At 31.7% G+C, this 112066-nt stretch overlaps 4 protein-coding genes and 2 long non-coding RNA genes across 6 annotated transcripts; 3 read left to right on the top strand and 3 right to left on the bottom strand.

Moving 5' to 3' along the window:
- The first annotated feature begins 9149 nt into the window (after positions 1-9149).
- LOC143071999 (uncharacterized) lies at positions 9150-12915 on the top strand. Its single transcript, XR_012977012.1, has 2 exons — positions 9150-9349; positions 12579-12915. It is a non-coding gene; the product is annotated as an uncharacterized LOC143071999 (long non-coding RNA).
- A 2628-nt stretch (positions 12916-15543) lies between these two features.
- Positions 15544-19587, bottom strand: LOC143071998 (uncharacterized). Its single transcript, XM_076246745.1, has 3 exons — positions 19372-19587; positions 17509-17717; positions 15544-15835 (listed from the first exon to the last, which is right to left on the bottom strand). The coding sequence occupies exons 1-3, from the start codon at positions 19479-19481 to the stop codon at positions 15720-15722; spliced, it is 435 nt and encodes a 144-aa protein (XP_076102860.1). The 5' UTR covers positions 19482-19587; the 3' UTR covers positions 15544-15719.
- Positions 19588-21820: 2233 nt separating this feature from the next.
- LOC143071994 (uncharacterized) lies at positions 21821-38805 on the top strand. Its single transcript, XM_076246742.1, has 14 exons — positions 21821-21947; positions 24412-24631; positions 26280-26359; positions 26909-27004; positions 27768-27983; positions 28437-28552; positions 29140-29260; positions 29993-30218; positions 31920-31984; positions 33404-33538; positions 33731-33976; positions 34524-34630; positions 35754-35892; positions 36717-38805. Exons 1-14 carry the CDS (start codon positions 21881-21883, stop codon positions 36863-36865), a joined length of 1983 nt encoding a protein of 660 aa, XP_076102857.1. The 5' UTR covers positions 21821-21880; the 3' UTR covers positions 36866-38805.
- On the bottom strand, positions 37670-43847 carry LOC143071997 (uncharacterized). The gene is made up of 3 exons (XM_076246744.1): positions 43628-43847; positions 41310-41518; positions 37670-39322 (listed from the first exon to the last, which is right to left on the bottom strand). Exons 1-3 carry the CDS (start codon positions 43720-43722, stop codon positions 39165-39167), a joined length of 462 nt encoding a protein of 153 aa, XP_076102859.1. The 5' UTR covers positions 43723-43847; the 3' UTR covers positions 37670-39164.
- Positions 43848-47980: 4133 nt separating this feature from the next.
- On the bottom strand, positions 47981-54274 carry LOC143070570 (uncharacterized). Its single transcript, XR_012976584.1, has 3 exons — positions 54146-54274; positions 48928-49142; positions 47981-48230 (listed from the first exon to the last, which is right to left on the bottom strand). It is a non-coding gene; the product is annotated as an uncharacterized LOC143070570 (long non-coding RNA).
- A 2886-nt stretch (positions 54275-57160) lies between these two features.
- On the top strand, positions 57161-80179 carry LOC143071987 (mitochondrial proton/calcium exchanger protein-like). Its single transcript, XM_076246724.1, has 13 exons — positions 57161-57311; positions 61112-61169; positions 61738-62251; positions 62729-62872; positions 64878-65021; positions 65921-66124; positions 66674-66925; positions 67163-67318; positions 68828-68927; positions 71542-71693; positions 74249-74505; positions 78075-78216; positions 79833-80179. Exons 1-13 carry the CDS (start codon positions 57263-57265, stop codon positions 80034-80036), a joined length of 2376 nt encoding a protein of 791 aa, XP_076102839.1. The 5' UTR covers positions 57161-57262; the 3' UTR covers positions 80037-80179.
- Positions 80180-112066: the final 31887 nt, after the last annotated feature.

The following is a 112066-nucleotide window of genomic DNA, read 5'->3' as shown; positions in this document are numbered from 1 at the left end:
CTGTTTGAACCGTCAAAAATGCATGCACATGTAGTGGTATTTAAACTTATTACGGAAAATAGCTTCTGTAAAAGATGTTATAGACACAGAGGACATCGCTCCTATTTGCATATTTAATTTCATTGTCAGTTTTTCGCCTTCATCAGATGAATTTATGAAGATCGTGATGGGCCTTTTTGTTGAAAAAGCAGCAATGAAATAAAAGAGGGCAATACCTAAATTTGAGTAATTTTAAACAATATTTTGAGTTATGGCAATCAAAAACATACATCTTTTTGAGTGGGAAAAGTATGTTTATATAATTGATTGAATGTTAAAGTTAGAAAGAAATGCAGCGTTTGTACTAACAAACGATTTACGACAAACTGTAGACGCATTTGCAGCGATTGTATAGTTTGTCAAAGTTTATGCAAACTTTGCAAACGTATGTAAGAAACAAATAATACAAACGTGTGCACGCTGAACCGTTTGAATCGTTTGTGTTAGACATAAATGCACTCTTTGCTATGATCATGACGTCTACATACAATTTTTATATATTTCATCAATATAGAAAATGTGTGGTCAACTCAGTATCCAGTCTTCACTCGGTGTCCTTTTATAAAGTCCTATCTTATGTATGCTTCTTCACAAGACGTCATACTTCTGTGTCGTTTTACTTTTCGAACATGTGTCCCTTTTCTTCTTAAATATGTGTCCTTTTTAACCAAGTAATCAGTAACATATACTTAGTTTAATGATGACTTTGTGTTCAAATCAGTGTAACTTAAATCTGCTTATACAATCCGGAACATTTATGTCAATCATTAAAAGTTTCCCCAAGTCACAATTCATCATACAATAAAACCATTTCCAACTGTAAAATATAAATTTGCAAGGATTTTGACATAACATTACACATTATAATATGACGTGCTTCTTTCGCTTGTGAACAAACCCGTGATCTAAATCCAATAAAATGTGTTTGCACATGCGCATATTGACTTCTTCATCATCTTTATCAAATTATCATGCACTTGATATTGCTCGGGCAAAAATAATCACGAATATAATGCCTACCCATGTTAAAACTACAATAAAGTAAAGCTTGAATCAATTATTTTTTAAATAAAGCCACGATGAATCGATTGTCTGAAAGCAGCACTAGTGCGACGACATAGAGATTCATTCTACTATCAATGAACCTTTCCACTTATTTATAGATATAAAACAATGATTCATACTATCCATGAGCCTGGTAGATAATGAAATATGAACCAAAATGTTAAAGGGGCATTAGCTGCCAATTTCGTGTTCACTGATTTGGCACAAAATCTCATATTTTATTTATAACATACTAAAAACGCCTATCCAAATTACAAAAGGTCTTTAAAGAAACAACTAACAATGCATGGACTCATTATAATGTCGCAACATTTCTTGTTTATTCTAGTATAGCCGGCATCTAAATAACCATCAGCATTAATTCCTTAGATCATATATATATATAACATGATGCTAACAGAAATATAAACGCACAGGCTAGCACGTTCAATGGTATATAATAACGATTTTTCTAGGTCTGTTTGAGGTAGTAAAAATCATCGCTTAACCTGTTTTTGTGGGTAGAAACAATCAACGGCAGGAACTTGCTGGTGGCTGCCTTTTTTTCACTTTTCACTGTTGAAAATCTTTTCTGTTTAATGATTATCATTTCTTCCAAGTTAAGGCTAAACTTGAAGTTCGCATGACAATAGACGGAGTCATACGAGTTCGGAATTATTGACTTGCAAGATAAAATTACACCATCGTTGTTTTTCATATTATTTTGACACAACTGAACCGAAATTGACTGTTAATAGCTAGCATATTGTATATTACAATTCTGATTTTATAAATGTTTGTAACAAATAAAATGAATTTTGATTTTTGTTTGGTCAACATACGGTAGCTAATGTTGTTCTCTTCAGGTGCAAGTATGCAAAAGATAAGGACGGTAGATTACCTTTCAACTATTTATTGTCAACTGTGATATTTTTATATATATGAAAATTTAAGAATGGCATGCTATGTATAATTGAACGAAGTCTTGTCTCGTTCACTATAAGATATAAAATCATAGTAAAATGACATTAAAATGACCTTAGTTTCTCCCACATGCAGTTACGTGCGTCCAACATAATTTTATATGCGGTAAATAAAACAATATATCAGCGAGATCGGTACCGTGGCACATATACAACTAACATATAAAAACAATATTGACACAAATCACTGAAATAAAAGTCGTAGATATTGAAAGCTAGTTCAAAGCCAATTACAACTAATAAATAAATCATGTTCTGAGCTTTCTGAGCTTGCTTGTGAAACTTTTACACTTCAACATGACAGCAAAATTTAGCAGAAGTAGTATAAGTACAGTTTATCTAGAACACCAGAAAAATAAAGTACTGTCGGCTTTTCCTATTTATAAATATGGATTTAACTGATTCCTTGTTTAAAATTAAAAACAACACTTTAAATGATTGTATATTTAAATTTTTATTGCAACATATAACTATTACAAACACTATGAAGTCAGAACAAATTATCAGAAGTTCCTACAAAATTGAAAATAGCTACTGGGAGTTACATTCTACAGGCATTTAGGGACAAGTATATAAATAATTCAGAACTGTCTTTATGTAAATTGTGTATCAATGATTACGTTCATGGTAGCACAGTTAACGAATATTTGTTCCGAGACGCCTTACAAAATTTCCGTGGAACTTTCATATATCAAATGCCATAATAATATATGTTCCTATTGGAACAAATAGTATATACCTTTCATTCCGTATCGTTCTATTGGAAATAATATTACAGACACTGAACAACCGAAATTATATCAAAGAAAGCACTCTTCATTCACTGTACCAATGTAGGAATAGGACAGTTGTTATCCATTCGTTTGATGTGTGTGAGCTTTTGATTTTGCCATTTGATCAGGGACTTTCCGTTTGAATCATCCTCGGAGTTCAGTATTTTTGTGATTTTACTTTTTACTTGTATTAAACTTGATTAATAGTTTAATAGTTTGATCTAACTCAACATGCTCATATTATGACAATGTCATATGAACAGTTGTGTCCATTAAATGTACATGCTAACTTGACCGTCTAACTTGATATCGAAGAAATGAAATTTATTATCCACGTTTCGATATGAATTATTTTTAATAATAAGGATGTTCTTATCCTGGGCAGAAAACCCTAGCCGTATTGGTCACAAATCAACTTTTTGGAACTTTTGATCCTCAGTGCTCTTTAACTTTGTACTTGTTTTGGTTTTCGAGCTTTTTTCCTCTGAGCGTCACTGGTTAGTCTTGTGTGGGCGAAACGAACGTCTGGGCTATTAAATTTTAAACCTGGTACCTTTTGTTACCTATTATTCGTGTGTTTCTCTGTCCTATATGTTCTCCAATTTATTTATATTGTAGTCCTGTTATATGGCACGCCGTTCTCGTCAAAACTATGTTTAAACTATTTTTCGAAAAATTTACACACTGAGATTTAAAACTTCAAAACGCACACTGAGAATTGAAAATTACACACTGAGAATTGAAAATTACACACTGAGAATTAAAAATTACACACTGAGATTTCATAAAGACGCACTGAGATTACAAAAATGAAAAACGCACACTGAGAATTGAAAATTACACACTGAGAATTGAAAATTACACACTGAGATTTCAAAAAGACACACTGAGAATAAATAAACTGAAAACACACACTGAGAATTTGAAATTACACATTGAGAATTTAAAATTACACACTGAGAATTTAAAATTACACACTGAGATTTGTGCGCACTTTTTATGCGCACATATCTAATTAGCATACTTAATCTGAATCTATTACAAGCTTAAGGTCAAGTAACAGTAAATGAACGCCGTCTAGCGGATTCCGCGAAATATTGCGACGTTTTGTACGAATTACGTCCCTTTGACCAGATTTTGCTATGTTAAAATTGCACCCGGCGACTTTTCGATGAGACAACGTTAACGTCAACGGTAAATTTCAGTCACGGAAAGTATGTTACTTCTAGGAGAATGAACTTGTTTTTCTAAAATTAGAAATTGAAAATTAATATGAAAACAGTCATGAAGACGATCTTCAAAATGAAAATCAGGTGTTTGTCTGGCGTCAGGGACGTAGGGTGGTAGAGTTTGTATATCTGCCGACCAGTTAAAACAAGTGTGAAAACTGTTGCTCACTACTATTTCTACATAATTGTGATGAGAAAAAACAGTATGGTCTCGAAAGTATTCTGTATGTAGTATACCAAAACTGTCCTTACAAAAACCCTATATTTACTGGGAAAAGACATCGTCTAGCAGAAAATAAGCAGAAGGGGGTGCAAGTTTGAGACATTAATACTAAAGCTAAAACATAGTATTGTACGGTAAGACTATATATCCATTATTTTAAAAATTATCACACCAGTCGGAACAAATAAAAATATTTTCAAATTAGAGAAAAGGAAATGAACCAATACTGGTCATCAATTCACCGCTGCTGTCGGTCAGTCATAGATGGCACTAAACTATTATACACTTAAATTAATTAACCTAGTTCACGGTTGGAACAACAGTTTAATATTTAAACACAGTTTTTAGACTATGACAAATTACCTAAAAACAAACAAAAATAATGTTTCACGATCATTAATCCATCGCTACATTTTGTATTCTAACGTTTTTTTTTTTTTTTGTAATGGTGTTTTCTTTCTCGTCCGCAATTTCGATGTTAAAAATAGAACACAAATCTTTAAATAGATACATGTATAAACAGTATATGGTTTGAAGATTTATACATGGCTTAGTATCCTAAAAGAATTGATTCGTATGGTTGTCTCCTCAACGGAAATTGTTATATAAAATTGAGAATGGAAATGGGGAATGTGCCAAAGAGACAACAACCCATTAGCTGAAAGTAGCATCTCAAATATAAAATAGAACTGTTCTCTCTATTTCACTCATAAAACTTGAAGGTTGGGAATGCCGAGTATATCGATCATCTCTATATCAAACTACTACTATATATTCCTACTGATGCACAGTGTCACAGACTTTTAGTACATAAAGTAAAATGTAAATCCCGTAAGTAGTTAGTACTTCAATAAGACAGCAACCAGACAACAACACAAGACCAAAAGAAAATTAAAAAGGAAAAGACATCTTATGATATGCATTTGTAGGGGGGTGGGGGTAGGGGTGATGATCTCGAAATCCCAGACTTTAAAACATGAAATCCCGAGGTCCCGAATATATAGAAATATAAATCCTGCCATCCAGAAAGGATTAATCCCGAAATCCCGTGCTTAAAAACACCCGATCCCGGAGTCCCGTTAAAGCCCCCCTCCCTCATTTGTGTAGATAGACTAAATAACAAAACACAATATTTCCAGTCATGTCTCAGCCTTTGTGCGATTGTTTTTTTCTTGTTTTGTTTTTTTTTGGTTTGAAGGGGGGGGAGGGTATTTTTGTAGGCATATTGAACATAAATATGTACATCTGTTTTCTTATGTCATATCTCAACCTCCGTATGTTTGGTTTCCTTGGAAATGTTGTTACTGTACTACAAAGACCGTGCAATGTTTTGAGAGAAAGCGAAATTCAGAGAGAGAAGCACATTAATTTATTGTCACATATAATTAGTTCTCAAAGAGAGTTGCAGAATAACGGATACTGGCGAATGTCAAAAATGAACAAAAAAGTTTGCAAAATTATAAAAAATAACAACAGAAAATAAAATAATAGTGTAGACCATGTACAGAGTTAAGAAATCATGTAATGATAGAAGATTTTACAGAATAAGCGTTATATTTAAAGATAAAGAACATTTAGGTCCACACTTAATATGGACCCTTAAAAAATCGTTGGATTATCTCGGTGTTGCTGGTCAGTAATGAATAAAAAATCACTGGTCAATTTAAAGTTGTTGTAAGTGATGCAATATATTCTAATTTTCCTGTTCCCCTTATGTAACTTCCAGTGTTATTGAAGTTTACTTCCATCAAAGCCTTAGTTTATTTAGTTTCCTGCTAGTACTACCCCCCCCCTTTATTTGTCGCATGTTGTGTATCATGAATTGTACTGGTTCTATATATCTTCGCGCATACATATGTACACTTATGGAACAATAACCATTTAGTAAACTTTTTAAAACGTTTTTGTAGACTTATATACAATAAATTTTATACAGAACAAAAAAGATATTAACAAAGATGTACGTCAGTTTGTCTGCGTGTTTTACTTGTTAACTTGCAGATGTGTAAATACCCACACGACACTCTTTCAAGAATTTGTAGGATCATTGATATAATGTTTGTTTATATATGCGATGTTAAGCAGCAGTATATGGACAGAACACGTTCTGTCGTGATATAGTACCAAAACACTAGCTATTACATGTTCCGCTGCTAAAGAAACCGTTTTTTTTTTTTCAAAAGTGGCCAAATCATATATCTGAACGAAGAAAAGGTGTAAACAGATGACTTACAAGATAGTCAGAGAGATTTATGAATTGGTTACCCAAAAATGACAAAGTTCATCTATCTTTCATTAGAGCAAATATTAATAAAGATCAAAACTCTGACCACATACAAACAGACAGCAAAGTGAAAACGTTCTAGGATCCAAACTGTTACAGTAGATGTTTTGCGGAATAACTATAAAGGGGGACGGACGGACGGAAGGACGGGCGGCCAGACGGAATGACGGGCGGACAGACGTACAGGGTAGTTGAGGGGGGCCTTAAAAAAATATAGCTTCAATTACATCTTTTATTGCATAAACTTGTAGACAGTAACCCTGATGATTTCTATTTTTAAGTTTTTAAATTTTTGCGTTCATGTACTTACAACGTATTTTTGTCTGAATTAGTAATTGTTTTAGATATGTATATTGATTATGAACATACATGTATCATAGTTTTTACAACGTATAATTTCATAAAAGAGGGTCTAATTGGGGTTTATGGAATACAGAATAATGGACAAAATTGCAGAATAAAATGCAAAAAAGAAAGAAAAGAAAAAAAGTATAATGGGAGCTAAAATATAAAGAATAAAGAATATTGGTAATAATAATAAAAATTAATGATAATTATCCAGACTCTTATGATATATAAAAGAATCATTATCTATCAATACGAAACACATTATCATCGTGCAGAATCAACACGAAGAACGTTGGAAATTATTAGCATGATAACTTGACGTTATGTAACAAAAATTACGACTTCACGAATTTTGATGTTGTTTTTTTCAAAATGTTGGGTTTGCGTCGCTTCTACAGGGAAAACGAAGTCGGTGACCATATTTTTTTTTAATATCATCTAATTCGTAAGACAAAGAGGAAAACAATATTAATTTAGAAAAAAATTCTATGGAGCGGTTCTCGTGATTTATACCGGAAACCGAAAATTGTAGAAGAAAAATATAGATTTCCCCTATATATTCAATGTAATTTAGTACCCTCTCGGACCATTTTAAAAATGGATTTTTCTTGAAAACGAAGTCGGTGACATATACTTTTTTTTACATTTTCTGATGTATATTTTCAATATCTAATTGAGTTCTAAATTAAAAAAAAATCTATGGACTAGTTTATTTACTGATCCTTGACCTTAAAACAACAAGGGGACAGAACTCGTTAGTCCTTCGATTTGGTTCCAAATTATTAATAAAAAAAACTTTAGAAATACAAGAACAAGAAAAATACCCACTTACTCTTATTACAAAATATAACCAAATGGTGAAAAACTTTATTGAAATTATAAGAAAACATTGGAACAATCTGCCAAAAAATGCAGTGTAATTTTTACTCAAGTGTCTATTATAGCATATAAACGTAACAAAAATATAAAAGATTAACTAGCGAAATCAGGGAAACAGTTGCCGTGGAAGACTTTTGAAAAGGGACACATATTTAATTACTGGTAGTAATGATCTGAATTATAGGCAACAAACTTATGAATATGAGCGATGTTAAGTCTTGAAATTTATTACGAATGTTGGTTGAAGGAATCGCATTTCATTATAATGACAAGAGTTCTTGAGATCAAGATATTAATCTGTTGAATTATTCATCTCATGAATATTCATTAGTAATTTGCATATTAATCTCAGTGTGTATTTTTGAAATCTCAGTGTGTAATTAACAATTCTCAGTGTGTGTTTTTCAATTTATTTCATCTCAGTGTGTCTTTTTAAAATCTCAGTGTGTAATTTTGAATTCTCAGTGTGTGTTTTTTATTTTTGTAAATCTCAGTGTGTAATTTCGATTTCTCAGTGTGCTATTTTAGGTTTTTAAATCTCAGTGTGTATTTTTTTCGAAAAAAGGGTTTAAACATAGTTTTGACGAGAACGGCTTGCCATACTGTTATGAAATGTTGTCATTTCAATGTTATATTTAACATTGCCATAAAAGCGGGAGGTTTGGTATGCCACAAAACCAGGTTCAACCCACCATTTTTTTCTTAAAATGCCCTGTACCAAGTCAGAAAAATGGCCATTGTTATATTATAGTTCGTTTCAGTGTGTGTTACATTTTAATGTTGTGTTTCTGTTGTGTCGTAGTTCTCCTTTTATATTGGATGCGTTTCCCTCAGTTTAAGTTTGTAACCCGGATTTGTTTTTTGTTTTTTTCTCAATCGATTTATGAATTTCGAACAGCGGTATCGATACTACTGTTGCCTTCTTTTTTTTTTGCAACTACCATGGAGGTAGCCTGTTTTGCACAACTGCATCAGTTTCAAGAGGCGATAAACTTGATATGAGGGAGGGGTTTTAGAAATTAAAAAAAATGTCAAAAAAAAAAATTTTGAAAAAAATTCTGCCTCTTCTAAAACTCAGAAGAAAAGATATCCCCATTACATAAAAAACAAAATGGTAATTGAAAATAATTAAACCTTTCAAAATTTTGAAAACCATACCTTATTTTCACTCTTCGTAATTGAAAATCATCCTCCGGACCTGCCTTTCATACAACAACAAAACCGTTAAAATTGATCGAAAGTTTACTAATTTGTTTAAGACTTTCTTCCGAACACAAACTCATTATTTTACCTAAATCAAAAGAAGAATCCGGAATATCGTATCCTCGCCAGTTTTGGTCCTTGTACGTACAACTTCCGGTCAAAAAATTGTTTACTTGTCGTCAAGATTTCGAGACTCAGATTTCCCTAAAAATCACCTTTGAATACAAGTTTATCGAAATAGAGATGTCATAAACTTCATACTGTCATAAAGAAGGCACAGAAAAAAATATTTTCGTCCCTAATAAGATATTGAAATACGTCAGAACTTAGTCAGAAGCAAGAAGGTAAACATTATAATTTATATTTTATTTATAAATGTAAAAATTTTAATCTTAACTCAAAGGGGTTTGTTACTATTTGCCGGGTTTTCTATCCCCGGGAAACCCATAAAAAATCGCACTTTAAGAGTTTCCCAAATAAACCCCATGGATAAAATAAACCAGCAAATGGGCACTAGTTTTTTAACCTTCTGTTTCAAAGATTTGAAGAAAGTTGTGTACTTTTTATGTGACGTCATCAAGTATGGTCGCCTTTTTATACGCCCGTCATCTTTTAGACGGGACGTATTATGGTATACCGTTGTCCGTCCGTCTGTCCGTCCGTCTGTCCGTCCGTCCGTCGTCCACACTTCGGACAATAACTCAAAAACGCTTTCACCAATTTCCATGAAACTTAAGTGAATTGTTTATATCTATTGACGTAAGCTCCCTTTCGTTTTTTTTTAATTTCAGATTTTAAGTTTTGGATTTATGGGGCTTTATTCATAAAAAAGGGGGTCCGTCGTCCACACTTCGGACAATAACTCAAAAAGGCTTTCACCAATTTCCATGAAACTTAAGTGAATTGTTTATATCTATTGACGTAAGCTCCCTTTCGTTTTTTTTTAATTTCAGATTTTAAGTTTTGGATTTATGGGACTTTATTCATAAAAAAGGGGGTCCGTCGTCCACACTTCGGACAATAACTCAAAAATGCTTTCACCAATTTCCATGAAACTTAAGTGAATTGTTTATATCTATTGACGTAAGCTCCCTTTCGTTTTTTTTTAATTTCAGATTTTAAGTTTTGGATTTATGGGACTTTATTCATAAAAAAGGGGGTCCGTCGTCCACACTTCGGACAATAACTCAAAAATGCTTTCACCAATTTCCATGAAACTTAAGTGAATTGTTTATATCTATTGACGTAAGCTCCCTTTCGTTTTTTTTTAATTTCAGATTTTAAGTTTTGGATTTATGGGACTTTATTCATAAAAAAGGGGGTCCGTCGTCCACACTTCGGACAATAACTCAAAAATGCTTTCACCAATTTCCATGAAACTTAAGTGAATTGTTTATATCTATTGACGTAAGCTCCCTTTCGTTTTTTTTTAATTTCAGATTTTAAGTTTTGGATTTATGGGGCTTTATTCATAAAAAAAGGGGGTCCGTCGTCCACACTTCGGACAATAACTCAAAAATGCTTTCACCAATTTCCATGAAACTTAAGTGAATTGTTTATATCTATTGACGTAAGCTCCCTTTCGTTTTTTTTTTAATTTCAGATTTTAAGTTTTGGATTTATGGGGCTTTATTCATAAAAAAGGGGGTCCGTCGTCCACACTTCGGACAATAACTCAAAAACGCTTTCATCAATGTCCATGAAACTTTGGTGAATTGTTTATATCTATTGATGTAAGCTCCCTTTCAATTTTTATAAATTTCAGATTTTAAGTTTTGGATTTATGGGGCTTTATTCATAAAAAAAGGGGGATTTTTAACACTTCAGACAATAACTCAAAAAGACTTTCACCAGTGTCCATGAAACTTTGGTGAATTGTTTATATCTATTGATGTAAGCTCCCTTTCAATTTTTAAAAATTTCAGATTTTACATTTCCGTGTTATGAATTTTTATGCTTAAAAAAGGGGGGATTTTCCAATTTTGGGACAATAACTAACACTTTCAAAAACAAGTTAAAAGCAGGGCCGTAACTAGGGATCGATTTCAGGGGAGGCAGGGGTTTTTGGCCGCCGATTGAGGCCCCAAGAAAATAGCTTAAAATGACCCGTTTTCCTTCGATTTCCTTACTTTAAGACTCATCAGTGTTGCTTGAACCTGATAGCAATTTTTATGCAAAAACAAACTGAGATTGCTGTTCGGGGTGAGCCAAGGCTCCGTCTTCAAGGTCGTACTTTTAACTATAATTATTAACATTAAATACATTGTGACCGCCGATTTTTCTCTCTCAATAAAATGGCGAAAAAAAGACGTTTTCCTTCGATTTCCTTACTTTACGACTCATCAGTAATGCTTGCACCTGGGAGCAATTTGTTTTGCAAACAATTATTATCTGTATTTAAAGATATTTTTGTTAGAAATCAAACTGGTATGTTAAAAAACCCATATAAAAAAAAGCAAGGTAATAGAACGCAAGAATATTTTTTTTTATCGAGGACCTTGAATTTCAATATCATAGTTTGAAAGCTGAACAGACATGTATAGAACTACAACGAATGGGAGTGTTTAACTACTAATGGCATTGACCATAATGTTCTCGTACGATCGGGAGACGTACTGTCTGACTAGACACGTTAAAAAAATTATCCAACAGCTGATTCAGCCGGTAACGAATTTCCGATATCATAAAAGATTCACAAAAGTCGATTTGAAAAGCTCACTAGAGCTTGTGTTTATGTAGTTTATTGAATATCGACTCTAAATAAAACTTCGAATCTTGACAATACAAAGGGAACTTCCTCTGCTTAATTGAGCCCCTAAACATGGTAAATAAAAGTGATTAGTTAACTTTTAATTAAAATTACCGAAAGCAAAGTTTCATATGCGTTCTCGTACGACATAGGAAATACTGAATAACAGATGGATGGCCAGACGAAATAAAAAACTAAAACAAATTCTGAAATGGTTCACTTTCGATAAAAAATCCTGAAAATGACAGATACAGTGTATATATCACGTATCACGATAACACTGTTATAACTGTAAACGTGTGTTGTTAATAATACAAATTCAAGTTCTTCGTGTACATATTGTCAATATTTCTTTTTATTACTTCAAAAAAAAAAAATTGGTGCAGAAAATTCAGGGGAGGCAGTTGCCTCCCCTGCCTCATAGGTAGTTACGGCCCTGAAAAGAGCAACGGGCGTATCATGCGCTAAAGTGCAGCCCTTTATTTTATGAGGTCACAATAGGAAAATTCAGAAGAAAGCAAGAAAATTAAACGTCACAATTAAGATTCGACCAATCATTTGCAGAGAACAGTTTTTACTATTGAGGAGAAATATTTTTCTCACACCACTGTCCACTCCAGTCAAGAAATGTGAAAATAGAGCAAAAATTAGAGATAAGAGTAAAGATGACAGTTTGCAAGTGTTAATCTCAAATGTTGACACCTTATTTTAATGTATTTATTTATTTTTTATGATTGAAGCGTTTGTTAAAAATCTGCTATAAATTTTTCTGTACGACTATTATGACTATAATATTCAAATATAATGTGCTTATTTAATTGTAGGAAATATAAAGTGAAAAATGCCAGAATCTAAGAATTTATTGAAAGAAGTCTTACCCAAACAAGGTTTATTGTACCAAGAGGATATGCCTACAGTAGTTTTATGTAAACCAAAAATTTTGCCACTAAAATCTGTTACATTGGAAAAACTAGAAAAGATGCAAAAGGAAGCACAAGAAACTGTTAAACAACAAGAGAAAGAGGCAAGACTCAATGATGATAATTTGTTTGGAGGAATTTAAATGATCATGCTACATGTATTTATATTGTCATTTCAGTTTACAATTTGACATGTACAACTGTATATTGTAAAGATAAATTCTTTATCAATTATTATGTACTTCATGCCTCACGTTTTTTATATAGATTAGACTATTGTTTTTCCTGTTTGAATGGTATTACACTAGTCATTTCTGGGCCCTTTATAGCTTGCTAATTTGGTGTGACCCAAGGCAGCAAAGGCTCCGATTTGAAGACCGTACTTTGACCTTTAATGGTTTTTCTTTTACAAATTGTGACTCTGGCATTCCTACCACATCTTCTTATATCTATTTAAAAGTATATTTATACCATTGTAGACAGCTGTTCAATGTTTAGTTGCTCTTTTCAGCAGGTCACTGTTAGTACTTTGGCAGGTTTTTGAAATTTCTCCCAAAATTTGCAAAAATGGGAATGTGTGGTAAAAAAATGTGTTGTGATATGTGTTTGTTAGTTCTACATATAGATCATTGATTTACTTTGGGGTCTCCAGTTTCTTCCATTACTGATCAAGAATATGTACATCAAAGCAAGAAAACCTTTCACAAACAAATATTACAAATTTCTATTGTTGCTTTAAAATTGAAAATTGGGTTAAGTTATCCAATTGCAATAAGTCATTAGGTCATTTAAATATATAACAAAATTTCAAACATTGTGCATGCAAATGCTATTCTTCGTTAAAGCAGTAGAGGTCATGGAGGTGAGTGCTGAGTAAAATGTTAGAAATTAGTTGGAAAAAATACATCCTTGGCATATTTGGATTCAAAGTGATATTGTTAAATGCAAAACAACCAAAGCAGCTTACCAAATGAACTATCTGTATTATATATATATATATATTTGGGTTATATTCCAAAAATAGTTGTCCAACAAATAGTTTGATGATATCCTGAGCATACAAGAAATATTGGCTACTAGATATTAAACAATCAGCAATCCCAAGAAAATCCCAAAAGGGTGACAAGGGAATAGAAGTATGATAACTCTTGGTTCTTTTCCAACCAGCAGTAAAAACCTTGAAGTGAGATATTGGATGTACATGATGTTCAAGTATGCATTTCAGAATAGGGACATATTACAATCTGATGTCTCGTGAAGAGAGACCAACCAATCTCTCTGCACAAAAAGAACCTTTGCAAAAACTCTGAGGGGTCTGCAGGTGACAAGTTTCGTGGCATAATGTCTGTCTCTATCCAATATCCCTTCATTTTCCAGAGGCAATCAAAGTGATTTTGTAGGTGGTAGGTCAACTCAAAATTTGGTAATTATCAGTTAAATCCATAGGGTTGGCATGTATGATACCTATGACAAAACAAAATATCTGTCCATTCAACAAAACGTTCGGATATGGTAATGGTCTCCATCTTTCTGTTCATCTGATACACACCAATAGTAATATACTGTTTGCCAGAAAGCTTGCATACTTGGTGTGATTGTATGTCATCTTATTTTCGTTGATACCTATTTTTCGTGGATAGAGAAAAACTTGCATTTTCGTGGATTTTCAATTTCGTCGTTTTAAAAACTCTGCATAAAATCTAATTGAAAATTAGTAACCCTTTCAACATTTAAATTCGTGATCCACCTGTACCCTCGAAATTTACGAAATATGGTATCCAACGAATAATAATGGATTCACAGTATAACAGATAAATGTATGTTTTCGGCATTCAACATCAGTTACATTTTTACTATGACAGCAGCAATAGCAGGCGTCCGGCGAGATATATACGGTTTCGCAGAACCCTTGCGATATACATGTATTCAATTTATACAGTTTTCACAGCAAACAGTGTCATAAAATTGAGGAAGAACCTTTTGGCAAGATTGGTTTATTCGGTTATTACTTTCCTTATCATCCTGTTCATAGTTGAAACATATACTGAACAACATCTATTGACATTGTTTCGCAAATGGCAATCAAACACATTCATCCATTTAGGTTGCGTGATGGGACATGCATATACAGTGTCTGTATCAAGTTTTTAATGGTTAAAAAGTTAAACCTATTGAAAATAACATTCCAGACGAAATAAATCAGCGTACAAAAATCCTTATTTAAATTCATGTGAACAACCGAAAAGCAAAACATTTTACCAATGAGGTACATCTTAAACATAGCAACCCTGGTAAATTAGTCTAATTACAAAAGAAGTTATCTGTTTCCTTTCATATATTTGTATCGCACATATGTCATGACCATTCAGCTTCTAAGAATAGATTAAAGATCACATTCTAATCACTACTGTAACATCAAGCTTTTTTTCATGAATTAAAAGTGTTGATCTTTATTAGCGAACATCGATGAACAACTTAGACAATGCGGCCATCGAAGCGCAATTATTACATCCTTGTCTGTTCCATCAATTACCACTTTCCAACTCTTGCTCCATTGCATGCGACAAAAACAACATGATATTGGACTAACAATAAAATACTTGTTGTTTTCCTAAAAGTATACGGACCGCACTTTTATAGTTGAAGACGACGAGTTCAGCAAAATTTTGTCAAAATAATTTAGAGTGTGTATATACCTGTCGATGATTAAATTTTTCTTCAAATTAGGTTATACATATTTGTGTAGCAGCATATTTTTGAGTATATGGGAGTTGGAACACAAATTATATTTCCTTATGGCCATATTGTAAATTTATGCAAAGCACTCGACTTTTTGTGACAAAAAGTTAACCCCACCTAAACAAACAAATTCGTTACAAAAATGTTTAATTGTAAATACTATTTATGGTAACATGTTTTACATTCTTTACATTTCTAATTCATAACTGCGGAAAATGACATTAAGTGAAATTCTGTGTTTGATAAATGGTACATTGTGAGGTCAAGATGTGTATAGCACTGATTTCCTTCCGTCTTTCATTTTGACTAGCTCATGTCATAGATAAAGTATGGAATATATGCCGTGTAAGTTGTGAATTTCCTTGGTCCAACAATTCTCATTGTCACATTCTTTGTCGTCGGTAAGGTGCAAATTTCTTCACCTAAAACAAATAAAATGTTATTAAAATGTATTACAAGGTTATGCGTGCGCTGCTCATTATTAGTTTTTTTTATTTTAAGTTCATAACCAAAAGGTATGACTTTATAAAAATTCAATTTCGTATCGAATGTTTGTTCGATTTATGAGTTTGGCTGAAAACTGATTTGATACACGAAAATTGAAAATTCTGATTGAGAACACACTGGACAAGTATGATTCGTTTACATGATGTCGATAACATTTTGGCCCCCCCTTTTTGGGAAAAAATTTGGTTGCTTATATAGGGAATCATTGAAGCGTGACTGGAGTGGGCCCCCTCTTAGGTCAGTCAGTGGGCCCCCACTTATGTCAATTTCTGGATCCGCCACTGAAAGGTTCAGCTTATAGATAGAAAAGGCTAAGCAAGGTTTCAATGTTCGACATAATTTATGGTACTGCCATTTCTTAAAGCATCAAAAGCACACAAACATCTTACAGCTCTGTGATTTTATGTACATCTTTGAACAAGTATCAAGACGACGGTACGATTTGATTGAACTTTGACCCTTCAATCAAATGTTTTTCGAACCTTTTTTTATGTTTTTGCAGAGCGAATGTTAAGGTTTATGACCCCTTCTGTAGCCATTTTTGTACAAATTTTTCAAACTTCAATTGTATCAAAACTTCAAATGTAATTAATAATAGGGATAGTCCATTTTGTGCATATACCAAGGGGAAACTTGATGCAAAGCATTATTTTTTATTGTTTCATTGCATTTAATAGACAAAGAGTACTTTGTGGCAAATAAATCAAGATTTTTATAGAAAATCCACAGCCTTTAATAAAGAGATTTTTGTTATAAAATTTGAAACATATATTACTCACTTGCTTTTCTATGATGTGCTAGTGTTTATTTTTTACCAAAAGTTCTAAGCAGCCTGTAAATTACAAAATACCTCGTGCTGAGTCACTAAAATCGAGCGCACTCTAACATAAATGCCGTGGATTTTCTATAAAATTTCCATATGTTTAGCATTGAATTAACACAAGGGTACATAATCCGAGTATTTAAATAAAACATTGCAGTTTTGATTCAAAATATTATTATTTTATTTATAAGGGATGACAGTGAAGCAAGAAAAATTGTGAAATTATACAAAACTTATGAGTTTTTGATTGACACACGCTTTGAATGATACAGCGGCACATTCCTCGGCCAAAAAGATATTTACACAGGAGGGGTATTTTGTTCCTCTATTCACTGGTAAACTATAGTTTGGGTGGCGCTTGTCAATTTGGCCGAAATTTTCTTAAAAACAAGCATATATTGGCTTTTAATATGAAAATTCGTACTTAGGACTTATTATTATGATTTTACACGGGCCAAAAATTCCCAAATATGCCATATGTTTTATTTTGTTTTGATGTACGATATATTATACAATTCCTTTATTTTGTTTTGATGTACGATATATTATACAACTCCTTTATTTTGTGTGATAATCTTAATTTTACTTTTCTACTTTTATTAGTGCATTTGTTTTGAGCGTGTGTTAAGACAAAGTTGAATGTCTGCTACTCGATATACATATAGTAAAATATTGCCTAATTGGCCAATAAAATGAAAACAAAACTGAATCTTTTCGCGTCAGTTCTGTATACGTTATTTGTTATTATATGAAACAGGTTCGTACCTTTAGCAGGTAGAGGAAGCTCTTCAATGACTCCATCAATGATTTCATAGATTTTTTTAACAGCTTTGTCTGCTATGTGCCCTATACAAACTTCGTATTCCTGAACTGTTGCTGTGAAAAATATGTTAAGAAATGCCATTGGATAATGCCAGCTAACTGTGCCATTAGAACAATCATCAAGAATGTCCACGTTCCTCTCTGGTCGTTTTCTGAAATACAAAAAAAAAAGAATTATCAATGGTCATTATGCGGTATGGGTTTTGCTCATTGTTAAAGGCCGTACGGTGACCTATAGGTGTTCATTCCTGTGTCATTTGGTCTCTTGTGGAGAGTTGTCTCATTGGCAATCATACCACATTTTTTTTGGTATATTTGATATGATATTATTATTTATAATTACAGATGAGGTTCTACTGAAACTTCTTCCTTTTCTTTGCATCTTTGTTTCTGTAATTTATTTCTCTGTCAACGCAGGTTTCACACATTTTAATTTTATTTAGTTATTTTTACTTATTAAATATATGTGTTAAAAAATGGTAAATTAATTAATTCGTCCATTATAGTATTAACCTACATGTGACAGACTTCTTAGAAAATAAGATTTGTTTCTCAATTCTAGCGTTATCTTCACAAATTTAGTTAACTTGTTTCAAAAGCAGTAATGTAAATGTCCATTGGATTTGTTTAGTCAGAAGTTCATTAGAACGGGAAGTGTGCAATCCTCCTATGTTTGATTCGTTTATAAATTGGTATTGTCACAGTGTTAAAAATTAAGCCTAGTTATTGCTAAAACCTTGTTAGTACACATATTAGGCTGATTGCCTTGAAAGACATTTTGAAAATGGCCTTGGTGTACAATAAATTCATGGTTTTTTTACCACAGCTAGACCAAAGCCATAAGCATATGTGTTAAAAATGATTTATTAATACAGAATACATATCAAAGTATTAACATGCAAATAAACTTAAAGGATTACATATACACATATCATAGCTTTCTGAGTTCAATAAAATATTTATTTATCTAAGTACCCAAAAATTTCAAAACCTTAAGGTTTCTTGAATTAAAAGCCAATTGAACTTGGCACTTGTTTTTACACTTCAAAATTTTATTTTTATTTGCAACTTTTTATGATAGGACTCCATTCTCTAAATTTAAGATTATAAAGGGGCCATGTAAAATGTTCTCCATCATCAACTTTATTGTTGTATGTATGTTTAGTCAGATAAAGTGGTCTGCTTTTAAACACATTTCAAATGACCACATTCATGTTCAACATCGAAGAACACTCCATTTTATATTTTACTAGGCCAATGGGTTGTTGGAATTTTATACAAACCAAAATCAGGGTGCATCAAATGTCAACATCGGAAGCAACATCGCTACATCACGTAAAACAATTTACTTGTGATTTAAAAAATAACATGCACTTAAATTGTATTTGATTTACTCCTATAATTAACGAATCAAATAAAAAGATATATGATAAATAAATTATTTCCGCAAGATCCTGGAATTTTACTTAATCAACCAAACGTAAGATTGATGATGGAAAACATTTCCGCAAGATCCAGGAACGGTACCGTACCAACAAGCCTTGATTATTACAACGGATAACAATTGATTATACAACAAGACCTCATGTCGTAACCTCGGAATCTCATTTATATTTCTTCAAATGTTTCAAATTGGTATTTTCTAAAAGGAGGTTAAACAATTACTAGTATGCAATATATATTACAGAAAAACCAGACATGCTTATGATACTCTAGTATATGCATATGTCTCATAGAAAAAACATTATAGTTACACCTCTGTGCCACAGCGACTCGACAGTAACAGGTTAATTTATAGGTACTTACGAAAATAAAACTGGGTTACAAGGATCCGTTGTATTCAAACGACAATTTACCGTTATCACATTTAGAAGCAGAAATAAAGACACCCAGATAATACTTTGAATTCCTTCCATTCTATTTTCTTATATGAAATTAGTTATTTAATTTTTATTCCACTCCATCTGACATGATAAATGACAACTACATAGGATAATTACGCAGTAAAGAATGAATTAAAATATAAATGTTATTCTCTCCATTAATTATACTTTTATGTAAGCTACAAGGTGATATTTTCTTGTGTTCTTATGACGTTCGCTATATGTCATTCAACTGAAAGGTCACTGTAGTTGTCAAAAGTTTGTTTGTTTACTACTCTGTTCTGGTTTTTCACTATTTCCGGTACACAATAATCTATTAACATGTAAACAACGAAGTTGATCCACGAATTTCGATTGGGACCGTCACATTTCCTTTCCATTTCAAACCAACTACTCAAGATAAAAAAAAAAGCGCGGCTTTGCGGTCTCCTGTCATTTCATAATTAGGAATACACAATGGTTTACTAATCATAAAGCTATTTTCTTGTAAGACAAACCCGTTTTTCCTAATTTTAACCACATTTACACATCTTATTCAGGTGACATTTGAAAATTTAAGCTTTGTCTTTAAAAGAAAGCATCACACTTCCTATTCCCTCCTTCGCCGATTTCTTCCAAGGTCAAGATATTTTACGGCTGTTAACCGTAAAATGTATATGTATGTAAAGCTTTATTTGCTTGTAAGTATTATGTGCGCATGCTTATTCCCAAGTCAGGAACCATAAGCTGGTCAGTGGTTGTCTTTGGTTTTTTTTTCTGTTTATTAGTTTGGATGTTTGGGACTGGGTTTTTTTTGTAGTCCTTTTTTTTTGGAAAGGGGGGGGGGGGGGGCATTTTTCTTTTAAAAAACAGTAGTTCCTTTTGAAGTCAAATTATGTTGAAGACCCATTGGTGTCCTTGGGCCGTTTTCAGCTCTTTGGTTGGGCGTGTCTCTTTGACACATTCTCCGTTTCCATTCTCAATTCTAGCTATAAAAACTTTCTTATCTAGCGCTTGAAAAATGGTATAGACACATGGCTATTTTTGAAAAACATATATGCTGCTCTGCAGATTTCCCCTGTGTTAATTGTGTTTTATTGGCGTATACCCTGCACAATTCGGTTGTCTCGTGGTAGCATGGTAGATTGCGGGTAGTAATTGATTCGATCGCACGCAGGGTCAAACCAGAGAACTTAAAATTGGTATTTGCTGCTTACGCAGCTTTGATGATTTGGAGCCGAAATGGAGTCGCTGTCAAAATGATGTGGAACGGTAGGGTGACATGTCTCCCTGTGGACCGTTTGAACTAGGAACAAAATTTCCAACTTGGCGTGTCGGGCTATAAAGCACATCCATATCACATAAAAACAGCTAATTGCCCTTACTATGCATGTACACTTGCAATACTGGGAGTTATGCAGCCATGCATTATTTAGTCAACCGTTTTATTAAACAAACGACAAACGTTCTTTCGTGAATTCTTTGTATGATAATTTAATTTGCATATCGCAATTTTCAGAAAACATTCCTAGAAAACTTTAGTCTTCATCATACCGCATTTCCCATCAACTTGTTTGTAAATCATAATATTTTTGATTTCACTTAAATTAATGTAATACCAGCACGGTCCTGTAGTAATTCTTTTCAAAACAGCTTTAAAAGTTTGACAGAAGCTGTCTTATGACAAAAAGAAAGACAACAATATACACAGCAAAATAATAGTATGTTTTTTCTGTATTTTCCCATATCTTATTGATAAAAGGATTTTTTTTTGCTATAAACAAGAGCATTAACTTTAGGGTTAAATGTTATTGCATATCAACTATTTGCCAATAGACGTTAAGCAACCAACAATTAATCAACATATCAATTAGTTAGCCAAACCTTGATTATGACAGAGCGTTTTTACGATTAAAATATAATTTCCGAGAAAAAATTTAGAAAATATGTTCATTTCATTCTTCGGTTTTTGACTGATATATGGACTTATGCGGTCTGGGATTAAATGTGTTGACATGATAAAATTGACAGAAGCTTATCTTCAAGATAAAGAGATAGCTTTTTTCAGTTTCGTTATTTTATCAATACATGTACTTTGATTCGAAATGACAACCGTTTTTAATTCAAGTTTAATAAGATATGTAAATCGGCATCTTTTTGAAGATATAGATGAACATACATGTATTGTTTCCCTGTAAAAATGCCGATTTTAAAGCATCTTGCAAATGCCCCTATCCGTTTAGACATTTACAAATATTTAATTGAAAATAAATCTATACTAAACTTAATGGTATTGTTAAAGAAAAATCATTAATATTTTTGAATTACTGTTTAAAACACTTTACAACCAATATCAGTGTGATCAAACCCTACCCGAACCTCTAATGATAGCATTATCAGCAAAGATAAAAAAAAAAAATTCACCTGAGCCGCCATAACCAACAACCAAGGAAATGACTATTAATATGAGAACCGTTTTTAAGATTATTCTAGTTTTCAATTTGTATTTGAGATTTTCCGGTAAGTTAAATAAACAATCAATTGTGGTTTCCTTTTTATCTTATTATTGTTGTCGTCCAGCGACTTTTATAATGATGTTTTTAGATGTGTTTAGTATTTGAACAAGCGGTTTCCGGTTTCGAGAAAAAACAATGTGAATGCTTGTAACACGACTTTAGTTTTTATTTTTGATAGATAATTGCTGAAATTATTTGAAATTAAAGTTAAAGACTATGTACTTGTTATATTCAATGCCTGTTCAAATTTGTCTTTAATCAATGCTAAAATGCATGTAATTGTAAGAAACCAAGACTTTTCCAAATGCAGTCATACATTTTCATAAGATATATTCATAAAACAATATACCTTTACATATTAAACATGTATTGTGTTGATAATTCATAACTAATTTTAATATTTTATATAATTACAATAAATACAATATAAACAAATTTATCTGATATTAGTCATGTTAATATCTGGTCGTGTATACATACAAGACATTGACAACAGAGTTATTTCTTTATCAGCAGGGATTTCGCCATTTTAAAAATAAGGATTACCCGCCATTCTGTATTTATCATTATTTTCAGTCCAAGTTGTAGATCTTTCTTGAAAGATAGAAAAACCATTAAAAAAAACAGTAGAGAGACATTAATAGAGCAATATTATACTTTTTGTTGTCTGTGCTGCTACAACTGGAACCAACATATACTATATAGCTAATATAATCGTTTGAATTTCCATTTTAAAATTAAATTAGTTTCGATTTTGTTTTTTTAAATTTTGTCCAGTAGTCATTGTAAAAACTCATGCTAGTTGTTTTAATTCTAATGACACACTTTCTGGTAGGATTTTTTTTAAATATTACCACTTCTCATAAATAAATATTTGAGCTGTTTACTGAAATGTTGTTTTTTTTTTTAAATCATAAACGCTTGCATCTGTTGCTCCCCGAAACGCACGTTTATTGAGAGAGAACGTTTTATTTCTTTTGTGCCAAGATATTAGTATGTTTTGCATGGCTTTTGCTGTTTGAATAAGAACATTTTCAATATGATTTCTGTGTGTTGGATACGAACATTTTGCCAACAACTATCCAAATTTGTAAACAGATTTTGATCGTGTTAAATGTGCATTAGCTACGAGATGTAGAAAAGATAAGATATAAGTTGGTTTTTTATTCATTCATAAAAGAAAGAAAATTAGTGATATAATAATTAGCTTTTACCAGCCATTTGGTATATTTTTGTCAAAAAAGCAAAGACACATCGTTAATGAATTGTTCGAGGGTCATGTCGATGGTGTTGATAAGATGGCATCTAAACTAAAATACACTCGAAATGTTGATACATATTATCGAGTCCGTGCATCGTAAATTGATTATTTTAGACTTTTATAATTAAATATACGTTTTTATATTATTAATTCGTATATTTTAACAAAATTGATTCGTTTAGGGATAGTCACATGTTAAAATATATTTTCGAAGGTAGAGAGAAAACGGCGGATAGCAAAAATCATAGTGACCTGCAAAAAGCATATTCCACGGTTATTTTTAGAATATCTAAAAACCAATATACTTTGTGACGTCATGTAATGAATTTCAGGATATTGTTTAACTTTTTGAAACACATGATATCTGTGATCAATTATTTGACGAAAAAAATCTTCAAATACATAAGATGTCCAAAAAAAAAAGTACACGAAATAACAACTAATATGTTGTTATTGTCAAGGAGACAATGTAATATCTATAAAATTCCAACAAACCTAAATGACGATTTTGATACAAATATGGTCAGAAATTAATAATATAACAAATATAGCTTTTGTATGAGGTCAATACAGGATATATCGACCCAAAGAAGTATATCGACCTCGGACTTCGTCCTCAGTCAATATACTTCTTTCAGGTCAATATATCCTTGTATCGACCTCATACAAAGGCTATATTTGTATAGTATATCATGAATCAAATACAAACATTTGAGTAAAATCTGTGAACATGAATTTGACAGCTATTAAATGTCCTTTAAAGCATTTATAACAGCGTTTTATATTCAGAATTACCAGTGTCACAACCAAATTACCCATTCAATCTATAATCATACGTTCATTTACTTATACATTGCATGCTTCAATTCTTCTTGTCATTTTTTTAAACACGTTATATACTATGTTTTTTGTTATTTTGTCACATATCACATCAGTTGCATGTCAATATGACAAAAAATCCAATGACTATGAAAATTATCCTGCTATGAAACAAATGCAGGGGACTAGTACTTCTTATTTGACAATGTCTTTGTACATAACGTTTCGCCTATGGTGATTGATCCTGCGTTCCAGAATCCTAAACTTCGATGCTTTTAGTCAATACGTATCACCAAATCAACAGCATGGTTAATTGATAATATTGGATAGGTCCGGCTATGCACCGCAAGCTTTTACTCATTTGTTACCAACATTTACTACATTTTAGATGGCAAGTGTTTTATACCAGCAGCCTATCATGGCGACTGGTATTCTCAAGAAAGTGGTGCAGACGTTAGAACCAACATAGACGTCAATTTTTGGAGCAGAATCTCAACACCACAAGAACGACTAGAATGTATTGATATATGCCAACATAAGCAAGAAATCTCACTGATCAAACAACTAAATAGTTCTATGGTCAACAGTACTATGTTGATGTCGGTTGCGTAAGTAAACAATGCCAACATTACAATGGTATTGTAATAAATGATATGAAAGTCATTGTAATGTAAAATAATAATGACAATGTAATGAATGATAACAATGTCATTGAAATGAATGATAATAATGACATCGTCGTAATGGATGATGATAATTACATTGTAATGAATGATATTAATGCCATTGTAATCAATGATAATAATGACATTGTAACGAATTTTTATAATGACAATGTAATCAATGATAATAATGACATTGCAATCAATGATAATAATGACATTGTAACGAATTTTTATAATGACATTGTAATGAATTATCATAATATCATTGTAATCAATGATAATAATGTCATTGTAATGAATGCTAAAAATATCATTTTAATTACAGCTGTTATCATAATGGTAGCAAGTTAAAAGGTTGGTTGACTTGTTTGCTTTCTTTCTTTGTTTATTATTATTATTTGTTATTAAGATGACATATGCAAACAATATCAGCAGGCGGAGTTAAACCTGTATACAGGTAAATTTGAGTATTTGATAATGTCCATTGAATATTCAAATATAATGTATACACGTTGGTAAATTTGATAATGTCCATTGAATATTCAATTATAATGTATACACGTTGGTACATTTGATAATGCCCATTGAATATTCAAATATAATGTATACACGTTGGTAAATTTGATAATGTCAATTGAATATTCAAATATAATGTATACACGTTGGTAAATTTGATAGTGTCCATTGAATATTCAAATATAATGTATACACTTTGGTAAATTTGATAATGTCCATTGAATATTCAAATATAATGTATACACGTTTAACTCTGCCTACTGATATTGTTTGAAGTTGTCAATCTTAATTACAATGCTTGAGCAAACTTTCATACAAACAAAGCAAGCAAACCAAACCTTTAACTTGCTAGCATTAGCAAATGGTTTTATCGCGATTGCCAGTATTTATATGCGGTGGAAGCCAAAGTACCCGGAGAGATGCTTTCCATTCGTAGTCGAAAACACTTCGCCAAAAGTGGGATTCGAACGACCAACCTCAAAATTGACAGTTTAATATAATGTCGTAGATGAACTACTTGCACAACTTTTATTGTTACCTCATACCTGTTTCAATGAAATGACAATGTTTGGTGACAACTTTTATTGTTACCTCATACCTTTTTCAATTAAATGACAATGTTTGGTGACAACTTTTATTGTTACCTCATACCTGTTTCAATTAAATGATAATGTTTGGTTTTTCAACTCTGTATATTGTATTTGAATAAAATATTGCTTTAACCATTAAATCGAATTAATTTGTATTTAATATATACCTGTACTTCCAATGAATTTTTGTAATGGTTAAGAATCGCCTGCATATACATTGGGTAAATACTCTTGTTTTATCAAAATTTGTCAAAATTGCATTTATAGTGTGGTAATATTTTCTTAATATACCAAAATGGCATCGAAACCTTTTGTAGGCTCTTAAATTAATTAAATGTGTATTAAAAAACCATAGGTTAATTCATTTGGATTAGCTCTAACCTCCTCTATTTTGAACTTGCAGAATAATACTAGTATTTCATTGGAGTCATCTAATTTGTCATAAAACTGTATTAAACTGTGAAAATGACGATATATAATTTCAGTGGAGACACAAACAGACACAGGTGTTTCTTCTGTGTAGATGTTTTATTCCGGACAGTTAATATCATACAATACAGACGACGTGAGTAATTATTTCTCAAATTTCTGTCTGCATATATATGTATGCATAAGTTGTGTATTGGACGGAGAGTTGTCTCATGGACACTAATACCACATCTTCTTATATCTATATTCGACTGGTTTGAAATAAGTTGTCTTTGTAGAAATATAAACCCTCAAACATTGATGCTTACACTAGTTAACTTATGTACGGGTTAAATCAAACGGTTTTTTAAATTACTTATATGCTACTACGAACATGGAACATCAAATAATGACATGTAAAACCCATGATATGAAGAAAGAGAAATGTCGTCAAAGAAAGGAAAACACATAAAGGCTTCAGTTTGAAAAAAACTTACACACAATTAAATTATCAGAAGACAAAAAATGTAAGTACTATTATTGTACGAGATTCAGTCAATAGCTCCGAGATCTGAGAAAAAAAATCAAGATCGAAAACACATTTTACCTAACAATCATTCTTGTTGGTATATCATTGAGGTAGTGACGATCATTGCTGCTTGCTCACAAATGCTTAGTTCTAATATATATTTTTGTCTTTTAACAGAACATTGTATAAAGAGTTCAAATGGTTCTAACATAAGTATTTGTAGAGGTATTTCCGAAGGCCTACCTGACATGGATAGTACTACAACGATGTTCAGTAAGTAAAGCGTGAGGCAAACGTATATCCGACTTTTGGTATTAGTCAACTAACGAAAGTAATATTGTTTAGTTGTTGGCGGAATTTAGCAAGATGCTTATAAACTGTAGATAACCTGTATATCTATTGAGATGCATATACAATGTACTTATATTTGTAAATGAATATAAAAGAGGGACGAAAGATACCAAAGGGACAGTCAAACTCATAAATCTAAAACAAACTGACAACGCCATGGCTAAAAATGAAAAAGACAAACAAACAACAGCACACATGACACAACATAGAAAACTAAATAATAAACAACACGGACCCCACCAAACTGTATATCTGTAAAGATGTATATACACACAGTCACTATATATATTTACAAATATACAGTTAATGTATCATTACAGATATACATATTGCATTCATCTTAATATATTAATAGTTAGTTTATATTCGTCTCAATAGATGAACTTAGTGTTCATCACTGCTGTAGACAGAATTAGACATCGAGAAATATTTGTTAAAGTGAAGAAAATAAAATATAAAGCTAACTGAACTAGACAACTAAATCAATATCAAACAAGCGATAAAATAACACAACATAGTAATGAGCAAGGGGAAACTGAATATTCATCTGTTAATTTGACAAATTTTGTAATTATCGATGTTGGTTAGAACTTTGTATTGTTTAAAAAATGTAAACTGTATCTATCTATTTTTTTCATTTTGGAATTCTTCAATATTGAAGTTAATGCTGTTTTTTTCTCCATAGGAATAAGTCCAATCGATGTAAACTGTATAACAACAATAGAAGGAATGTACCAGTTCACTTATGAGGTCGGAGGTGCCATGTCGAGAGGGGGTATATGTAACAATTCCAACAGTATAATAGCTGCTTGTCAGGATCCAGGATCAGCATATGTAGACAACAAATATTTCCAAATGAATTATTCCAGATGCTATGATGTTTCTACTTCCAAGGATCAAAGTATGCTTCGAACTTAAGTATTTTTGTCTAATAATATAAGTTTAATTTTGAATGCCTGGATATTGTAAGCATGAGAAATAACCATACAAATAAAACACAAAGCAACAATTATAACAACAGTCTGAGAACATCTCAATGATCAAAGAAATATGATTTGAAAAAGATTGTGAATTTTAATATTTCCCAAAGATTATACAACTTATGCGTTATATAGATATATATATATATTTGAAATTGTCCAAATATTAAAAAGTAAAAACAACCCCTAAATTCCTTAAAAATTCTTATAATTATATCGTCAAATCGATCAAAACTGTATGAATGATACTGCAATATGCTTTAAATAGCAACAAATCAAAGATAATATCAGTTTTCGAAATGAAAAAAATTGGGAATCTACCAAAACATATGATAGCATATTACAAATGTATACCTTCTGTACATATTTTACAGGTATACGATATAGATGCATGGGATCTTGGTATGCTGTTAAGAATGGTGTTGGCTATATTTTCGCTGCAGTTGCCGCAGTGGTTGAAGCTGATATCAGAGAAAAATTTAAATGCATGGTATGTTTTGTTTGTAACATATATAAAAGTTGATAATGCATCAGGCTATACTTTTTCTTCTTTCATTAGGATAGATGTAGTGTTGGTGAACAACGTCTATTTCGGTACTTTTTTCAATATAACGGTGGCAAGTTTATATTTGCGAATGAATCGGGAGTGCCCGGAGAGAACCATAGACCTTTGGCAGGATTAATAGCAAATTCCATTCAATTAAATCGGAGTCGACAGCACTTGCCACATGTGCGGTTTGACAAAAAATATCATTGATTTGTACATTTTTTTGTAAATTTACTGTATATCAAATGTCGAATTGTTGGAAACATAAAGGGTTTTCTTCCCAAGACATACATTTTCTTTACCGTATTCGGTACACTTTTCCGGAATGTTTGATTTTTAAAGCATTACAACTTGGCATTTGATTTAACCTTTAACTGTTAATTCAGCCATGCATTAACATTATAAAAATGGGTGAATGATAAAAACTACATTCATTTAAAAGAAAGGGCTCAATAAAAGTTAATTAATATATACAATAAAGTTACAAGTATTTTGAACTTTCTAAATCAAATACAATAACTTAATATTAGATGACCATGAAAGACCAGAAGGATCCGAATAACTGGGTTCGTTGGGTGATGAGCAGATTTCCAAATTGTAATTCTTTAAACAGTATCTATGATGGCGACCGGAAGCTCATATTAAGAAGAGGTAAGTAGAATTAAAATCACATATCTACAAGCTGAGTTTGACTCTCTCGTTCCCTTATATTGTTTTTCAACGTTATAGGTGCATTACATAAGGGTTTTTTCCGTATGAAACTATTCGCCAAACAGCCAGCACTTTAACAATTGTATACTTTCAACGATGCACTTGATTTTATATAACTATTTTCATTCACTCAAAGAATACCTTAGGCGTACATTGTTTTGGCTATTCTGTTTGTGTTTTCTCAAACGTTGTTATCCATTCGTTTAATGTGTTTGAGCTTTTGATTTTACCATTTGGTTACCAATTTTTATTGAATTACATAATTAAAAACATGAAAAAACATATATAAATGAAAAAAAGCACTATGAAAAAAACTCTGAAAATAATCCTTCTGATATGATCGCCGAGAGTCGAACAACAAAATGACAAATAGGAATGACTTTCCATTAAGACGATTAAAATACCCTTGGACAGAAAACTAAAGATTGAGCAAAACGAATCAGCCAAAAACTGGTAATGTACTCAAATAGTATGACAAGATTAGCATTCCCAGGTCCAATAAAGTTCTTCAACACTGTATAAATCACAATTAGAATTTACAAATAGAACAATAACAAGTACAAATGTATTGTTAAGGTTTTAAAAGACTTAAGAAATTTATTAAGTTCTCTTTTTTCTGCACCACCCTGTACACTGTTTTGGATACTTATTTCTGCATCGACTAAATTTCAGTGCTGCCACCTACGAACTTTCTACAGCCTCATTGTGTGTTACCAAGGAATATGTCTGGAAATTGGTTTACGCAAGGAAAACAGTTTAAATCTGATGTTTTGGTAAATGAAACACATATAACATTTAAAACCAGAATAAACCAATTTACACTCAGGAATTCGTACTTCTCCTGCCAGCAGTCAAAAGACACAAGATACATGATGACAAGAGTAACTGAGGGCAAATGGTAATATTTATTATTTTGAATTTACTGATAATATTTATTATTTTATATTAACTTATAATAATTGTTTTATATTCACTGGTAATATTTATTATTTCATATTCACTTGTAAAAATTGTTTTATATTCACTGGTAATATTAATTATTTTATGTTCACTGGTAATATTAATTATTTTATGTTCTCTGGTAATATTAATTATTTTATGTTCACTGGTAATATTAATTATTTTATATTCACTGGTAATATTAATTATTTTATATTCACCGTTTGGTCTTATTTAAATAATTGATATGGTGTAATAATTCGTGACACAAAATCACTATATCAGATAGGATGAAGCTTTATAAAGTATCAACTAAAATCTCACATCTCTGTTACTGAACGTTGAAGAATGCCTATTTTATCTGTTAAGGCGAAATTTTTGAAGTTTAACCTCAGACTTGAAACAAAGTTGACTGCTTATAACATTTAATAAAATACGGGGGAAAATAATTTTATCTCTTGATTATGAAGATTTTGTAAACGTTTCTTGAAATTTCATGAAGTTTTGAATATTATAAACCACCACCTTATTTTGTGTGTGCCTATATAATGCCATTAACCCGGCTGTAAATCAGTTATTGTTGATTCACATTTTTTCTATAACTGACAGTACGGTATGTTTTCCCTGATGTGAAAGCCGTAACCTTATCGTTACTTACATCCGCGTTATTTTGGTCTCTATTGAATATTTATCTCATTGGAAATCATAATCTCAATATTTTAGTATTGATGTTTTTTTCAAATTTTTAACTCTGAATGTATGACAAAGTTATTGATGTTTAAATGAAATAACTTTACGGCGATACAGTTATCTATAATCGCTGTCTCGCCTCTGCATACATATAGTTGAATTCCATGTCAAAAAGAAGTATAAAAGATAATAGTTATCAAAAGTACCAGGATTATAATTTAGTACGCCAGACGCGCGTTTCGTCTACACAAGACTCATCAGTGACGCTCATTTCAAAATAGTTATAAAGCCAAACAAGTACAAAGTTGAAGAGCATTGAGGATCCAAAATTCCGAAAAGTTGTGCCAAATACGGCTAAGGCAATCTAATCCTGGGACAAGAAAAGCCTTAGTTTTTCGAAAAATTTAAATTTTTGTAAACAGGAAATTTATAAAAATGACCACATAATTGATATTCATGTCAACACCGAAGTGCTGACTATTGGGCTGGTGATAACCTCGAGGACGAAACGTCCACCAGCAGTCGCATCGACCCAGTGGTGTAAATAGTTATCAAAAGTACCAGGATTATAATTTAGTGCGCCAGACGCGCGTTTCGTCTACATAAGACTCATCAGTGACGCTCATCAGTTTAGGCAGGTTAATAGATCTATTGTCTATGGACCTTTGAATGAAGTTGGACTGACTTTTCTTAACCTGTTATATAGCAAGGACAAAGGAACAGATTATGAAAAAGTGTATTTTAAATGCGACATTCATTTATATTTTTTTAATGAAAAAGCAGACAAACAAACATCAACAAACTTTTAAATTCAGTTCACGCATACGCTCATTAACTATTAATTAACATTATTAAGTTACTTTTGAGTCTTTTGTAGAGGAAACGCACATATTACTGTATCTTTGATTTTTATTTACATAGAAAAATTGACTTATATTTTGGTATAATATTGCTTTGTTCATACTTACAGCGAAGTTGACTTGGTATGTTTTGACATCTTGCCACGTCACCATAGTGTTGTTAGATACAGGATAGGTATGTTTCGATAATATTTAAATATACTCATTTTCTCGCGATAAACAAATTTTGATATTCATAACACATATCGTAATTTTGAATCTACCCTTTAAAGACTTTTAATTTTTGATAGGTGATCTCGGAAACTTGGTTTTCGTTGATTTTCAGCTAAGCACGAGGCATTTACTGTAAAAGCAAAGATTGGTGTGCTCGGAATTGTGATGACATGTCTTATTTATACTGCCGCTTCGTGAACATATTTATATATTCATAACATATTCAAATGTTCTCGTCATGATATGCCTCTAATATTTTTCGCTGGACGGTAAATACCAATGTAATTATCATGCTTCAAAAATGGAAAGGACAAAAGTCTCTTTATAGGGTTTTTGAATCGTTGATCGTGCGCACAAGTTTAGTATAGAAGCTCTTCCGCTCTCATTGAAATTGTGTTTCGGTCAACAGTTTTACACCCAAATATAATTAAAAAAGTAGCATTCAATTTTCAAATAAAGCCTTGTTTATCAAATGAATAGTTTATCGAACAACTCAAGATAACAGAAAAAAACGTTCTATTTAACTTTACGTGTTCAAGAAATGATACTGTGTTTATATGGAATTTCCAGTGTAGTTTTCAAGATTACATTAGGTACATTAATTCAACTTTATAGTGTTATGATCATGCAATAAACTTAATACTGTCTCGAGCAAACTTAGATGAAAACATAGATGAAACCAGTTTTTTTTTAAATATTAAATTAAATGTTCAACTCGTTTTAGTAGGATTCGTATTACTCAATCTTTGGAATTCTATGTAGTGGACTGTTATTCGTTTTTTTATTTACCATTGTGTTATCTTAATATCTTTGACCCATGGTTGCAAAAGTTAAAGCAAATATAGTCGAAACTTGTATGTTTTTTTCGGGTTTATACTTTTATGGGTTTGAACTTCATTATTAAATAAATGAACATTTTTCGATAAAAGAGGGACGAAAGATACCAGAGGTACAGTCAAACTCATAAATCGAAAGTAAACTGACAACACCATTGCTAAAAATGAAAAGGACAAAGAGACAAACAATAGTACACATCACACAACATAGAAAACTAAAGAATAAACAACACGAATCCCACCAAAAATTAGGGGTGATCTCAGGTGCTCCGGAAAGGTCAGCAGATCCTGCTTCACATGTGGCACCCGTCGTGTTGCTAATGAGATAACAAATCCGGTAAATGGTCTAATTCGATAAACGTCGTGGAGAAATGTGATTTTATTATCCGTTTCAATTTTCAAGTTGCTGGAACGTCCTCAACGATTTCCTTTAGACTACGGTAACGAACTGCGATTTTAAAAATGAACGTCAAATAGCATAAACTATTGCTCAGTACTGCATATTTATATTGTTTATATGGAAACATATTCATTTATAACTTCAGGCAAACCTGTAAGAATATCGCAAGACGAAGCACGGAATAACAAAATACTGGTGAAGAAATTTAGAGCAGCATGTAGTTGGATGTCCTTTACTTTTAACAGAGATGAAATCGATTGGAAATATGAAGTCCTGATCTGTTAGTATTTAACTATTACTTTATGATTTTCGTGACTGACATGTATATGAACGTGAAAAATAAAACGAAATTGAACGAACATCTATCACTGTTTTTTATTCATTATTCATTTTAAACAAAAGTTACAATATTTTTCGATGACATCTTAAAATTGATAGTCTTCAAAATATAATTAATAACTTTTCGTTTCAGTGAATCCGCCAGCTCCATTTCCTTGTCCTATAGCCGGACGATACCATTTTGAACAATATTATATGACAAAAACTGAAAAATTCAACACCAGAATCAGAGGTGTAACACAACGACCAAGGTCTAAGATATACTGTCGAATAACTGTATCTGAAATGAAGTCGTGTACCAATGATGTGAATAAGATATCCGTTGATGCTGAATACTGCGAAACATTGAACTACAGAGGACGCCCAATTGGAGAATATGGTAGGTTTCACCAGCAACATAAAACCGAAGAAATCGGACCAAAGGTTTATGTCGACAATAATATAAAGGATCAGTCTGTGCCACTCAATTATATTTAGATGATTTATGTCTTTAGACATTCAAATTTTATGAAAAATTCATAGCTAGCGATCTAAAATGTTTATTGCGTGTATGTTTTTTTATAAAACTTATATCAAAGGTTCATGTCAGCAATACCTTGGGCAAATTTTGTTAGAATTATTTGACATGCACAGATAAAATATATACATATGTGACTGACATTGAAATGCTGTTCTCATCTTTTTCTTCTTATGATATATTCGAGTTCAAACTTTGATAGAGTTACTTTGGCTGACAAGTATTTAGTGAAGAGATTTGAAGACGAATATACCAACTGTAAGGGCTATGAGATTTATTGTTAATATCATTGCTTTTTTTGTGAGAAGTTTTGAAATGGAACATAGATAATTGTTTATTAGCTATATCTAAACTTGTGCGAGGCATTTACTCTAATTTCTATTATATGATTCGTCACTTATTTATATAGATGTGTCTGACCACGAGCTGACATGTGTTGGGTTCTGGATGGAAGATTACAAGTCTTATTTGATTACTTGGGATGAAGAAGACGCCATTTCAAACTTCAGATGTTGGGTAAGTGCGTTTTAAAAAAGTACGCCCTTTCTTTTTGATTGAAATAATCTGTGACAGACATACATATCATTTATAAGGAACTTACTGAATATGCTCCTTTCTTACTTCAGGAATAGATCACCTTAGCTGTATATTGTAAAACTCTTAGGAATTTTTGGTCCTCAATGCTCTTCAACTTTGTCCTTCATTTGGACTTTTTAATATTTTTGATTCGAGCGTCACTGATGAGTCTTTTGTAGACGAAACGCGCATCTGGGACAAATATAAAATGTAATTCCTGAGTTTATTTACAACCACTAGGTCGATGCCACTGCTAGTGGAGTTTGAATATCCCGAGAGTATCACCAGCCCTGTAGTCAGCGCCTATTTGTTGGCTAGCGTTATCATTGATATGTTCATGAATCGAAATTAACTATTTACGAAACTTGAAATTTTTAAAATACCATGAAGATTCCCTTAGCTGTATTTGGTTAAACTTTTAGGAATGTTTGGTCCTCAATGTTCTTTAACTTCGTCCTATATTTGGCCTTTTTAACATGTTTTTATTCGAGCGTCACTGATGACGAAACGATTGTCTGGTGCAAATATAAAATTTCATTCCTGGTATCTATGATGAGTTTATTAATTTAAGTTGGTTGTTGCTTGTTTAGTGTCAAGTTGGAGTTTTCCTGCATATTCATGACGACACTTCTTGTGTTAGCTTGATGCGGGATTAACCGATATCTTGAAAGTGCAACATGTGAAAAGTAAATCATTTTGCGTGAATACGGGAAACAAAGTCGGGCGGTTCACTTAAAATTACAATCTCTTTTATTACAATGATAAGCGGGATACGGGATTCTGACAAAACAGTAAGTTTAAAAAAAAATGATACCCCCTTTGGAGTATGTAATCCTTTTGTTTTTTTTTCAACTCTTAACTCGTTACTTGAATACATGATAGATTATTGAATAACTTAAAATCTGATTTGTTTTCTGAATGCTTAGATTTAATGTATCCATGTGTTTGAGCCTTCAATTTTGCCATTTGATTAGGGAATATTCGTTTCGAATTTTCCTCGGAATTCAGTATCTTTATGATTTTACTTTTTAATAGTTTATACCACTGTAATTTGTATTTACAGGTATATGAACGATTAAGTTGGACGGATGTAATGATGTCAAGGTCACAAAATGCCAGATGTCCACCAGAACAAACGGCCGATTCTTATCAGTTAGATGGAACCGGACTGTCACTTAAACTCACAGAAAGTGAGAGATTGTGTAAGTAATCAATTACAGCCTGGTCTTCAAAAGCAGCCAATTTCAAAGAGAACGCTGTGAATATTTTACTGATTCGCATGACGGGTCGTGCATACATGGCATATCTTAGTCACGCATTTAATTTTGCTACATCTTGATTTCATGCATTTTCCTCAATTAGTTTTCTTGGTTTACATATCCAAAATGGATTAATCAGTTTTGCTAAACTATAAACTAATATCATCTCTGATTGGTTTAGTTAAACAAATGAACCTAAACTGAAATTCACTGATAGTGAAATGAAAGCATTCTATCAATTGCCAAGCACCTTACAACGGTTACTTATCGAATCAATTATGTAATATACTATAGAGTCAAAATAAAATTTGTCAAGCAATTTAGTAGCGATAGGCTAAACAATAAATGAAACTGAATTCACAAGGCAATCTTATTTTCAGTACAATATAGAAATATAAATAAGTTAAATACGACGCGCTTTTCTATATCTAATTTTACCAGGAACGCTTTAGCCCCCTGAATTGAAATCCAAAGTACTTGAATATGAAAGGAGGAGAAGGGAAAATATTTTATTTACAAAAAGTGCATATATGTTATCATTGATACAATTTACAGATTTAATCATCCCATCTCACTAAGAGAGACAATGAGTTATATCAAAAAGTTTGATGCACAACAAGTGTAAAAAATAGTTGTCAATCTAATAGAAGTCCTAGTATTCAACAAAATGATTGCATGCTTTTGATGAACCACATGTTTCATAAAATTGCATAATGAATATTACGGTAAAAAGCTTCATTACATAATGTACACATTTCTGATTACAGTTGATGACTGTCCACAAAGGTTTGATCCTGGACTCGATCCTTATAGAAAGCCAACCACTATCTACATCCTCAACAAAGCCAATGGTTCAACTCCTTCATACTGTTTCTTCCTTTTTACAATGTTTGCAATACTCTTTATAGTAAAATAACACAAACCGGTCCAAACTCTGGACTACATATGATACTTTTCGGATATGAATTCCAATTGATGCTTTTATTGGAATAGAACGCAGCATTGAGAATTCTAAGTTTAACGTATAAATACACCATGTTGTATTGAGTAAGTTTTTACTGTTCCTATTCAATATGTGCAATTGATCATGGATGCGATTATGATTTTGAGGTTGATAACAAATAATATTTTGTGCAGTGAAATACTGCTTACACAATTTTCAGTGGTACTATCAGTGAATCATATTAATTGATTTATCCTGGTTCTACATTTGATTTTTTTCTTGAAATCGTAGTTTGATTTAAATAAGTTTTAGCATTGATTCTTTGTTTAATGTCCAAATTTTCTGGTTTTATATACATTTTTTTGAGCCTCTGGCCTTTGTTAGTCTTTTATATTATTCTAATTTTAATTTCTTGTGTACAATTTGGAAAATAGTATGTCGTTCATTATCACTTATTATATATATTTGTTTAGGGGCCCGCTGAAGGACGCCTCCGGGTGCGGGAATTTCTCGCTACATTGAAGACCTGTTGATGACCTTCTGCTGTTTTTTTTTTGTATGGTCGGGTTGTTTTCTCTTTGACACATTCCCCATTTCCATTCTCAATTTTATGTTTTAGTTCTTCTTACTATTTGTCTAACTGAAAAAAAGAAGTGTGTTTTAATAAACTATTGGTTAAAAAATACGATGCAAAATTATATACTGTATGCTTATCCCTTTAAAGATACGAATTGCATCTCCCTTTTACACTATATAGCTACATATTTGTCGAAGAAATCAAAGTAGTAATATTTTATTGTAAATTGTTAACCATGCACAAATCATTTTATATATGATGTAATAATGAGGATTATATATGGTTATTATGAAAACAGTATTTATACATGATGTTATTTTTGTTACCTCTAACCCTCAATTTGAAAAATTTCAAAAATATGATGCGTTAAGCGTGTTACTGCGTTTTATAATTGATTTTCTATTTCAATTTTTGACACAAGTACAGTAGCTTAGAACATTTGTGATTTCTCAATTTCCCATTTTAATAACAATAAGAACATCTAAGTTCGTAAACTAATCTTAACATAAGCTGTTATGTGTTGAGTACATCTTTGAAGAATAACTATATTAACAAGCCCTAAAACATTATGGTCTTAATGAAATTAACAAATTTCATATTACAACACTAGTATTAGTTACGATAGCACAACATTGGCAATTATAAGCGTGTATAATTAAGTATTCGTTGCTGTATTTAGTAAACAATATCTTATTTATGATTGATGAGGATTAATCAAAATAATGATTTTATCATTTTAACTTTTTTTGATTCGAGCGTCACTGATGAGTCTTTTGTAGAAGAAATGCACGTCTGGTGTAAATACAAAATTTCAATCCTGGTATGATGAGTAAATTCAGATGTAGAAAACAAATACCATTCTTGAGTTTTGAAATACTATGAAAATTATTTGCAGAGGTACTTTTCTTAAAGCTGTCTAAAAACGTTAACAGTTCAATATTTCTGATGTGATAATTTACGCAGTTTTGAAGATTTTCATGTTTGTAAATACTTCCTAATAAAAGGGGACAACAATAATAGATTGATCTTGAATTGTTCATGAAAATCAAACGAATGTGTAAAGAGCAAATCTTCGTTTATGTCGTGAATTTTATTTCAATCTTTACTGAATTTCTAAACGTTTTTTTCAATGCTGTATCATATTATTATGGATACCCATTCAACTTCAGCTGAAAGAGAGGATTGACTTAACTTTATTTTTCAATATACCATGTAAATGTAACAGATTTTATGTGAAAGTTATATCTTATGTTTTTGTACTATTTCATTGTATATTTCATAAATATTTCATTTTATACCATATGCAATCATGAGAATAAAATATATGTTTTCGTTACCTCTTACTCATGGAATGTGAAAAACAACGCCAAATTTATGACATTTAAAAATGGTTAAGATATAATTAAAATAGCGATATTTTTCATTTTGATCTATGATATAAATCTGTTTTGTCCAGTTAATTACTTTTTAAGTAATGATTAAGTATATTTATAATGTCTCAGTCCCATATTGGAATAACAATACCGTTATTTTACCATGTATGCTTATACATCAGCATACGTTGTTATTGTCTGAATAATGCATTTGATGAATTGTCGTATTTACAAGTTCTCATGCATTATTTCCTTCATAGAATATAATACTTTCGATTAAACATGAAAAGTTGTCTTCCAAGTGTCACGCAAAATCAGGCTTTTATCTCAGATTTTGAATGAAGTCTTTGTATTTGTATTCGTCCCTGCTTTCTTCTTTGGACTTTATATATGGAATAAAGGCCATGTATGTCTTCATACGTCTTGGTCCAAAAAATGTAAGAGACAAATCTCCAGTGTAGTCAAAACATTCTGACTGGTCTAAAATAGAAAAAAAAACAAGACGTATTTCAATATTGTTTAATCATAATTGAAAGTATTAAAAAGAAAAATCACAAAAAATACTGAACTCCGAGGAAAATTCAATCGGAAAGTCCCTAATCACATGGCAAAATCAAATGACAAAACACATCAAACGAATGAAACAACTGTCATATTCCCGACTTCATGCAGGCATTTTCAAATGTAGAAAATATGGGTACAGCGTTCTTTGTCACTTTACGTTTCACAAACTATGTTAGTGATATTGATATAGAATAACGAATTATTATGTGAAAGGAACTTCGTGAAGTATTATTTAACTTGTTGTATGAATTTAATTATTTAAAATTTCGGAAATTATACTTTGTACCATTAAAAGTCGAACTCTTACTCTTTTGTATAGTATTAAATGGAACATGTATGTCTTTAAACTGGTATGCATTTATCCCAAAGCTGGTGGACGTTTCGTCCCCGAGGATATCACCAGCCCAGTAGTCAACATTTCGGTGTTGACATGAATATCAATAATGTGGTCATTTTCATAAATTTCCTCTTTACGAAAATTTAAATTTTACGAAAACTAAGGATTTTCTTATCCCAGGCATAGATTACCTTAGCCGTATTTGGCACAACTTTTTGGAATTTTGGATCCTCAATGCTCTTCAACTTTGTACTTGTTTGGCTTTATAAATATTTTGATATGAGCGTCACTGATGAGTCTTATGTAGACGAAACGCGCGTCTGGCGTACTAAATTATAATCCTGGTACCTTTGATAACTATTTAACCTGTTTTAAATTGTGTCTCAGATGCATAGACAGTTGGAGTAAGTAACTGTCATACAAATTCAAGGCGTGGCTTTATTTGTTTACCAAATATGTCATTGTCGAAAGCATTTATCAAGTTAGGACTGTGTTCATCAATAGATATTAGGAATACAAAATATGTGATTCTTTCTAGTTGGACTAAAATATATTTTGTAATTTTGTCGTATCGCTTTTTACAAATACACAAATGTTTTGGATGGATGGTTATTATTAATGTAAAATGGAGTTGGGTGTATATGCATTATTTGTTATTACAGTAGTTGAAATTGGAGAGAGACAAGTAATATTATAGTTAAACTGTTTTTGTTTTGGAAGAGTCAGCCGTTGAAGGAATCATGGCGATACGTTAACTAGGCATAATTAAAAGTAGATTGTTAATTGTGTCTTGGCTTGTCATTAGACTTCGGCAAATTCATAAACTTAATACAGTCATCATAGATACCAGGATAGATATTTTATATTGGCGCCCGACGCGCATTTTGTCTACAAAAGACTCATTAGTGTCGCTTGAATAAACAAATGTTAAAAAAGCCAAATAAAGTACGAAGTTGAAGAGCATAGGACCAAAAATTCATAAAAGTTTTGCCACATACAGCAAAGGTAGACAAGCCTTAGTAATTCAAAATTATAACGGAATTTATAATTGTTATAACATCAGATAGATTGAAATGACTGTTACCAATGAAAATAACACAGACATTGAAAATAGAAATACAGCACAAAAATGTCAATAAAACAGATGAATTCAGACGCAATAAAATAGTAAACATGTCCAGCTTTACAAGTGGCTCACGTCGTGATGTTCATTCCAAGTTACATGTGTTGATCTTATTCGGCGATGTTAAGAGAAGGCAGATTTGTAGTATAATGCTGAAGACATTATGTTATCCAGTTGATCACAATAAGGTATACCGCACATCTTTAATTATCTAAACTTGGAACAACAATATACGTAGTAATAAACTTCTGCATTTGTTGTTCTAGATTTCGATCCATCTCTTTCTTCGATTCTTATCTTAACAACTACTGTGTAAAAGATTATGTGTCTTATGTCATGTCAAAGGCTGAACTGACAATACAAAAATAATGACATAAAGAAAGAATACGGAGATACATTACTAGTATATAGAATGACTGTAAAATAATCTTTAAAAACCATACCTTTCTTACTAGGAAGATTGATTTTCCTAGATCCCGAGCGGGTAGTTATCTGTGCCCTTTTTACAAATGGATCATGTACATATCCCACACAAAATGTGAAGTTCCCATTTTCTTCTGGAACAACCACTTTCAAAGTCTTTTCTGGATAGTTCCAATACAGCGTTCCTTCTGTACAATTGGATGGCAGCACAACTCTTTGTACACGTCGTCTGAGTAAATAAATATGATACAATATTTATGAATATTCGTACCTGAAAAGACGGACTGTTTAATATATTGGTGAACATGCAGAACAATTATAGGAAAGGAAAATCAAGATGTTTCAATAGATTGGGAAAATTAATTTAAATGAAAAACGCGAAAAAGATATTAAAAATTATGCAAGATTTTTAGACAATAGAAAATTGTGGTAAACACAATTTCTATCTGTAATGTCCTTTATTTTGTCTATTATCAAGGATGATGAAAGAGAAAAGACAAAAAAAGTGCGCGTTCAGTAAATAAGTTATTATACTAAACATTGAATCAATATTGCGATCCATGCACATAGAATAAATCTTAATTCGCCAAGAAGCAATTGTTTTATTTATCGAACGCTGTTATCAAAAGTTATTTTCCATTTTTTTATTTGCTTTTTTAATGAACATTTATTCCTCTTTATTCGACCTTAATCATCAAATTAACAAGTATAATCTCATTTTAAATTTATTGAAGTCCTGTTTATAGCTCTGAACGTTATGGTGATTTCATTTACTCAGGGTTGGTTTTTTTTCAGTAAAACTACGTATAAACAAATCTGTGAGACATATATTACATAAAAGTATATACATGTACTAAATTAAAATTAATGTGTGAATAATGAAAAAAACTCATCATATATACCAGGATTAAAGTTTTATATTTACGCAAGACGCGCGTTTCGTCTACAAAAGACTCATCAGTGACGCTCGAATAAAAAAAATGTTAAATGGCCAAATAAAGTACGAAGTTGAAGAGCATTGAGGACCAAAAATTCCTAAAAGTTTTGCCAAAAATATTCTTACTTTTCTCGATTCGATAAAGATTTCAGCTTTTACAAATATTTTTAGTAAACCCCACCCTACACTCATGAATCATTCCATTCAAACATAATATTTATTGTTTGTGTCTCCCTAATATCTGTTTCGAAGATAATGTAAGACTTTATTGTCATCTATGTAAAACTGTAAACTATTGATGTCACAGAAACACTATTCCCGTGCGTGATCATACAACTATTTTAAAGCTCTTGCGGCACGATTATGTAATATTATGAGAGGTGGTTGTAAAAAGGAATAATCTGCCCTGGTAACAACTTAAAATGAATAACCTTGTCCAAAACAATATAAAAGTGAATATTTTACCAAAAAGGACGAGAATGAATAATTCGCTAGAAAAAAATCCTTGAGCAAATGAAAATAAATTTTAGAAATTGGCTAATGATTTGACCAATTTTAATTTCGTATACGTTAATAAACTTAATTGATACAAACAATGGCATTATCCATTGCAGTTTCAAATAATTTTTTTTCTTTAATTGCATTTCCTATACGGGTTTTTTTTTAACATAAAAAAAAATGGACACAGATGCAAATGTGATAGACGTCGATCATCGTTAACAAATAAAGTAATGATAACTTCAAGCCTTGTGTATTTTTTGTATTTGAATTGAGTTTACAAAAGTTTTTTTTTTCATTTCGGACATGAAGAAAAAGTAAATAACTTAAGGACACACCAATATAAAATATGATTTTAGAAATACGTTATGTTTGTGTGTGTTTGCTTCTATCAAAAAAACAATAACCAAACAGTAAGCAGATTTAAACCAAAGACATCAAAAAGTTTGACTTTATCTTTCGATCAACTAACCATTGTAAGAAGAATTTACAATTTCAACTAGGTAACATTTTAATATTTAGAGATTGTACATTTTTGCTGTTTCAAAACTCTAAAGATAAACATTGATATCATTAAGTCATGCAAAATAATTTTTGTATCTTTTTCCTATGAAGCATTTATGTATAGACGAAGGAAAACTAGATTAGTATACAAAATTATATTTCTTTAAAAAGAACAACCGAAGTAATTGAAAAAAAAACGTCAGACGCACAAATATGTACTGATATATCTTTTTTAAATGCATATTAAAAAATTGATTCAAACGACGCAGAATTTTGTAAATTGTATCATTGTAAAATTATTTTCCTCTCATTTAAATTAACATTTTATGTGAAAATATCATAACATATTTTCATACTTAATTCAAAATATCAATTGTATTTCACATATAACTAACTTACCGCTTAATTCCTATGTTGCATCGATCAATCCTTAAACAATATGATAAACCGATATACACACAGACAAGAAATACGAGGATTCTTTGTGAAGTCATTGTTAATAATATTTACGAATGAAAAGATGCAACACGTTTTATACTAAAAATGATAAATATTTCGGGACACTTAGCTGTAACCGGAGGTTTCCAAATATGTCGGTCATTTATCGTAAGCAATAAAACGTTTGATCATTTCCTTTACTTATTAAAATTATGAATTATCGTGACATTTAATGGAAAATACAAATTTCATATTAAATAAAAAGAATTAGAAATACATGTTGAAAAGTCAAAAGGTTTGAAATTTACGTAACTTACATTGTGAAGTAGTTATGTATAGAATACTAAATAACATGTTGATATTTAACCATAGAAAGAAGATGTTACTTTAAAATGACAAATGGTTATCCATTAGCCTAATTCAAAAAACACTTTTTTGGAAAATTAGATAAATGGTCTAACTAAATTAACCAGCATCGAGACACCACAATTACAAGTTAACTGTTATTTCTTGGTGGTATTATTGGTCTAGTGGTAAGAGCAGATAGATAACCTGCGTCCATATAATTAAACAAATATTTACTCATGCAAACTTGAAAATAAATGAAATGTCTTAAAAGTTTACATTTTTTTTGTTTCTGTGGTTCCGTTGTTTATCTTCTATAGTTGATGTGATTCCCTCGGATTTAGTTTGTAACCCGGATTTTGTTTTTATCTCAATCGATTTATGACTTTTGAACAGCGGTATACTACTTTTGTCCTTTTGTTGTATTCATATTTCTTATTTTTTTCTAAATTGTGACCATAAACCTGTTTATGATCATTTCATAATATCGAATGTCAACAGGATACATCAACATTAAATTTTGACAAATGCTTCTACTGGTGCACTGTTAATTAGGTACATTTTGATGAAATTCAAGTTTAAGATACTGTTTGGCAGATTAAAACTACAAGGCAAAAATAACTTCAAACTTATTTTTACTGTTCACTTATGGTTTTTAAACTTGTTTGACTGATCAGTTTAGTGTCTATACTGGTTTTTCATTATTCAAATTTATATGCATAAATATAACTTTTTTTCAACATGTCAGTGACTAAAAGCTTGACAGGAAAAAACTATTCGGGTGCAGTTGCATAAAACTAGTAGTAAATGAAGTATTGACGTCACAAGTGCAGCAAAGGATGTGAACACTTCCAAAGTATATTCATTCAGTTTGAATTCTTGACTATTAACCTCTTTTGTGTACGCCCATTTGCAGTGGTATCTTGATCCAAGGTACGTGTTATCTATTCAAGTGGTATTTTATTTGTACGGGTTTCCGATCCGATTTCCGGATAACTCAACTTTTTTTTAGTTCGTATGTTGCCCTATGGTTTTCAATAGTTTGTTAAGCACCTTCCATCCCTTATCCGGTAGTTTTGTAGATATTCGATCAGTGATGAAAATGTGTGACTCAATTTGGATTAAACAATTTTTTTTTTTATAATACATATCTCTATAAGACATGGATTTTCACTTTATGGAGTATAAAGGAAAACGCAAATAAAAAAATCAGTGAGAAAGTTGGGCAATTAGTGTATGATTTAGAGTTATTTAAGTCCAAAATAATTCAACAATCATATTATCCATACCAATTTGTTAAAGGGGCACTAGATATCGAGATAACGAGATATATTCTTTAATCATTAATGAAAGTGAAATGATAATAATTCGCTATAAGCAGCCAATATGGTTTAATTTTGTCAAAATAAGCTAAGAAACATTGATGATGAATTATTCACATGCAATTGAATAATTCATCTTCATTAAATCCATATTAATTTGATTTGACCTTCAATTTAACCCCTTAGATCGAGATGGATTAAGTATGAATTATGCGTGTTCAGTTATTAAAGGGAAATGAATGTCAACATTGAAAGCGGAATAAAGGTAACTCATTTGATTGAAAGATTCAATCCACCAAAAAATATTCTTATACAGGTAAAAACGGTAATTGACATATATTTTGAACTTAATCTGAACGTAATAGATTACCGTAATATGAAATTAAACATAACAAGAATAATCCAATTGCGCGAGTTCGCTATCTGTTTATATCGCTTATATGACCATCGGCAGTCGGTGGAGGTTTACACGATAGTTATTTGAAACGATTATACATCTGATCGAGCCCATGTTTTATATTTTGTTCATTTCATACTTTTTAACAATTTGGATATACGTTTAAGTATGTTATAAATCAAATATATTGATTGAGAATTTGAAAGCCATTACTTTTTAATATAGATTGATTTATTATTTTCCATGCAAAATCGCTGATATTTGAAGCTATAAAAGATGAAACGATGACTATTCAATTCTTGATACATTGAACAAGGAAATGACAATATCTGTTTTATTTCGAACAACTACAATGCAGTTGAATAAATAGCAAAAACGTAGTCACCAACGATTTGATTCCATTTGTTACTACAAATTTGATGCAGTGGACACGACGATATTTCCATATTCCAAAACAATAATGTATGATTGCATTGTCTGTACCAAGTCAGGAATATGACAATTGTTATCCATTAGTTTGATGTGTTTGAGCTTTTTATTTTCCTCAAGGTTCAGTATATGTGTTACTTAACTTTTCACGGTCTCCATCACGGATCGGATGACTGGTACGATGTATTTGTGTCTCATCTGACTAGTGACATGTGTCGCAGTCATAGATTTTTAGATGCTAGAAAAGTCGTCGTATCTGTAATTTTACCAATTGTGTTCTGGTCCTAATTGTGACATTATGGTTTGGGGTGGATTCATATGGTGGGTGATACATGCATATCAGGTATCTCTTTCCCTATCGGAGCACGCGTCTTGTTCTCATGTAAAGAGCATACGATTCCCTAAGTTGTGTTTGTGAATTAGGTGTGTCTTTTCATAAATTTGTGAACAACGGTTAACTACTGTTGTCTCTATTTATACACAGAAACAAGGGTGTATGTCTAACTTACATAGTGAAAAGCTATATGATTAAGTGCATACGATTCCCTAAGTTGTGTTTGTGATTTAGATGTGTCTTTAAATCAATTTGTGAACAACGGTTAACTACTGTTGTCTCTATTTATACACAGAAACAAGGGTGTATGTCTAACTTACATAGTGAAAAGCTATATGATTAAGTGCATACGATTCCCTAAGTTGTGTTTGTGATTTAGATGTGTCTTTAAATCAATTTGTGAACAACGGTTAACTACTGTTGTCTATATTTATACACAGAAACAAGGGTGTATGTCTAACTTACATAGTGAAAAGTTATATGTTTAAGGGAACTTTTTAAAAAAATTAAACAAATAGATCTGTAATTAAGTCATCCTCAAGGAAATGGATCTTTTTTTAAAATAATTCAATCACAAACGTATGTTTGAAATAATGTCAGTACCAATGCACCGAATACTGAACTAATGGTACTCTCTGGACTATCAGCCTACATATAGATAGAAAACTGAATAAACACTTTTCAAATGTGATGCGTCCGAAGTGCTTTTATGAACATACTTTCATCACGAAAGCTCATATCAAAACAACTTGAAAGCAGAGGAGGTATTCATATTAGCACGTTATTAAAACTTATTCGTGTACTATTGTCAAGAAAAACTAATCAAATGGCTTTGAACATGGATTTGAATGTCACATCTAGAAATTAACAATGGGGGTCGGTTGAAAACAAAACTTTACAACAAAAGAGATGATTTCAGCTTTTCAATTGTGAACTTTCCATTTCTAAGTAGCAACATTCCAGCAGCACCTGCAAACGGGGTATATATCTCCCGATTGATACGATATTCCCGTGCTTGCATTTCCTATCATGATTTTCTTGATAGAGGGTTGCTGCTCACAAGGAAGCTATTAAACCAAGAGTTCCAAATGGTAAAGTTGAAATCATCCCTTCGTAAATTTTACGGACGCCATCACGAGTTGGTTGACCGTTATGGAATAACCGTTTCACAAATAGTATCGGATATGTTCATTACGTCGTAACTATAATCCCCTCCCTTGAATGAATGTGACATACCGAATTAGACTATTTACTGGATTTGTTATCACATAAGCAACACGACGGGTACCACATGTGGAGCAGGATCTGCTTACCCTTCCGGAGCACCTGAGATCACCCCTATTTTTTTGGTGGGGTTCGTGTTGTTTATTCTTTAGTTTTCTATGTTGTGTCATGTGTGCTGTTGTTTGTTTGTCTTTTTCATTTTTAGCCATGGCGTTGTCAGTTTGTTTTAGATTTATGATTTTGACTGTCCCTTTGGTATCTTTCGTCCTTCTTTTAGAAAAAGCTTGTTTTAATTGTTCTCTTTTAAACATGTACAACCATTGAACAAAAACAATAGTAAACGTATTGTTTTACTAGCTCTAAAACAATTGATAATTGTCTATTATCCTTCCTCTTGGTCCGGCTTCTTTACTAATCTAAATGATATAAATACGGCAAACGATTTAGGAAAATGTGGACCTTTAAACGCCATTGTGATGTTTCCAAATTTAGGCTTAGAACAGCTCGGGTTACCTAAAGCAAAGTAAAATACAAATGACAAATTACATAATCATTAGAGAACATTAATTTTATTTCGAAATAGTATACGAAATATTATACATGTACATGTTATGTGTGGACACATGCAGAGCAGGATCTATTTACATTTCAAGAGCACCTGGGATCAACCCCAGTTTTTGGTGGGGTACGGTAGTGCTCAGTCTTTAGTTTTCTTTGATGTTTCTTGTGTACTATTATTTATCTGTTTGTCTTTTTCATTTTTAGCCATGGCATTGTCAGTTTATTTTCGATTTATGAGTTTAACTGTTCCCCTGGTATCTTTCGCCCCTCAATTCATAGTTTATAAAACAATTTGGGCTGATAGCTCACAGTTTAATGCCTGGATTGAACAGATTATCGGTGAGCAATCAACGGAGGGATGTTACAGTACAACGCGTATGTAATACATATAACACAATCAATAGTTAAAGTAAAATAAGTTGTAATAAGCAATATTTGTATACTGTATTAGACATTGTGAGCAGTACCTTCCATTACAAAGAAACAGAAGCTGGCTGTGCATTGGCTAGCTTAAATCGTTATCAAAAAGGTAATTTAAATTCTTTGAATGTCAAAGAATAAAATTATTTTTATTATTCACTGAAATAATGGTTGTCAACATCTGTTTTATATTGATAATAAAATATATAAAAAATATATATTCAAATACCTGGCTTAGGGAGTGGTAGCCATGTTAGTTCACCATCATTGTTCTCTATGATATCAATTGTAGTGCTTGAAATCCTTTCGATGCAAAGGGAATGCTCCTTTTCGATGTTCTCCGGTTGAAACTGTGTTTCAAGATACCTTATAGGCATATTCCAGGGCAAGGTACCATTCGTACAGTTAATTTTTATCTCTTCTGTTAAATTTGACGTAAACTTGCTGCAATATATATCACAATTGATATAGATAAAAAAAAATATCAAAACAACGAAATAAACAGGAAAACATTTAGAAACTCTTGGTCTTTTAACGTCTTTTAAATAGAATTTACGGAATGACTTTTACAAAAAGTTATCATGATTGAGTGATCATATTAAAACAATACTTTATAATTTGCATAAGAACCGAAACAATTGAAACGATATGTGACCAAAAAAGTAAAACAATTAAAAGCCGTCTAAGGTCAACTTTGTCTGAGGGATCAAAATCTCGAAGCAAGTCTGTCCTGTCATGCGTGCATCATCCGACATGCATCCTTATCATTTCAAAAACAATTATTCTGACGAAAAAAATAAAGAGTGTTTCCGTATCCTGAATTGTTAGTCGGTTCGGTTTGGCATTTACTATTATTACCTAGATAGAAAAGAGTTAATTGTATCTTATTTTAACCAGCTTCTAAATTGATGAAAGAACTGATAAGCCATTAAGTAATTAGGGTCGAATACGCATAAGTAACACGAAAAGGAAAGTTTTATTTCAATTCGGTTCACATATAACACATCATAACCAGTACAAACATAATCTCTTGTGAGATTTTTACAGGAAATAAATATGTTTTTTATGACGAAACAATGTGCATTTCAGCTTCGTTGCACAAAACAAGGAAGCTATTAAACCACGAGTCTTAAAAAATAACCCAAATCCGTGAAGAAGAGTTTCAATACAATTGTTACATTATGATTTACAATAGAAAATAATAGTGAAATATAGATTATTTGTTTGTAATAACCTAGGCTATTCAACTCATGTTTAACTAAGTAGCTTAACGAAGAAGTTTGCAACCAATACATAAAATAAAAGCAAAAACTCCCTTTATCGCGTCTGGCCAATAACATGAAACCATTTCTATGATCAGCTGTTAATAAACAGATGTAAGAATTGTTGTTTTTGTTTAGAAGTGTCAAAGGGCTTTACATTTACATCTGATAATCTTAATTTTATTGCTTTAATATACTTCGTACAAACTATATTACATACTCTAATTCGTTATTTCAGTAGTGGTAAACTTAGTTACAGTCCGTATTATCAACAGCCGGGGAAAACAATGTGTACACGTAAAATCAGTTGATGTTTGCACTAACAGAACTTGCAATATTTAACGATAAAAAAAAAAATTTTTGAATCTGTTAAAAAATCTTTTTTTAACAATTTTCAACTGGAAAATATTGATAGTTTGAGTGAATGTTTGTATTGTATGTATTATTCATTTTGATGTAATTAAAATGATTACCTATATAATGTTATATAGACTTAACGATATATAGTCAAGACTCCATGATTGAGAATAAACTCATCATAAATACGAGTATTTGCGCCAGACGCGTGTTTCGTCTACAAAAGACTCATCAGTGACGATCGTATAAAACAAGTTAAAAAGGCCAAATAAAGAACGAAGTTGAAGAGCATTGAGGACATAAAATTCCTAAAAGTTTTGCCCCATAAAGCTAAGGTAACCTATGCATGAGATAGAAAAGCCTTAGTATTTCAAACATTTAAAAAGTATTGTATCCGTTAATTATTATTAACATATCAATAATAATTAATTACAACACAGAAGTGCTGACTACCGGGCTGGTGATACCATAGGAGAATAAAAACCCCATCTGCATCATATTTTAAAGTGAAATATAGTTATGAATCCACATTTGATGGTATTATGATGGTATTATGATCCACTTTGTATAAAAGGGAACATCATAGCAAACAAATAAGTTTAGGTGCGTTTTGCATAAGCTCGAATATCAGTTTGGAAATTATTTTTGAAATATTCCAAGCCTATTCTCTCTTCATTTTCAAAACAAATGGTCATCCCTTCATCATGCAGTCATATCACGTTATTATATAACTGAATCATTGAAACGATTATCTCTGTCCCCTATGATACCTTATGATATAAAAGGCATATCAAAGAAAATAAAATCATCGTTATATGGAACAAACATTGATATAGATAAAGTGGTATACATAGATTTGCGTTAGATATTGACTCTCTGGAATTTTGTCCGGTCTACATGTACAACATTTTTCAAGATATTATGCAATTATCTTTGTTTTCCTATTATGTTATAATTTTAAGTTGCAGCGGTAACGTTTGTTGATAGAACAGAATATATATCGCAAACCAAAATCTAGAAGCACCTAGAGATCATTTTATTCGTAAGTCTCTTAAGGGGAGTAATTCCTTCGAGGAGTCAATATATGTTGTTTTCGTATACTTTCATTTGATGATTATTTTCGTCTTTCGACAGTTTATTTCTATCTATTATAAACTTACCAATACAAATAAAGCACCGCATCTTAATTACTATCTATACATGCAATAGTAGTTTAGCAAATTTTTGTAGAAATCTATTATATGTTAAGCCTTACCTTGAAGTTAATGCACTCCCGATGAGAGCTAACAGGGGTCACAATAGAGATTTCAAACACAACAATAAAAAATTTGAAAATCTGAGAATCAGATGAATCAATTTAGAATGGGTCAGTAGGCGATAATTCGATTAAGAAACTGAAATTCAAAGTAATTTTTGTTGCTTTCAGGTGAAAAGATACAAACGACTTCAGTTTTCACAAGTTTGGCAGTTTTGTTTTGAAAATGTGTTTTACTAGATTAGATTGACAAAAAATCTATCAGCATTGAAAGAGATTCTCCAGAAATACTGTGAAACTGTTTTCTGCATCAGGCATAGATTACCTTAGATGTATCTGGCAAAACTTTTAGGAATATTGGTCCTCAATGCTCTTCAACTTCGTACTTTATTTGGCTTTTTTACTTTTTTGGATTCGAGCGTATATACAAAATTTAGTCCTGGTATCTATGATGAGTTTATTTACTCGCGTAGTGGTGTTCACTATATGTGGATTCTAGATTAATTCTTTCAAAACTTTTGATTTTTAAACCTTTTATACCACCATTCCCTACGTTAAATTGAAAAATCATCTACAATAAAATAATCGACAATGGTTTTCAACATAAAAAAGGTTGCATACGCTATCATTTTGTAGCTTTCTGATACCATGCGACATTTTTGTTAATAGTGAACAGAAAGGTAAAACATGCTAAACAAGTGGTCAGTTTGATAGAGTGTCTAAATGATAATTGTTTATTGAATTTGGAGGAAGAATTTTTCAACAGATTGTCGGCATTCCTATGGCAACGAACTGTGCGCCTCTCCTTGTCGACCTTTTCTTACTTTTATATGAGTCGAACTTCCTTAAGACATTTGTCAAACAGAAGAAGATCAAAGAAGTAAGATCATTTAATTCCACATTAAGATATGTTTTTGATGTTCTTTCTATTAACAACCCAAAAAAAAGAGCATTGAGGACCAAAAATTCTACCAAAAAGTTTTACCAATTACAGCTAATGTAATCTATTCCTGCAGTAGAAAAAACTAAGTATTTCAAAAATTCAAAGTTTTGTAAACATTTAACAGGAACTGACGATGATTATCATCTGAATTACGTGTTAGTGTTCTTTAATTTGTCTTTATGTGATATAACTTTTACTGCTTAGTCTTTTTTTGATATAATCCCTTTGATGTTGCTCAGTAGACACTTGTACATCCCGTCATTGTGCAACTGTGCAGTGGGAATTTTTTGCATTCTTGTTTTTCGTTATTGCTATTTTGTTTTTCTTTGTTGTCATATTTGGTTGATTGTATAGTGATCAAGATTATCACACAATATGTTGACTGCTGTTCCCCTATTTTTGACATTTTAACCCATTGTGTCTGTTTGTTTTGTTAACACATTTTTGCCATCACACTGGAGTTTTATGCGACTGACAAATAAGTGAGGTTTAGCTAGTTTAAATCTTAAGTTTATCCACCATGTTCTACATAAGAAAATGCCTGTACCAAGTCAGGAATATAACATAGTTACCATTCGTATGCTGTGTTTTAGCTTTCGATCTTGTCATTTGGTTAGGGACAATTCGTTTTGAATTTTCTTCGGAATTCGGTATTTTACGTTATGAGATATCAAAAAATCAAAATGAAGAAAGTCCTAACTTTGTTCAAGAATTTGATGTTTATGACTTCAGAAACGTTATGTCAACATATGGACCAATTTCAATTTTTTTTTAAACAGTTATAATTATGCATTTGAATTAACTGTATTACCATCATTACTTATTGTTCCGATTAAAAGCAATACAAAATTACAAAAAAAAGTATTTTCTACCAGAAAAATAAAATGTCATCGTCACAGATAGGTCATTTCTGATGATACTCAATATAAAGGTGTTATATTCATTTTGTCATCCATTATAACAGGAATAAAAGTTAGATCAATGTGCAAGTTATTTTTTTGCTCATTCGGTTCTGTTAAGTATAAAGCCTGATCGGTATGAAACTGTTCTTGAATGATAAAGTTGCAATTGTAAAAAAATGAGATAAATTAGGTACTGGTCATTAAATTCTAACAATTAAATTTTTATTCAAAGGGTTCAAAGCTGTATCGTTTTAATCATAGAAAGTGTAATGCAAGACATGTCTTGAATTTAACTTTATTTAGAACATATTTCTGAATTAAAATTTCATTGGACATTTTAGAGTTCCTGGCTTTCTTATCGCATAAAACTTTCCACCACTGACTTTCCATTTTTATTTAGACCTAAGTGAGCTACAATTTGACATTTAGGAGGATTTGGTGGTATTTGAAGAAAAATGGCAGGACAGCATTTTCGAGTAAAAAAATATAGTCAGGATGAGATACTTTGCAAAGAAAAGCAAGATGACAATTTTTTTTTAATAAAAAGTCAGGATAAACTAATAAAAAAGAAAGGCAGGACCGAATAGAGTGAAAAATAAAAAGACAGACCAGAGATTATAACTTTAAAAAATCATGACAAAACTTTTCATCCTAGCCCCTTCCCCACCTTTCCCCCTTAAAATCAAATGATAGCTCTCTTAAGATTAAACTAATTGAACTATACTAACCTGGATAAAGGTCTGTTACATGGATGAGAAATGTTGTAAGTTGCTGTCACTGCAGAACTAAAAATACAAACTATACCTATGAACAATAGCATCCATCCAGTTACCTTGTCCATAGCTAAATAGTTTCTTCACCTGTTTTTCTAGCAGTATGCTTCATTAGACTTAATTTATTTTGTACAACTTCCGTTACAGCAATATGTCTTTGTTCTAACAATAAGTCAATAACGTGCGTGGAGGTAAGTAAAATATATTATATAATCACACCTTGAAGACCTGTTTTAATTAAACGATTCAGATTTAATATCAAATCAATTAAAGATGCAGATGGACATGGGAGGACTTATTCAGAAAATTGCGTTATGAAGCTTAAACAATGCACACATTAAACGAAAAACAAGAGGCGTTTTTTTTTTTTAATTTCATGTATTGCTAACCTTTTAATCTATAAGATTATAAGATTATAAAATAGTCTAAGATGCATAATTTAGTTGTTATTTTGCTTTGGACTAGCTCTCAGTAACTGTGAGTACTCTCAGATCGTTACGTAGTGTCTTTCTGATGCTGGGATGTACAAGTACCTTGCCACGTCCACTCTGTGTTTTTTGTTAGATGTACATGTATTTATATATGTATCAATCTGATTAGATAAGCAAAACTGATTATTATGGTTTGTTCCTATGTTGTACTGTTACTACACTGTCCATGTTTAGGGAAGGGTTAGGCGTGCCCTCTAACATGTTAACTCCACCACATTCTGCAAGTTTGTAGGGAGCAGCCATCTAACTTAAAGAGGGGTTATAGATTTTTGTCTGAGTCAGAAAATTATTTTTGCGCAAAGTTTTTTTCTGTTTTTCACCGCTATCAATCAAATTGTTTTGTTCAAAATTAAACACTTTAACGTATGGGGGAAGTTCCTTTAAATAAGTCAAAAATAAATTTATCAAACACGTATGTACCATTCCCGACTTAAACATCGTAATTTGAAATATTTCAAGACATGCTTCCTCTTCGTATGTGCTGTTTACAGGTCGAAAACATTCCTGGTTAATTTCAATAAAAAGTCATAAAAAGAGATTTATAATTTACGTTTATAGATATAAAATTAATAAAGTTGTAAAAATGGTTTGATAAACATTTTGAATTAGAAATGAGAGAGAGAAAAACACACTGCAAAGTTGTTGTTAACTTCTGTGTTAATGGTCTCTGTTGAAGGGGTGTCTCATTGGCAATCATATCACATCTTCTTATTTTTATGATTATCCCCTGGTGGTTAATGAAAAATGGTCAGCATATTACTGACTGAGATTGCTATGACTTCACACGGTCTATTTGTGGAACGAGTGTCAGAGCCATTGCTAACTGTATACCTGAAAGATCATCAATACAACATATTTGTTATTAAAAAAATGAACGTGTAATAACTAAAAAAAAATTACATTTCAAAACATTCCCTTCCTCCTTCGATCATTTTAGGACTGATCATAACTTAAGTTACTATGACTATATACAATACTACGGTGTAGAATGGTAACGGACTTGTCGGGTTTTTGTCGGCGTTTCCACACTAATCGGGTTTGGCAACGGACTTATCGCGTTTTGATTTAAGACAGTGTGACACAAAATGAGCCAAATAGACGAAAAGAAGTCATTAGTGTTTATGTTTATATGATCAAGGAAGGCACCGATGATCTAACCTACTAGTTCAAATTATGCTGAGTTCATACGTAATTCGAATTCGATTCGCATTAATTACTTCGAATTAGTTTAATTCGCATTCGAAACGTTTTACGTCCTAACGTCAATTCTAATCGAATTACAATGCGCTTTACTGTCCAAACGACGTTAACTTTTAATTCGTATTAACAAAAACGTATTTCTAATTCGAATTGGGTATTTCGAATTAGCCAATTCGAATCAATTCGAATTAAAAAAGAAGAGTGTGTGAACGCATTTAGCGAATTCGATTCGCATTCGATTCGAATTCAATTCGAATTAAATGTCCGTGTGAACGAGGCATAACTATCACGTCTTGAAAGGCTTTCTTTGACGCCTTACATCGTCACAGAAGGGCGTCAAAGCAAGCATTAAGAATAACCTTCTCAGACGTCATAATTATTTGGACTAGAACCCTCCCTGCTATGAGGCCGAGATACTGATAGAATCCCACACATTTGCATTTGCTTGTGGATTAATAAAGTATATCATTGTGTGATGTGTGATTAATGTATAAAGTCAGAAGTGTTGAACAACCATACAGGCGGAATAATAACATAGACTGACTGAGAAGATATGAATTTCCATATTCATTTACGCACAAAAAGTCCGGTGCCACAAATTTTCCAAATTAACCTTCTGTTGATTACATTGAAACGTTGATAACATAACTAGACAACAATCAAACGAAACAAATAACCAAAAGACATCTAGACTTGAGTTACTGTTACATGTTCACGACGGGTGCCACATATATATTATAGGGTAGGTGAGGTCACCCCAAGTTATTGGTGGCCGGGTTCGTGTTGTTTAGTCTTTATTTTCTATGCTGTGTTTTATGTCCTATTGTTGGTCGGTTATAACCATGGCCGTTTGTGAAGCTTATTTGTTCGCTGATAAATATTTGCATAAACTTTTGTTGTTGCCTTTAGATTAACAGCCGGAGAAGGGGTTCAACTTCTTTTCATTAATTTGGTGAGTTGATAGGCATCTATTCAGTGAGATTACACGTCGTTCAGTGGTAGTTCAAATATTGGTTTAAATGATCGAGGCGAGTTGGTAGTAGGTTCTCCTCTCCGTAAAACATTCAGTATGCCACGGAATATACAAATATTAATAGTATTGTCAAGAATTTCAATAACGGCCGGGAAACATACTAAGTTGGTAGAAAGTGTTGGGGAGTAGTACTAGGGCGAGTTGGTAATGGGCCGAGTTTGCATTCATCCGTCCGTTAGCTGTCAAATAAAATGTGACCTTCACACTGACAACATCATCCTTACGCTTTTTCCGTGAAAACAAGAAGGTTATTGATACTGCACAATTTTGACACCGATGATCTTGAATCGTCTGAAAAATGGTTTTATTTTCGGGTTGATTTGGAATTAATCGAACAGCAGTCAAAATATGGCACACCGTTTAATCGGTCCATTGTCACTCCGTAGAGTTAAGCTAGGTACTTTATTTGCGCCTGCTTTTTCTCACTAAAGAAACGTTTATTTGAGATAAATTTAAAAACTGATTTGCACGTTCGTCCAGGATGACCAAAGTTATACAAGAAAAATGCCTTATTTTTGTCTACTTCTACCATTCTGTATCTGTATCTGTATCTGTATAAGGAATTCCCTCCTTTAAAGGAGCACTTCTTTTCAGAATCGGTTTAAAAGTTCACAATATATATTTACAGGACTATATTTACAGGGGTCTTCAGTATTCGAGAAAAGCAAAAATCTACGCCCGTGGGGTGAATGTTGGCTACATTCAATGGCCCTTTCGTTTGTTTGACGGTAGAGCTTTCAAAAGTTTATTTCTTTTGGTATGTAAAGCATAGCACAGTTTTCTATTTATATATTCTACTTTGAAGCAGTTGTCCATACATTTGCATCTACAGCCACATGCGCATAATAATCTACTTGGATCTAAAATAAGCTGTTTATTTATTACTAAGCTGGTTAGGTTAAAGCATTTATCACAGTTTTTAATGCTACGAAGAAAGCAGTCTAATTCATGCAAGTATGGTATAAGAGTGTTATTCAGAGGTTTACAGTCCAGAATAAAATGTTCAACAGTTTCTGAATTTTCATTGCAGAGAAGACACGTTGGATCTATTGAGTTTTGGTTAAATGCAGCCTTATTGCTTTGCAGGTAATAAGTTCCTGTTAATAGCTTTAATTTTGGTTGTAGGCGGCTAATATCTTGTGCAGAGGTACCAACACTTGCAAGACATGGATGAGTATTGTGCCATAGAATATTATTTGCAGATAAATTGTGAAGAGAGCTGAATAATGATACTTTTGTCCTGAGTTGTTCATGCCAAACGTTGTCCACTGCCTTCTTAACACTTGCTTTCCATTTGTATCTGCTGACTGGGTTCTGTATAAGTTCATGAGCTGATTGTAGATTGTATTGTGCAAGTAAGCAACGTATTTTAGAAAACCAGTTTTTGGAGTTAAATCCAGATATCGAGAGTTGTCTTTCTGCCAGATCTTTTTCGACAGATGATTCCATACCACAAATCTTGTTGTATATGTTTAAGGCTGCTTTGTGTATAATGCCTTGGAGTGGTATAACTCCTGCTATAGTATAAATTGCTGCATCCGCAGTGTTGTTGGGAAGGGACAAGATTTGTTTAATTGATTTTCGATAGAATACTTCTAGTGGCTCTAAATGTTTATTGTCTGGAAGAAGAATGTCAATTCCATAGATAAGAACTGAAAGAACATAAACGTTGAAAATGTGAAGACAAGTAAGTGGGTTTAGCCCGTTCTTTCCATGCAGACCAGCCCCCATCAGGCTATACATAGTTCGTCTTGCCTTTGAGATGTTTTCATCAACGTGAATGCTGATAGTTTTTTTTAAATCAGAGCTGTGTTTTATGCCAATATGCACAGCTGAATCTGGCTCATTCATTTTTATATTATTAATTTTGAAGTTGAAGCCTGTATCTTTTGAAGGTGGTTCGTGTTTTAATATGACACTTTTGGTTGGTTGGAGTGAGTATTTCTCTTGCATGCTGTAATTCTCAACCGTGCTTATCATTGTTTGGAGGTCATTAGGAGAATTGGCAATGAGAGCAACATCATCTGCGCAAGTCGGGGATCCACAGTATATATTTCCGATGTAGTTACCAAGGCCGCTGTTTTCTAATTGGTCCAATACATCATTGATGTAAACTTTGTACAGTTCAGTGCTTAATATCCCACCTTGTCTTACTCCTTGTTGTACAGGGAATGGTTTTGACATTAGACCGTTCCATTTAATAGAGGTTGTGGCGTATGTACTCAGTTGGCGGATAAGTAGCCAGAGGGTCCCACCTACTCCTGATAGAAAGAGTTTACGATGTAAGCTGTTAAGATTGACAACATCAAATGCTGATTTGGCGTCTAGCAGAGCAACAAAAACAGGCATCTTTTGGTCCATTGATTCTGCTATGGATTCTAGGAGGATGAGGGCACTGTATAGAGGAGATACCCCAGGAGTGAAACCTCTTTGTAATCGGTTTTGGAGAATATCAATGATGTCTCTTAGCAATTTCCTCAGTAGTAGTTCCAGGATTTTTCCAATAATTGGGAGTACAGTGATTCCTCTATAATTTTTTGCCTCATTTGGTAGTCCTTTGTTTTTTAATATTGGTGTTAAGATTCCATGTTTTATGCAGTCTGGTATGGTTGCAGAGGAGCAGATGTTGTTGATTATAGATGTTATTGCCTGCAGTAATGTATCTCCACCATATTTGATATGTTCTGCTGTAATACCGTATATATCAGGTGCCTTGTTGGTATTCAGTTGGTTTATGGCTTTGTCAATTTCTTCAGCTGTGAAAGTTAATGGTACAGCATTTTGTTTGCAGATTTCTTCGATAATGTCTATGTCAAATTCTTTGTTGGTATGATCGGAGTTTGTGGTATTAGACTCAGGTGTTGCGAGCTTGCTGAAATGCTCGTTCCAACCTTTTAGTATTTCTTCCCGAGAAGAGTAGGTTTTGTCTTCTACAGTCAGATCTGATATGGAAGATTTTTTGGTTTTCCTTTGTGCATTTACAAGTTTATGGAATATTTTGCTATCTCTTTGCTTAGCGTTCATAATCTTCTGTAGCGATTCATCTCGTTGTCGCGCTATTTCTTGTCTTCGCGCTTTGCGCAGTTGCTTTTTAGTTTTTTCCTTTCTTGCATAGTTTCACCAGCCGTTTCTGTTCTGAATGTAAAGTACTGAATTTACAATACACCTTATCGCTAATCTCGGCTGACCTGTCCGCTTGACCTTTTGACGCTTAAAAACAATCACTTTTCCATTGTGGCGTCAGATATTTAGGAGATAACTGTATTGTATTTTAAGCTCCGACGGCATCAATTGGGGATTTGATGGTCGCAAATTAAGTTTACTGGCGACGCGTTATTTCTAATGAAACTGACAGAAAACAACGTTAAAACATGTTTTTAAAATCTGTCATATGCCGTCTGCGCATTCGCGTACGTCCCATAGCATCAATTGTCAATTGATGCCATGTAAGAAAGTGACGTTATCCAATCAAAATGAACGTTACATTAGAATTTGTTTTATGACGTCAAAATTTTACGGGAACCTGTGTGATATCCAGTAATGGCAGACAAATAGTGATAAGGTGTATAAGTGCCCCAAAAAAACTGAAAATGCTGAATAATAAATTAATTCATTATCCAGAGTTTTTTTTTTATGTAATTAGGACATAGCATTGCATAGTTCAAATAGTTGTCAAATCTTTGGAAGCATTTGGGTTTTTTTTCTGTCCTGTCTTCCTGTCAATCGTACAAGATACACGATATTGTTGCCCATATTGTTCAGTATACATGTAGTTTTCAAATGTCAATATAAAAACAAAATGAATACATAAACAAAAATTTAAATGAATACCAGGTGTATTTGCCAATGAAGTCTGCTCACCCTACTTTTGAAATAAAAAAGTAATATACATGTATGTATAAAAATGGTATTAATTTGATTATCATTGATTAAAGAATAACTAATCAAAGACTTCAAATATAGAAAAATATTTAACAAGTGACCGACAGATCAAACAACACATGTGTATCACATGAATTAATTATCAGCCCCATAAGTATTAGCCAGGACAGACAATAGTATGAGGCAGGCGTTACCAGTAAAAGGGGACACAGTCTGTAATAATATTCTTTTTTTTTTAATTTAAACATATTTTAATGTTAAAAACAAAACAGAAATACCACAATTGATTGTTCTAGTACATTATATATCTTGTAGATACCATTAACAACATTTCACCATTATATTGTGGATGTTGTAAGCGGCATGGAGCTATGTAAGTATTTATATCATTTACCTTCTTTATCTGTTGGCCCCTATTTTTGTCACTGTAGAATCTTCATACATTACAAGAGCTACAATGTACTTACATGTAGGTGTCATCTTGGGTAAATGAGGGGGTTTAAGTTTTACCCTTACAGGTCTGTCAGTAAATCCATACGTCTGTTCATCACAAAATTGGTTTCTTTTCTACAATTTTAGTTTGCCTTTGAACCATATTATGTTATGGAACTTATACACAATGCTTATTACCACAAAACACAGATTAAGCTTGAATTTACATGAAGGTGATGACACAGATGGAAAAATTGCTGAATTTTTTATGTCAGTTGTCTAACTTAAGAATGCCTCTTCTAATGTTATAAAACTTATACACAATGCTTGTAACCACAAAACAAAGATTAAGTTTGATTTTATGGCATCGATTTTACCTCTTTAGAGTTATGCCCTTTATTTATAGAAAATTGCTGAATTTTTAGTTTGTGTTCTCTTACTTAAGATTGCCTCACTATCTTCTTGCTTTTATTCCACCTGGAAATTAAGTCTACCTTTTCATATTTCAGGTCAACACAACCACAGTACAGAAGACATCGTTCATCAAGCAGCCAAAATTATACCTTTCTTCCATCCTATAACTGTTCATTTACGCACAATAAATCAAGTTCATATTATAAGACCAAGCACCTTATAAGTCCAGATTTTTCTTTAGGTATTCCATTAGGATCCATTAGATATTTTCACATATCCTCACAATATAATGAAAAAGATAAATCATTTGTTGAAAAAGCTGTTGAAGTGTTGAAAGATAAGAAAAGAACGGATAAAAAAGGAGATGGAGTTAGTGATAAAGATTTACAACCTGGTGTTGACAAAGAAAAAGTGGATGACAAATTAACAGGAGACCAACAGAGCACTATTGTGAAAGCTAAACCAACATTATTACAAACCATAAAAAAACATGGAAAATATTATCTGGATGGGTTTGTTTTGTTTTTCAAAGAGTTAAGAATAGCTGTTTCTTACTTATGGAAGAGCATAGTGAAAGGAGAGACTTTGACTCGAAGAGAGCTGAAACAAGTAAGTATATTTTATATTTCTGATTAAAGATTTTTTTTTACAATATGCAAAAAAAAAAGGGAAGAGAAATTGAACTAAAGGCTCCTTGGACCCTCTGTCACTCACCTGATATTTTATTCATAATTGATGCATGAAATAATGCAACCGTTATACTTTTGCTTTAGTTTGAGAGACATAAGTCAAACACTGTATTTTTCTATTTGTCCCCTTTAGGCCAGGTGAGCTAAAAATTAAATGCCTTTACCAAAATGTGGCAACAAATTTAACCTGCAAAATGTGCCAAGACAACCTAAACATAAAGCTAAAAAAAACTTGCATGAGATATTTTTGTTGAGGGAACATAACTTTTCTGTGAAACTAATCCACAAAAAAACTTTCAATTATAATAAAAAGATCTTAAAAGAAACTAAAATTTTACAGTGTGTTTGTATTTTCTATCTATCAATGACATACAATAATTTTCTTTCTACTTTACAGCTAAGAAGAACTACAGCTGACGTCTTCAGAATGATTCCTTATCTGATTTTAATTATAATTCCATTCTTTGAATTTTTGATACCATTTTATTTGAAGTTTTTTCCTAACGCTCTACCTAGCACCTTTGGACGAGATGAAAAAAAGGTATATTGGTTCTTATGAATCTGATTGTTCAATTAAAATTGTTAATTATTTACAATGTATCGTATGGAAATATGTCACGTGGCTACATCGTTTTGGATAATTTTGGTTCAGCTACGGAAGTATTCCTGATGTCGACATAATTCAGTACATGTCTGTTCTACATAGAAATGCTAAAGATCAATGATACAAGTCGGTGACAAAAAAAAACAACCAAAAACTTGGCAATACTGGAACTACTAAGCAATACCCAGCAATGTTTTTTTTTAATTCCATCACACTTTTCAGTGCCGATAGTTTCCGTTTATTTTAAACAAGCAAGTCCATTCTAAATATAACGTATGCATTTACCTGTGAGATAGAAAAGAGAGAGCAAAACATTGAGGTCAAAGTGTTTTTCCAAATTAACCAGAAATTATATTTATCGACGGAGAAGAATAAAAACATTTTAATTATAAAACACTTGTTTGCTCAAGGCAATTCGACATCAAAAATGATTATGTAAAGTAAAATTAGATACATTTGTAGAACGCACAGGTAGACAGGAAACATGATTGATTATTTCATGAGAAATTTTACAATACCCTGACTGTAGCTTGTCGGCATAGATAAGAGGGATTAGGGCAATTAATTACCTGGTGTGACACCGGAAGAATCTCGGTGGATGGAGTTTGGGATTACAAACTCCCTGGGCGTACTGTAGACTATGTACAGACATCTAAAATTGTGTGGACCTGGTGAAAGGGCAGATAACTTTGACTGTTATTTGGAAAACATTGATGAATTATGTTTTTATATCATTTGTATCCCATTTGCAGTCATAGTTACAGAGGTCATAAAAAAACATGATATTATTAAATAACTAGAATTCATCAGGACTTTACCAAAGACATTTGATTTATAATATAATGGCTAATAGGAAATCGGTGATCAGGCCTTGCGGTCATAAAACTTTCGAGCACGATTTTTGTACTCAGACTCAAGAATCAACCAATTAAAATACTGGATTTCATGTTTCGAGCATGATTTTTGTGCTCTGAGCACTGAGCAAAGTTTTATGACTTCAACCCCAGGACATACAAATGATTGATAATGATTTGCTGTTTTTGGTCTGAGAAAGATTTTTTTATATTTAAGCTGAATTGTTTTTGTTACTTCAGACACAATATATAAGAAAAAATTACAAAAGTAAATCAATAAATAAATGCGTGTTAACTAATAAAAGTTTAATCATGGTACATGTAATAGAATATATCGTCGCTGGGCTTCTAAAATGTTGTAAATTACAATTTTTTCAATAAAAAAATATCTCACAAACAGGCTTTGAAAATTTTGGCAAAATGCATGCTTCCAAACTGTCGTATGTAAACTTGAACATTTTTGTAAATAGCAGTGAAATAAAAACTTTGACATTTCTGGATTATCCAAGAACTTAAATTATTTTCACAGAAATATACAATTATTTTTTTCCCAAAGCCATTCTACACCCATTTTCAAGTTTTCATACAACATTTTGGAAGCAAACTTTACAAACAACTGACATTGGCAATTTTGTAATATGTCTTATTTTACACATTTTGATTGGTCTAACTGTATGCTATTTTGTAATACCGAAGATTTCCTCACGCCCAGACCATTGTTGTCAAAAAGTATTTTTAGCCAAAAAAGTCATATACGACATTTTAGAAGCCCAGCGACGATATGTTCTTTTTTTCAAAACATACAAAATATATATTGTTACTTTTTCTCCTAAATATAATATGTGCAGACCATTAGCCAATTTTCATTCATGATATATATTGTGACTTTTTTTCCTGTGACTTTTTCCTACACTCACTTGAGTATTTATTATCCTTACATGTCTATTTACACGTATGCCAATAAACTTGTTCATATTTATAAGAGTTATTTAAAATTTTTTAATATCTTTTAAAAATGTTGAAATAATGATGTAAAGTATTAACTGAATAGAAGGGATTTTAATTGATTAATTTCATTTCTTCTCTAGCCTGATGTCTTACTTAAGGAAGGCTTAAAAAGAAAACAGGAAATGGCCAAATTACTGCAGGAGACTTTACAGAAAACATCATTGGAACGAAAGAAGAAAGATGCACCCAGCATGGTGTTGGAATTCACAGATTTTATGGAAAAGGTTTGCTGCAATACTTGAAAATATAAGTGCAATCAATTGTAAACAGTTCTTGAAACTTATTACAAAAAAACAAATATTTTTTTTTGTATTGGTGATTTTGATAAAAAAAAAAGAAATGGTTTCATTTACAATATTTATCTAGATGAAATTTATTTTCTTTTCAATTAAACATTTTTAGGCCAATTTGAAATCATGCAAACATTTTAGATGATAGGAAACAGTTTGTGCTGGAAAAATTATGCAAATGTAATAAGTAAAGTTGACTGTACATGTATATGCTTATTATTGAAAGAGGGACGAAAGATACCAAAGGGACAGTCAAACTCATAAATCTAAAACAAACTGACAAAGCCATGGCTAAAAATGAAAAAGACAAACAGAAAAACAATAGTACACATGACACAACATAGAAAACTAAAGAATAAACAACACGAACCCCACCAAAAACTAGGGGTGATCTCAGGTGCTCCGGAAGGGTAATTGAAGTTGAATAAAAAATAAATATTAGCAGGATTCTATAAAAAGAGCTGTGGTAGATTTTTTTGTTTAAAACATTATCTTTGCCTGGTCTGAAGTCTCGCACATTGAGTATGAAGTTTTAAATTAAGTCTGGTTTACAGCTTTGTCAAAGAAACTTGGTGATGAAGGCTTATTCATTCCTATAAGAATAGAAAATGTGATGAAATAAATAATGACTCATTTGTTACATGTAGATGCAAGGTTAATGAATCAAAATTTTTTTAACATATTAACCTCTTACTATACATGCTACATTGTATATGATAAATATGAATGATCAAGTGAATAAATTGTAGATATCCACCTCTTAAAGTAATTTAATGTATAATTATAAATGATATATTTTGAAGTTGATAACTTTATTGCTGTTTATTTGATAGGTTAGAAGTGAAGGAATAGCAGTTTCAAATGAAGAAATACTTCACTTTTCTACAATGTTTGAAGATGAAGTGACAATAGATTCTTTGACTCGAGGTCAGCTCCAGGCCTTATGTAGAGTACTTAGTATCATACCTATAGGAACCGATCAAATGTTACGATTTCAACTAGACATAAAATTACGTCGACTTCTGGTTGATGACAAAGTAAGTATTTTTACTTTAAAATTTGTGAGTTTTGTTGTTTTTCAGGATATCCGAGAAGTAGAGACTAAAGCGGTACAGAAGGCAATATGTCACAAGAAAAAGGACTTGTTAAAAATTAAAAAGACAAACACAAAACAAAAACTAATTTATGTAGACTAGCTAAACAGTTCATCTCAAAGACATGCACACAAAAAATGTAAAGCAGCTTCATTTTCATTTTGAATTCTTAATAGTCCTGTCAAATACATGTACAACTAAAAGTTTTCATGATCATACAAGAAAACATAACATGACTAATATTTCAATTAAACCCTGACATTATTATTCTGGAAATTCAGAAATTGGGAAATTTTTATAATCCCAACTTCACAGGATAGATTTCTCAAAAAGTTTTTAACTTTTTTGATAGCTTTAATTGTATGATTGAATCCTTTCCTAAAATTGCAATAAATTATAATTAACTCACACCGTTGTATTCAACATATCAATTATAAGTTTATGCAATATTTACAGTAATTATAAATTAACATACATGATTTATTTATACAGATGATTCAGAAAGAAGGTATTGAGTCATTGACAGTCCAGGAATTACAGCAGGCTAATCGAGCAAGAGGAATGAGGGCCTTAGGTGTAGATAAAGAGAGGCTGATATTCCAATTAGAACAATGGCTAGACCTTCATCTTAATCAACATGTTCCGACATCTTTATTATTATTGTCAAGGGCACTTTATCTACCTGAACATCTGTCCCCAGTAGAACAACTACAGAAAACTATACAGTCACTTCCCAAGACTGCTGTAAGTACAATTAAGTAATGAATAGCTATAAATATGGATGAAAAGTCCTTATAGATTACCTTTTATTTTATTTTATTTAAAGATACTTGATATTAACAATGAATTTGAATTCTGTTTTACTTTATTTTCACTTTATTTTTTATGAACAACTTTGGGTTTTAATTTCTTATATAAGGGTTTTATGAGTAATTTTAGTATTATTATTTTTCAATAATACTATGGCATTCATAATTGCAGACTGCTGAAGCCACAGTTAGAGTTGCTGCCATATCAGGTGAACAGATAGATCCAGCAACAAGGATTGAAATTTTGAAGTCTGAGCAAGAGGCTATTGCTAAAGAAACCAAACTTAAAGCTGAAGAGAAAGAATTGAAAAAACAAAAACAAATACAGGTTTGTATTCCGTGTGTCAACATTCAGAAAATATCTCATAACATCAAAAAAGAAATATTCTTGTCTACATAAGCACTAATAAATTAGAAACACTAAATTGGGTAAATAACAATTGTGATTAAATGTAAGTGTTATAAGCATATTGATAATAAATGAAAATTTCAAGACAATAAAGAGGAGCGTAAAGGGGGTGGGGGTCTTTGCATGGAAGAACGTGAAATAAAATTTCTCGATACCGATCTCACGAAACACAATGAATAACAACCTTTTTCAGGCTGCACGTGAAATAAAAATGGCAAAACATGTTGCACGAAAATAACCCTTTACCACCCTCAGTAAACCGTTTGTATCTCATTCACTCAGAATGTCAATTTCTAGATAGATGAGAGTCTATTTATAACTCTTCTTCTTAATATGTTAAGACACACTCTGTTTTGGTCTTGTTAACTGTCTCATAAACATTTTTTTATCACACAATCTCCTATAGCTATAAACAAAAGAATGTAACTGAACCTCACAGAATTACTTCTGACATACAAAGTGCAGTTCCCTAGATGGTTTTATTTAAGCACTTCCATTCATTTACATTGCTATAACTTTGGCGTGCAGTTTAATAGAGTAAAGTATAATGTGAAAATGAAATAGCTGACCTAATCATTATTTTACATGTATGTATCAACACATATTATTTTTCAAGAAAAATCTATGGATTTGAAGACTTTAACACATTTAAGAAAGTTTTTCAACAAATTTATGTGCTTGCTATACAAATGGTCACATATTTTGAAAGAATTCAATCAGTTGTATTTGAGAGAATGTAAGAAATGAATGCATATTTTTTTTTCGATTCTCCATTGTAGTCAATGAGCCAAAGTTGTATTCAGAATTTTACCAACATCTGTGTCATAGCCAATTTAATGTTACTTGACCTTAATCTATTGAAAGTGTAAAAAATTATTGATATTTTAGTCTGAGAAAACAGGGTAATTTTATTTATAGTTGAAATTGGGCTTTGATCTAGGTTTCATCATATGTGAGTACTCTAAGATTGCTTCTTTGTTTTCTTTTGTGTTTGTGTTGATTGAAATAATTTTTTGAATAATTTTAACAGTTTGTTCTTATGTTGTGCTGCTACACATGGTTGCAGTTTTATTTATACTGTTAATTCAGAAGTTGTTTTGTTTTGAATATATTATTGTAAAAATCGCAAAAAAAAGGTGTTGCAAAATTAAAAACTAGCTTTTTAAGTTTCGATCTCATTAATTTCCTGAAATCACACTAATTAATAAACTCCTTACAATTATTTAGCAGACACAATAATAAATGCAGACAAGAATTTCTGAATTAACAGTTCTTGAAATCCTATCAGATAAAAATTGGAAATAAGTGAATAATTTTAGATAAATAACAGTTTTGATCTTTAAGAATTTGAAACATTTTTCAAAGGAAAATTAATTTATTGATGGAGTAAAACCAAGATATTGAAATGTTTGTTTTGATTTTTCTCAGAAAGAGGCTGATGAGGCAGAGGCCGTTGCTGCCAGGGTTGCTATGGAAGGAGAACTATTAATGGACAATGCGCCTGAAATTGCTGCACGTGCAGAAGAAGGTAATCTAATGTATTTATAGAAAATAGAATAACTATAAGATAAGTTTTAGCGATATAAAATTGATCTTTTGATTCAAATGTGTACAATATTCTTAGATGATTTGAAATTGGAACAATACATATGGGTCATGATGTTTAATTCATTTCTGGAAATCTGTAATTGGATCCTTTTCATCAATTCCTCTCCCCATGTTGTAACCTTGGATATGTGTGATGGCTCATAGAAATGTTGACACATTTTTCACATATGTAGTTAAATTTTTGGGGTACAATGTGAAATTCATTTTTTGAATTAAGAATTTCTCTAAAAGCCCTTTGTGATGCAGCTTCTTAAGGAAAACAATCCTTTATTTCCTACAAAAAGTTCTATAAAAATTTACTACTTTGCATACATTTAATTACTCCATAGCTTTTACACCTTTATTATATGGTGCATTAAGGATAATGACCCATAATGAAATCCATGGCTCTGATTTTCCATATGCGATTGTGTGATCTTCATAGATATGACTTCTTGAATAAATCTGTATATTTATGTCCATTTTTGAAAGAAAATGTCAAAGGTTGTCACAAATGAAGTTAGAATTAAAACTTGAATTGAAATTCTAAATAACTTTCAGCAAATTGTGAATATATGACTATGTAGGAAACTGGTTTTATGTTATAGAATATAAAAAAAACCCTTTCAATACTAAGATTGAACAGAAAAAGTATGTACAAGTTATGACCTGGCTTTTCCTTAAGTTTAATATTTGAAGCCTAGTGTTTTACCCTCCCCTTTTCACTGGGAAAGAAAATATCTTGTGACTTGTTGCTGTGCAGCTATTCTATTATTTCTTAAATATTTAAGAGGTCCGTAGGTGGCCTGTTGCAAGGCAAAATTTCTGTCCCTATCCAATATACCCTCATTTTCCAGTGGCAGTCCAAATTTCTCCGACCATCATCCTAGATGGCCTCCATTGTATCAACCTACCTATTGTATTTATTGTTAACTTGTTTTCGTCCTGAATATGCATGAAATATTTGCCACTGGACGTTAAGCAACCAACAATCAATCAGTCAGTTTATTTGATTGTTTTAATGACCAGCTTCTAAATTCTAATTAATAATCAAATCATTGGTGTACTAGTCAACACATGAATGAAATACTTGTACTAGTGTGTAATCCCTTACATTATATCAAATACTTGTACTAGTGTGTAATCCCTTACATTATATCAAATACTTGTACTAGTGTGTAATCCCTTACATTATATCAAATACTTGTACTAGTGTGTAATCCCTTACATTATAACCTATTCCTGTAGATTTGATAGAAAATGTTATGAATATGTGCTTTATGTGTCATGTTGACTTAGGTTAACAATATTGATTGTTAATTGCTGCACAACTCCGCAGTACAAAAAGGCTTTATCGGGCGACTTATTTTTTTTAACAATATTAAATATTTCCATAAGAAGTAAGGCTAATTGGTACCTTATTTTAGTTAATGGCATAGGCGTTTTTTGTGTCTCGTGTTAACAAATATTTTTATTGTGTCTAAAAGAATCAACAGTGATATCAGGGGATAATCTAGGTATTTTTGAAAAACATTTAACCTTCATTTTTATAATTTGCTCTGGTGTACAAGATGCAATCATTCATAAATCAGTTGGACAACATCTAAAATAACACCCAATAATTGACCACTTGTATGTGTGATTGTCAATTTGCATTCATATAAGTACTACTTTGTAACATCAATTAACAGTGTTGTTGTTGATTTCACTTTTTTAATATTTTATTTTGTACTATTAGAAAAACTATGGTCCAAGATTGAATAAAATAAAATGGGAAATCTGACAGGGGCAAAATGCTCAGGAAGGCAAAGATCTACTGTAAACTCTTTGTATGGAATATTAATCTCAGATGAATACTGCACTCTTTATTTTTCACAAGTTTAAGAATTATTTTAATACATTACATTTCATGAAAAAATCTTTTATTAAATAAGTTGTGTTACAAGATTAAACTTATGGTATGTTTTGTTAATTTACATTGAACAAGAAAGTATTTTTTATTGGTTGTTAGAATACCAAAAGAAAATTTTGTAGTAAGACCCACAGTTCATAAACTTGTATTATGAGGATATAGTTAAAAAGCAATCTGTTTTGTTGTTTGTGTAGTTTATGTAAGAAATCTAATTATTTTGTAAAATCATAAATAGTGAATAACCTCCCTTGTTGCAAAGAATGGCATATGGCTTATTTGACATGTTGATATGGAGCTGAAAAAGTGAGAAATAAGAATTTTTGATTTTGTTGCATATAACTAGCATTTCACAGTCTACTACATGTCCTTTTATGAAAAATTTATTTATGCATACTATATCTAGATATATACAAAATGAGATATGGTGTGATACCAATGAGGCAATTTTTCACCAGAGACCAATTTACAACTCCAGGTCACCATATAACAATGAGCCAAACCCATACGGCATAGTCAGCTATAAAAGGCTCTGAAATGACAAATGTAAAATAAGCAAACTAGTGCATTTTAAATGGTAGAAGATTTACTTAATGTACATCTACATGCTTTTTCTAATCTGGTCAGTAACTATTTGTCTCCACAGAAATCAAAACTCTTCATACAGATGAAGAATTATCAGACGAAGACCTCAAGGAGATTGAGTCAGCCATAGAAAACATCGCTATGGAGAAGAAGTTTAATATTGATGAAGAAATATTACAGGACCTTAAAGAAGATGTAGATGAATATAAAGAAGTAAGTGAAAATCAGATACTGTTAATTCAGGAAATTATTGCGAGGATTTAGTTAATGCAAATAATGCGACTGTGTGAGTACTGCAATAATAAGAACTAGCCTCATTCTGGTATTTAATGCATACATTTTTATGCAGCTTTTCATGATATGTCCATTCTTCAAAAATTACATTAATAAATGTACCCAACATTTCTGAATTGACTGTACTTTATTATACAAAGCTTTTAAAGGATAAAGTCACATATGAAAAAAACTTTACTTTCTTTCTTCTGATATTTTACAAAACAATAAGGACACATATGTTTCTGTTTGGCCTATATTTTATACTTGAGTTTTCATGTTTAACTTTGGTTTCACCTTCAGAAATATATATTTTTTATTTATTTAGTTATTGACATATTACAATTTATTTGCCATTGCATAATTATTTACTTTTGGTACTAAATAAAATTGTCATGAACGGGAAATCAGATACAGGGTTCTCGCTAAGCATTTTTGAAGGCGAGTCCATTTTTAGCCATGATAAGTCCAACAGAAAGAAGAATATAGGGTTATTGCATGAATATTGGAGAATATTGTCCCGAGTAGAATTTTATATTGCACGAGCTTGCGAGTGCAATATATGTTCTACGAGGGACAATATTCCCCAATATTCATGCAATAACCCTTTTATTGTATAGCAATATAATATTTAAAAGTAAAAATTGGTTTAAACTAAGATTTTGTCGTTGATGACGTCATGAATTTTGAAGATTTATTGCACTAGTGCAATATTAGAATTTATTGCACGCTAACTTTTGGTTACGTTATGTGGGAAATATTATATTGCTATACAATAAAATATTTTATTGCAATATAATGTAATATTTTAGTCTCCATTTCCTAATCATGCTAACAGAGCAATGAAATGACATTAAATTCACATCACTTTTAAACTTTTGCTATAAAATGATGATATTTGTGTTTAACTGTGTTCAGTTTATACAAAATATTTCAATCTTGATGCATCTGTGGACTCACCAGTTTTGAAAATGGTGAGTCCAGACAGATTTTGATGAGTCCAGGACTCATGGACTCGCCTTAGTGAAAACCCTGAGATATATAACAAACTGAGGACAATTCTTGGTCAAGGAAGTGACTGTCATTATCCAATCACCTTTGTGGTATTGCAATACCTATTGACTGACCAGTATAAAAAATTGTCAACACAATTTGTCCATTTAAATTGTACAAAAGGTATTGTGAGAGCTCATCAACGGGTGGTCATTTAACTACCCAGTAAAAAATCTTCACTTAAAGGTAAAATTTAAATGACTGATAGCTAGCATCCTTTTCTCATGTATCATGACCAATGTCCTGAATAGACTATTCTATTTAGATATTGAACATTTTAAGCCATTTCTTTTTGTGTCTCTAAACATTCGAGATGGAAATTACAATCAGTGAATTTAGTTTATAAAAAAGTAGATATATGTTTGCTTCATGGTGTTTTTAATGTGGGATATATTTTAAGTTTCTGATTCCTGATATGGAATTAAAGTGTTTGTGAAATGTTTTTTTTTTGGATAGCCCATCTAATTGTGAATAATTCTTAAAGATGAATCATGTGTGGCTTGGTGTTCTCTAATGGGATATATTTTCATGTTATATTACGATTCCTGAAATTGAATAGTAGTGATGCTAAGTTTCATTTAATATTCAGGATCTACTTCAATTGGAATTACTGTTCAAAATTTATTTTCAATATATAAAAAAAAAGTACAAATGGCTTAGTAAATAGAAATTTCAGTGCTTTATTCTTCATTATGAAAGTGGGATTTACCAGCAATGATTTAATTGTGATTGTTAGCAAAATAAATTAATTTACAATAAATATCTTTATTAGAAAGAACAAATAGTGTATTACATGTAAAATGTCCCATATCTAAATAGAATAGTCCATTCAGGACATTGGACATGAGGAAAGCAAGCTAGCTATCTAGCTCTGTCAAAAACAACCAGGTAAATCTACAGGTAGTTAAATGACAACCTGTTGATAATAGCTCTCACAATACCCATTGTACAATTTAAATGGACAAATTGTATTGACAATTTTTTAAACTGGTCAGGCAATTGGTAATTCACTACCACAAAGGTGATTGATTAAGCACAGTAAATACAATACAATCTTGAGAAATCTACAAATCAATAATTCCTAAAGCATAGGCTGAGTGCAATAAGCTTAGAATATATAACCAAAGCCATAAGTGATATCATAAGCTTCAAATGGAAAAATGAATTAGTTTACAATATGTAAATATAGAATCAGTATTATTTTTGGCTTATTTATTTTTATAGATTTCAGGGTGAAGCTTAATCTTTCAAATTACAATGTTTAATAAGAAACTGATTTACTGAATGTTTATGCACTGAATTTGTGTAAGCCACAGAAGGAAATTACCACATAAAACTCTAAAAAATGTTCTGGCAAACCTTTTAAAGTAGCCATGAATTTAAATGCATTCACAGTAAGTAGTGAAATGATGTTATCGTAATTTTGTTATGTACTTTTGTAGGATTTAGAAGATCTTAAGTCAGTTATGTTAGCTTCTGGTGGAGATGAGGAAGACATTAAGGAATCCAAGTCTGCTAAGAGGTTAGGTAAAAAAGTAGACAAACTGGTTAATCAACTGGATGTAAAGCTTGATGATCTTCACCAGAAAAGACTAAGGATTAATGAGGAGATTGATTTGAAGGAGAAAAATCTAATCTATGCAGATATTGATGATATAGAAACCAGAGATGAAGTAATGCAGAAAATTTCAGAGAAGAAGTAAGAAATAATTTTATATTATAACCATTTTGTTGGTTGTATAGGTTACAAGAGCGCAATTATTTGTTTACATTTCACCGGCAAGTTGGTACTCAGAATAGAATCCTATACGGCTTCTGATTGGATGATACAGGATTTGAATTACATTTAATTGAAAGCTTATCCAATTAGGTTTAAAATGTTTAAAAGTTGTCGAAAATCATATTCACATTTTACGAAGTATAGAAAATATCTTGCATTTCTGCACGTCGGAGCCATTAAAAATATGCCTTTTTCATTAAGCGAAAAAAATGGACGATCTTTTTCAACTGCATTTTAAGTCAATTTGAGCCACATGACCCTATATATTTTTATACGACCGCAAAATTTGAAAAATTTTTCGTCGTATATTGCTATCACGTTGGCGTCTGCGTCGTCGTCGTCGTCGTCGTCCGGCGTCCGAATACTTTTAGTTTTCGCACTCTAACTTTAGTAAAAGTGAATGGAAATCTATGAAATTTTAACACAAGGTTTATGACCACAAAAGGAAGGTTGGTATTGATTTTGGGAGTTTTGGTCCCAACATTTTAGGAATTAGGGGCCAAAAAGGGCCCAAATAAGCATTTTCTTGGTTTTCGCACTATAACTTTAGTTTAAGTGAATAGAAATCTATGAAATTTTGACACAAGGTTTATGACCACAAAAGGAAGGTTGGGATTGATTTTGGGGGTTTTGGTTCCAACAGTTTAGGAATTAAGGGCCAAAAAAGGGCCCAAATAAGCATTATTCTTGGTTTTCGCACAATAACTTTAGTATAAGTAAATAGAAATCAATGAAATTTTAGCACAAGGTTTATGACCACAAAAGGAAGGTTGGGATTGATTTTTGGAGTTGAGGTCACAACAGTTTATGAATTAGGGGCCAAAAAGGGGCCCTATTAAGCATTATTTTTGGTTTTTGCACCATAACTTTAGTATAAGTAAATAGAAATCTATGAAATTTAAACACAAGGTTTATGACCATAAAAGGAAGGTTGGGTTTGATTTTGGGAGTTTTGGTCCTAACAGTTTAGGAATAAGGGGCCCAAAGGGTCCAAAATTGAACTTTGTGTGATTTCATCAAAAATTGAATAATTGGGGTTCTTTGATATGCCGAATCTAACTATGTATGTAGATTCTTAATTTTTGGTCCCGTTTTCAAATTGGTCTACATTAAGGTCCAAAGGGTCCAAAATTAAACTTAGTTTGATTTTAACAAAAATTGAATCCTTGGGGTTCTTTGATATGCTGAATTTAAAAATGTACTTAGATTTTTAATTATTGGCCTAGTTTTCAAGTTGGTCCAAATGGGGGTCCAAAATTAAACTTTGTTTGATTTCATCAAAAATTGAATAAATGGGTTCTTTGATATGCCAAATCTAACTGTGTATGTAGATTCTTAATTTTTGGTCCAGTTTTCAAATTGGTCTACATTAAGGTCCAAAGGGTCCAAATTAAACTAAGTTTGATTTTAACAAAAATTAAATTCTTGGGCTTATTTGATATGCTTTATCTAAATATGTACTTTGATTTTTGATTATGGGCCCAGTTTTCAAGTTGGTCCAAATCAGGATTCCATATCAAGTATTGTGCAATAGCAAGAAATTTTCAATTGCACAGTATTGCACAATAGCAAGAAATATCTAATTGCACAATATTGTGCAATAGCAATTAATTTTCAATTGGAGTTATCTTTCTTTGTATAGAATAGTAGTTGATAATATATGTTGGAAATTTGCCAGACATGACTATGATGTCATTTTCTATTTTTATTTGCCAATAACTTTATGTAAATAACTTCATTGGAAATTTGCCAATATAAAATGTTGCTGATGAAGCTTTTTTTCCTTATCTTATCTAAAATGTTTTAGATAATGTATGTTGGAAATTTGCCAGACATGACTATGATGTCATTTTCTATTTTTATTTGCCAATAACTTTATGTAAATAACTTCATTGGAAATTTGCCAATATAAAATGTTGCTGATGAAGTTTTTTTTATTGTTTTATACAATAAACAATGTATATTCACTTTTACTACCAACCAATCTTTACCATTCAGTGATAACAAGCACTTTATTTTACATTTTAATATTTTATGATGTATTTAAAAGAGTAGTTATTGTTGCAAACTCCATTAGAAATTTGAATTGATATCAGTTTTGGAAAAAGGGAAACGGGGATGTGAAAAAAAGGGGGGGGGGTTAAATTTTTCTCATTTCAGATTTCATAAATAAAAAGAAAATTTCTTCAAACATTTTTTTGAGAGGATTAATATTCAACAGCATAGTGAATTGCTCAAAGGCAAAAAAAAACTTTTAAGTTCATTAGACCACATTCATTCTGTGTCAGAAACCTATGCTGTGTCAACTATTTAATTTTAGATTTAAATAAGAAGAAATCTTTAATTGATTTGTAAAATCTTGACATTTGTTTTGTGTAAAAAAACCCATGTAATGTCAAAAATTTGATCACAATCCAAATTCAGAGCTGTATCACGCTTGAATGTTTTGTCCATACTTGCCCCAACTGTTCAGGGTTCGACCTCTGCGGTCGTATAAAGCTGCGCCCTGCGGAGCACCTGGTTTTGTTTGTAATGCAAGACTGGCATTTCTAGTAACAGGAACTGCTAACCGTTTTTCCCTAGTTTGTGTAGTCTTCGAGAAGAAAAAAAATACGGAACACCAGTGGTACCCTATGGAAAATGCATTACGAATAATTGCGCTCTTGTAACCTTTAGGTCAAATGAAATTATTGTATTTTAGGCCATGTCCACAGTCAACCAGACTTATGTATTGTAAACCTCTTTAAAATGATTTTCATATTATTGAAAACCTTTTTTCACACAAAATTTATTTTTTCAATTAATTGTCAGCCTATATTTGGACCAGTGATTGATTGATTGTTATTATGTCATTAACCTTTTAAATGATACAATTTTCTTAATATGTAGCTTTTTTTGTCCCATGACATAGCCTAGAAAATACAACAATTCGCTTAAAGCACAATATCAATATGTGAAGATGACTTTCAGATTGAGTGTGCCTTCTAATCTGGTTGTCCTACTGTTGTTAGAATTATAACCTAAAAACTGTTATATGAAAATTTACTAAACAAGTCAAACATTAAAACTATTATAGATAAATAGACACGTAAAAGGAACAATAATCAGCAGGAAAAGATTACAAATATGTCAACAGGACTGAACCTGCAATAAAAAAATATAACAGAGTTATTCCCCTTTAAAGGTGATTTTTGCTGAAAAGTTTAGAAATGCTTGCAGAATTGAAGCTGTCTGGTAGTACATTTGTGCTTGAGTGTATAATGATAACTTGTAGATTAAATTTGCACTACCTTCCAGTTGACCAACCAGTTGTGGAATTTCAACTTGCTATTTACCATTAGGCTGCATGCTCGGAGCAGTCATCAACTTCTTTTGAAGAATTGTATATACATATACATGTATCAGAACATGTTGATTTGACATTTCAATAAAAGGCATATATTGTAATAGTTTGATAGAGATTTACAAAAATATTTGATTTGTTTCAGGGGCTTAGTTATTAGTATAAATGATATGGTGTTGGCCTTAAGGAGATTACAAAAAGTTCCCAATGAAGTCCGACTACAGAAGATTGTTACAGTTTTAGATGAAGACAAAGACGGTATAATTGATGCTAGTCATGTTCTTAAGGTAAATATTTTGTACTTAAACATTCAATCTTCAGGGAGATGAGTACACACAGTACAGACTATCAGTACCATTGAAGTCAACAAGGGAAGGACAAAGCTAGGTCATGTTGTTTTAAGAGCATTTGATGTTTGACATTGGCTTCTAATCTAATGAAGTCACCCAAATGAAGTTAGGAGACTAATTGTTTTATTTGTTTGTGCCTATTATTGTTTACCCAAGGCCTTTTGGTCAGATAACTTTACTTGAAGTACAAGCTTTGTGCTTGAAACACCAATCCAATGATTTGATTGGTTGTTTTCTGAGTCTGTCAGAACTTGAAATTTTAATTACATCAAGGCCTGATCTTGTTTGCACAGAAAACATACATTTAAATGTGTCTGATGCTATGAACTTATGCTATGAAAAAGTGTCCATTCAATTGGACATAGTTTCATGATAAAATAATATCAAATTCTGTCCTGTTAAGGTTGATTTACAACAAGAGGACACTTTTTACTGTGAAAAAAGTGTCATTTGAAGGGAGATAATAAAAAAATCACTGACATGTTTTAGCTATAGATATGTTATTATTTTCTATTACAAAAACTAAATAATTAAGAACCAGTTATAATTTGAATTTTTATACTGTGATCGTTACTCTGTTTTGAGAAATAAACTATTTACTGCAATATCACCAGATCGTGCTTATCCTCTAGGCATAAATGAACTTCCTCCATATGCTGCCTTAAATGAACTGTTATCTAACAACAACAAAAGTATAGCGAACTTTATCTTGGACTGTGATCGTATCAGAAGAGAAATTATTTAATTATTTTACTTGAACTGTTGAATTTTCTAATAATTTAGACATTCGTCCAAAACAATGTGTTATCTATTTTTCAAAATTTTGAACTTTAATTTGTTGGTGCATCGTAAGCCTATCTGGCTGGCTATAATGTAATATTGTAATGATATGTATCTATTGTATATATACAGGTTGCACTATAATAAATCATTCATTCATTCATTCATATAGATCAAAGATGAAGAGTGTTGAATTCCAAAGCATTTTCAATTATTTTAGTTATAAAGATATTGAAAATACATATCCACTAGCTTTAAATGCCTATAAGAAAAGAACAACCATGATAATATTAATAGCATCCAACTATAAAATAAAAATTGAAAAAAAAGAACTATTGACAAAATAACAAAAGAGAGAATATTGTTTTATTAAATAAATTATGTTTAGTTACACTTGCTGATGATCACATTTTGTATGAATTCAATACTCCAGTTTACATGCCATGTTTTTCACATTTGTGGACACAATTCATTGATAAATATCGTCTGGACGAAATTTCATAATAATATTATGTCTGTTGACACATTTTTCTTTGAAAAAGTGTCCGAGGGATGTAAATGCATGGTGTTCAATATTTAATCCTACACAGTTGTGCTTAGAATTTTTTTTTATTTTTTTTTACCTCCATCAAGAGCCAAAAGGAGGCTGCAGTTACTTACTATTGCAAAAAAGTGTTAGCTTCAACTTTTGTTAAAGGACATTCTGAAGTTTACTTGTAGATTGTATAATGTCAGAAATCTTTCTAGTTACTTGTTTTAATTTTTATTTATAGGTTATTAAATTGCTGGGTCAAGAAAATGTGAAATTGGAATCTTCCCAAGTTTCTGAACTAATTGATCTCTGTAAAAAGGAAATGCTGATTGAAGAAGAAGAAAAAAAGAAAGAAAAGGATGAAAAAGAAAAGGAAAAACAAGAGAAAACTCTGAAGGAAAATTCCATGAATAATGAAGAAACATTGAAAAATTCTTCAAAATGAAATGAAAATGGCTAATTGTTAATTGTTATTTATTTTGTGATAAGTTTTAAATAGTTAATGATAATATTGAAACACAAAAAATGAATGATTCCTGTTTTAAGGTTAAACCATATGTTAAACATGTTTTAAAACCACAAAACTCTCAGCTAGAACAATAGTCATGAAAGTTAAGTGTGCGCCACACAGAGTAGGTACAACAAATCTTTTGATTTGATTTGAACAAAAGGTTTATATTTGTATCAATTTAACCATCAAAGCATTCATGTCAGCCAAAATATTCATTTACCGCACCGGTAACTGAAGATATCAGTTACAATGATAGTAACAGTTTGAGAAGGAAACTCAATTTAAGAATATAAAGTTCAGTAGTAAATCCTTTGCAGTTTGTAACTATTAAACCACCTCAGCATTAACGTAAGCCAAAATATTCATTTATCAGTACTGAATATATCAGTAACAATCATAAGAGCAGTGTGAGAAGGAAATTCAATTTAAGATGTAAAGTTGGGTAGTAGATCCTCTGTAGTTTCCATGGTAGTAGAGAAGAGAAATGTTTGATGTGATTGCTCATTTTAAACCTACCTAGTCTGTCGTTTGGGTATTGTATCAGTGTCATTATAATCAAAAATCTACTGTTGTTAGCCATAATAAGACCTTTAAACTTATTATACAAATTTCTGCATTTCTCAGGAATCTGTACTGTCATGACTGTAGGGTTAGGATAAAATTGGATAATTGTATGGGTTTATGTAAGGCATAAGTTAGGGGTTGTAATAGAGTTCAAATAAAAGACATGGTTAGAATAAGAGCATGAATAGTGTAAAACTTACCCTACATGGGGTTTGGGACTCTAAAAACAAAATCTGTATTAAATTAGAATATTTAAATTTTAATCAGTAAACCTCACATTTTATAGTTTGAGAATTTAAACAGGGTAAAAACTATATGTCTCAGTTTTATTTATGGACAATGTGTTTAAACTTTGGCTAATATAGAGCTTGTTTGAGGATGTAGGAGGTTATTCATTTTTGAAGGCTTTATGATGACTAGATATTTGCTAAACGTTTGGAATACTGTTTGACTTTTTTTTAACTGTCATCTTCTTTTATATATATATATGAATTAAAACAAACTATGGGTGTAAGGTGTGCTTTATATGTACTGTTTTGCAATTAATTCTTTCCCAAATAAAACAGGATATACATTTTGCCTATTTTCTGCTATTGTATACATGATGTCATGTCTGCCTCTTATTTGTACCTAGTAGAATTATGGAAGGGAGAAAATGTGCAGTGCCACACAACTGTCTGGATGTGTTCTTTTTTTATAGATATGATAGTGCTTCTGCTCTTCTGCATCAAGACTAAATATTGGTATTCTTCAAGAATTTCTTACTGGAATTAAACATATCATAAACTAAAAAGATAGGGAAAAAATGCATGACTTTTATTGAAATATTTATTTCTTCAAATAAACTGTAATCACAATGTTCTGCTAAAGAAAAGTAAAAGTGATATTATTAAAAATAATTCCTGTTTATGAATTTCCCCATGAATAACATGGACCATCTGGAAAATGATCCTGTGATTGCTTTTTTGATTTCTTTGCATATTTGATTAAGTTGACTGAATTAAATTTGAAATAAACACTAATGTTAATCCCTTTTTACAGACATTATGCGCCTTGAATTAATAAAAGGTAATATACATGTAGTATCACTTTAGCTATAATTTTATGTATAATTGAAAGTCAGTTTTATTAAGACCAATTTTAAAGGTATTAACTAATACTACTTTTTGCAGTGCTGCTTAGTTTAGAATAATGTGCATTTTAGAATTGTAGTGTTAACTCAAAGAGGTTATGGAACAAAATTAGCTGGCTGCTTTAAATAAATTTAGAAATGAAAAATAGGGCACAAGCATGTCAACAAAATATTCAGGTAGTATAATATGGTCATTGTTTCCTATATTGTGATATTTTTATACACGGTTAATGATAGGGTTGTATATATAACAGATTATGTTACTTTTGTAAAGTGTTATTTTCCATGCATGCAAAAATATATTACAAATGACAGATGCTTTGTAGATAATTGTTTTCATTTTAATTTTTTTCTTTTTCTGATCAATAATTTTCCCATCAATAGTTTTGATAATCAGCATTGATAAAAACATTTGCATTTCCTTGTATCTCCCATTCATACTAGTTTATAAATTGATTTGTCTACTGATTGTGTCCATTGATATATCAACCGGTACTTTTTGTTTGTGTGCCAAATATTCACTTTGTATTTAGAGAATATTTCACTCATAAAAATTTCTTCATTATATTTAGTGCTGTTAGACTCTTGAATCTTGTGTTATAGCTATAGTAAAAAGTGAAAATAATTCAATGAAATGACAATATAGCAGTATAAAACATACACAGAGCTTATTGACCTGAATGGTAGTTTTTTTTTATATACTCTACCATAATGCCCTAAAATATTCAGTATACATTCAGGTGTTTTGTAGGCTTCTAAATGAAATGTATAATGTATAGGTTCTCTGCATATATAAGCCATTTATGATTAGCAGAGAGTAACAATATGAAGCTTTTTTTGGCTAGAGAATGTAAAAAAACAAATCAAAGAGGTGCATGTGGTGTCTACAAGGTTGTTTTTTTTTATTTATACTATAAAAAAACTGATAATTTATTTAATTTTTTGGTGTTTTATCTTGATTTAAAAGTACTTGAAGATTGTCATGATAAAGTTATAACTAACGAAGTATTGTTAAAACAAATATTTGGAATCTTTTGCAATGTCACAAAATAGCAATTATGGAAATTCTGCATAACTGAGCTGGAGGATAAAGATGTAGGGAAAAACAATACATCAGCATTGTATCAAAACAGAAATTATTAGAAACCAATTCTAAAAGTTGTAAACACATATTTGTTTGTTAATGGTTTTACACAAAATGTTATGAATCAAGATTTTGAAGATTTTTTTTGAATTTTTTAATCATTTGCTGTAGATACGTTTCACTTCAATTTCTAAACCTTGATTTATTGAACATTTTGTTGATTTAGAAATTGAAAATTAGCAATAATTTAAGATTTAATATGCATATTACTAAAGAATCATTCCATGATAATTTAGAAAATAGAAACAAAATTTGAATGCAGATTGTATATTTTAAAGGAGTATTATCATACCTTTGTAAGTAAGTTTCTGTTTCTGACAAACTCTGTCATTATAACTTCATATACATCTGCTTAACAAGATTTTGGAGACGTTGAAATATACCTGGAAAAGAACTTAGTTTTGACAATAACTGTATCCAAAAATATGTAAAAAATGATTTCTAACAGAATCTGATATAAGTACAATATGCCAACTAGTCTTGAATTCTATTTTCTATTTGAGAGTGTTAACATACAGGTGGTTATAAAGAATTAGGTGTTGATTTGCATGTTTCCACTGTATTGTATACAAGAATACCAGTTTAAATGATTTGAATCAATATATGATAATTATAGCGAACAAATTATACCTACTGCTTGGACATAGACTCTTTTCTGAAGTTCTTGATTTTTTTTCCATGCTGACATATCTGTTATTGTATTATTTCTTTAACTCTGAGGTTTTTGAGTCTGATGTTACGAATGATTTGAAGTACAGGACTATTTGCAGCAGTGCTAAGAATAGTTCTGATAAAAATTAAAATTAGTAAATGTTTTATATTTATTTACTCAGCCACTGTAGCACATATCATGTTTCAAAAGTTATGCATTAGTATTTTTAAACACTACAGAAGAAAGAGAATTCATTTTAAGTCTTGTCCAGTCAAGATCCTTAAAAATAAAGCAAAAAAGCAGGAATACCAATAAAAGAACTTTCCAAATTTTCTTGGATGAAAAACTTTTCATAATTTTAAGGATGCCATTTTCTTTCAAAAGAAAATCTACGTAGCTTGATATTTGTTATTGTCTTTGCTTATTATTAAATCAGTGTAGTGACCTATTATATATAGCTATAGTTGCTAACAACTACGTTGTTTTTTCTCAGGTGGATAGTTGTCTCATTGATATTCATCCCACATTTCTTTAATTTATATAATTACTAAAAAAATATAAAAATTGTAATTGGATTATTTCCCTTACTGCATAATTTTCGTGCGTAACCAAAATAAATTGCTGCTCTAGTATAACAAGAACCAGAAAGACAACCTGCATTGAAATATCAGGCGAAATATTTAACAGATTAAAAATATTGAGCAGTTGGAACAAAAACTTTAAATGATCAACCTTTTAAAGATGGGATGCCCAATTCAAGATTTAAGAATGAAAGGAATGAGGTTTGCTGTTTTAATGGATAAGAAAGCAAGTGTCATAGCATGTTACTTCAAGCAAGGAAGCATCTTTTTCATGAAATGTGCCACATCATTTCCATTCGTATTGCTAAAAAAATAACATATTTCACATGATATGGAAATTTATATCAACAACAATTGCTAGGTAGTAAGTACATTATTGCAACACAGATTATCTAAAACAAAGGCAATGTGTAGATATAGGAATAGCATTTATTCAAATTAGACAATACAGAGTATAAAATCTGATACATTTCAAAACTAAAACTTATTATATGGCTGAAATTTTACAAAATGAAGATTATAAAAGAGCTTATCTTAGTTAACCTTCATCAGGAAGGCACAAACCCAAAATTTGCAAGTCAAGGATGTATAAGTTCTTGAATACACAAGGAGGTATATGAACAAAAACGTAGATAGGAAGAAGAGCCAAATCCATCCATGGTCACATGGTTTTAATAGATAGAACGATTGAAATATACTTTATATAAGGACAACTGAAAACTCTAGACAATAAATAGAACAAGTGAACAGCATATAACCAGGTAGATCATCTGTAAACTACAACACATGAAACAACTGAACATTTTACAACAATTAGAAAAATAAAAATGCTACAACAGAAGGCTCTATGAAAGATAGATCAACAGAATAATTCTACAAATTGAACAAACAAAAATTATGTGACAGATAGAACAACTGAAAACATTTTTCCAGATACAACAAATAGAACAACAGAAAACTTTATGACAGACAAAACAACAGAAAAGTCTCTGATACGAAGACTAATTGAAAACTTAACAACAAAAAGAACAACTAAAAATTCTTTTTCAGATAAAACAAAAGAAAACTCCAACAAATAGGACTGAAAACTTAAAACAAATAGACCAATCAAATAAATGAAAACTCTTCTTTTAGATAGAACAATTGAAAATTTTGCAATAGACAAAAGGAATGAAAATTATTACAAATAAAAAAACTGAAATTTCAACAACAAGCCATATATAACAGCTGAAATCTGTACAATAGACAGACTAAATTAAAAGCTCTTTATCACATAAATGACAACTGTAAACTTCAACAAATAGATGTAGAACAGCTAAAACTCAACATCAAATAGAACAACTGAAAAAAAAACAATAGCAGGTAAAACAACTTGATATTCAAATCACAGAAATGCTAACAACTGGACAACAGATAGAACAAGTGAAAACTCGATTGTTTTGCGCTTTCGACGCATGTAATTTATAAAATGTTGTTTTCATTCTGTACAATAGAGAAAACAACTGAAAACAACATACAAATAGAACAACTGAAAACAACAACAGATAGAAAATTGAAAACTCTTCCACACAGGTAGAACAACTATGAACTACAACAAATAGAACAGCTGAAAACTTAACAACAAATAGAACAACTGAAAACTTTATAGCAGATAATACAATTTTATACTCATAACACAGAAATACTGACAACAGTAAAACAGAGAACAAATGATAAAGTGACAAAGCCATGGCAGAAAACAGAAGAAGACAAAAAGACTAATATAAGTCCACAAAACACTCTACAGATAACTTAAGACTGAGCAACGCGGACCCAGCAAACACACTGGAATAATTTCATGTTTTCTGAAATAATAAACCGATTCTTATCCACTAGCGATACCCGTTATGTTGCTTAAGGTAAGTACATACTCGGTGGTTAAATTTTAAGTATCATATTGTGATACCGCAATCAAAGAAGAGAGGACTGGACTATTGCAATGGCAATTTGAACACAAAAAAAAGTGTTAGCGACATTGCTACAAATATGACAAACAAAGAATTGATTGTTGGGCGAGTAACGTCCAGTGGTCAATATTTCAAGACGAAAAAATAAACAACACGTCCTGGATAGGTGGTCAAACGGAATGGGGACCAAATCTTAATTTAGTAAATAGATAATGTTGGTTATAGGAGAAAAACTTTGTCCTCAAACAATTCGCATACTGGCCTTCAAAAACTAATTTCAAATGTTTTCCAACTAGTAAAGAAAACTGCGTTCTCTCAACAAGCTGTATAAACATTCAGCACCTCATTTTTACTGGACGGGTTGTGCATTTTACACATGCGGCGCATATAAAGACACCCTTCACGAGGAGGGGTGCATTTGGTTGTACTCGAATCTAGGTCCTTTACTCGGGAAGTCTTAAAGTTTTCAAATCCGGAATGACAAAAACGTACAAAGTTCAAAGTTCTTTTTTTTTCCAATTAAGGGGCCCTGACGGGACATAATGGCAACAATACACAATACATTCTGATTCTTTCTGTGCAATTTGGTAAACTGTTTTAGCCATTGCTATTGTGATACCCCAAAGGTCACTGGATAAGCATTGTAACACATAAACATATAATGAAGATTGTTATTGTTATTTTAGTTCTTTCAAAGTTTCATATCTTTGATTTTACTGCCATGCCATACATATTTTTGAGAACATGACAACAACAATTTGTCTAGTTAGAACAGTTAAGAACTGGAGTTTGATTAAAATAACAGTAGTTTTTCATTGTAAATTTCAGCCCCCGTATGATCTCATATCACGTCCGAATTATTAACCACGGAACGGATGTAAATACTCGATTATCACCATTGTTAAGGTCATGGAGTCGTGGAATTTACTGTAATGAAATAGTTTCCAAACGAAAGAATGGTATTAAGTTATATCTAAACACTTTTAAGCGACATTCGTGTAAATCGTTAAAACCAAAAGAACATGAAAGTCCTATAACAAAATTACTCACATCGGACTAATCGGCGTTGTTACTATACTATATATAAAAATATTAATTTTCTCGAACCATTTAGGTCACGGAAATTCCAAAATATGGCATCAGTAAGGAGAGTTGTGCAAATAATGTGAATACACAGAACCCCCATCCAAATTATCTTTAGCTAAAAGTATTCATCATTTTCTATTTTATATGTACTAACAACATTCCATTTTTCTATAATTTCGATTAAAATATTCCAAAATCTGAGTTAAAAAAAGTCAAATGCCCAAAATAAACATTGTCTGATTGGTTGAAGTACTGTGGCGTCAATGATACACATAGCAAGCCTCGATGTAAAGCACACGCTTCACATGAATAAGGAGAGTTTCTTACAGATAATGTGAATACACAGATCCTCCATCCTATTTATATTTTGCTGAAAATGTTGCAATGTTCATCATTTCTGTTTTGATTCTGCTAACAACATTCCATTTTTTCTTTAATTCCGATTTAAATATGTGGAACCCGCAATAAAAATAGATGGCCTCAATGATTTAAACGCAACGCAAAAAATTCCGTTGACCCTGAATTCAACGGATCGATAATAGCATCATCACCATCAACAAAATGTTTACCGTTATCTTTGTGAAATTTCAGTTATATAGTTCTTTAAATAGAGAAATTTTGGTAAGTATTACTTATTAATGTTAAGGTTCTACTGATGTGCTTCTCTAGACCTTTTTGACGGTCCGTTTTATCCCATTTATCTCAATATTATCTCCGATGACAGTAATGTCAACCCGACCTATTCGTGTCAAAAGTGAAAATCGCATCGATTTATTGAACTAATTTCTTCTTAAACTGTGCATGCATTATTTCTGTATTATATGATAACCAATCACATTCACGTTGCATGTTTGCATGAAAATGGTCATGTATTAGTGAATTGTAAGGGCGATGCAACTTGAGGTCAGTGCGCGATCACGTGACATTATTATTATTTGTAAACAAATTTAAAACATGCTCCCCGCGTAACACGTGTCTGAATTATCCTTTCAAAGTGTTATGAATCTTTCAATCACTATTTTATGATATATTTCTAGGTTTGCATATCAGTAGTCAAAGTGAATTAAACGTAGTTCTTAGTTGTGTTTTTTTTTATATAGAATTAGAAAGTAAATCTACATAAGGGGGTCTCATTGGGGGGGGCGGGGTTCTGATCCCAGATCCCACTTACTGTTTTGTCAGATTCCCATATCCCGCTTACACTATGTACATGAGCAATTTTCATTTTTTTGTCATTTCCGGGGTCCTGCAGAACCCCATTTCCCGTTTTCACGACAGACCTCATTTCCCGTTTTCATGACACAATAATTTGACTTTCACCTTTCACGCTTACGAAAAATTGTCAATATTGGTCACGCTTAGACCCAATGAGACCCACACACTAGTCAGTATTTAACTTCACCCAAAAAGATGACTCAACTTCCCTCTATATTTAAAACCTGCATACTAATTTAAACAGCATTTGTTCCCCTTGAACACTATTTGGCCCCTTCCGTGTCATTTCCCTTTAAATTTGCTGAAAAGTCATACTTTAAGTCCATTTAAAGTAACGGCTAATATTTGATTTTACCATCTTAATTTCAATTTTCATATTGAACACATTTGACCATTCAATATGAGTTCCCATGTATTTTTGTCATATATGAAGGAGGTTCCTAAACACCTTATTGCTATTTGTCTGTCTGGATTGTTAAAACCACAAAATCATATATTGATGAATATGCAAGTTTTCAACAATCCCGGAACATTAACAAAGATGTGAGAATCTAACTCAGGACTTTCAGCACTGTAGCCATCGGTCTTAACCACAAGATCACGAACTCACATTTGATGAACTAATTTCTTCTATATTAACTGTACGTGCATAAATTCTGTATTATTTGATAACCAATCACATTCACGTTGCATGTTTGCATGATAATGGGTTCTGTATGAGTGAACTGTAGTGTATTGCAAAATTAATGCAAATTGTGACGTCAGTGCGCCTTCACGTGACATAATTATTTGTAACCAAACCGGCTTCTCATGTAATGTAACGGTTTATTTCTTCCTCTGTGATATTTTATCCTGAGGATAATTTGTCCCGGTAATTTTTTTCCAGGCATGGTATTTCATTTCACAGGTTGATTTTTCCCAGAGGAGTGAAAATCTATCAGATTTCTGTGTTATGCGGATAGTATGTACGGGTATATATTTGCCGTATTATATTTCACAGAACCGTGTGAAATAGAGTCCCATTAACTACTATGTAAGTTACTCTCAATCAATATATACCTGACTATAATTATAAAATGTTTACAAAGGTAAGCAACTGTCTAGGGCCAAGTAAGGGAGGGGAAAAAACAGTATTAGTACTATTTCGCAGAACAATAAACAGATGCATAGACAGACCAAGGGGGTGGGGGAAATTTAGCTGATGACATATATGTAAGAAATCATTGAAGCTTGATGGGAGTGGGCAACCCTCTAGTCCATCAGAGCCCCCACACCTTTTTGAAAAGTTCTGGATCTGCCACTGAGATTTGCAGGTTTTCTTAGTAAAGATACCTTAAAATATCACAAACTGTGTGCTTTCCAGACCATAGTTTACATTTTTTTTCATATTTTGCCGTGTCAAAATGACCTAAATTTAAAGGACAGTATATAGACCCAAAAATGGTATATCACATTCTACACATCAAGATTTTAGCAGGAAAGACTGCCATTGGAGTTTTTAACCATTGTGACTTTTTAATTTGATCTACTCCACTAATTAAAGTCGTTGAAGTAGAATATTTAATGTAGGTTTGTCCACATTTTGGTATATATTAATACATGTTTAGAAATAATGTTGAGCCTGTTCCTAGATGCCTGTTATAGACTTCAATATTTATTGTTTATTGAAAATAAATGGAATCAATTCTTTCAGAAAAGTTTAATTCTATGGAAATGTATCCCCCCTTTTATAAGTTGAAAAGGCTACATAGAGGTCAATATACAGTCTCCAACAGAAAACCAAAAAAGGAAAAATAAAGTGAATTTTGGAGAATTATTAAATGTGTATGCATTTGAAATATTTAAGATATATTGTTTCAATTTTTTTAGTTCTAGGTTCCACATAACTACCATTTTAGAAAACGATTTCAATGCTAAGTCTATTAGAGGGATATTTGATTTTCATTGGTTGTAAATATGAAATCTTATTCAGTGGCAAAGGAAATAGACACTGACAAGTCTTAGATAACATTTTAAATAGTTTTGAATTTTTCTTGGTCAGTTGACTAAAATTAGATGGAGGTGTGTTCCAACAGAGGAGCAATCAACCTATATCAATATGTGCATGAAGCAAATTGATAGTTGCTAGATACTGAATGATTATATCCACAATTAAGGTTTAACCTGTGCATATATACTTAAAACAAGATTAAAAAAGTCATATATTTTTCAGGACTTCTGAATCCAATCATGTAGTATGGAATGTTATTGAGATATGGTTTGGGTGGATGGATGGTCATGAAGGACCTGTAGTACAAAGTATATCACTGGATTTAGCTCTTTGTCTAAGTGTATTATTAAAGTACTTTGCTTTGAGCTCAGTTCATTGTTATGCAATTCATTCTTTGTGAAATTAAGATTTGACAGACAACTCTAATGGACAAGGATTTGTCAAAGTAGTATCATCTCTATGTACAATGTAAGTATTCAGGAGATAAAAGCATTCTATTTTGATTTGAACCATACATTTTATAAAAAAAAAGTGGGAACAAATTTACCGGACAATGCTACTCCCACTACTAGCAATATGATGCTAGGTTGTTTTAATACATCTGTATTGCCTGCTGATGACTCGGCCCTGAGTGTAAAAGGAGGGGGAAAAATTATAAGGCCTATCCAGTCTAATCGATTTCTAAAACTATACTTCATTGCACATGTTCAACATTTTTATACAACCACAAAAAATTTGGGGTCGTAAATTGGTATCCTGTCCGAAAGATGGATGGTTTCTGGATAATAACTTTATTATAAGTAAATAGAAATCAACAAAATTATAACACAACGTTTATAACCACAAAAGGAAGCTTGGGATTGATTTTGGGGGTTATGGTCCCTTAGGTTTAGAAATAAGGGGTACAAAGGTGCCCAAAACAAGCCTTAATCTAGTGTCGGTTTAAAAAGTTGTGTACATGTATAAGTATAAAATTTCAATTGTTCTGAAATTGTACCACAATGTTTAATACCATAAGTAGAAGGTTCGGATATATTGTGTGGGTTATGGGACAAACAGTCTAATAATTACGGACCAAAAACAAACATTTTTGTAAATTCAAGACCCTTAATTGGAGTTTGTCCAGAATGGTTGTTGAATTACCTAATACCAATGCTTTATGAAATCTTCTTTGAAAATTGGAGTTATCTTTCTTTGTTCAGTCAACTTAAATCAATTATACAATATACAATGCAATATTCACTTTATTACCAACTGATAAATTAAAGCAGTCATTAATAACCACTACAGTGATTGCAAGCACTTTCTAGGGTATGCCCTTTTAAAAATGGAAAAATTATACATTTTTTTAGTTTCTGATCTCTTAACTGAAGTTTGTCTCCTCTAAATGTTTCTCATTTCAGAAATTAAAAAGAAAATTTCTTCAGATATTTTTGTTTGAAAGGATTAATATTCAACAGCATAGTGAATTGCTCCTAACCCAAAAGCAAAACAAATATTTTAAGTTCATAAGACCACATTCATTCTGTGTCAGAAACCTAAGCTGTGTCATCTATTTAATCACAATCCAAACTCAGAGCTGTTTCCAGCTTGAATGTTGTGTCAATACTAGCCCCAACTGTTCAGGCTTCGACCTCTGCAGTCGTATAAAGCTGGGCTCTGCGGAGCATCTGGTCCATTCATTTGTTTATATTTCAATTTGTGTGAATTAACATAGTTACAGTAAATGCTAATTACTGCACTTTCATACCACAACAAATATTGTATTGGTACATGTATCACTCAAATGGGTATCCATATAACAAAAAAAATGAAAAGGAATAATTTTGCATTACCTTGTGAATACTATGACTTTTAGATATGTAGACATATTAAGACTCATTAGTAGATGTTGATAATATTGGCTTAAAATGCTTGAAATTCTATCAGATTACTTTTGGAGCAGTTATGAGTTTTGAAATTAGAAAGATCATATCATATGCAACAAGTGTACTAAGTTTCAAGTTGATTGGACTTCAGCTTTATCAAAAACTACTTTGACCAAAAACTTTAACCTGAAACTCCCACTTTCATTTTCTATGTTCAATGGACCGTGAAATTGGGGTCAAAAGTCTAATTTGGCTTTAAAATAAGAAAGATCATATCATAATGAACATGTGTACTAAGTTTCGAGTTGATTGGACTTCAGCTTCATCAAAAACTACCTTGACCAAAAACTTTAACCTAAAGCGGGACAAACGAACGAACGGACCCACAGACCAGAAACATAATGCCCATCTACTATTGTAGGTGGGGGCATAAAAAATTTAATAAATAACACTCATAATGCTCAGATTGGTTGTCATCGTGCAACATAGTTAATAACACCATATAGAAAAAACATAGAACTCATTTTGTCATAAGACACTGTCAAACATCCATACATACTATCCACACTCATCTGTGTCCACACTTGTAACCTTTTACAAAATGAAGTCTACAGACTCGGTCCAGAAATATGCGTATGATTGATAAGACGATATCAGATTCTGTCGAATCGAAAGGTTCTGTCTGATTTCACATTAATGTTAGGGGACGTTGTACATAGACGTATGTTGTCGCAAACTCGTGCCTTATACAAATCTATCTAGAACAATATTCATGCAATAACCGTATACTGTATTCCTAAAATTTCCCATGAAAATATAACAAAGGTCAGTGAATTTCGGCGGCACACAGGAGACAGCGGAATAATTAATAGTCTATATTCTGATTTACAAAATTTGACAATTGAATAGTATTTGAAACAACACGGACTTTGGTTTCCGCAGTAAACTTCCGTTTAGAAAGGCACCATTGAATGCTTTCCTGTTTGTGCTGGCAGTAACAATCCAAACTTCCCTGTGTACATGGTTTGTAGGTAAACAATGTGGATATCGGTAATTGAGTGTGGGTGTCTTTGTTTAGTAAACCGGGCCAATTAACAGCGTTTGTTCACATTGAAGCTTAAACGTAGAACATGTTTAGCGATATAATATTTGAATATTAGAAGCAAAAGTAAAATTCATCAAACCCCCCACCTGCAACACTACAAAATAAATAGACGTGTTGTTTTTTGAAGCATTCGTATCATAATCTGAAGCTTTTCCATGTTTCGTTACGTTTTTGTATAATTTGTGTATTGTAGTTTTTACCGTCTTCTATTGTATAGCATTTCAATATTAACTATGTTTTAGTTGGCCACTGAAGAAGTTCCTGACTTTGGCCAGGCATATTGGCATGTGGCGGTGATACTGTACTTAAAAGAGTTCATAACACTTCCTCTTTTATTCTAATTTATTGGAATAACAAATGGCAATATTTATGAACTACAGTAATAACATAGACGATAATAATAATAATAATAATAATAATAATAATAAGCGATAATGCAAAGAAGTCTCAATGTTGCTTGTTGAGTTCTAACACTTCTGGCATCGCAAGACACTTTATGACCTTTTATTAACCAACTAAGTACATTATTGCCAAAAATGACTGGTTATTAAAAATAACATATTTTCTGTAATGGCCCTGTTTTTCTGTAATGGCCCTGTTTTTTTCTGCAATGGCCCTGTTTTTCTGTAATGGCCCTGTTTTTCTGTAATGGTTCTGTTTTTTTCTGTAATGGCCCTGTTTTTCTGTAATGGCCCTGTATTAATGCCCGGTTTGTCTGTATAAAGCACAGTTAGGGTTTTTAATAAGGTTAATAAAATTAAGTTGTAAAGAGTATAATACTTTTTTGTATTTTATTTAATTTAGTAACCAGCAACCAACATTAAAGAACCATATATAGGGATCACTGTTCCTCCTGTTTTTCAACACATAACTTCTGTCAACTTAATATTTTGGATATTTGGTATATTAACACATATACTTTTATTCAGTTGGTTAATAAATGTATTAAGAAATGGGTGTTTTTATAATGGCTCTGTTATATGTCCTCGGTCAGTAATAATGGCCTTGGATGTCTGTAATGGCCCTCGGCGTTGCCTCGGGCCATTACAGACTTCCTCGACCATTATAACAGACCTTGGACATATAACAGGGCCATTATAAAAACACCCATTCATTAATACTATAGTATTTCACCGTGCACTAAAAGAATATGACAGCTAAGAAATTATATAATGTATGTGCTTATTCAAAGTCAGGACCATCTGATATAGTGCTGCTTTTGCAATCCTATACGTCCAAAAGTAGACTGAGAAGTAAGTCAGATACTATTCCTGCGACAGCGTAATCTTTTTGTATAACGCTTTACCAGATGGAGGAATACCGTGATGCTTCATACCTTGAATATGCATGCCTTATATTTCGAGGTTTGCGTCTGGCATGCCTCGATTGTCTGTGGTCCATTATTCATGTTTCATGGATTTCTTAAAAAATAAAAATTGAATTACTCCCTTGTGTTGAGTAATATGATAATTATGTTTGGTATATACATTGTATGACCCTTGCATGGTCCAAACGTCCGTCATCTGACCTCTGGGTCTTTGATCGAGGTTAAAGTTCTACGAAGTGGTCCGTTTTTCATGAACTATTTGCAATACTTGTAAGTTGAAGATATCTGTCTAGCAGGTATCATTCGATCTTGATAACTTTCTAAGGAATCATTGATATTTTAAGAAATATGTCAACGGACTTTGCATGGTCTATAGAATGATTGTAAGTTGTAAACGTCTGTCTGGTAGGTAATTTCTGACCTTGGTTCAGATTTATGGTTCATCGGTCACTGTAAACTTTTGTGGCCTGATTCGCTTCTCAAATACTATAATCAATTGGTCAAATAAATTTAATATATATAAAAAAAAAGAAGATGTGGTATGATTCCCAATGAGACTTCTTTTCACAAGAGACCAAATGACACAGAAATACATACATACAGAATGTGGCGGGGTTAAACATGTTAGTGGGTGCTCAATCCACCCCTAATCATTGGACAGCGATGTTACAATACAACATAAGATTAGAATATAAAAATCAATTGAAAAGATCTTACATTGTAGATCACTAGATGGATACAAATAGAAATACATCAAACAAAAATGCAGGGTGGACGTGGCCGGGTACTTGTGTATCCCAACAAAAAAAAAAGAAACAGAGTACTCGCAGTTACTGACAGCTAGTTCAAAGCCAATAACAACTAATAAAAAAATATCATGCATCTTATACTAAATGTAGATTATTGTAAGGTGTGCATGTTTGTCTGGCAGGATCCAATAGCCCTTTGCTGCATTGTTATTATTCAATGTTTAAAGCCTCGGTCACACCTTAACGTTAAGGATAGCTCGAACAGATGCCGAACGGATAACTTTTTTTCAATCCGTACGATTTATACGTCGACGTCCGTTCTGTCCGGTGGAAATTTTTGAGCATGTTCGAAACTTGAAACGGACGTCCAACGGATGAAGTGTCCGTTGAACGTCCGGTAGTCGTCCGTTTTATACTGTAATAGGCCGTTTCGTTTCCGTTACTTGACCGTTATACATCCGTTGGAGGTCTGGTAGACAAATTCACCAACAGACTTCTACCGGACGTTTAACGGATAAACCCATTGTTGAACGAATGTGACACGGACTTCTTCCGGACGCACAACGGATTAAAAGGATGATGAACGGATCTGAAACGGATAAATGCCAATTGAAAATTTCGCGTTTTCGGATGAAAATAAAAGTTGTCCGTTGACAAAATTGTTATCCGTTTGGAGTCCGTTGAAGAAAACAAATTTGTTCAACGGACTCCAAACGGATAACAATTTTGTCAACGGACAACTTTTATTTTCATCCGTTAGGCGTCCGTTTGTGCTATCCGGTAAGGTGTGACCACAGCTTTATCGTAAGATTGCACTTTAAGGTCTGAATGGTAATCCCAACAAAGGTGAATATATCGAAGGGAAGCTGAAGCATATACATTATGATTGATACGTATACAATATGTGATAAAAGCATTACCGGTACGAAATTATCTGCACCAGCTGCGCATTTCTCGTCAGCGGTGCTAGAGGACAACATATTTGAAAATCCAAAACTTAACTTTAAAAAATAAAGATCTTATCAACTTAATAAGGCAAAAAGTATAGAAAAAGTGGGACAAGGAATTAGAGCTCTACATAAGGGGAAGATATATTCCTTGATTTTAAATAATTTCAAAAATTTAGTAACAGCAAAATTTTAAACCAAATAATCCGCATTTTCTGAAAGCCAACTCTTTTTGCATTCAAATAAAAAACAATAACAACTGAAAAAAATAAAAATAAAAAACTAATCTGACTGTGACAGTCACTTGAAATTTATTTAATGGCTATTCACAGTTTTTATAGTATAAAATGAAACAAAAATAGAAAGACGCGAAAGTTCCATGGTGAATGAAAAAGCCATCTTGCGCTCAATATTAATTTATTTACATAATAACTAAATATAACAAGTAAAATATTGCAGTACTTATGGTGACCTGCGGATAATAATATGAACTAAAATAAAAGAAAAAACTCGTTAAATTTCCAACAAGACACTTAACGCTCAACAAGGATGTATTATAAATAACACTTGAAGACAACATTAGAACAATTTTACATTTGTAACTTGTTATTTTTTGTAAGACTTCGTAAGATCAAAGACAATATTTTGTTGTCTTTTTGTGTTGCACAAGTACTTTTTACCCTGTGCGATATCTCCAATTTCCAATGTATAATATTCCTATTTTGTTCTGTATGGGTTGTTTGTACTTTAATCTGCCCAGTGTGTGTAAAATTCATCATCTTCTAGCACGAATACTATAAAAACTGACAATTGTTTCACACTCTTAATACTTAATCCATCCTTCAAATCTCAACAGGTTCAGGAAGAAAAAAAATAATTATCACATTGTTCTGTGACATTGACATAATAAATAAACTCAATTATGGACATAAAATACAACTTAAGCATTTTTTGAGAAAAAAAAACAGAATATCATATTTTTAAAGACAATAAAAAGTATTATTCCATATTGGTATTATTTTAGTAGGTTTCTCTATATGAATTGGATTTTGAATAATAAAGCATATTCACCTGAGAAAGTGTTATTCACCGCGCTAAACGTCACGTGCTTTTACATGCAACGTTATGGTTAGATTTTTCATGTTAAATTTATTTTGGTATATGTTATTCCTTAAATACATGTTCTTCTCTCGGAATATGGAATAAAACAATTACTATCTTTTGTTTCGGTAAATATGGGGTTTAATTGACTTTTGAAAAACTGATATTCACTTCGGCCGTCGGCCTCAGTGAATATCAGTTTTTCAAAAGTCAATAAAACCGCATATTTACCTCATCAAAAGACAGTAATTGTATAATATTCTAGTAAAAGCTACAGTATCTCTGTCTTGAATGACATCGAAGTATTTCTGGAAATTTATGAGTTACAGAAATATATACCGGTATATAGATAAAAATGGTATATCTGATTTATGCAAAATATTAAAGGTTATATCTTCATATGCATGAAAGGAAATGTTGGTTAGACAGCTGATAAGGCAAAACCACCCATAATTCGTGTGCGATAGCGACGAAGATGGCAATGAGATTGACCTGCGATACTATATATTTATTTCACGTTCCATGTGATAAAAGCATGATCAAATTCATTCAACTCGTATGTGATGGCCTGCAATAGCTCTACCGACGATGTTTGTCGCTAGCGGTGACGTATGTTATTGCTTATCGTCGCTGCAACAATGTACAGCAATATCACCAGCGACATGACAAACTCGTCGTCTCGATGACACACACGTAGTATAAAAATACGCACCTATATAAGATTGAAACGTCAATTGCTATACATTTTGTCTATCACCTCTTCATGAGAGTGAAAGAGGGTCTTCAGAAATACTGTGAAACTGTATGCTCGCATAGTGGTATCAGCCATATGTGAATCATAAAAAAAAATCTAAAGAACCTCTGAAATTAGTTCTATCAAATATTTTGATTTTTCAACCCTATAAAACACCATTAAAATTGAAAAACCGTTTCAAAGAAATGATCTATCCCTTGAAGAAAATAGTAGCATACGCTGTACATTTATTACTTTGAGATACCATACGGCATATTTTGTTAACAGTGTACAAAAAGGTACAAAAATGGCTCACAATGGAACAAGTGCTTAGTTTGCTGGAGTTTCTTATTAACACGCATTTTTATTTAATTTGGAGGTAGGCTTCCTTGAGAAACTTGTAAAAACACAAGAAGATAAAAGAAGGCAGACCATTTAATTCCACATTCAGATATATTGATGATTTTCTTTCCATTAACAGTCCAAACTTTTTTCATTGGGTTTCATTAATATGTCCTCCAGAACTCGAAATCAGATAAACACCACACATTGCTTCCTTTCCTCATTTTTAGCTTATACCTCGAACTTCGACATAAGAGGTCATCTCAGTACCAGAATCTATGACAAACAAGACGAGTTTAATTTTGAAATTATCAATTTCCTCACCTAAGTAGCAATATACCAACCTCACCTGTATATGGGATATATATGCCTCAACCCATTCGGTATTAGAAAGCTTGCAGCTGCTACTCAGACTTTGAAAAAACGTCACCAGTGTCTCAGGAGAAAGGCGACTGGTCTTTCGAAAGTATCATAAGTTATGTCATTAGATATATCTTAGGACAAATGTTATGATTATCTTATGACTGCCATATCAGTATATGTCATAGAATGTAAATGAAAGCTGTCGTAAGACAGTCATACTTATGATGGACTTATGACTGTCATACGTTAACATATTTTTTTATTATTTTAAATAATGATTTAAAAAAAGATGAAAATTGTTATAAAAATAAAAAGTATGAACATAATTATTATTACCATTATATTTTTTTCTCCATTATAATGAACATGAAATTATACATGAAAAGGAATTAAAATGCGAGTTAATAATTTGTTAAAATTTAGTTTGTATATATGATACATCTTGAACTTAATACACAAATGTTATTTGATCGTGAATACTTTTATGATGCGGTACATCGAGTACCCGCTTAAAGGAAACATCCGTGCAAATACGTTAATAAAATGATATATAAATTAAACAGAAGAAATAATATTTAAATCTATTATACAAATCATGAGTAAGAAAAGGAATAATGTTATAGTTTTTATACAAAATCATGCAATGAGTAAGAAAAGAAATAATGTTATAGTTATTATACAAAATCATGAATAAGAAAAAGAGTCCAAATTTTACGTCGCAGGAGATTCAAATTTTAATTGAGGAAGTTAGAAAAGATTTTTTTTTACTTCTTATCCGACTGAGCAATGCAACTATTATTTTTTTTTTTCATGAAATTATCCATGTAATTAAAATTAATTTGATACCCCGGTAATTATAAAACAGTCATAAGTGACATAAGTTACATTGAGAGGTGTCTTAAGTTTACGACAAAATTTATGACATCGTAACTTTGGACAGTCACTTTCGAAAACATATCTTACGACTATGACATGTCCTAAGACCATCATAAGATATGTCCTAGTCATAAGATACTTTCGAAAACCAGGCCCCATGGTTATATCAAATAACGTCTTGTTCTTTTTAAAAAGGTTCATCGAGAGATACATAGACCTTGTTGATAAATATTCTGTATCAACTTCACACATAATACACGATTGTTTTGAAGTTAAGATTCAAGGTACTGACGTTGTGTATCACCCCCTTAATTACGTGTTTTAGTGTTCTATTAATTGTCTTTGTATTGTTACCGTATTAATTTTACTGTTGAGTCTATTTTTTGTTATCTCCATTTGACTTGGCTCGGTATTTATACATCTGGTCATTGTGTTATTCTGCTATGATAATTTTTTTTTCTTTATTGCTTTATATATTTTGTCTATTTGCCTATTTGTTCTTCTTTGTTGAAATGCTTGTCTGTTTCTGTAATGTTAAAGATTATAACACAATACTGACTGCTGTACCTCAAATTTTGACATCAATGGAATTTTTATGCGACTGTCATGCAAATGAGAGGTTAAGCAAGCTATAAAACCAGGTTTAATCCCTCATTTTCTGTATAAGAAAATACCTGTACCAAGTCGGGAATATGACAGTTGTTATACATTTGCATTTTTTTTACGTATTTGAGCTTTTGCTCTCGCCATTTGATTAAAAACATGGAGATACAACTACAGTCAACCATTGGCAAGGTTCTTACTTTGGGATATGCACTTGAACATGTGGCCGTGTTTAAATGAATATAACCATTGATATAACAAATGGAGAGGACCGCAAAAATGAAAATGCCAGAAAGAAAAGGCATTTAACTCAATATTAACAATAGACTAGCATACAAAAAAAAGAAGAAAAATGAGAAAAATCTATCAGCATAAAAGAAAAACACTCAGAAACAAACAATTGATACAAGCAAGACGAAAGGTCTGAAGTTTGCATAAGAGTATTCATGAATACGGATATATGGGGGGAAAAACAAACAACCACATATGCACTAAATTAAATAAACTATTACTGAGTCAAATAACCATTAGATTTTAGGCTGTTTTTGGAAAACAAAATATATTCGTAAGTTGAGTATTTTTAAAATTTACACTGAATCTATATGTATATATTCACAGATTTCAATTGGTGTCACTACGTCAGAAAACGTACAAACAGGTAGGAAAACATCATACGCCATTCCAAGAACTACAGACAAATATTCTTTGTTTATAAGTATATTTTTTTTGTAAACAAGGATTAAATAGAAAATTTTCGTTTAAACTTAATTCAACGAGTCATACGTAGATTAAAATAAAACACGGAAATACAATATACACGTATTACGTTGCCAATTTGTTTATTTGATAATGCTAACCACAGTTATGCTTTTTGTATTCGCAAAATCTTTAAATAGATATAAAAAGGTGGTATAAATGCCAATGAAACAACTTTCCATGCAAGTCACAATTTGTAAAAGTAAACCATTATAGGTCAAAGCATGGTCTTCAACACGAATCCTTGGCTCACACCGATCAGCACCGACATGCCTATTTAATTTTGTTATTTTGATATCTTAGAAGATTCAATGCTATAAAAGAGTTAATTGTTGGAAGACATAACAAGTTGCCTAGACTTGAGACAATTTCGATATTGATATACTGTAGAGACAATATAAAAATAATAAAATGTGATATAATTGCCAATGAGACCAAATCACGCAAAAGTTAACACTAGTTGGTCATAAAGATGCCGCATGTTTAATTCTAGATTGTCTCAAACTAATTAAGATATTGTGTTGTGTTGTCAGATTGCTGCTTCATTGCTATATTGTCTTTAACCTACGTGTTTGTCTTTAACCATATGGACTAGATAAACGAAGTTTTTGTAGTAGAAGTATCTCATCTAAATCTTCATCAAATATCATTTTTTTCTAGGAAATCTCATTTTACATTCATTTTGGAATTTTCACTTCATCCTTTTTTTGTATGGAGTTTCTGGAATAGTATCCTCTATTTACATGAATACCCTGTTGGTATATATAATCTCACATCGAATTTCCCTTTTCTATGCAGTATAAATATCAAAGATGGTCCGCTTCTGAATAGCTTGTGTCCACTACGGACACCATCGAAAGAATTCAATTATCACTGGCAAATAAACTGATTGGTAAGAGTTATAAACAGTCTCAACGTTGGAAGAAGGCGAGGCTAACAAGAGGGCAAACAAAACAACATGCGGAGCAGGATCCGCTTGCCCGTCCGGCGCACCTGAGATAACTCACAGTTTTGATGGAGGTTGTGTTGCTCAGTTTTAAGTTTTCTATGTTGTGTTTGTGAAATATTGTTTGTCTGCTGGTCTTGTTATTTTTTAGCCATGGCGTTGTCAGTTTATTGATTTTTTTACATATGAGTTTGAATGTCCATTCGATATCTTTCGCCTATCTGGAATAAAAAGAGATCATAGTTAAAAGAAAAATTACGAACATTACAAAACACTGCACAGAAAATTGAATATTGAGCAACACGAACTCAATTAAAAATCGGGAATGAAATCGGAAAGTTTACGCGTTCCTGCGTTGGTGAAACATGTCATGTTACTCCCGTGGAAACTAAAATACGAGTTTAAAACCATGAATTAAGTATGTTTGAGACATCATAATGAACCCCATTTTGCATGAAGGTTACTCATAATTTAGGCGGTTTAATAATAACTTTCAGACATACTAAATTCATAAATTATTGGTCATTTGAATTCTCTAACTCTACAACTTGGCCATGCACATGTGAAAAGTTCGATGTCGAATCACGTTTTGTTTTTAGGACACACGATAGACAAGAGAGCTTCCGGGGAAAAATAACATTTTCGAAAATATATTCATGAAAAAAATCGATTCAGAAAAGGAAAATTTGATAAGTAACCAAAATCACAATGCTGCATACCGTTAAATAAAACTATGTGTTTTAGAAATTTGCATTTTGAACTGAAAAATTGAAACTAGCCAATACGGAAAATTAGGTGGATAGTTTTCTTCAGGCTCAATTAGATTTTCTTCTGGTGTTTTTTGTTTTATTTGTGATACTAGTATTCATTTTCCTGATTGTCCTCATTGAACTTATACTACTACATTTTACTGTAAATGACAATTGTTTGAAAACGAATTAATATAGTACCCGGCCACTTCCACTTATATTTTTGTCCATCTGATGAGTTAAGCCTTTTTCAACTGATTTTTATAGTTCGTTCTTATGTTGTACTGTTATACCACTGTCCCAGGTTAGGGGGAGGGTTGGGATCCCGCTAACATGTTTAACCCCGCCACATTATTTATGTATGTGCCTGTCCCAAGTCAGGAGCCTGTATATTAAGTGGTTGTCGTTTGTTTATGTGTTACATATTTGTTTTTCGTTAATTTTTTAACATAAATAAGGCCGTTAGTTTCCTCGTTTGAATTGTTTTACATTGTCTTATCGGGTCCTTTTATAGCTGACTATGCGGTATGGGCTTTGCTCATTGTTGAAGGCCGTACGGTGACCTATAGTTGTTAATGTATGTGTCATTTTGGTCTTTTGTGGATAGTTGTCTCATTGGCAATCATACCACATCTTCTTTTTTATAAATAAGTCTAGCTTTAGTAGGATTGATAATATTGTGTTGTATTTTTTTTTTATAGATTTGCGGTATTTCAGTTAACCTTATTACATTTTCTTGCGATGCACTTTTTGGTTTCCTAAAACACGTTTTCATCGTTGTGGTATGTATTTTATTTCATTATGTTTGTTCTGTGTTGTGAGAATTATTACATACAGCATGATCATTTTAATAAAACAATAATTTGTTAGAAAAATAAAAAAGATACACAAATAAATTTCTTAATTATAATTGCCATTTATTTAGTTTTTAAATCTGCACTCACATATATTTTTAATTCTGCACTCACATATATTTTTTACTTTTTGAATGTTTGCCAGATTTTCGGAATCCTCTGGTTTTATCCATGTATTAACATAAAACAATTGCCCACTAACCCCTACTTTTCTTTTCATATTTTTATTACATACTATTTAAAAAGCCATATTTCAAAACCTTATGAAATCCTTGTTATTTTTTCATAGTTTTTTAAACAAAAAAGGTGCCAATGTTAAGTGAAAGAAAAATCTAGGGAGAATCATTTCCCGCCAAATTTTCAACGGCTTATATCTCGAAAACAAGCACACGGCCCCTCCATTTCTTTTCTGCTTTTTTAGTTTCTTTGTTAATATTCTTTCAATTTATAACAGACTTTTAAAAAGCTTGTTGTTTTTAAATAGAGTAGCGAACATTCTTAATTCTGCACTCATATACAGTATAGATTAGTGCAAGCATTATGTTTCTTGCATGTTTTACATCCAAATTGTAATTTTTTAAAGAAATGTTTACACAATTTTATTAACATTAACAACAGTTCATTCACAAAATTTATTTGATTATGTTTAATTCCTGTTTTACGTAATTTTACAAAAAGGCTGGTATTTGTATGCAGTGCGATCGTATACAGTAATTAATATCTGGAATTTTACCACGACTTTTATTTATTTTTGTCATTAATCTTTCGTTGACGCCCTCATAGTCGTCTTCAAATAATAAATATCTGACAAGTAAAAAATAATATGAAGATATTGATAGTTATTTCTCATCTTATTGTAATTGTCAACACATCAAATTCAAATATAGTGTATGAATTTATGTGATTTCTTTAAGTCTGCGAAAATTGAGAGATAGATGATTTCATGTGAAAATTTATTAGTAAAATTTACAAACATTGTAAAATTTGGTTTATACAAAGACTAACGATAGTGATGCTTTTCTTATACTCATTAAATATGGCATAATTGAATGAATCACCTGTTTATTTTCTTGTTTTCTCGTCCAAAACAGCAATTAACGTGACAGAACGTATTTTCGTCAATTTCAAATGTGTAACTTTTTCCAAACTAATAAATTTTAAATATTTGTACTGACGGTTCATTTACAATAATTGTTCGTTTCTCTCGTTTTTTGTTTGTGCATCTTGCAATTATTACAATTGAAAGAGACATGATAAGTTTTCCAGTTCTCACGAAAAAAACATAAAACAGAGGCGAAATATACCAAATGGACAAGCCTACTCGTACGCCGAAAACGAACTAACAATGCCATGGAAAATAAACTACCAAAAGATAAACATCAGTATACATAAAAAACAACACAGAAAACTAAAGACTGAGCAACACTAACACTCCAAAATCCGGGGATGATCTCAATTGCTCTGAAAGGGAAAGCAGATCCTACTCCACATGTGGCACTCGTATTTACGTAATGTTTAAATAGAGATGCATGCTATTTTTTCGATAATGGACTACTTTAACACATTTTAGACAAGTTTTTTGAATGTTCATATCAAACTGAAATAAACAGATTGACTTGCATTACTGTCTAGTTTTGCAGAAACAATTACTATAAGTATATCATCAGCTTTGTATTAAGATATTGTATACACTTTTTCGTTCCAAATCCGTCCTCTTCTAAACATGAGAGAACTGCCATAAAATATTGATCAATATGGTATATACAGATAACGAAGTATGAATAATCGTAGAGCGTCAAGTAATCTTTTGAACATGACAACTGTATTACAATTTATCATGTTTTTTTCTCAGAAGTGTTTTAATGGTATGCTTGCATATGAATTCATATCGTAAAGGTCGACCTTGCTTATTGTTAAATGCTGATCGGACCAAAAATAAATTTCTGAAATTTATAAACCTTATATTCGCTGACATCCTTTGAAAGATTTTTTTCTAGATTGTCCCGCTGGCTAGTTATATTTGTTTGTCGAAAACTACATGTATAATTTATCAATATACCAATTGGGGTATAAGTCGGACCGATCATATTATTCTGACGGGGACATAATGTTTTTCATGAATTAAAATTGAACGATACTAACTTTATAATTTAAAAAAAAAAAAACCAACATACACGATATATTTTATTTGTCTTTTATCTTTTTAAAGTTGTTATAAGTTAAATTAAATGATATAAAGGAACAGTTTTGAAAGATAAAATATGCAAACAATGTTGTGATTTTAATAATTTATTAGATATATGTACATGACCTATCTATTTGAAATAAAACACTTTATAAAGTCTTCGCCTCAGCAAGCTTTACACAATTGTGTTCTGGTGAAACCAGTCTTGCTACAAGGCGGTTACTTCCACGCCACCTACATGAGATTTATAAGTCTGCCAATGAACTGGTCACCCTATAAATTCTCCGATACCAATAATCCCATGCAAGTCATTTATATTAACCGTTAACAAATGATCTGTTAAACTGCTCCGATATGAATATCTACAAAAACACAAATCTGGTTCTTCTCTTAAAGTGAGTTTACCTTCTACACAACAGAAGAACTATTGTCATTTTTTCTTAATCTTCGCTGTATATCTATACAGTGTTCCTTTGCAACTAGAAACTGGAAAGTGTATGAAAATCCCATTGTAATGAAGCACTCTTTTGACACCACTCAACAATTTTACTGCCTCAAAAGAGAAGCTGGAATCCCTGTAATTGGTACTCTGCTTTATTTCAGAATTGTTAAACATTAATTTCTTGTCATTTTTATGAAATAAGTTCCAAATATTTTACATGCATATGGTATACTTTTCACAATAAAAAAATCGTTTTCTTCACATAAAAGCTGATTGAGATGTCAGAAAATCTCATTTATATGTTAAATATCAGGAATATTTATCGACATATAATATACGGCACAATATTGACAGAAATTATTTATAATTTGACACGGAAATCGTGGTTCCGGGGAGACTACTCGTTTAGATCATAAAATTCCTATTAGAAGTAATTCAATAAACGGTCTGTTCATTTATTCCATTAGGTATATACAGTTTTTACATACATTTTACTTATGTTATGATTGTAAGGCACCGCGCCTGTCAGAAACCGTTATTGTTTTCTTTGAGAGTCAGCTGTTGAAAACTACGATCAGCAGGAATTTAACTGTTGAATTATAGACTTTGTATAATTATTGGCAGCCGTCTTGATTGCGTACGTGTGGTTCAAATCAAACATTAATGAGTCTTTTTCTTTTTTCATTTATTAATATACGAAACATTAAAATGATGTCTCAAAAATTATTATTACAAAAGGGATATTTTATAACCGCTTTAACACGAAATATCGCTCGTTTTATAAGTGGTTTCCGCATTTACGATGAAATAAGCAAATGTTTTTGCATAATTAAACACATTTTCTATTTGAAAATGAGAAGAAGAAATACATTTTGCTCTGTACTTATGAATCAATTTTCTGTTTTAAGTGGGATGTCATTTGGCACACGGCTTTGATTGGCAGCTGCAAAGTACTGTAATTACATTTCAAAGACAGCTACGGAACACATTACAATAATGATGATGTTAGTTTCAAACATTACAGGCTTACGGTCCCTATAATGTATCTTTGCTTTTATGTGATTGATGCACAAGTAATAGATTAACAACGGCAATTTCCATTTTTTCTTTAACATTCCTATACAACAGATAATTAAGTAACTTTTCGAATCAAAAATAATTAAACTTGAAAAATACATTCTGCATACCTGAAATACTCATCATTCAACATATTTCTTGTCAATAAAAGCACGTGTTAATTAACTTTGTGACAATATTAAAAATGAATAAACAATGAAAGTATTATACAATAGTGATGATGCTTAATACACTAACAAGAAAGTCTTTTTAAAAGAAAAGGGGTTTAGAAATACAAACAAATTTAAACCTGCCATCCTATTCATGCGACTGTTACAGGTTTGGAACCTATTAGTTCGAGCCGTTTCTTAGAATCTAGTACCTGTAAGCAACCAAAGTAATATAAAAAAGATACCGTTTAATTATACTATTTGAAAAAAAAAAAAAAAAACATTTGTTTTAAGAAAACTAAAGATCCAAAGGAAATAACTCTTGAACGATGAATATGAAAACTAGTTTGACCTGTATTTTAAAGATCCATCACTTTCAACGGTGGCTAGGTTTGGTTTAGCAGTACTTAATAATATATAAGAAACCGACAAGTTCCCAAAGAGACACAACTCTCGAACGACAGATGACAAAGCCAACAATATTGGACTTATAGTTTTTGGTCCATGCTATCGTGTTAAACTAATAAAGGTTTTGTACCAGCGTTACATTAATAATCATCCAGATATCGACGAAACTATTGAGCCGTTGATGCCAAAAATCATTAAATTCGGACTTGATCAGTATCTTAGGGTCCATAACATGCATTTTATATGTTAAATTTTCACTAAAATGTTTTCTATTGGTATTTTAGTTATCACACGGAAACAAAACTTGTGACGGACAGACGGACGGACATGTTTATCACCACTAATATCATACAAATGACCTTGCTTAAAACCATACATTTTTTATGAGGTGTTCCGTAGTTCAGCCTCTTTCTTGAAACGCACCTAGTTGGTACAGAAACACATTGGTTCACCCGATGACATATATTAAGGCGTTTTAATAAAACTTTAAGTACATGTTGCACTTTTATATTTTTCTTAAAAGTGCGTAGGATTGTATAATACTTGGTTAAAAGTAACAATGTTAAATGATTTTTGATTGAAGTGCATTAAAATTTGTTGAATCAGATATGATAAATAAAACCACAGATAACACCAAATGAAAATCCTCAGCTGAATGAATTTAAAAGTAAATATTGTATAATGATGTTAGACTGTTACAAATTAACTAACTAATTTATGAAAGATAATTGTTATATGAATATTAACAAAACAATAAAATTTCTTCAAAGTTTTACGGAAAACATCACGATTTGATTGACTTTAATTAATATCTGTTTTGCTGTCACAAATAACCATCGATATCTTCAAATTATCCTGACCTATCTTATCCTCTATTTCTCGATTGTGACATCGAATGATACCAATCACCGGATTTGTACAGGTATGATCAGAACGACGTTGTGCTATATGTGGGGCAATAATCCCCGGCCGGGTTTTTGGTTAGTTTTTTACTTTCTTTCTTTTTTGTTTGCCGTGGCGTTGTTAGTCTATCATGATTTACTTTTTTAGAATTTGTACTTTTCATTTAAGTAGTGATATTTGAAAATCGCAATGTTTTGAACCTCGCAAACCATGATAAGAAATTACCTTGGACATAAAAGGTAGATTGGATATGTAGGAAAATCTTGACTATAATAACGATTTCACGTCAATGAAACAGCCACCCGACCCCTTTCTCCCCCAAACAAATAAAGAATATGTATGAAATACTTTCCGTTTGATGTTAACCCAACACCATTTAATCATTCAACCAATATGATTTCTATCACATTTCCCATTTCCATTCTCAATTTTATTGTTTATTCCAAGTAAAAGGAGATATGTGGTAAAGATCGACAGTGTAACAGCAACCCAATTGCGGGCGAAGATGAAATAAAGACATCCTCAGGTCAATCTGCCGTCTTCACCTACAATATGCCATTCAAAAAATTATCCCGAGTCCAGATAAGTGAACACTATTTAATTTACTATTGTTTTTGTCAACAAACATCCCCATAAAGGCAACAACTTTGTGATACACTGAAAGACATTGAGAATGGTCTTTGTTATTAGTTATAAAAGAGGGACGAAAGATATCAAAGGGACAGTCAAACTCATAAATCTAAAACAAACTGACAACGCCATGGCTAAAAATGAAAAAGACAAACAAACAACAGCACACACGACACAACATAGAAAACTAAAGAATAAACAACACGAACGTATAAAATGCTCTGTGTAATTTAAAGAGTATATATCTTATAGACATTTTTGCTTTAAATTTTCCTGGAAAAATCACTATGCTTCATAAAAAAAAGGATATTAAAATAAAAATATTAAGCTCCAAGGTCAATTGTAAAAATGTCATAAAACCTGAGACAAATCCAAGATCTGGACTGTATAGACTAACAGACCGATAGGAAGACCATCGTCAAAGATATTTTTATACACCACAGTCCGAGAGGGTAAGGTTGGCTCCTTATACACCACAGTCCGATTTAGGGTAAGTTTGGCTACTTCAAACTAGTTTAACATTGTCACATTCTTTATGTGCCTGTCCCTCGTCAGTAGCCTGTAAATGAGTGGTTATCGTATTTGCAATTTCTTCTTCTATTTATTGTTTAACATAACATTGTTTATTTTCCGGTTGTATCGTTACGCTACTGTCCCAGTTTATGTGAGGGTTGGCGCCTTTAAGCATGTTTAACCCTGCCACTTTCTTTATGTCTTAAGTATGGATCCTTTGGTTGTCATTTCGGGCCTTTAAAGCCGACTACGCGGTATGGATTTACTCATCATTGAAGGCCATACGATGACCTATATTTTTTAATTTCTGCGTCATTTGATCTCTTCTGGAGAGTTGTCTCATCGGCAAGCATACCTGTTCTGTTCTGGTATATACCTCCGTTACCACATTTTTATATGTATGCAGAAAGTTAAGACTACAATACTGGATAATGTCAATATCAAAAGGATGTATATATATCCTAGAAATGCCATTTATAACAAAGGGCCCAGTATCTAACTTCCGTACTATGTTTAAGGTTATAGTCAGCGGACATGTAAAACAATGGCAGCATGTTTATATCAGAACATATTAAATTTCCGTACCAAACTTCCGTTGTTTACAATGCTTTGTTTTATTATTTCCTTGCCATAGAATAGTGTAGTTAACTTTCTATTTAGTCAGTTGTTTACGAAAATTGATTTCCAAACCATTCTTGATAATTTTTACTTCACAGAACTGAAAATTGTTGCATGTATGAATTTTCTTTGTCAAGGTACTTTAAATTTGTTAAATGGAAAACTTTTAAAATGTTTAATCAGTTGTTTACAAGAACTTAATTTCCAAACCATCGATGATCGTTTTTATTTAACAGAACTGAAAATTGTTTAATTTTTGAAACTTCTCTGTTAGAATACTTTGGTTAAATGGAAAACTTTAAAAATGATGCTTAAAAATGACAAGTGTCAAGATCCTCTAGACATAGATACCATACATATAGCGTACATAACTTTCTATATTCCATGTAAATGTTAAAAACTACGTGTTCCCATATAATCTGAAAAGGTCAGAGAAAAGTTTAAGTGACCTCCAAGTATAGTCATAAATAATTGTATAAATATCAAGAATTCTTTGAAAAGGAGTATATTTTAATATTGAGTACATATGGGTTTTTGTTATTTATAAATGTGCATATACTGATGTGTTACCTTTATTTAAAATTTATATAGTTGAAAGTTTATATGTAGATATAAAGATGCGATATCTCTTTTTTTCAAGTTGTATATATTTTTAAACATGTAAACATAAAAATATTACACTTCATCGGCGTGTACATTTTGATCACAGGCACTTGTCCCAGAATTTTTTTTCCTATAAACCTGAATATAACACAAGGTGTTATAATAAAGCTCGAATAAAAAACGTTTAAAAGGCCAAACGTGTACATGCCGGACTGCGTGTTTGTACATCCCGCACAATCTTACTGACGCATCCTCGCCATCATTTTCTAGCTGTATGGAAGAAACTGTCAATTTTAACGTATTACGTTATTCTATCCGAAACAACTTTTAAGCCATAAGTTAAACATTGAGTGATTGTTGTTTTCAAAACGTTCAGTGGCAAACATTTCCCGTTTATCAATGATAAGTACGAATTAACAATAAATCAAATAATTCTATTTCTGTAAATCATATCAAATGAGATAAAGTGAGGAAAATTGACGGTAACTTGAAAAGGGTTGTGTTTGATGGGAGCGGAAATTTTACCTTGCAACATGCCACATATACTGAACGCATAATTACAAAGTCAAACGACCATTCGGAATCGTGACGAAATATCCAATGTCCCCAGCTTAGCTCCTTAAAGACATAGCATACACGTGACCAGCGAAATAGTTCAAGGCTAGAAATGTAGATAACTGGACTTCGAGCACAAAACAATCAATCATTATACATAACATGGAGGACATTCTACGTGTTGTTTTGGTTTGAATTAAAACAAGTAAACACGAAATGATATGTGTTTCTAACATAAAGTAACACAAAGAC

Source organism: Mytilus galloprovincialis, chromosome 4 (assembly GCF_965363235.1).
Source record: "Mytilus galloprovincialis chromosome 4, xbMytGall1.hap1.1, whole genome shotgun sequence".
Taxonomy (NCBI): domain Eukaryota; kingdom Metazoa; phylum Mollusca; class Bivalvia; order Mytilida; family Mytilidae; genus Mytilus; species Mytilus galloprovincialis.
Note: the sequence above shows the minus strand (reverse complement) of the source record. Positions and strands in the feature narration are given on the sequence as shown.

Coding starts and splice junctions, on each gene's coding strand:
- LOC143071997 (XM_076246744.1), bottom strand. CDS start 43,722: ATGACTTCACAAAGAATCCTCGTATTTCTTGTCTGTGTGTATATCGGT. Junction 41,519..43,627: donor TGCAACATAGGAATTAAGCG/GTAAGTTAGTTA, acceptor TTATTTACTCAG/ACGACGTGTACAAAGAGTTG. Junction 39,323..41,309: donor CAATCTTCCTAGTAAGAAAG/GTATGGTTTTTA, acceptor TTTCTATTTTAG/ACCAGTCAGAATGTTTTGAC.
- LOC143071994 (XM_076246742.1), top strand. CDS start 21,881: ATGACTATTAATATGAGAACCGTTTTTAAGATTATTCTAGTTTTCAAT. Junction 27,984..28,436: donor TTCTACTTCCAAGGATCAAA/GTATGCTTCGAA, acceptor CATATTTTACAG/GTATACGATATAGATGCATG. Junction 34,631..35,753: donor TTTCAAACTTCAGATGTTGG/GTAAGTGCGTTT, acceptor TTGTATTTACAG/GTATATGAACGATTAAGTTG.
- LOC143071998 (XM_076246745.1), bottom strand. CDS start 19,481: ATGGAAGGAATTCAAAGTATTATCTGGGTGTCTTTATTTCTGCTTCTA. Junction 17,718..19,371: donor TGTAACCCAGTTTTATTTTC/GTAAGTACCTAT, acceptor TTTGTATTTCAG/AAAACGACCAGAGAGGAACG. Junction 15,836..17,508: donor GCTTCCTCTACCTGCTAAAG/GTACGAACCTGT, acceptor TATTTGTTTTAG/GTGAAGAAATTTGCACCTTA.
- LOC143071987 (XM_076246724.1), top strand. CDS start 57,263: ATGGCACACCGTTTAATCGGTCCATTGTCACTCCGTAGAGTTAAGCTA. Junction 57,312..61,111: donor ACTCCGTAGAGTTAAGCTAG/GTACTTTATTTG, acceptor TATATCTTGTAG/ATACCATTAACAACATTTCA. Junction 65,022..65,920: donor TCACAGATTTTATGGAAAAG/GTTTGCTGCAAT, acceptor TTTATTTGATAG/GTTAGAAGTGAAGGAATAGC.